This window comes from Arachis ipaensis, chromosome B4 (genome assembly GCF_059453495.1).
Source record: "Arachis ipaensis isolate K30076 ecotype BB chromosome B4, ASM5945349v1, whole genome shotgun sequence".
NCBI classification, from domain to species: Eukaryota; Viridiplantae; Streptophyta; class Magnoliopsida; order Fabales; family Fabaceae; genus Arachis; species Arachis ipaensis.
In genome coordinates, this window is record NC_142439.1 from 132,397,461 (window position 1) to 132,541,639 (window position 144,179).

The 144,179-nt window shown below is 35.6% G+C and overlaps 8 protein-coding genes and 2 long non-coding RNA genes across 13 annotated transcripts in view; 6 read left to right on the plus strand and 4 right to left on the minus strand.

Annotated features, from left to right (window-relative positions):
• The first annotated feature begins 14,422 nt into the window (after positions 1-14,422).
• LOC107634980 (FT-interacting protein 3-like) lies at positions 14,423-18,673 on the plus strand. Of its 2 annotated transcripts, XM_021121739.2 has the most exons (3): positions 14,505-14,602; positions 14,880-15,043; positions 15,425-18,673. In XM_021121739.2, exon 3 carries the CDS (start codon positions 15,466-15,468, stop codon positions 18,520-18,522), a length of 3,057 nt encoding a protein of 1,018 aa, XP_020977398.1. In that variant the 5' UTR covers positions 14,505-14,602; positions 14,880-15,043; positions 15,425-15,465; the 3' UTR covers positions 18,523-18,673. The 2 variants fall into 2 exon arrangements, with proteins under 2 accessions (XP_016193810.1, XP_020977398.1); XM_016338324.3 differs by lacking the exon at positions 14,880-15,043 and having other exon boundaries at positions 14,423-14,602.
• Positions 18,674-32,732: 14,059 nt separating this feature from the next.
• On the minus strand, positions 32,733-33,760 carry LOC148569273 (uncharacterized). Its single transcript, XR_015881425.1, has 2 exons — positions 33,629-33,760; positions 32,733-33,015 (listed from the first exon to the last, which is right to left on the minus strand). It is a non-coding gene; the product is annotated as an uncharacterized LOC148569273 (long non-coding RNA).
• An 18,260-nt stretch (positions 33,761-52,020) lies between these two features.
• Positions 52,021-54,295, minus strand: LOC107634982 (large ribosomal subunit protein uL16). The gene is made up of 4 exons (XM_088483473.1): positions 54,173-54,295; positions 52,730-53,231; positions 52,416-52,497; positions 52,021-52,252 (listed from the first exon to the last, which is right to left on the minus strand). The coding sequence occupies exons 1-4, from the start codon at positions 54,180-54,182 to the stop codon at positions 52,178-52,180; spliced, it is 669 nt and encodes a 222-aa protein (XP_088339599.1). The 5' UTR covers positions 54,183-54,295; the 3' UTR covers positions 52,021-52,177.
• A 15,646-nt stretch (positions 54,296-69,941) lies between these two features.
• LOC107634983 (uncharacterized) lies at positions 69,942-71,007 on the plus strand. The gene is made up of 3 exons (XR_001619071.3): positions 69,942-70,156; positions 70,509-70,663; positions 70,723-71,007. It is a non-coding gene; the product is annotated as an uncharacterized LOC107634983 (long non-coding RNA).
• Positions 71,008-78,127: 7,120 nt separating this feature from the next.
• LOC107638051 (putative ripening-related protein 1) lies at positions 78,128-78,697 on the plus strand. Its single transcript, XM_016341238.3, has one exon. It carries the CDS (start codon positions 78,128-78,130, stop codon positions 78,695-78,697), a length of 570 nt encoding a protein of 189 aa, XP_016196724.1.
• Positions 78,698-79,535: 838 nt separating this feature from the next.
• LOC110271591 (uncharacterized) lies at positions 79,536-84,660 on the plus strand. The gene is made up of 3 exons (XM_088484972.1): positions 79,536-81,828; positions 81,968-83,157; positions 83,425-84,660. The coding sequence occupies exons 1-3, from the start codon at positions 79,536-79,538 to the stop codon at positions 84,658-84,660; spliced, it is 4,719 nt and encodes a 1,572-aa protein (XP_088341098.1).
• Positions 84,661-85,089: 429 nt separating this feature from the next.
• LOC148569274 (uncharacterized) lies at positions 85,090-86,861 on the minus strand. Its single transcript, XM_088483608.1, has 3 exons — positions 86,102-86,861; positions 85,618-86,027; positions 85,090-85,551 (listed from the first exon to the last, which is right to left on the minus strand). The coding sequence occupies exons 1-3, from the start codon at positions 86,859-86,861 to the stop codon at positions 85,090-85,092; spliced, it is 1,632 nt and encodes a 543-aa protein (XP_088339734.1).
• A 2,553-nt stretch (positions 86,862-89,414) lies between these two features.
• LOC107634984 (AT-hook motif nuclear-localized protein 11) lies at positions 89,415-93,916 on the minus strand. Of its 3 annotated transcripts, none has more exons than XM_016338326.3 (6): positions 93,395-93,916; positions 91,976-92,460; positions 91,409-91,476; positions 90,675-90,806; positions 90,177-90,338; positions 89,415-89,906 (listed from the first exon to the last, which is right to left on the minus strand). In XM_016338326.3, exons 2-6 carry the CDS (start codon positions 92,376-92,378, stop codon positions 89,670-89,672), a joined length of 1,002 nt encoding a protein of 333 aa, XP_016193812.1. In that variant the 5' UTR covers positions 92,379-92,460; positions 93,395-93,916; the 3' UTR covers positions 89,415-89,669. The 3 variants fall into 3 exon arrangements, with proteins under 3 accessions (XP_016193812.1, XP_016193815.1, XP_016193814.1); XM_016338329.3 differs by having other exon boundaries at positions 91,976-92,413; positions 93,395-93,905; XM_016338328.3 differs by having other exon boundaries at positions 91,976-92,475; positions 93,395-93,831.
• A 34,141-nt stretch (positions 93,917-128,057) lies between these two features.
• LOC148569275 (uncharacterized) lies at positions 128,058-128,702 on the plus strand. Its single transcript, XM_088484973.1, has one exon. It carries the CDS (start codon positions 128,058-128,060, stop codon positions 128,700-128,702), a length of 645 nt encoding a protein of 214 aa, XP_088341099.1.
• A 14,548-nt stretch (positions 128,703-143,250) lies between these two features.
• LOC148569276 (uncharacterized) overlaps positions 143,251-144,179 on the plus strand; it is a 1,241-nt gene continuing 312 nt past the window's right edge. Inside the window, exons 1-2 of the mRNA XM_088484974.1 lie at positions 143,251-143,368; positions 143,458-144,179. The exon at positions 143,458-144,179 is cut by the window's right edge and continues 312 nt beyond it. Of these exons, the coding sequence (XP_088341100.1) occupies positions 143,251-143,368; positions 143,458-144,179 (840 nt within the window). The remainder of the gene's footprint in view (positions 143,369-143,457) is intronic.

Below are 144,179 nucleotides of genomic sequence, written 5' to 3' on the forward strand. Positions count from 1 at the left end.
TGGGTGATTTGCAATTTGTCCCATATTTCCTTTGCCGTTGTGCATCTTGATACCCGTCGGTACTCCTCAAAGCTGATAGCACAATTGAGCAGATTTATTGCCTTGGCATTTAACTCCACCTTCTTCCTATCTTCCTCGGTCCATCTTGCTTCTGGTTTGAGAGAAACAACTCCTTCTGCACTTGTGGTAGTTGAATATTTAGGCCCTTCGAGAATAATCTTCCAAAGTCTGTAGTCCACTGCTTGTATGAATATTTTCATCCTCTCCTTCCAATAGGTATAATTTTTCCCATTGAAAAGAGGGGGTCTGTTGCTTGATTGTCCTTCAGTTAGATTATAAGACACCACATTTGCGCCACTGTTTTCTGCCATGAGGATCTTTACTCCAAGCTGCAAAGCTTGATCTCTTTGAGACCAAGCTCTGATACCAATTGATGGTTTCAGTGGCTAAGAGAAGGGGGGGTTGAATCTTAACCCCCTTTTTTGCTTGCTAATACTTGCTGGATTCAGAGGAGACTTTTCTGTTTTTAGCTCGTCCCTAGCCACGAGACATTTTCATTTTGTCTCGTCACTTGGCACGAGACAATTTTTGGTTTTTGCTCCTGTGCAGTAGAAAACAGAAATGGAGTAGGAGAGGAAGAAAATTACACCAAGATATATCCTGGTTCGGCTGCTAAGTGCAGTGCAGCCTACATCCAGTCTCCATCACAACAATGATGGAATTTCACTATAATCAAACAGATTACAACTTGTAAAGTGCTAACCCAACTTACAAGGGGATTCGCACAGAATCATGAAACACAACATAGATGATCAAAGGAACTCTAAGACATCTATGGTTTTTTCTTTTAATTTTGCACTCTCTGCCTTTTTCCGCTCTATGGCTTTTTCATTACAAACCTCACTGTTTGCCTTTTACCATGAGACTCAAGACATGACAAAATTAAACAGAAAAATACAAAACAGAATACATTGAAGGAGAAGAGAAAACTGTTAGCTCAGGTAGCTCTGAGAACTCTGTGCCTTGCACTCTCAAATTTTCTCCTTGCCTCAAACAGTGGCTGTCCACACTTAATATAGAAGAGGGGAGCCTCCACTTATTGAAGCCAAAACTGAACCAACTTCTTCCTCCTTCAACAAAACCGGTTCGGCCACAAAGAGAGAGAAGAGATAACCATGCATTAACCAACATGCAATTACCTCTAGTCCTTTCTTGATCATCACCCTTCATCAATCCGAGCTCTTCATCCTTGGCTTGCTCTCCAAGATGAAATTCTGGCCCTTGATGCTTCATGATGATGATGACTTCATCTGCTTCAATCTCTGCCTTCAACCATCACTTCGCCACTCTAGCTACTTCCTGTGGTGGTTGAGCAGAATCGAAGACAAGCCATGCTTCAAGAATCTCCTCCAGCTGGCCGAATCTTCTTCTTCCTTTTTGAGCATGGAGAAGCAAAGATTACCTCACCAAATCTGTCCATAAATGGTGACAATCTCAGCCACAGCTCATTTTTATTTTAGTATGTTTTCTTGCCATCATTGTGATGGTCTTTAGGCTTGCTTTCTCTTCATCTCGGTAGCTTACTTTTGCTTCCATGGTTGCCAATATTTCCTGAGTAATGACCGAAGAGAGAAAGAGTTGTGAGAAGAAAGAGAATATGGACATTAACTAAAGTGGTTTGATAAAGCAAAGTAAATGTTTACTTCCCTTTACTGAGTAACGTGTAGCTTCAATAATGTCCATCAAATCAAAGTCATTCATGTTCTCTCTCATTGTTCCCATGCAACACATTGTAATTAAATGAATTTTGGAGTCCATCTAATGTTTGAATTTTTGGATCCGTTGAAAGCAATTTTGCTTTCTTCCTTCCATGGTTTCGGATCATGCATGAGGAACTCTTATAAAATATGGGCTTGTTTGCAACATTATTTGATCTTGGCCCATTAATAACATTTGCTTTCCTGATAGAATTTGGAGCATGTCTAAAGCAAATGGAAAGCATGTAACACACTTGGGCTTGGAGCAATCAAAATTATTTGGCCCAAGTAACATTAAATCAGCCACATTCATTTTTTGTTATTAAAACCAAGGCTGAGTGTAAATTGGGCTAGCACAATAAATTTGTTTTCGGCCCAATATTAATCCTGCACAACAAAAATTATTTTAATTAACACATTAACCAAGATTAGCTTAATAATTTTGCTGTTAATAATGTTTGATCATCATCAATTTAGTTTAGAGTTTTCCAAACTCATCACTATTATCAAGAGAAAGCCATGAAAATGATTGCATCAGCTGTTGGTAAACCGATCCGCATCGATTTAGCCACCAAGTCTGCAGAAAGAGGAAAGTATGCAAGAGCATGTGTGCAAATTAACTTGGGACTTCCAGTCATAAAAAAGATTCAAGTTGATGGTCATATGTATGACATAGAATATGAGCACTTGAATTTAATTTGTGAAAAATGTAGCTGCTTTGGGCATGTAACAAGAGAATGTGCGAAAGAGAACAACAATGACATTGGGAAGGAAACCATGGTGAAGGAGAAAAATTTGCCGTCACTGTTTTCGGTGGATAACAATGAGAAAACGGCAGAAGGTAGTCAAATCCCAGTAAAAAATCAAAATTTAACTTTTGAATTTGGAATTAATGCCAAATCAATTTCAATTATGGAGAAGCATGGAGCAGCGGGTCTTGTGCATGATAATTTACAAGAATCACGCATGGATAGGGATACTCAAGCAAAAGAGGATGAATGGGTTACAGTTAGTAGAAAAGGCAAGGAAAAAGTGGGTAAAGGCCCCAATGTAGTGCCAAAAAAAGCCAATGTAGCAATATGCTCCAATTTGGTGAGTGAGAAATTTTCTTTTGGGTCTAATAAAATGCATGCTGGATCCTCATCAAATGCAAAGGTGAAGTCTTTATCAAATGCAAAGGTGGAGCCTAAGGAAAAGAAAGATCCTCCATCCACGCTTGGCTCTTTGGGAACAACTCAGGTGGCTTTCAAGGATCAGAGTACTCCTTTTTTTAAAGCAGGGCACAAAAGGCAGCGTCCTATTTTGCTTCAAAACTCACCTATTGAAGCATTGTCAACGGATTCTCGAGTACAAAAAGAGCTTGATAAAGCTAGTGCAACAACAAACTTGGAGAACCAACCTCAACAGAAGAATGATGGTTCTGCGACGCAAGTCCACCAGAAGACAATTGGAGACAGGGGTCCATCAACGTGAGGTAGAATGATTATAAATTCCAATTATTTAATTTATTTTTATGGATTGTGACCATTTAAATATTATTAGTTGGAATGTAAGGGGAGCGTCAAATAAGATGTCTCGGGTGCACTGTAAGGAGTTAGTACGAAAATTTCAACCAACTTTTTTTTATTTTGGTGGAAACTCATATTGGGTTTGAAAATATGAAAGAATTTTGGGAGAGATTAGGCTATTATCCTGTAGGGATTGTAGATGCTGTTGGACATAAGGGAGGAATTTGGTTCCTCTCTGCTAATTTAAAATTTTCTTGTAAAATTCTTTGGGCTATGAATCAATGTGTAACTTTGGAAATTGATGGTGGTGGGCGAAGATGGATTTGCAGTGCGGTTTATGGCAGCCCTCAAGCCACTAATAGAGTAGAATTATGGAGTCATCTGCTTGACATTGGTTTGTGCATTCACGACCCATGGGTGGTGGTTGGGGATTTTAATGATATTTTGAGTGTTCATGAGGTGAAGGGGGGTAATTACTATTCGACTCGCAGTAGTGTCTTTGCAAGTACTCTAGATTCTTGTGGTCTTTTTGATCTGACAACCTCTGGAAGACGGTTTACTTGGTTCCGTAAAATTCAAGGAAACATAGAAATTGCAAAGAGATTAGATAGAGCTTGCTGTACTGCAGAATGGCGTCTTCTTTTTCTAGAAGCTTTTGTTGAAGTTCTCAGCCGTTCCCACTCTGATCATTGTCCCCTACTTATCCGATGTCAAGGAGTTCCTATCAAGAAAGGAAACCGGCCTTTTAGATTCCAAGCGGCATGGGCAACGCATCCTGATTACAAGGCCATTGTTCAGAAATCTTGGAATAGTACAGACTTTGGCATCCATAGGAAGTTGTTGGGGGTTCAAGAAGCTTCGTTGGAATTCAACTCTACGGTCTTCGGCAATATTTTTATTAAAAAGAGGGAATTGGAGGCTTATTTGAATTGTATTCAACGAAAAATGGAGGCTAACGATGATCCGATTTTGAAGCACAAAGAGGAAGAATTGAGAGCTGAGTATAATCTAGTTTTGGCCCAGGAAGAATTGCTTTGGTACCATAAGTCAAGAGATCAATGGGTTCGGTATGGTGATAGAAATACTAGCTTTTTCCATATGCAAACCATCATTAGAAGAAAATCTAACAAGGTTCATGGGTTGCTGGTCAGTGATGGGTCCTGGTCTGATGATCCGGAAGTTTTGCAAAGAGAGGTCGTTCATTTTTTCAAAAATATTTTTTGCTCTACTGAGCCTATTGAGGTTAATTGCATGGGAGAAATTCCTATGCCATCTCTTAGCCAGGATGCTTGTGATAATTTGTCTAAACCAGTAACAATGTTGGAGGTTAAAGAAGCTCTGGATAATATGAGCTCGTTCAAAGCTCCTGGGCCGGATGGTTTTCAAGTTTTTTTTCTTCAAGGAATATTGGGATGTGGTGGGTCATGAGGTGTGGCGTACTATTCAGAAAGCATTCTTAGGGGAGACTTTAAGCCATTCTTTGTTGGAAACTTTGATTGTTCTTATCCCTAAATGCGACCCTCCAACTAGATTGAAGGATTTTCGGCCAATAAGCCTTTGTAATGTAATTTATAAGCTAGTGACTAAAGTGCTGGTTAATAGATTACGACCTTTTTTGGATGAGATTGTTAGCCCAACTCAGGGAGGGTTTATACATGGTAGAGGAGCGCCTGATAATATTATTGTGGCCCAAGAAGTTCTTCACTTTCTTAAGCGGACAAAGTCTAGAAAAGGAGCTATGGCTTTTAAGATTGATTTAGAAAAGGCTTATGATAGAGTTGATTGGAATTTTCTTGAGCACACTCTTGAATCTTTTGGCTTTCCTTCTCTAATTATTCGGCTTGTAATGAATTGTGTTCAGGCTTCAAATCTTTCCATCCTTTGGAATGGGAATAGATTGGATAGCTTCCAACCTCGCAGAGGGCTCAGGCAAGGAGATCCAATTTCTCCTTATTTATTTGTTTTGTGAATGGAGAGATTGGCGTGCTTCATTTCCAAACAAGTTGACGAGGGTATTTGGGATGGTGTGGCTGTTTCTAGAGGAGGACCTAGAGTTTCTCACTTGATGTTTGCAGATGACCTCCTCCTTTTTTGTAAAGCAAAGAAAAATCAAGTTCAGAATGTTGTGCACACCTTGGAGTTGTTCTGCAAAGTTTCAGGTATGAAGGTTAACATTGAAAAATCTAAAGCTATTTGTTCTAGAAATATCTCTAATAGAAGGAAGGAAATGTTGTCTGGTGTTTCTCATATTCCTTTTACTAGTGACCTAGGCAAATACTTGGGGGTGAACCTTAACCATCCTCGAGCTGCTAGGTCTATTTTTTCGGACTCTTTAGAGAAGATCAAGAATAGGCTGGCTAGTTGGAAAGGTCGGCTCCTTAACAGAGCAGGCAGGCTTTGCTTAATTAAATCTGTTGCTTCTTCTCTTCCTATTTATCAGATGCAAGTGACTCTTTTTCCTACTTTGATTTGTCAAAAGATTGATTCTGTGCTTAGACAATTCTTGTGGAAGGGAAAGGTGGGGGAGCGATGCTTAAATTATGTCAAGTGGAGCAAAGTTGTCACTCCAAGAAAATATGGAGGCTTGGGAATTAGAGATACCCAGTGTGTAAATTTTGCTTTATTAGGAAAGCTTGTTTGGCAATTACTGCATAATAATGATAAGCTTTGGGTAAGAATTATGTTGGCAAAATATTTATCTGGGAGGTCTTGCTTTTCATCCAGTTTTTCTAATAATGTTTCAAGCACTTGGCGAGCGATTTATAAGACAATAGAAAAGCTTCGTGATGGTTTTGATTGGTGTACAGGCAGGATGTCTCAATCCTTTTGGTATCATGCTTGGCGACCATGTGGAACACTAGCTCCTTTGGTTCCTTTTGTGCACATCTCTGATTCTCACTTGAAGTTAGAAGATGTCTGGTACCATGGACATTGGCGGTGGGATATTCTTTGCACAATGATTCCGGAAGAAGTTAAACTTGATTTGATGCTCTTTGATCCTATCAAGCAGGCAGGAGATAAAATAGGTTGGTTTTGGACAAACTCAAATACTCTCACCTATTCGACTAAAAGCGGGTATGAATGGCTATTGAAGCAGAAATTTGGCTGGAACGATAATGAAAATTGGCTTTGGCTTTGGCGCTTGAGAATACCGGAGAAGATAAAGTGTCTGCTCTGGCTTTGTATCAACAACGGAGTTCCCACAGCTAGTTACCGGTTTCAAAGAGGTCTTGCTACTTCTGATTTTTGTCAGCGATGTTATCTTGCTCTAGAGGATATTAACCACTGCTTTAGGACTTGCCAAAAAGCTCGTCAGATTTGGATTAGCTTAAATTTGGGAATGACCGCTGAGGACTCTATTTTGGATTTTGTGTCTTGGATTCGTTCTAACCTCAACAAAAATGAGTTTCTCTTTGCAGCGGCCTTTTGGTGGATTTGGAGGGATAGGAACAATGACATCTTCCATCAAGATGATCCATGGAGTAAGGAGAAAATTGTTCACTTAGTTCAACATGCTGCTCGCGATTTCTCTAAGGTTGTTACCAACCAAAAACATATTATTCCTTCCTCTTTGCAATATAACTGGGAACCACCTCCAATGAATGTCTGTAAAGTGAACTGCGATGCAAGCGTTTTCGAAAATGGGCAATTAGCGGGCTTTGGATGTATTATTAGAGACAGCATGGGAATTTGGATGAAAGGTTGTTCTGCCAGTATACCTCTTTCTAGTGTTCTCTCTTGTGAGCTTCATGCTATTTGGAGAGGGCTTGTTATGGCTTGGGATTGCGAGTGTAAAGAGGTCATATGTGAAACTGATAATCTTGATGCATTTCTTCTTGTTTCGCGAGGCACAACCAGCATGATTACGAATGACTCTGATCTGCTTGGCAAAATCAAAGAGATGTTTCAGCGCAATTGGACAGCTACTTTAGTGCTCATCCAGCGTACAGCAAACAGAGCGGCTGATTTAATGGCTAAGACTGCTGCTTTAAACAAGCAGGTGTACCTAGAGTGGTTACAACCCCCTAATAATTTAGACATTATTATTAGAGAGGAGTGTTACTCTTTCTCTTAGGTGTTTTTTCTTTGTGTTATGTTCAGTCACCAAAAAATCTAACCAATTGCAGGCTTATATTAGCATACATTTTCTTGCTGACTATGACATGTTATGCTTCAGGTCAAGGTTTTGATATTATTCTATATACAACGCGTAGAGATAAACAATAATAAGAGAACTGAGATTATTGCATACCTACCTCAGTCGCAGTTGTTGTTGGGATTCATTGTCATTCCAATTTCCAAGTAACTATACATTAATAAACATGTAAGATCCTATTGCTAGCTTATATATAAAGGTGACTTTGATTATTAAATTCACACTGATTTTGATGATGTTTAATAATGTGTCTAACAACCTTATCTTAATTCAAAGTTCTACTACTTACACCGATATATAACATATTTATTTCAATTTAAACATGTTTGATTATAAAATGAGATAATTCTCCTGTTTTGTGATTTTGTGAATGCACGGAATGAAACACATGGAAGGAGTAGAAGGTGTGAAAAGAGCAATGCACTCATTTTGGAGGGAAGTGTAAAGAAAATACAACAAACTAGCTTAAAATAAAATTTCAAATCTGAATTTATCTAAATGATGCGAAGGGTGAAGAAGCGAATTAGATGAGAGAAATAGGATGAAAAACATTGGATCAGATGAAGGGAATTCATTTGGGGATAGCATAAGAGAAGAAATTCAGTTTTGCATTAGAATGAAATTTTTTTGCGAGACTTCAAATAATGAGGCTGTAATTATTGATTAACTTTTCTTTAGCAAAGATGACATTTGTTATGATAGTGTGGAAAAGTTCTTTCTCTCTAATTTCGTCATAATGACAATACTCAAGGTCAAACCATGAGAAAATAACAAATTGGTTCCTACTTTTTTTTAATCTCAAAAATAAATAAATTTTTAACTAAATTTAATTAAAATAATTTTTTTATTTTTGTAAAAGAAAAACACAGGTCTTTACATATGGAATTTAAATTATCACTAGAAAGACTTATTTAAAAATCAGAGATTTATTTATAATTTAATTTTATGAGAGATTTATTTTTTTCATAATAAAAGATCAAAGACTTATTTATTTTTTTTTCGAATTCACTATAAAAAAAATGTTGAGTACCGTACCATTGGATTTAGTATCATAGAATAGCGGTAAATTTATCGGCAATAACCACATCGAATTCGTAAGACTTTTTAAGTACCGGCAGATTCTATTTTCTAACGGTAAATCTGCCGGTAATTTTTAGAAAAAAAATAAATTAAATTGGCGCGTTTTTTACGATAGGGTTTACTGTGGGATTAATCCGACGATAACTCAATTTAGTGAAATGATGTGTTTTAGTGACCAGCAAAAATTTATTGTCGATAAATTTTGACGGTAAATCTGACAGTAATAGTGGCGTAAATTCAAATCATGAACCTCTTCCCCTCATTCGAACCCTTACTACCATCACCACCATCTCTCTCTCTCTCTCTCTCGTTCCAACCGCCGCCGTCGAGACCACCGCCATTGCCACTCCTTCTCCGCCGATGGCTCCTTCTTCTCCTCCTTCTCAGCGCTGCCGCGGTCCTTTCCTCCTTCTCTTTTCGCTCTTCTCATCCCATAGCCTCCAGCTCCCAACTCTGGCGACTCACGACCGCCACTTCTAGCACCAGCAACAACCCGGTGCCATCACCTTCCTCTCTCCTTCTTTGTTGCTTTCTGCACCCTGCCTTTAAGGTTCTTTGTTTGAACTTTTTTTCAAATCCTGTTAGTTAGTTCTAGTTCATTAGATTGATTTAATTAGTTTAGTTAGTTTAATTTTCTGGTTTAGTGGATTTAGGTGGTTAGGATAGTTTAGTTTAGATTTATAGGTTCTGAATTATTGCTGAAAGTGTCTGAAACTATTCTGAATTTGCTGATTGAATTAATAGAAAAATGGTTGTTGAGTTTATTTGGTTAATTGTTTGATTGCGCTCATTCACTGTGTTAATTATTGTTTTGCTCTTTTGAATTAATTAGACTGTTGTCTAATGAATTTATAATCAACACTGTTGACTTTTTTTGGTGTCATTGATGTTGAATTTTGTGAATTGGTGTTGCACAAATTACTTGTTGATGCTAAGTTATGTTGTTTATGATTTTAGATGCCAAATATTTGCAAATATGCCTCAAAAAGCTTTTTATTAAATATTTTGGTCAATCCCTTCAAATCATTGCTTGTTCTCCTATTATTTTGATTATTTGTATTGATGGAATTTGATTTGTTTTTTATTGACCAACATTTTTAAATTTTGAATATTTAAAGTTTCTTATCTAATATTGCAAGTTTGATATACATTATCCTATAAAATTTGATTTGTTTAATTTTAGTTCAATTTAGTTTAGGTTTGATTAGAATTTTAATTTTAATTTTCAATCAGTTTCAAAGTTAGTTCAGTTTAGTTTTCTAATCTTAGTGGATTTAGGTTGATTAAGTTAAGTTAGATTTAATATACAATAGGTTTTGAATTGTTGAAGTGTTTGAAATTGTCTAATTGTGTTAATAGTTGCGTTGATGACTGTTTTGCTAAGAAATTGTTGTTGAGAATGTTTAATAATTTGATATTTGCAGACATATCGACAGGTAGAAGTGCTGCGGATCAAGCTACTGGCCGTGGTTGCATTGGGGTAGAGGGAGGATTTCTTTCGGTACTTCCGGGACTTCTGGCTCCTTTCCCTCTACTTCGACTACCCCGATGATGCCACAGGTTGCGGATTTAGCAGACCAGCCGTTCATCATAGTTCTTAACCCCAACTACGTGCCTCCGTCTACGGCGACGACGCCTCCTATCACTCAGCAGCCCGCATCCACGTCAATGCCGCCTCCAGTGATGGATGTCGTGGCCCAGGAGTCCAGCCACAACAGTGAGGCAGCAGATGACGCCCCACCATCACCTCCCATCTTACGGTTGAAGATTCTGCTTGATGGCGGCACGAGGTAAGTATCAAGTTGAGTCTCATGTATTTCCTGTTTATAGTTATCACTGAAAGTGCCTGAAAATTGACTCTAGTTTAGTGGATTTAAGTTTGAATGCTGGTTAGTATTTTTAAGTTTCAATGCTGGTAATTAATATTTTTTTTATGTTCAAACTTTTTTAGCTAATTTATATCTTCTATCTTGCTTAACTAATTTTAAAGTTTCTTTGTTACAGCTGCACTTTAGGTGGGACGTTGAGCACGACCTTACCATCAGGAAGATAATCGACCATAGAATGGGTCTGATGCTGGATGAAGTTCGTCAGGGACAGGACCACCGGACGTAGTGGCTCCGACCGGACATAAAGAAGGTTCTATTTGTTCATTGGGAGACCTATGAGAGGTTCTAGCATCGGCGTCTCACCAACAGAGCTAATAGGGCCTCGGCCAGGTCGTCTAAGTATACTGGTGGCTCAGTGACCTTCATGAAGATGAACGTCAGGCTGGTATGTAAAGTGACTTTAATTTTGTTCATAACTTAGTTATATTCTTCTGCATATCATTACTAGGCATCCTAATCATATTGTTTCAATACAACATGTGTAGTCAAAGTCGTTGGATTGCGAGGTGTGTTGGCGGAGACATTCAAGTATACCCAGAGGAGAACAAAGAGACATTTGCTGATAAGTGGTCTCAGGACCATTATATGAGTAAACATACATCTGATTATTTTCTGCTATAAAATTATTAGAGATTAACTGTATATCTATCATACTAATCACAATAACTTGTGTTAAGTACACAGGAGTCCTACACATAGATACTAGAGGCCGCGACTGATCAGTAGCCTCAGTAAGGTGGGGAGGACGCCGCCGATGGCTCTGCAGCTTCAATCGTCGATCCCAATGCGGTTTGGCGCGAGACTACCTCAGCGCTGTACAAGAACCGCGTATACGGGATGGGGTCGTTCTTCGCCAGCAGTCTCCGCACCTCCACGTTGAGGCCGTCGTCAGGCTCCGCCACCAGTCGAGCCCGAAAAAGGCGCAGATTTGAGGCTGTAGGTGCAGGAGCTCCAACGCAGCCTTCAGTAGCAAGCTCAGGAGCTTAACGATTATCGGGAGAGGTATCAGGAGATCCTCACTTGCATGACGTCCATGGATGAGTTTAGGCTGGAGTGGAGGGATTCACTAAAGCGGATGCAACGTATGGAGGCTTAGATGAGGTGTACCAAGCCCAGATGCGCGCCGCTAGCATCAACCTTGTTGGTGGCGGCGGTGCCGTTGTAGGTTGCAGCGGCCCTGCTGGTAGCATACGGACATCACCACCTTCTATGCCGCCGACTCAGGGCTACGAGACCGACGACGACGACTACCTAGATCTATAGTGATTAGTTTTTCGTTTTATTGTTTCATTGTATTTATTTGATGTACTTGAATTTTAATTTATTTGAACATTGTATTATTTATTTTAAATAAAAGTTTTTCATTATTTATGAGTGGACAACTAATTGTGTGAAAAAATTTAAATTTAAAATTAAAATTGACCATTTATTTCAAAAAACAAAAAATTGACATTACCGTCAGAATTACCGTAGGAATAATCTGATAGTAATAATGTGCGAAATAACATTTTTTGTCGCCAACAATACCGTCAAAAGAATTCATCGGTAACTAATTAATTTTCTGAGTCGATAATTCGTCGCAACATCCAATGATAATTACTGTCGAACAAATGAATTTTGATAGTAAATATTTAAAACAACAAATATCTGATTATTTTTTATAATAAAACCGACGGTATTCCTTATTTTTTTTGTGATGATTTTAAATATATTTTAGGATATACTTATACTTATAAAGGAAATTTGTTATTAATATTAAAAATATGAAACATTTTTATATAAAAAAAAAGATTGATATCCCGCTAAATAAAAAATTAGTCATCAATTAATCATCGAATATAAAAATGCATATTTGACATTGCATAAAAGAATTTATATACTATTTTAATTATTGGTCTGTGACATATTTGATTATTTTATTACGACAAATTTGACTAGTTTAAAAAATATAAAAAGTAACATGTATAATAAATATATATATAAATATAGTGGTTGAACTTTAATTATATGTATCATTTCAGTATTTAATTATATGTTTAATACGTATATCATTAAAATATCAAAATCTTATCAATCAATAAAGGCTATGTTTTTTTATAATTTATATTCTTAAAATAATTCATAATTTTCTAAAATTTATAATATTATCTTCATATGCATGCTGATTGGAGCTATTTTTTCAGTTAATTAAACTTAATAGTCCATCTATCTCCGAAGTGGGGCAAGAACCATGAAAACTAGCAAAAATATTTTTTGTTCAAGTAGTATATATTTATTCATCTAATAAAGACAAAAGACGCATCTATTTCGATATTACCCTAGTTCAAAGGATTAAGGTCTTTAGTTTAAGGGTTTGGTCTTGAATTTAAGGGTGCTAGTTAAGAAAAAATAAAAATGTTATTTTTTTGAAAATATAAATTCATGTACTTTCAATATATTAAATACACTAAAAATATAAAAAAAATTATAAATTTAGCTAATATGTGTTCTAATAACACATAATAAAATTATCATTAGTAAAAAATTTAAATATTTTTATTTAACAAATACAAAATAAATATATTGAAAATTTAAATTTTTTATATTTTTAATAATTTTTTTTTAATTTGTAAACTTATATGTTAGCTGAACCCAAAATTATTATTATCGGTGCTCTTAACTATTATATTTCAAGGCCACTTGCCGCATGAGTGGAGTACCTGATTGTTCAAACATTATCGTGACAAAAAGAAATATTACCTACCCAACTTTATAGTAAATTACATTGATTTTCCATTTTGCAAACATCAGTAATTCATTAATTCTACCTGGCGATGGTTACATTTCTTTTTTATTTTTAATGTGTAAAGACATCACCATCCACTCCTTCATACGTTTCAATAAAAAAAGATGTGTTCTGGGAATGTGAGTTGAAGATGGAATAGGAATGAAAACGGATTCACAGTGGAGAGTTCAAAGCAACCTAGGGTTTGACACAAATGATGTTTCCCAATGAGACGAAAGATTTTGCACTTGGTAATGATCAAATAGAAAAAGGACACGTGTAATGATTTGAGAGAGGCATTTGAGTTACGCGCTCAAAAGTGGGACAATGGACAAACAAAGCAACAACCCAAAGTCGCAAATCAGAGCGAAGCCTAAGTTGTCGTGGAATGTGAATGTTCTTCCAAAATGCGAAAATTCAAACAATAACGGACATGCAAATTCTCACAACTCTTTCCTTTGTCTCCCCGCTCCGTGTAATCATATTCTAATATAATACTCCTAGTCTCCTATTAGGCTATTAATTATTATACATCACTTTCACATTTTTTAAAATATTTTTTGAAATAATATTTAATTTCGTTTTTAAATTTGTACATTAACTTCAATTTAATTTTTGAAACTTTAATTATTTTTATTTAGTTTCTAAAATATTTTTGCACAGACATTAAAGAAACACTTATGTGGACAATTAAATGTCACACTAAATTATGTAAAACAATATTGTTTTGATTTTGGTATTCAAATAACACAAAAATAATATTATAAATGATGTTTATTAAAATTTTTCTTCCTAAAATAATTGATATGATGTTATTTTTGTACTAAAGCACGAAAATTATAAATGCGTCATTTTACAAGTTTCAACATGATATCTAATTATTTATGTGATTGTTTCATTAATTTTGTGTGTCAAAAATTATTCCAATAACTAATATAAATTACGTTTGTAAAATTTAAAATTAAATAGAAATAATTAAAACTTCATTAACTAAACTAAAATTCGCGTATAAGTTTAAAAATAAAATTGATTATTAACCTATATTATTTTGCTAATGTACAAAACATTAAATTTAATTTTGACGGCTAGTCATGTAAAGAAATTTTACAGTTATATTTAACTACATTCTTTTTTAATTTCATGTTTAGACCAATTCAAACGCCCTAATCCAAATGTCACAATATTTTTGTCAAAAAGACAAATGGTTTGCACTTTGCATATAAATATTTTTTGTATTCGGAAGTCAATTCATAATACCTCTTGCACTCGTTTTCAACGAACCATCCCAGAAGAAATATCATACCCCGTTCTTCCTCCTTCTTTTTCTTGCTCTATAAGATTCTCTCTTCTGATTTTTTCTCTCTATCAACCCCTTCCCCTTGCTTATTATACCTTCTTTTTGTTCACTTCTTCTTCTTCTTCTTGGCACCTTGAATATTCATTCACAGGTATGTTTTCATGCCACTCCTTCTTCTTATTCTTCCTTACTTTTGAATTCGATTCTCTGTTTTTTTTGCATATATATGTTGTTTCTGTTTTATTCTTTTTCCCACTTCTTAATTAACTGACTCTTAGTTTTGTTTTAGGGTTATACTGAGTTGCTATTCTTACTACTTATTAGTAATCAAAAGATTGAAAGTTTAATCCTTTTTCTCAAATTCTGTAATTTTCTGTTGATGATAAGAAAAGGGATTTTTTATATTCTTGTCTTGCTTTTTGTCACAGAGAAGAAGGTTATATAATTAATTGGTCCGGTTGATACTTTCAGAATCTTCCTCTGTCTTGCTTGTGCTTGAAGCATTACTTGCTTTCCACGACACTGTTTTCTTCTTCCTTTTTCCTTTTGTTTCCTTATCTACAATTCGAAATTAACAATTGAAGAGTCATAGGTAATTCATAACTTGTGCTGATTTTTTTTTTCTCTATTTTCTTTTGGATGGAGTAGACTGTTGTGCATCTATGAATTTACCAAGATTTCTGATTTTCAATGAAGAACAAACAATAAAGTTTTAGTTGAATATTCCATTGTTTTCTTGCCTTTGTGGTTTGTGGAATTAGTCAAACTATGAGAATATCAATCAATCTTTTAAATAAAGACACAACTATTTTTTATGCAGACATAATCAGACGTTGAAAATTGAAACTAATGTCTTCAACAAAATCACCATAGCTTTGCTTGATTGCATATTAATAGGAAAATATAGACAAATTTTAATACAATACTATATCTATTGATTTGAATATCAAGTTATCCATGTTCCTTTTTTCAGGTTCTGCCTAAACATTTCTTTCGTCCAAATCATTGGAACCAATGAACAATCTCAAACTTGCTGTAGAAGTTGTTAGTGCTCATGATCTTGCTCCAAAAGATGGTGAAGGCTCATCTAGCGCTTTCGTCGAGCTTCAATTTGACGGCCAGAAATTTCGCACCACGACTAAAGAGAAAGATCTGAGTCCTGTTTGGGATGAGACTTTTTACTTCAACATCACTGATCCAAGCATGATACCAAGCCTCAATCTTGAAGCCTTTGTATATCACTACAACAAAACCAATGGCTCAAAAGTCTTCCTTGGTAAAGTCCGGCTAACCGGAACCTCCTTCGTCTCGTATTCTGATGCTGTTCTTCTCCACTACCCTCTTGAAAAGAAACGTTTCTTTTCTAAGGTACAAGGAGAACTTGGTTTGAAGGTGTATGTTACAAATGACAATTCTATGAGAGCTTCAAACCCTCTTCCCGATTTCTTTCAGAATAACACATATCACATTCCAATGCAAGATCAAACACAATTACCATTCCCTGATCCAGTCCTTAGAGAAATTCCAATTAAGAAAACTCAGCCAAATAGGCACACATTCCATAACATTGCTAAATCGAATAAAGGCGAAAAGCAGCAGCCTAATTCGGCTGGAGCCGCTGCTGCTGCTGGGGTGCCTAATGTATCATTTTCCATGAATGAGATGAAATCTGCAAAACCTGCTGCAAAAGTTATGAATGCATTTGCAGGCTCAGCATCACCAGTTGATCATGTTGTTAGAGAGACTAGTCCTGTTCTTGGAGGGGGAAAAGTGGTTGGTGGAAGGGTGATTCGAGGAAATATACCGGCCAGTACCTATGATCTTGTTGAACCAATGGAGTACCTTTTCGTCCGAGTTGTTAAAGCTCGAGATCTTCCATCCATGGATGTAACTGGAAGCCTTGATCCCTATGTTGAGGTGAAGATTGGAAACTTCAAAGGGACCACAAACCACTTTGAGAAAAACCAAAGTCCTGATTGGAACCAAGTTTTTGCCTTTGCAAAGGAGAATCTTCAGTCATCAATTCTTGAAGTTGTGGTGAAAGACAAGGATGTGGTGATAGATGATGTAGTTGGGAATGTGAAGTTCAATCTCTATGATGTTCCCCGGCGCGTTCCCCCAGATAGTCCTCTAGCTCCAGAATGGTACCGGATTGAAAACAAGAAAGGTGAAAAGAACAATGGGGAGATAATGCTTGCAGTCTGGTACGGCTCTCAGGCCGACGAGGCTTTTCCTGATGCTTGGCATTCTGATGCCATATCTCCTAATGGAAGCTCTTCTTCTTCTTACTATGCTCAAATCCGGTCGAAAGTTTACCATTCGCCACGGTTATGGTATGTGAGAGTTAAAGTAATAGAGGCACAAGATTTAGTTCCATCAGAGAAATCAAGAATACCAGATGCATATGTCAAGGTACAGATTGGTAATCAAATCTTGAAGACTAGACCAGTTCAATCAAGAATGATGAATCCTCAGTGGAATCAAGATTTGATGTTGGTTGCAGCTGAGCCTTTTGAAGAGCCTTTGATCCTTACTGTGGAAGATCGCCTTGGAAACAACAAAGATGAGACTATTGGCAATGTGATTATCCCTGTCGGATCAATTGACAAGCGCGCAGATGATCGTCCCATCCGAAGCAGATGGTATCCTTTGGAGAAATCCATGTCATCTGCTATGGACATGGAGAATGGAAAACACAAAGAGAAGGACAAAGACAAGTTCTTCAGTAGAATCCATGTGAATGTTTTTCTAGAAGGTGGATACCATGTTCTTGATGAGTCTACTTATTATAGCAGTGATCTTAGGCCTTCAACAAGAGTGCTATGGAAGAAACAAATTGGTGTCTTGGAACTTGGAATTTTAGATGCTAATGTGATACCAATGAAGACCAGAGAAGGCAGGGGAACGTCGGACGCCTACTGTGTCGCGAAATACGGACAGAAATGGGTGCGAACGCGGACGGTTATAGGCAGCATTAGTCCAAAATTCAATGAGCAATACACTTGGGAGGTTTATGATCCTTCCACGGTTCTAACTCTTGGAGTTTTTGATAATGGACAGGTAAGTAGCTCTAATGGAAATGGCAACAGAGATTCAAAGATTGGCAAGGTTCGGATAAGGCTATCGACGCTAGAATCCTGCCGAATCTACACGCATACTTATCCATTGTTAATGCTTCATAATTCTGGTGTCAAGAAGATGGGTGAAATTCATTTGGCAATTCGATTCTCGTGCACATCATTCGTTAACATGTTGAATTTATATTTCAAGCCTCATTTGCCAAAGATGCATTATGTCAAGCCACTAAATATTATAGAACAGGACAGGCTGAAACAGCAGGCTGTGATCATTGTTTCGGCGCGACTTAGCCGCGCCGAGCCGCCTCTTAGGAAGGAGGTAGTTGAGTACTTGTCTGACTCAGATTCACATTTATGGAGCATGAGGCGAAGCAAGGCGAATTTCAACCGTCTGAAAAACGTTTTCTCAGGACTAATTTCGGTTGCAGGGTGGCTTGGGGAGATTTCCACGTGGAAGAATTCAGTTACAACGGTTCTTGTGCACATTCTTTTCCTTATGCTAGTTTGCTTCCCTGAACTGATTCTACCAACAATATTTCTCTACATGTTTGTTATAGGAATGTGGAAATGGAGGTTTCGACCCAGGTACCCGCCACACATGGACACAAGGCTTTCTTGTGCTGACGTGGCGAATCCTGATGAGCTGGATGAGGAAATGGACACGTTTCCAACCACGAGGAGTTCGGACATCGTCCGGTGGAGGTATGATCGGTTGAGAAGCCTCGCCGGACGAGTCCAGAGCGTGGTTGGAGACATAGCGGCCCAAGGGGAGAGGCTGCACGCGCTTATAAACTGGCGCGATCCACGCGCCACGGCGATATTTATGGTGTTCTGCATTGTGGCTGCAATTGTGCTTTATGTTGTGCCTTTGCAGCTGATGTTTATTGCCGTTGGATTTTATTTGATGAGACATCCTAAGCTTAGGAGTAAGACACCACCAGCACCTGTTAATTTCTTCCGCAGGTTGCCTGCTCTTACGGATAGCATGTTGTAGATACAACACTTTCTTTTCTGCTGCCAATGTTTGAATATGGATATTTCAAGTTTTTATTGGCAGTGCTGTTGTACAATTTTTTTCATGTATATATTATGTCTTGGTTCATTGAGTCATGGACCTTCATACAAATATATTTTTTTATCGGAAATTTTCACCCTTATTTAGTAGATGTAGATGTTATCACAACTAATTAATTTTCTTGGTTCTCATTACGTAGATTCAAAAATTATTTTTAGAAAAGTTATAATTAAAACTTTTTCATTAAAGTCTTTAATTCATCTCTACTTTACTATGGTTAAACATTGGCGTGATGTACTATTAAAAGATTCAAAAGTTATTTATAAAAAAATTTATAATTAGAAAATTTTCGGTAAAGTCCTTAGTTCTTTTAATATGATTAAACATTCTTAACAATTTTCGGTAAAGTTATTTTAGTTCTTTTTCATCGTCATATTAACTACTCTAAAATTCAGGCCAAACTAATCAGATGAAGTAGTTAGATCATAAACTAGTCATGTTTCGCAGATTAATAATCACGGTTCAATCATCACATGAAACTCATTTTATTGTATTTTTCTTGGAAGAGAGGTGAAGTGGAAAAAAGAAAAATATTGGTTTCTATTTTCACTATCCCGTTTCTCTCTAAACCAAACACCACCGTACCATGGTAGGAAGTAAGAACAAGAAGCAGCATTATGGCATTTACATTTTCCTACTTTTCATACAGAGCTAATAATATTTTATTTTAAGAAAATTTGTTTTACTTCACGTGTTCTATATTTCTATCTATTCTATAATTTAATGTTGTAATGTGACGTTGACTTATGATACCTCAACACAAATGCCTCAATCCTTATTAGTTGAACATATATAAACAATTGATAATAATACCAACATGATCTAATGAACAATAATTTTTTTTAATAGTGATTATTTTTTAAAACAGCTAATTGAATAATATGTTAGACTTTAATGCAATCATTTTTAAATTAATTTTTTTTGGGTGTTTAATCAACGAAAAAAAGGCAAAAAAAAAAAAAAAAAAAAAACTAAACACAAGCCTCAAGAGACTTCAGAATCACATACAGCGGACAACATCCAAAATCGAATTCAAAGATTGTAGTCACTTCAAAAAACTCATGAGTCTTAGGTTTTATGTAGTCCCCTGTAACATTGTCCTTGAAATTGCTTTTATAATGGTAAAGATTTTATTCTTGTTTGATTATAAGATTATTGCCGGTGTTTCCTGTTTGCAGGTTTAGTTCTACATCGGTTATCCTTAATTTATTTCTGAGTGGATTCTCCTAAGAATTAATTTCTTTGCACTTGAGAAAGGCTTTAATATGTGGTGCGTTCACAGAATCTTCACTCGTTTCATTGTAAAAGTTATACGCATCATTCAGATGTGATTGTCATGATTTATATAATGTGTAAGAACGTTTATATTTACAACATAATCAAAACAACATTCTTAAACGAAACATGACATAACATGATCACTTAGCTAAAACATAGAATCAAGTAATGTCCATGCCACCCGATTAAAAAACATTAAGCATCTGATGATTATTATTGATTATTACAAGACAAGTATAAGATCATTTCTGAGGTCCGTTTTTTACTTTTCCAAGATTGGCAACTACGCCATCTACTATTTAGACTAAATTTTTAGGCTATTTAATATGATGAGTAAAGTGTCTGGTCTATTTCATGTTAGGATCCAGATTTGAGTAGAAATTGATAGTTACAGCAAGCAAAAAGCAGAAGTTTGAGGATGCTCTTGAAAGTATTTAACACCAAAGAAGAAATTGATGTTTGTTACGGCTTGACCCAAACATCACATGGGCCGACCCCACCCACGAGCCACCCGACCCGAACGGTCGGATACGAGGCATTCAAGTACCGACTTGGACACGCGTCCTAGACAGCTCTCTATTACAGCTGTATAGGGAAGCTTCGAGGAAGGTGGGTTCTGCCCTTGTGGGACCCACCTCTGACACGGTATATATGGGGAGGGTCCTACCCCTCCCCCAAGGTACGACACATACCATTCTCTCACTTTTCACCTGCACACCTAACTGACTAGAGCGTCGGAGTGTCTTTGCAGGTGACACCCTCCCTTCTCCACACGAAGAGCTCGGAACGTCGGCTACTCCACCTCCAACCCAGTAACTCGGAATCAGGCGACACCCCATCTCATCAATCGAAGTGCCAACCCGAACCGTCCGGTATCTGACCTACTAAACATTGGCGCCGTCTATGGGGAAGTCGCCTGAATGGACGTCATACTGGGTTCCACAGAACCAGGCCAAGGGGCCGAGCGGAGAGGGGAAGCCTCGGTGGCTTCCTCCCGGGAGCGAACGAGGTTCCCTCCACGACGAACCGAGCCGTCTTCACGATCTCAAGAAAGGCGCCCCTTCGGGGAAACTGGCGACAACAGCGCCAGAATAATGCAGGAATTGCGTCACAGGATGCAGAACCTAGAGCGCCAGCTGGCAGATCGGGAACATTGCCAACAAACTCTCGAATCAAGCTACTCCCGTTCCCCTCCGAGAAGCCACTCCCGGCGAACAGCTAGCCCACAATCTGAGCCCGAGAGCGCCAGGGAGGAAGGACGCCCAAGAAGACGCTGCGACCCAATCATTTACACCAGGCGTGAAAGGAGACACACCACAGATCGAGACCGGGAAGACGGTCGATAAGAAGACGGCGAGGGAAGAACAAGGAGAACGCAGGGACCAATCATAATGGGTGCAACCCCATTTCATCGTTCCATCCTCGAGGTCCGGCTGCCAAAGCACTTTGACAAGCCGACAGACATGAGGTACGACGGAACCCAAGACCCGCAGGAGCACCTTACGATCTTTGAGGCCAGGATGAACCTGGAGGGAGTGGGAGACGAGGTAAGGTGCCGCGCTTTCTCGGTCACTCTGGCGGAACCTGCAATACGGTAGTTTAATAGCCTCTCGCAGGGCTCGGTGGCTAGGTTTTCAGACATTAGCCGCGCTTTCCTAGCCCAATTTACAACCAGAATCGCAAAGGCAAAGCACCCGATCAATTTACTCGGAGTGACTCAGAGGTCTGGCGAGCCGACCAGGAAATATCTAGACCCGTTCAACGACGAGTGCTTGGAGATCGACGGACTGACGGATTCGGTTGCTAGCATGTGCTTGACGAACGGACTCCTAAACGAGGACTTCAGAAAGCACCTCACCACGAAGCCAGTGTGGACAATGCAGGAGATCTAAAGTGTAGCCAGGGAATACATTAACGATGAAGAAGTTAGCCAGGTCGTGGCTGCCAACAAGCGGCAGCCCTTCTACAATCAAACCCGGCAGCACGGTAACGGAGAAAGACAGAAGGAACACGCCAGAGACGGCGGTCCGAGCAAGACACCCAAGCTGTTTCCTCGAGTCGGGAAGTTCACCAATTACACCCCCTCATCGTCCCCATCATAGAAGTTTATCAACAGATAGCCGAGAAGGGAATTTTGTTGAAGTCCCGACCTCTGAAGGACCAGACCGGGGGAAACAAGAGCCTCTGTTGTGATTATCACAAAGGCTATGGACAGAAGACACAGGATTGCTTCGACCTGAAGGACGTGCTGGAACAAGCGATCCGGGACGGAAAACTGGCCGAATTCTCCCATCTCATCAGGGAGCCAAGGAGGCGAGATCGCGACCGCGAGGGAGAAGACAAGACTCGCGTGGTGAAGCGACATCACGAGCTGGAGGACAACGAGCACGGCCTTACCATAGTAAACGTGGTAACGGCGAGAGACGCACCTCCAAGGTCGGCACACAAGAAAGACGCCAAGGTCCTAGCGGTTTTCTCATCCTCTCTGCGAAGTTCCAAGAGGCTCCCACCCATCTCATTCGGTCCAGAGGACCAATGGTTCGATGAGGCCGCGGAAAACCCTCCCATGGTCATTACGGCCAGAGTGGGAACCGGCCTCATCAAGCGGATCCTCGTGGATACCGGGGCTGACTCGAATATCATCTTTCGCAACGTGTTCGACGCCTTGGGCCTACGGGATGCCGATCTAAAGACGCACCAGTACGGTGTTGTAGGTTTGGGCGACCACTTCATCAAGCCAGATGGGATAATCTCCCTACCAATATCTGTAGGATCAGGACAGGGGCGAAGGTCGGTAATGGCCGAGTTCGTGGTTCTACGAGACTCCACGGCCTACAACGTCATCCTAGGGAGGAAGACTATCAACGATCTCGGAGCAATTATCAGCACAAAGATGTTGATAATGAAGTTCATCGCTGATGATGGATCCGTGGGATCCATAAAAGGAGACTTGGAAACGGCAGTCGCTTGCGACAATGCCAGCCTCTCCTTAAGGAAGAAATCTAAAGAAGCATCGGGGGTGTTCCTTGCCGACTTGGACGCTAGAATCAGCGACAAGCCGAGACTCGAGCCGGAAGAGAACTTAGAGAGGTTCAGAGTCGGGGACACTGAGGAGAAGTTCACCTTCGTGAACAGAAACCTCCCACACGACCTAAAGGAACCTCTAATGGAAATGATCAGGGCTAACGGCGACCTATTTGCATGGACGCCAGCCGACATGCCGGGGATAGACCCCAAACTCATGTCACATCACTTGGCCGTGATGGCGGAGGCCAGACCGGTAGCTCAAAAGAGAAGGAAAATGTCGCAAGAGCGAGCAGAGGAGGTGGCCAGGCAGACGGCTAGCCTCCTCGAAGCAGGATTTCTTCGAGAACTCGACTACTCGACATGGCTGTCGAATGTAGTCCTAGTGAAAAAGCACAATGGGAAATGGAGGATGTGTGTAGATTACTCTGATCTCAACAAAGCATGCCCCAAGGACTGTTACCCCCTGCCCAACATTGATGCACTCGTTGACGCAGCGGCGGGATATCGGTACCTGAGCTTTATGGACGCTTATTCTGGCTATAATCAGATATCGATGCACCGGCCTGACAAAGAGAAAACAGCGTTCATAACGCCGGGAGGGATATATTGCTACAAGGTAATGCCGTTCGGCCTGATAAAGAAATAATTTTAAATTTTTTGTTTATTGAATTCTTACACTTTTTATTAGTTTTGTAATTAGATCAATTTAATATGATATACAAAACATTAAAGGCTATCTTGAGGTGTGTCAAATTACTACAATAGTCTATTGTGATGCTTGCATGATATAATTTAGAACTTGGCCTTTTAGCTGATCTCTCAATTCTTAAAGATTATACCTTAAAGATGCTTTGATGTGATGTCAATAATAGAGTAATAGTAAGCAGGGTCCCCTGAACCTTAACTTTAGTGAGTCGACAGTTTTGAGTATTATTTTAGGGATCCTTAATGGAAATACTGTCGCACTTTTTTTTTAGTATTCTAAGGGCATTAGGCTCTTCTGTGCTACCAAGTTTTTAATTTGAAATTATATGAGGATTTGTTTTACAGATGATTATTGCAATGCGGACATTGTATCAAAAGTGCAAATTGGTTCATGGTGACCTCAGCGAATATAATATACTTTATTTTGAGGTGATCTCCTCTTCACCTGTTTACATTTCATTGATTAAATGCCTCTGTCAAGTGTCAATAGCTAATATGGTTTTTCTCTATTTGTTAGGGTCACTTGTATATTATTGATGTTTCTCAAGCTGTTGATCCTGACCATCCTCATGCCCTTGATTTCTTGCGTGAAGATTGTATTCATATATCAGTAAGCACTTGTAGCAATAAATTGTTGATTTCTTGTTCTGTTTTTTATATCTCTGTAATGGGGATAATGAGGTAAAGGTGTGATTAAGTAGTTTTTGTCATGTTGATTTGCAGGACTTCTTTAAAAAGCATGGTGTGGCTGTCATGACGATAAGAGAACTGTTCGATTTTATTGTTGATCCAACTATTGCTGATGATGCTGTGGATGGTTATTTGGAAGAGGTATTTGTCTTTTTGTTTTCTTATGAGTTATTTCTCTGCATTTTCTGAACAACTTTAAGAAATAATTTTTTTATGCTTCTCAAAAAATTCTAGATGCAACAAAAAATCTCAGCAAGAGGAGATGTATCTGTAGAGGATGAGATTGCAGACTCAGTATTTATGCAGGTAAACTGATTTGTTATGTCAGCTTCTTACTTGATCCTTTTTCTTAATTAGTATGATATTTAAGTCAATCTATAGATATGAGTTTGATTCACTTGTTTTGCTTTTTATTTTGAATAATTGAAATGGGTTTCAGATTTGGTCTTTGAATCAACCGTGTTTACAGTCTGGTCAGTACAGTGTTCTTTTGTTCTTTCTTACATTTTCAGTTTCCTGAATTCTTTGTTACAGACTTACATTCCTAAGACGCTAGATGATGTTAAGAATGCCGAGGAGGATGTGCAACGCATAACAAGTGGGAAGGACACCGGCGATTTATACTATCAGACCATCACTGGACTTAAACATGCATTATCAATATCACAACCTTCGTCGCAAAATGACAAGCAGCATGTGAAATCAAATCCTACAGAGGTTTCACATATCAACTCTGATGATAAATCTGGCCTTGCAAAGGCAGATGGCGACTCAGAGTCCGACGAGGATGAAAATGATGAAAGTGGTTCCGGAGTGGATTCATCTTCTGAAAGCGATACACAGACACCTGCAGACAGGAAAGCGGCTAGAAAAGAGAATAAGAAGAAGGTGAAGGAAGAGAAGAGAGAAGCGCGGAAAAATAAAATCCCCAAGGCTGTCAAGAAAAGAAAGAAGAAGTTGGCTAAAGCCAAAAAGACAAGGTAGGCAGTTTTCGCCTTCCAGGTAGTAGGATTTAGGTAGAAGTTAATACACCATATACAAATTGAGCAATTTTGTTGAGTGGTTTCAAAGCAGTATAACAGTTGCTGGTGTGGGGTTTTCTAAGTGTGTCTCACAATTCTTAAATATACTAGTAATATATTTGTCCACACTATTTGCTTTTGTTTATACTTTAGGAAACTTTTCACATGTGCCAATTAGTTTATTGGTATACCGATATGACATGTACGGTTCGGTTGATGGTCATTATTTTGTCGTAGTGTGTGTTTGAAAATACCAAAAACAACCCTATTTTGCAAGTTAAAATTACATAAAGGTTAGATTCCGTGAACAGCTTGTTTTAGCCAAGTATAGCCAATAATAGTGAAAGTGGCTTGAGCTAATGGTTACTTGTTAGAGTGGATGGGCCATTTGTTCTTTTAGGCTACGTGTTTCTTAAAATAAGATAAAACAACATAATAAAAATAAAATATAAAAGACAGAAATATAAAATTTTATATTTTTATATTTTATCTGGTAATAAATTAAAATAAATTAAAAATTAATTTTTTTTATTTAAAAAATTTGAAATGAAAAATATAATAATAAAAAATATAATAGTAAAGTATTATTTTTATCTTTAACGTTTGGGGTAAATTCTATTTGTGTCCCTAACATTTAAGGGTGTGTTTGGCAAACGCGTTATAACTTACAGGAGAAGAAGCACGTTTAACCTTCTTAAAAGCTTCAATTTTTGGTTTGGTAAACTTTTGATCCATGAACGTAGAAGTGATTTTACTTTCAAAACCACGTTTACAAGAAGCTACAATTTTGAGCTTCTGCGTTTCACCAACGGGCTTTTAGCTATCAATACTCTATCTTTATTTATCTTTTACCAACTTTATCCTTTATGCATGTTATTATATTATTTATGAAATTCTTATTATTTTTGTTTACATGAACTCTCTTTTTTTTATTATTTATTATTTTTATTTTTTATTAATTATTTATTTGATATTATACACTTTATAATTGCAATTTTTTGTATTATTTTTATTATCTTTTTATTAGGGGTGGCAAAGCGGATCGGCCCGTCCCGCATAGGCCCGCCCCATAAACGGGGCGGACCGGCCCGCCCCGCCAACTAAAATGGGTTCAAAATGCTAGCCCGCCCCGCTTTATGGCGGATTGGCAGGTTGGCGGGCTAGCTCGCTTGTTTTTTTTTTTTGAAAAATAAAATTCATTAAAATTAACCAAAAAATAATAATTAAAAAATTAAATACAAATAAAAAAATAGTCATATTATAATATAATTTTTTTACTATTTTTTTTAATTTTTAACTTCAATAAAATTGTTCAAAATATTATTTGTCAATAGAATCATCTTTATCTTAAAAAATAAGTCACATAATTTAAGCATATATAATAAATTGTAAAATAAAATAAATAAAGTTAATAACTAAAAGAAGAATAAAAACAAAAATGAAAAAAAAAAGTGTTGAAAAATTCTATAATTATTAATTTTATAATAGTAATCACTCTTTCATTTAATAAAAAAAGAAAAATAAAAATCTTCAGACCGCCCCGCCCCACCAAAACCCGCCAATTTGGCGGTGCGGATTTGGCGGGTTTTTTTAATTTGGCGGGCTCCAAATCCTAGCCCGACCCGCCTTTTTTAGCGGGTTTAGCGAATTGACCCGACGGGCTTGACCCGTTTTGCCACCCCTATTTTTATAATATGATTTATTGATTCTATTAGGTAAAGTAAATTAAACAAAAAATTAATTGTAAATAATAATAATAATAATAAATTATAGCATATTAAAAAGGAGTATTAAGAGTATTAAAAATATACTATATAAAAAATATCATAAAATTTTTTTGATTTATTTCAATTACTATCAAGATAAATATTTAATTTTTTTTATTATTCTTAGTACTCTCTAAAATTTATATTTTGTTAGTTTTAATTAAAAATATATTTTGCTAATTTTTATATATTATTTTTATTTTATTGTATAAATATTAATTTTATTATAAAATTAATTAATAAGATCTATTCAAATATCTAAATTAAAATGATAAGATAATATACAAAAATTATTTTTAAGTTGGTGTCTATTAGTAATTTTTTATCTAAAAGTGATTTTGAGTAGTATAATCCAAACAACATTTATTTTACTATAATTCATTTTGATGTAAAAATTGCCAAACATAAATCACCTTAACACAAACCTACTTTTCATCAAAATCAAGTTTGCAAAATCAATTTTATTCAAACTCCCGTTTGTAAACTGTAATCCAAACACACACTAAATCGTCCTATTTGTATCCTTAATGTTTATAAAAGTGATTCAATGTTATCCTACTATCAATTATACTAACAAATCAGATTATATTTTTCAATTATTCTCACTTGGATGTATTCATTCTCAATTAGGTCTCACTTGGATGTGTTCGATTTTAATATTATACCCACTATTTGTGTTTAGATTCAATTATGTCCCCTAGAAAAGTGAATTATGTAAATATTGTAGGAATTAGTTTCAACATTTGATGAGCTATTTTTCGGAGTAGATCATCGATTCCATCCCAGACATTTGTATTCTAACTTCAAGAAGATATTTTTAAAACTCAAACTAAAGCGCTCATGATGTGTAATTGACGGCAGGATAACATTGAATCACTTTTACAAACGTTAGGGATATGAATAGGACGATTTAAACGTTAGGGACACAAATAGGATTTACCCCAAACGTTGGGGACAAAAACGATACTTTACTCAAAATATAATTATAAAAAATTTATAAGAATAATAAAAAAAATAAAAAATAAGTTGTGTCTTTTGTTATTGTCTCCATATTTTTTCTGTCAGGATGGACACAAAATATACTAATTCAGTGTCTCTAAATACAATATTTCTATCCATGTCTCTTCTTCTGTCAAACACAATTTTATATATATTTTATCAATTTTTAGCAAATCGAAGGTGATTCGATATCTATTATCTGGGAGCAAAACCTACTCATTTTTGTGAGTACCAATTTTCTTATAGTGCATCAAAAACCTTTCGATTGAATAGAAACTTAAGGAAATATGAAAAAATAAATAAAAGACTTTGAAAATAAATTGACTGAATTTGAAATGAATTGCATTGAATTTAAATAAAACAGTAAAATGTCCTCAATTAGATCAAAGGACTTTTGAAATGAAAAATAAAAATACTGGAATGTAAAGTTTGAACAGAGAAAATAAATATTGCTTGAATGATAAACTTGCAAGAAAAGTAAAATTTGCAGAAAGTGTAAATAAAAAAGTTAAAACAGTGGAAAGAATCCTACAGAAAAGTAACTCGAACGCAAACTCAGTAAGTCGCTGGGATATGAGTGTGCTTGAGTATTTTCTGAAACAAAATTCCAACATTTATTCCTTCTATTCTTCTCTTATTTATAAGAATCTTCCACCAATTGGGTTGAAATGTAACCTCCAAGTTCATTAATTCATTAGTAAACGTTCTTGCTTCTTTTGCTTGACAAAAGTAACCACCAGGAATAGCTTTCGAAACTTGGACCCTTTGATTTAACATTTCGAGCAGCTTGCTGAACAAACGTGATAATTTTGACACTTGTCCCGCATTTCTAGCCATAAACTTTTTTTATGCAAATCTTTCTTTGAAGACGCGTGCTTACTGACTCTCAAATACACCTTTTTTCGAAATAAAGTATTTTGGACTAACTATTTTAGTATCTCTATCCCAGTATCATGTCTCTCTAAACAAACACAATATTAGATTTTTACCAAATCTTGCAAAAGATCAAAGTGGATAATAGACAAACTTTGAATATTTTTCATCACTATGTGCTCTTGTCAAGGGAACGGACAATATAAAATTAAAGATAACTTAGGATAAAATATGGTATAACTGTAATCGATTATATATGTGTATTTTTTAAGATTGATAGTAATGATTGATGAATATTATTAAATATTAAAAAGAGTACTGCTACACATATAATAAGTCTTGGTATATAAGTCATACAAGCATAGTTGTCAGAACCGAACCGGTGATCGAACCGGTTAGGTCATTGGGTCATTGGGTCATTGGATTACTGGTTCAACTGCTGGGTTACTGGTTGAACCGGTTGACCCGGTCCTATGTAAATAAAAAATAAAAAATAGTCAAAAGTTTAAAATTAAAATTTAAAATACATATTTTTACTAACATTTTAAAAATATCAAGTTATTTTAAAATAATATGGAACATGAACAATAAATATTTTATTATTTTTACTCTATCATAAATATTTTTATTTTGTTTTTATATTAAAATAACTATTATTTTTAAATTTTAATAATTTATTAATTAGTTTATATCTTTTATACTATTATATACTACAAGTATTTATTAAAAAATAATATTAATAGATATTATATAATTATAAAAAAATAAGTGAGTTTATAATTATTGTTAAATAAAAATATAATTAATTTAAGAATTAGTGAATTTATAATTAAAATTAAATTAAATTAAATAAAAGTAAACTATTTGATGAAAGATATCTATATGTATTATAATTTGCATATATTTTAATATGAAATATAGTGGTTTGGTTGTTGTGGAGTGTTTTTGTTTCCTTGAGGGCAGGAGTTCGAACCCTACCTCCAGCATTTTGAAAATATTTTCACTCTCAAGCGGTTCGGTCAGACCGTCTCACCGAGTTTGATCGGTTCGTATTAGTTCATTCTGAATTTGACCAGTTCATACCAATTCGATTTCTTGTACATTTCAAACACCAGACCGGATCGGTATAGGGTCCGATTCACTGGTTTTTTGGTCGAACCGGTTGGTCCGGTCCATTTTTACAACTATGCATACTAAGGGTGTTTGCAGTGCGGTTTGGTTCGGTTTTAAGGAAAAAAGTCATCCGATTCGAACGCTTAATTTATGTGCGGTGCGGTTTGGATAGGATAAATTTTTTTTGGAAATCCGATTCGATTACAAGCGGTTTGGATCAGTTTGGATTTGCGATTTTTAAATAAAAAAATTAAATACATATAACAAGTTTCAACATCAAATTTTAAATAATCAACAATGATATAACAAGTCTTAACAATATCTTAAAAAACTAATGATAACACAAAAATAGAAATAAAATTATAGGTTAGTTAAAATAAATAAATAAATAACATTTTAAACATAAAATATTTATTAAATAATAATAATATATAATACATGAATAATAGAAAAATGTATAACAAATTGAACATGTTATAAGTATAATTGTAAATATAATAATAAAATAATAATATTATAGCACATTGTGCGGTTTGGATTGGATTTGATCGGTTATGAAAAGTAGATCCGAAATCCGATCCAATCCAGCGGTTTGCAAAAAATAGAATCCAATCAAATCCGAATTAGTGCGGTTTTAATCGGTTTTCGATTTGGATCGGATTGGATGAGCGGTTTAGTTTGGATCGGTTTGGATTTGAACACCCCTAATACATACAAGTTAATTCTAATTCGAGTACTGCTAGCCAATATGAATAAAATGAACATCATCTATACTATTCAGAATAACCATCCGGGTACTAAACATCTTATGTCATGAAACCACTCATGACCCAAAAGCTTAAGCTGATTTTGGGGTTCACCAAGGATCGAATTCTTGACCTTTCGGATCTAGAGCTCTAATACCATATCATGAAACCACTCATCCCAAAAGCTTAACCTGATAAAAAAATGTAACATTAATGGTTATATCTCTAATACTTCCTAAACCTCTATTGTACACATTGTACAAAATTTTCATTGGCTCCCTATACTTTCTCTTCTAATTCAACAAAATTCACTTACATAATGCGTATCTTTGTATCATACGTTCCTCCTCCTGTTCCTCTTCTTTCTTCTTCTCTTCTTTTTTTTTTTTTTTTTTTCGTTTTTCATCCTTTGCAATTTGATGTGGCTAAAGTTATTGGGCACAAATATAGTAAGAGGACTTGACCAAAATAAAAAGGCGTTATTGTTAATTATATTTATTTTGCATTCAAATAAAATAAAATATGTGACAAAAATATAATTATTATATATTTGTGTATATTACACGCAAAAATATTTTATAAAGATAAATAATCAACTACTATATATATTTATGTATAAATATATATGTTATTTTACTCAAATTTTTAATGAAATTATTATCCCCTGAATAATCAAATTTAGCATAAAAAAAATCAAATTTGTTATAACCAGGTAATTAAATTTTTTCATAAATACTAAATATGTATTCTTATATAACTAGTGACTGATTTTTTATTTTTGTATTTATGTAATATAGTCAAAAATAATTTGACATACTTTTTTTATATATCAAAATTAATATCAGTATACAAATTTATAACTTACATGAATTTAAGCCGAATATAAAGCACATGGATACAAAAATAAATTTATGTATTCAAACATTCTTTTATTTGAATAGAGTGTTTTTTTTCCACTTCAAAATACTCATTTTATCTTAATATGCATTATCTGTATTATTTTATTTTATTTTTATGTCTTTAGTAAATATTTTTTTAACAATGAATAATATTAATAATTTAAAATTATTGTTTATACTATTGTTATTTAAATATTCTCTTAATAATGAATACTAAAATTCAATACTATAATTTATATAAGAAAAATTAGACACAGATGTATTAAATTTAATTTATAAAAATTGTATAATTATATTTTTATTTTTATTTTTATTTTATTTTATTTAAATAAAAGAATTCATTAACCAATAACTCAAGCCCAATTGACATCTGCTTCTAACACTATATTTAGCCGGTTCAAGTCTAACACTAAGCTTTCCACAACACCACAATATGAGCTGCTTTGAATGTACAACAAGGGCATCAAGCCACATTTCAAAAAAATCCACTCTTCGGTTAACGAAATGGCTGGTACTCATTTCACGGTGTTCAACATCTATGCATATACACATAAAAAAATGTCTTTATAATCTTCACCACCAACTTATTTTATTCATTATATCCACGGTGAAAAATTAAAGAATACCAGTATGCCAGTAAAGTACAATGGCATATGTGAAAGTCTTCCTATACTTTATACTATTGTTTATGGAAATTTAGAAGTGGAACTGTGATTGATTTTTATTTCTTATTTTATTTTTTGGTTAAATCTTCCTCCATTTAGTTCCATGAATATGACTTCGGTTTTCTTTTATTTTTTCACATTTTTCTTTTTATCGTATATATATGTGCAAATACAAGTATCTGAACGTCAATTTCAATTACACCCCAAATGTTGTCTTTGATATTTCCAAGCGTTATTAATTTTTTAGTTACTTTTTATTTGGGGTATAAATAATTACTCATAATATTCTTTAACCTTGTAAAAGTACTAAGAACGAGAAAAAAAAGAAGATAGTAAATAAAATCGATTCATAGAAACATCAATTATTTATATATTTTAAGCTTTTTATTTTGCATTATTGAAACATTTATTCAAAGGGAAAATGTTGCAAACATAGGGCTACAAATTGTGACATGGAGGTGGGTACTGACACATACATTTGCTATTAATGCAAAACCCACTTGCTAGCCTTCCAAAACGGTTTTTGCAAATATCATCGCACTGGTGATCTGCTACACATATTTCACTGTTGAGTGTTTGAGTACAATGGTTTGAGACAGACTCTGTTACTTTCATTAGCCTTTCATTCCCTAAGTATACACATCAAACACATCAAACAATTACTACTTGCACAGTTGGATGTGCAATCTAAACTAAAATAAACAAATAGAAATTTATAATTTTTTTTTTTTGGTTTCTATTAAAAAAACCAGTTTTTTTTTATTTTAAAAATCACTTTTCACCGTATTTTTATAATTTTATAAATTAATTAGAATTTAAATAAAAGTCGGTTTTTTTTGTTTGGGAAATCAAAGAGACTATATTCTTATTAACATCAAATTTTAAATAATTTTAGCTGCAAGAAGAGAATCAGATTGAAAAATTACTTTTCTGAAAATCAAAAACAAACACAGCCTCAATTTTTTTAATTCTTTTTTGGCAATTCTTTTTCGTCTAAGAAAAATGACTTTCTTTATATTTGTAAAAATTTTATAAAATATTAGCTTTTTAAAGAAACGAATTTCCATTTAAAAAAAAGAAATAAACATAAGTTTATTTTTTAACTATTTTTAACAATATAAAATATAACATGTAAAACTGTTCTTTTTTAAAAATAAAAAATAAAAGACTAACAATTTATTTCTTGAAACAAAAACATAGAAGATAAGAAAAATTAAACATTGTCTATTGGATATAATATACCTATGCCAGTGGAGAAAACAAGGAGAATGATCAGAACAGAAGTAAAAGCCTTCATCTTACTATGTACTTGAAAGTTGAAAATTGAAAGTATAAAACAACCTGTATATGTCTATCTATATATACTAAATCATATACGTTTAATGGCATATTTATTAAAAAAATAATGTTATATATTTAAGTTTTTTTATTAATTAAGTCTAACTAAATTAATTTAATATAATAAAAATTAGTTATAATTAATATTATTCTAAATTTTATTATTTAACTTAGTTAAATTTAAATCATAAAAAAATTTAGATATGTAGTATTATTTTTACTATGATTGATTAAATTAATTAAATTTGTACCGAATAAGAGGAGGATATTGCTTTAAAAGGGGTCAGCACACAATCATTAATTATTTTTGACTTATAGTCTTAACAAATTAAATTCGTCAAGCACCTCATTATTAAGGTCAAACTAAATAATTATCCTTACAATAAAAAATATTAGGATTTTGCTAACTTATATCTTAAGATATAAGTTAAAAATATTATAAAAAAAATATTTATAAAAGTTATTGAAAAAACAAATATTTTTGTATTTTCAATGTATTAAATACATGAAAATATTAAAAATTTATTATTAATATATTTTTAAAATGTACTCTTAAACATAAGTTAGTTAAATTAAAAAATTATTATATATTTTTTTATTGTTTATATTATCTTTATAGTAATATAAATGGGGAGCTCATATAGTGACATGACACTCATACGTTGAGTTTGAAAGTTTATTTGTTTATGTGTCGTTACTAGAAATTTTTAGATTTATATTTATAAATTATAAATTATTATTTGCTTAGGTTGTTATTTTCAAATTTTAAATTATTTGTTTGGGTTGTTATACTTAGGTTGTTATTTTTTAAATTTTAACACTATTTTTTAAAAATTTGTTGATTCTTTTTAGCATTATTTTTTAAATTTTTGTAGATTTTTTTAAGTAATACAAATGGGAACAGTGGCGGAACTTGAAGCAAAATTTTGGGGGGCCAGATAGAAAATAATTGTCAAAATATTTTTGATATGGACCCCCATTTAAGATAAGCTCGTCTAATCTCATCTCTCTGGTTTGGTTGATATTGCCAAATTTAAAGCCGTTTTTCAAGATCTCGTTCCAAAAAGTTAAGGTTAAAGTCATCAGATGTAACTTTTTGAACTTTTGAAGGTTATATCTCACTTTCTTCGTTATTCATTAAAGTAGAAGAACTATCTACAGGTGTTGATATTGTAAAAGTTATATGTTCTCCTTCTTAAATATTAGCCTTACTCTTAAAAAATGTATCAATTCTTTGATTTTTTATTATTATTTTATATAAAAATTTAAATATATATCCTGTAAAATATGTAAAGAAGTTAGAAGGACAAATATTAAAATTTATAATTATTGAATTTTTTTATCAATTTATACAAATACAATAATATTAATATTTATTGAATATTCTATTATTTTTTATCATATAAAAAATTAAATTATATAAATAGTAAAATATAAAATAATATTAAATTAAATAAATAAAAATATCTAATTTTTATATTTGAACTTAAAGATAAAGAGAGTGTTGTTTATTGAACTTATTAGATACTTTAAGTCATAGTAAAGTATTTAAGTCAATTGAATTATTTTTTATTTTTTGAAAAAGTACTACTAAATTTTTTATAAAAAGTTTGGGGGGGCCATAGCCCCCCTTTGTCTGAACTAAGCTCCGCCACTGAATGGGAAGCTCATATGCTGACGACTGACGTGGCGCTCATATATAACATCTCGCATTTTTTAAAACCTAAATATAAATAAATTGTGATTTTATCTTGTTAAGTTTAAATTTTGTAATTTTAGAAATTATTTTGTTAGAAATAATTAAATAAATTCAGAGATAATTTTATTTTGAACCAATTAATATTCTTTAGTAACTTTATTATAATGGAATATTTTGTAGAATTTTAGTAATTGAAAATTAAGAAAGAATTGTACAATTTAATTTAAGTAATTTTTATTATGAATAAGTTATGACTTATTATTAATTTGAACTCTTTATTTTATAAACTGAACAATTAAAAATAATTAAATTAGTTTTATTAATATTTGGAGTTAAGTTAATTAATATTTTTGTGTAAATTCTTATAATTGGTTATTTTATATAATTAAATTTAAGAAATTTCTATTATGAATAAATGTGGTTTATTCTATTAATTTGAGCCCTTAAAGATTAATTTATTAGGAATGATTAAATTGATTTTGATAAATATTTTAATTTTAAGTCAATTAGTATTTATGCACAATTTTGATTATAACTAATTATTTTATATAAATTAAAATTAAAATTATGATAAAAAAATAATGAAAAGTCATATAATTTAATATAGGTAATTGATATTTTGAGTTAACTGTATTTTATAAGTTGTGATTAGTAAGTTTATTTTATAATTTAAATTAAAAATAATTATTTGACTCATTGGTATGTTGGTAAATAAAATTATATATGTTTCTAAAATAATTTTATAGTAATATATTTAAATCTAAATTTTCTCTTTTATTTTAAATATTATGTAAAATTCGTATGTTAATCGTATATGTTTTATTGTAATTTTAATCTATGTTTCTTATTTTTACGTATCATTATTGTGTAACACGTATACTCCTCACCCAATTAGTCACACACACATATACGGTACACTAACCCCTCCCTTATTCCTCCACGCTTCTTTTCTCCCCACCATTCATTCACGGGTGAACACCCTCCACACATAAACTTATCAACACAGAGAAGAAAGAAATCAGAGAAAACAAGGAAAGAGAGATCGAGAGAGAGCGAGACGCATAGGGAAAAGGGGAAGGGGAAAGCAGCGCTGGTGGGTAACACAGGCAGCGTCGCTGCTGTTGCTGTCATATAGGAGAGTGTGGGAGAAGTGGAGGGCAAGAGGGAGAAAGATGGTGCGCTGTTGGAGCCATATCACCGCCGTTCCTCACTGTCACCGCCGCGTTTCACCGCCGTCGTTAAACTTCCATGGCCGTCGCCACTGTTCAACCCGCCATCAGGAAGAGGCACTTCCATAGAACCCTAGCCATCACTATCGCCTCTGCACGCAAAGGAGGGGCTGGTGTCACTGTTGCCACTGTTGCCGTTGATTTGTGAAAGGTATCAGAGAACCAGATGAAAAGAAGAACGAAGTAAAAGAAGATGTTAGAGTGTTGTGAGAGTCATAGAGAATTCCAGAATTTGAGAGAGAGAGTTCTAGAAATTAGGGTTATAGAAGTGAGTCTAAACTGAGCTGTGATCTGCTATTTATACATAGTGAGGGCTGTAACAAACTGATGCCAGCTCACCATATTCCTAGCTACATTCCTAACTGATTGACAGCTCAGATAACAGAACTCAGATAACAGAATTGGTGCCAAGCCACTAACTACTAACTGCCTATACGCTACTCCTAACATCCTCCCTTAACCTGAGGGGTGCTGCTTCCCTGGTATAGTCTCACTGAAATCCTCCCTTGAACTTACAGGAGGTCTTGGTGTGTCTGTGGCAACCCGAAGCTTTGGCCTGAGACTGTGGAAAGCTGCCTGCGACAGTGGCTTAGTCAGTATATCCGCAAGCTGATCTTGTGAGGGTATGTGAACTACATGAGCTAGTTGCTGCACTACTCTGTTCCGTACAAAGTGAAGATCTATCTCAAAATATTTTGATCGACTGTGGAGAACTGGATTTCGGGTCATCAGTATTGTGCTTTGGTTGTCACAGAACATTGTGGGTGCTGGGCCAGGTGGTAAGCGCATCTCTAGTAGTAACTTTTGCAACCAAATTGTGTCTGTCATAGCATCAGCTAACGCCCGAAATTCAGCCTCCGTGATGGACCTTGAGACTGTTCGCTGCTTCCTACTTGACCAGGTAACTAAATTCGTGCCAAGGAAAACACAGTATCCTGATACGGACTTGCGATCATCAGTGTCTGTGGCCCAGTCAGAATCACTGAAAGCCATGATTCTTAAGGTGTCGCTCTTGTGGATCTGTAACCCTAGGTCAGTTGTCCCGGCCAGGTAGCGAAGAATCCGCTTAACTGCTTTCCAGTGCAGATCTGATGGAGCATGCATGTATTGGGACACCTTGCTGACAGAATAAGCAATCTCAGGTTTGGTAATGGTAGCATACTGAAGCCCCCTACCACAGATCTGTATAATGAGGGATTTTCGAAGGGAGATCCCATGCTTGCTGTGAGCTTGGGACTGCTGAGCATAGGAGTCGGCATTGGTTTGGCATCTGGCATGTTGGCTCTTCCTAGAAGCTCTTTGATGTATTTGGACTGTTTGAGAAGAAGGGAATCCGGCGAGTCCCTGACCACTTCGACCCCGAGAAAGAAGCTTATTTCTCTTAGATCTTTGAGGGTGAATACCGCATGCAACTGTTGAATTAAGCTTTCAATTTCAGTGGCATTGGTGCCCGTGACGAGAATGTCATCTACATAGGCCAGGAGATAAGTGGTGGACATCGAGCAGGAACGCACAAAGAGACATGGATCCGAGGTTGTACTGGTAAACCCAAAGCTGAATAAGGTGCTGCTGAGCTTGAGGTACCAGGCTCGTGGGGCTTGTTTCAGCCCATAGAGTACCTTCTCTAGTTTACATACCACACCAGACCCGTGCTCATAGCCTTCTGGTTGCACTATATAGACCGTCTCATGCAAGTCCCCATTGAGGAATGCATTGTTAAAGTCAAACTGCCGAACCTTCCAGCCCTTTGTCATGGCAACTGCGAGAACTGTCCTTACGGTAGCAGGTTTAGCTACTGGGCTGAACACCTGATCATAGTCCAATCCTTCTCTCTGATGAAAACCCGTTGCAACCAACCTTGCCTTGTACTTTTGCACCTTTCCATCAGCCTGCCGTTTGACTCGAAACACCCATTTGCACCCAATTGTTTTTGTGTCAGCAGTCTCAGGGACCAATCGCCAGGTATTTTTCTTCATCAATGCACCAAATTCCTCATCCATGGCAGCCTTCTAGTGTGGTGAGGATAGTGCTTGAGCAACCGTGGCAGGTTCAGTCTCAGTGAGGTCCAGTAAAGAACTCTGGAGTTGAAGATGATACACTTTTGGCTTGAAGATACCTGCGCGTGACCTAGTGATCATGGGGTGCATCCGAGTGGGTGCTGACTGATCATTTGTCTCAGTTAACCCTGCATCAGAACAAGAGGGAAACACAGCAGTAGAAGAGCAAATATCTGTATTATTAGATAATGAATAAGAATCAACATCAGTAGTATTGGTTGTGTGCTATAAGGTGGGAGAGTTGGAAGGGGGAGTTGGTGAGGGTGCACTAGCTGCTGGGTTAGAACAGGGTGGGTGTGAAGGAAGGGGAATGGTGCTGAGTTGAGGTTACTGCGCTGTGAGCTGAAGGGCAGGGGTTGTTGGGTGTGGAGCAGGTCTAAAGAACTGGGTTGATGTGGTGTGGGGCTGATGTGGTACAGCACAGGTAGGGATTTGGTCATTGGTAAAGTTTGAAAATAGGACAGGGAAGGGGAATTCAGTCTCATCAAATATCACATGTCTGGAGATCAGGATTTTACCAGCTTGGGTTAGGCACTTGTATCCTTTGTGGAAGGGTGAGTAGCTAAGGAATAGGCACTTTGAGGTCTTAAAGGCAAACTTGTGGGGCTGATAGTGTCTTAGCTGGGGATAGCAGGAGCAGCCAAAGGTCTTAAGAGCTGTATAGTCAGGTAGTTGCTTGTGTATAAGCTCATACGGTGATTTTTGGTGAGTAACAGGTGAGGGCAGTCGGTTTATGATGTGAGTGGCTGTAAGAAAGGCTTCATCCAAAATTTTAGCGGCATTGAGGCTTGGGATAGGAGAGTGAGACCCATCTCTGTTATATGTCTATGTTTCCGTTCAGCGCTCCCGTTTTGCTCATGAGTATAGGGACAACTCATTCTATGTGCAATCCCATGTTGCATTAGTGTCTTTGTGAAGGCATGAGAGGTGTACTCCTTTCCATTATCTGTCTGTAGTGTTTTGATTTTACAACCTGTTTTATTTTCAAAGAGCAATTTATATTGCAAAAAGGCTTGATGTGCTTGAGCCTTGTTATGCAAAAGATAAATGCATGAGTACTTCGTTGCTGCATCAATGAAAACAATGTAATATCTGTATCCTGAACTGCTGATCATGGGGGTTGGTCCCCAAATATCTGAGAATACTAGTTCTAGAGGCTGAGAGTAAGTTGTTGTTGAATCAGAAAAAGGTAAATTATGGTGTTTTCCATGATAGCATGCACTACAGAGATTTTTTATGATTGAAAGAGGACCATTTTTATTGAATTTATTACTAGCAATATTACACAATTTCATTACTTTATGTACAATGTGTGTGGCTGGATGTCCTAGCTTTCTATGCCAAACATCAAATACAGACACTGGTTTTACTCTAGAAGTACCCTCAACTGGTCCTAAGTTGCTTGCAGGCTTTTCAGTCATAATATTCACAGTAGTTGGACAGACTTCAGTGGTGTAAGCAACATGAGTCTTGTCAGCAGAAACAACATCAGTTTTCATGAATTTTTCCATTCCTGATTCTGACTCTGAGGTAGAGTTGTGTATGGTGTTGTAGTTGGTAGAGGCTAAATGATTGAGTTTATGTGCAGTAGGCTTATTGATGTGGTTCGTGGTACTAGGTTTTGGTGTAGGATTATTTTGAGTGGCTTTGGCCATGACTCCAATATCATCAAATTGATATAACCCTTGCCTAAGAGAGCCTTTGAGAAGCGTCTCCCTAGTCTCCTGGGATTTCACAAAGCAGTCAAATGGCCAGAATTCAAAGAAGACTTGGTTGTCAAAGGCAAATTTGGCTACACTAATGAGATTTTTGGAGATTGAAGGAACATGAAGTAGATTGAGCAGTTTAAAGTAGGAATGAGAATTTGAGGCTGAAATTAGAGCAGTTTTGCCAATACTAGAAATGTTCATACCTTGGCCATTACCTGTGAATACTTGATTTGTGCCCTCATACTCTGAGCCTGTGATCAAATTGTTCCCATCGAAGGTCAGGTGGTGAGAAGCCCCCGTATCTAGGTACCAGGCCTTGTCTGTTAATGGAGTGAAAGGTGGTGCTGCAACTAGTAGTACCGTAGCCTGCGGCGGTGGCTGGGGCTGATGAAATGCAGTTGAAGGAGGTGTCGGATGTGTGACTGTGGCTGCAGCATTTGGATTTTGATAGTTTTCATTGAAGCGATGATAGCACTCCCACACCGTGTGACCAGGCCGTCCACAGAGCTGACACACCACTCTGTTATGTTGAAAACCATATCTGCCACCTCTATAGGACCCTCTACCTCTGAATCTTCCTCTAGATTGAAAGGGTTGACCTCTACCTTGATTGTAGCTATTGGTGTAGGATTGTGAATTGTTGTATTGGCTGTTGTACGACATTGGTGACTGATCTTTATGCTGATAGTGTTGAGGTCTTATTTGTGAGTGACTTTCTCCTCCTTGAGTTAGGTTGACCTGGATTGTGCCAAGTTCTATTTTCTTGAACCTCTCGACTAGTTCTTCTTGGCTTAGGAGTTGAGCTTCAACTTCGCTTTCAGTGACACTTTCAGCTCTAGCTGAGATCATCATGATAAACGTGCTATAGTCTTCGTTGAGTCCCTGAGTAACTGCATCCACAAATTCTTCATTGGAAAGTGGTGATCCTAGGGTAGAGAGAACATTTGTGATTTTCTTGAGTCTAGACATGTATTCGGTTGCAGATCCTTGTAGTTTCACAGTTTTGATTTGTGCCTTTAGTTGTTTCACCTTCGACTTCAACCTTTTTGCAAAATACTCCTCTAGGTTATTCCAGATTTCATACGCATACTCACAGTTTGTTACCTGACTCGAAAAGGCTGGATCAATCGATGCAAGGAACCACGAAATCAGAAATTGATCGTCTTGCTCCCATTCCAGAAATTCTTGCGTTTCATTATCTGCAATTCTGTCTTCTTCAGAGGCATATCGGCATGGAATTTTCTTCTGGTTCAAGTGATCCTTGAGACCGTTGGATTTGATGAACGTAAGGGCTTGGTGCTTCCATGGAGCGAAATTATTCTCATCTAGCTTCAAGGCTACAGTGTTGATAGATGTGCGAACTGTGTTGTTTGTTGTTGTTGCGGAGGCTGCTGCGGAAGTGACGGTGACACTGGTGTCAGCCATGGATCAGAACCGGATGCTCTGATACCATGAAAGGTATCAGAGAACCAGATGAAAAGAAGAACGAAGTAGAAGAAGATGTTAGAGTGTTGTGAGAGTCATAGAGAATTCCAGAATTTGAGAGAGAGAGTTCTAGAAATTAGGGTTACAGAAGTGAGTCTAAACTGAGCTGTGATCTGCTATTTATACATAGTGAGGGCTGTAACAAACTGATGCCAGCTCACCATATTCCTAGCTACATTCCTAACTGATTGACAGCTCAGATAACAGAACTCAGATAACAGAATTGGTGCCAAGCCACTAACTACTAACTGCCTATACGCTACTCCTAACAATTTGGAGTTGCCATAGACACAGTTGTTTCTACTTCTAGTGCTCATTCTTCTGACTGTTGGAGTTGCTGTGGAATGGAGCCACTGGCGGGGAGTTGCTGCTGCTGGAACCACCAGGAAGGATTGCTGGGAATCACTGCTGCCCTGTTTTCGCTCTAATTAGGATTAACATCCATTGGCCTGGGTTAGCCTTTTCCCCTTATTTCTGCTCCAATTGCACGCCCTATTCTGCCAATTTCTTATTAAACTGCTTGTTCTTGTTTTAATTCAACTTTGGCCTGTGCTCCGTTTTAAATTACCAGAGCTGTTTCTGCCTTTCGATTCCGTTGAATTCAAAATCTTCATTTCACTGCAACCATGGTCATTGTTGTGGAAGCTAATGCTACTGTTGTCCCAGTTGTGCTGAGATGCAGTGCCGCTGCTTTCTTGGCTGAAACGGTTGCGTGACTAATAGGGGTCTAGCCAGCTGTCTCGCCGCAATTCTGTCTCCGGTTTCTTGTAATTGCAACATCGAGGTAGGGGGTTTAAAATGATTTTAATTTAGGAATGCCAACAAGGTTTACTGAATAACTGCAAATAGTATTAATAGCTGTGAGTAAATAATTAATTATATGAATGTTGGATTGTGATTGCGATTGTGCTTGGTGCTGTGATTGAATCAATTGTAATTATGTATGGTAGATGATCGAATTATTGATTGTTGGTTGTTGAAATGGTTGTTTGGTATATTGCTATGGCTGTGAAAGTGACTTGAGATTAGTAGAGGATTGTGGTTTTGACTGATTATATATAAATGGTTGAGACTAAGATAATCATTTGATATATTTGATACTGAATTGAGAATTGTTGAAGAATTAGGGCCTAAAAGACTAAACTATTATTAAGAATCTGGTTTTCAAAATAGAATGGTTACTTTGAGGACAGCCTAGTAATTTGCTAGCGATCGAAATGGTATGAGATTAAAATCTGAGTAAACTTTAACAAGTGTAGTTGTTAGGATTTAAATTTGAAGGTTTCGTATTAACTGAAGATTTAGTTATGATTTTTCAAAGTTAAGCCGTAAAATCTAATTTTCTGCATTACCTTTAAGTGAAAACAGTAACTTTGAAAGATGGTAACTAATTCTGTGATGATCGGAATTGCGTTAAACCAAGTCCTGGTTAAACTTGGGAATAATTGGGACTGAATTGGAGAGTTTGAGACCTTTTCATTAAATATAAGATTTATGGTGAATTTTTGAGTAATGGTTGTGGGATCTGATTTTTACTGCAGAATTTTTGGAACAGCAGTAACTTGTTGGCTCTGCTGTGAATGTTCCGAATTGAATTTTGAAGCGAAACTAATTTTAAATAAAACTTTAGTCCTATTATTTTAATGTCGTAATATTTCAGAACGGTTGAACTTGCGGTTTAAAAGATACGAATTTTTGAAATACGATACATTATGCAGTAAAGGCCAGATTCTGTTTTCTTAAATCAGTAAATTTGGGAGTTTATAACTTTTGAACCTGGTTGGATATCGAGGTGAAACTAATTGGAAGTGAAAATTAAGTATGTTTAGCATATGTGACTTAAATTTCAGGGCTATCCATGTTTTAATGAGCAAGTTGTGGGACTTGGAAGAAGATAAGTTCATTATGTTTTAAAACAGAATTCTGCAGAAAATTAGTCAACTTCTAGGTTATATAACTTCTTCATTAAAAATGATATTGACCTGGGACCAATTGGAAAAGAAACCTGGATGAGTGAAATTAAACTATATTAATTTTTAAAGTCATTGGATTTAACTTGGATTTTATATTGAATTTTGAATATCACATGATGTTACTATTTTTCTGGTTTTACGCACTGCAGAGCAGTCACGGTTTTTCCTTTATTTCTAAGACTAGAGAAATCAGAAAATTATGATCTTTGGTTTGTTATAAAGCTTATTTTAAGATGAACGCCTGGACATAAAATTTGCGCAATTCCGAGTTTATTTGCTATATTAAAAACATAAAAGAAGATAGAGTGTTGAGAATGTCTGAGTGAGAGTTATGAGTTCATAAAATAAAAGATGAACCTTAGCGTCATAGGGATGATTCAATGTTAGAATTTGTTTGATTCTGAATTGGTTTGATATTGGAGAGGTTGAAAAGAGTTTGGTAAATTGTTTGGTTGGGACCCATAAGGGTGGCTAAGTCTTATTTTTAAAGGAGATTATGTCCAAATTTTTATAAAAGTATAATGATTTAATCAAAATCAATATTTAAAGCTTATTTAATGATAATAATTTCAATTATTCTTTTAAGAAAAGATTATTTGGTATACGAGATTGTTGGCAAGGGCGTGGGTCTTGTCCCGCTTGCGTACTTGCAATTTGAAAGAAAAAGGAAAGAGTAAAGTACTTATGGTATGATTATCTGTTGCTTGAGGCAACCCAAGAGATATTTGTTTATTTGTTTGTTGCTTGAAGCAACCCAAGAGATGTTTGTTTGTTGCTTGAGGCAACCCAAGAGATATTGTTTGCTAATTTGTTGCTTAATGCAACCCAAGAGATAATATTTATTTATTTATCTGTTGCTTAAAGCAACCCAAGAGCTTCTGTAGAGAAACTAGGATACCTACAGCAATTTTCCGTTCCCAAGAGTATATTTCCTGCGAGTAGAAAGCAGAGGCTGTCTCAATAGAGCTGCTAATAATTATATGCGCATTTATTTGAACGGAAAATCGTATTCAAAAAATCGTGAACTCGTGACCGGATAAATGTCGGGAATGTAGGTGCTAACCGACACATGAGCTCATGGCCTGCACTAGGACTAGACATTCATCATATGCATCTATGTGACATTGTTTGGGTGTGTATATTGTAATTTGTCTGCCTAAGTGAATAATTCTATTTAATTGCTAATTGCTATACTTGATGTAATTGTTCTTGATTGTGTTTGAACCTCATTACCTGTGTTTGTAACTGATTGTTTGGATTGTGGTGATTGAATGTTGATTGAGTTGTTTGGGCCTGAGGCCGTGACTAATACGTTTGAGGTCTAGTTCTGTATAAAGTATTTGACTGGTTCAGCATAGACTTAATGAACCTATGCTTGGAGCAGGATGATCATTTATACCGCGTAGGTAACTTCTTTTATGTTATGGTCTAGTAAATTATGAAAAATCAAACTGGTTCAACATAGACTTAATGAACCTATGCTTGGAACAGATTGGTCATTTATACAGTCTAGGAAACTTTTAAGAGTTTTATAAAGAAAATATGGGTCTAGGATTTTGAAGAATTAACTAATGCTTTAAAAAAAATGGTTAATTTTCTTTTAGATGTCTCTGAATGAAATTAACTATTTGCGCTTTATTCTTTACTTTCACGGCATTCTCGACCTCTACTGAGAACATGTGGTTTGGTTCTCACCTCCAAATTTTTCATCCTTTCAGTGACACAGGTTTGAAGACATAATTTGAAGCTGCAGGCGATTAGTAGGCTTTCTTTACGGTTTTAATAGCTTTCATAGAGTCCCCTCGCTCTTGTCATTTGAGGTTTTATTTTAACAGAGGAGTAGGTGTTGTATTTGGGTTTATATGACTTCTTATGTATAAGAATTACTATTAATAATACTTATATGATTGTTATTATTATTTACAATGCTTATCTTTGATACATGTCTTGAATGAATAAAAACAAAATTTTCTGGCATTTTCTTAAAACTAAAATGCGAAATCGATACAAAGGCTCAGTAATTAAGTAGTTAATATTAGAAAAGGTCACGTAACGTTCTTTCTGGTAGAAATACTCCGACTTAAGCAAGGTATCTTTCTGGAAGGATGTTACATTATAATGTTGAGTCTGGGAGTTTATTTGCTTAGATGTCGTCACTAGAAATTTTTAAATTTATATTTATAAATTATAAATTATTATTTGTTTAGGTTGTTATACTTAGGTTGTTATTTTTTAAATTTTAAATTATTTTATTTAGGTTGTTATTTTTTAAACTTTAACACTATTTTTTAAAAATTTGTTGATTCTTTTTATAACATTATTTTTTTAAATTTTTGTAGTTTTTTTCAGTAATATAAATGGAGGAGCTCATATGCTAACATGGCACTCATACGTTGAGTCTAGAAATTTATTTGCTTAGGTTGTTATTTTCAAATTTTAAATTATTTGTTTGGATTGTTATATATAAGTTGTTATTTTTTAAATTTTAACATTATTTTTAAAAATTTGTTGATTCTTTTTAGTATAATTTTTTAAATTTTTGTAGATTTTTTTTCAAAAATTGCAGCTACATACGTAAATTTAAATATATTTACTTTAATTTAGAATTTTTTAAATTACTATTTTAACTTATTTTATTATGAATATTTTTATTAATATTATTAATAGGTAACAAATGTTTTTATTCAAAGGAAACGTTTTTTTAAAAAAAAGACCGTTTTTTAATTAATAGTATTTAAATTTTTTGAAAAATGAGTTCGGATTGATTTTGAAAGAAAGTGTTTAAATATTTTTTTAAAAAGAATTTTAATAGAAAGCATTCTTTCCGTATTTTGTTTTTTTATGAGTTTAAAATAATTAATAAACTAATTATTAATTTTTTTAAATTGTGTTTGACGTTTTAATTTTATTGTTAATTTTTAAATTTTAAAATATAAAATATATATAATTTGATATTATTTTATTGGTAATTACTTTTTTAGTTGTAATTATTTTTTGTTTATTTTCTTATAAAAAATATATTTAACATTAAACATTCTACTTGACATAGAAAAATAATATAAAAAAATTGTTAACGAAAATTTTGGTAAAATTATAATTAATAATTAAAAAATTATTGAAGAGTATTTTAGAAAAAAAATATAATTATTAAATTTTTTTAAAAATACAATTTAATCAATAAAAGAATAATTTATTAAAGGATATTTTGGTAAGCAAAATTTAATGATAAAAAATAAAATTTTTGTTAATGGATATTTTTTTTAAAAAAAAAATTTATTTTTTCTTAAAAAATGGATAAATTTAACCTTAGTTAACATAAAAAGTTTAAAATGTATTAAAAAGGAGGTTTTTTAAAAGTTAGAATGGAGAGGAATGTACATTTATAAAATAAAGAGGAGAGGAGTGTCATTTTAGCATCTCTTAGGGGAGGAGAGTAGAATTTTCTCTAATTCTTATTATTTTTTATTTCATTTAACTTATTACTAAGTGTATTCAAGTTGTGTGAAATGATATAATATAAAAGAGTATTTATAGGTTCTAAAAGAATCGTAATAATAAAGACGTAATTTCCTATAATAAATATTCAGATATACTAAATAATACTAATTGATCCTAATTAATCCTAATTATATTCTAACATCCCCTCAAACTTGAGTTTGAAACTTATTTAAAACAACGAAATAAAGAGGAAAAAAACTGCATAAACTGATAAAACGGGTGCAGACGAACTATCGGAAGGAAGCGCAGATGGAACTGCCGCTTGTCTGAAGGAAGGGCAGACGAAACTGCCGCTTGTCTGAAGGAAGTGCAGACGGAACTGCCACTATCTAAAGGAAGTGCAGACGGAATTGTCGGAAAGAAACGCAGACGGAACTGCCACAAGGAAACACAAACGAAACGCAGACGGAACTGCCACAAGAAAACGCAGACGAAACTGCCACGAGAGAACACAAACGAAACTTCCACAAGAGAACGCGGACGGAACTGCTACAAGAGAACGCAGATGGAACTACCGAAAGAAAGCAAAAACTATATGATTTTCTTCATGAGAATAGGTAAGCAGCGGATGACAATGGTGTTTGATCATTCGACTCTAAAAAACACAAAACATAGAAAATAGGCTAGTCGATGAGGTGAAAAAGCATCAAATGAGTGGCAAAAGGAAAAGAAGAATGACATAGAAAAAAAAATGTAAAAACTACGTGATTTCACCGCAAGGAAAACAACCTATCCTCTTCGAGGAGAATACCATGACTCTGATACCATATTAGAAATAAAAGACTAAACTGGTAAAAGAATTTGTATATTACTGAGTGTATTCAAGTTGTGTGGAATGATACAATATAAAAGGATATTTATAGATACTAAAAGAATCATCATAATAAAGACGTAATCTCCAATAATAAATATTCAGATATACTAAATAATACTAATTAAACCTAATTATATTCTAACATAACTCATCAAGTATTCTTTTTTATTTTTTTACTATTAAATTAGTTTTCATACATTGATCCTTGAATTACTTTTTCCTTTAACATTGGGTTCATATGATTAAATTGATTCTTCTTGTTTAAAAAAATAAATTATAAAAATAGAAAAGTGTCAAGAGTAAATTAAAGAGGGGTTTAAATTTAGAAAGCTAAAATAAGATAATTGGATTACAAATTTGTTAAAAATCGAAGCATAATAAATTTTATAAATATTGAAAAAACATCAATGATAATAATCTCGTTAGGTAATCAACAAAACAAAGATCTAGTCAACAATAAGTCAATAAATATTTGTAAACTACACTTCATACTAATTAATAAGTGTAATAATCTGTGTTATGCACGTGATAAAATTAAAATTATAATTTTAAGTTATTTTGTTAAAATTAATTTAAATTATAATTATTTGATTAATAAAAAAGTAACATGTCATGTGTTGTTCGTTTTTTCTTAATCTGGTGTTAAGTGTATCAATACTAATGTAGTTATTAATCGTTTTTATTAATCTACTCTAATGGCGAGTACGTGACGGCGCAACGGGTTTGTTCTTTATGTCGTTGAGTGGCAGCTAGGTTTGTTCACTTATTTGGGTTTAGGATTGTTTGTGGGCTTGGTTGTAACAGGTAACAGTTAGATCCCAGTTATGATGAGTTTCATGATCCTGGAGAAGAGGGGAATTGTTAGGTAGATTTATGAAAGAAGGTGAGATAGTTAAATATGTGGCAAGGTATAGAATTGACACACTGAGAAACTAAACTGACATTTATTTTCCTCAATGGCATTGCATTGATGCAAAAGAAGGCCGGTAATTTTTGGAACAAAAAAATCACAACATGTTATAACATTATTTTAATTACGAAAAGTTTAAAATAAGAAAATTTGAATATATTACCAATAGTTGAAATTGCATCTCCGAGTTTGACACGGATTTACCAAAACTGAACTTAAATTGAGGAAATTCAATCTCATTATGTGCTCCACTTCGAAGATTTCTGGACAGATGTAGAAAGCATGAAAGGGATGGAACTTGAACTTGGCCTACAAAGCTCCGTGAAAATAATTCCTCAATAAAAAATCGAGCTCTTCCCAAAAAACTGACTTTACCCACATTCCATTAAGTTGGTCATAATATGTGAGTAGATCCAACCATCCTTCGATAAAATAGAGTTTACTGCCCATTCGTCGGACGCTTACATCCATGTAACTAAAACCTGAATCAGTGAATATAATTTGAGATGGTATTTGATGGATGTGGTGCATTGTAAACGATTGTGATAAAAGACAATCGCACTGGAACATTAGACGAAAAGAATAAATTAGAGTAAGAACAATAATTAAATTTTCAAAAGAATAATATAATAGATTGAGTATATAAAAAAATACTATAAAAAATTATAAATTATACTTTAAAAGGATCAACTTCGATGAAAAACGAAAAATACATTTATTCTATGAAGTAGTCAAAGAAGAATAATAAATTAAAAAGAAAGTTGACTCTCAAATCTAGACTCACGAACAAAAAAAAAACACTATAAATAATCTTTATTAGAACAAAAATAATTATATAAATTAGTTATTATTATGTTATTTTTTCATTATTTATGTTATACATCGTATATTTGTCGTGATTGAATAAGGCATTATCATATCATATACATTTCTATCATGATTAGAATCATATATTTTTGTTTTTATTTTTTAAGGTAGATATCAATATCATCTTGCTGAAAATTATTTGATATATTAATATAATTATGTATTAAATACTGATTTGATGTATAATGATTGACAATTAACATAATTATGTAGAAAATAAAACAAGCAACTAAAATTAAATTTGTTAACTAATTAAAGTTAGGTATACAATGTTTTACAATTATTTTATCATTTAATTATTGATGTCTATTATTATTATTATTATTATTATTATTATTATAAATAGATCACCATTAACGTAACAACGTGCCATTAATAAAATTATTGTATAATGAATAAAAATTAGAATTGTATCAATATAATTAAAATAATTAAAAATATTCTTGATTGATAATTAGTTTAATAATACATTAAATATTAATTTTATATAATTATAATAAAGATATTTTTAAAACTAATATAATCATGCATTATTCATTAAATACTAATTATAATATAATTATAATATTATAATATAATTATAATATATTTTTCTAAAATAAATTTAAAAGAGAGAGTAGTACTTTCATTTTTAAAAAAATAAATTTATAAAAAATTAACACTTTATTTTTATTAACTAATAATGTATTAAATATTAATTTTATATAATTATAATAATATTTTTTAAATTAATATAATTATACATTACTCAATAAATATTAATTATAATATAATTATAATAAAAATATTTTTTTAAAATAAATTTAAAAAAAATAATATTTTTATTTTAAAAAAAATAAATTCATAAAAAATTAACACCTCACATTTATTAATTAAAAAAATACAAATTAATTATTATTATTATTAATTATAAGGGAAGTTCTCTGGTGACCAAAGTAGTAGTGGCTAAGGGTGACCAAAGATTGACCCACAAATAAGAAGTTGACATGTGGAATGGTTGATTATAATGAGAATCATTTTAAAAATATATTTTTGTGAATTACATTAAAACAAGGAGGCATAATTTTCACAAATTTTCAAAAAAAAAAATTTGTAGGCCTTCGACAATATAAACAAAAAATGGGAAAAGCTAAATTATAAGAAAAAAACAAGAAAAATATAAATACACCGAAAAAAAAGATAAACAAAAAACTGTGCAGTTAATAAAAATAAGAAACTAAGTAAAAAAAATAAAAAATAAAAAACTACGACATTAATTTAAAGTTTATAAAATTTTTTGTTTATTATTTTTATATTTACGTAATTTTTTATATTTTAATTAAATGAGATTTTACTCAATTTGTTGATTTGGAATTTAATTACGTAAATTTAAAAATAAAAAAATAATATTTTTTTATAAACTTTAAATTAATATCATAGTTTCTTATTTTTTTTTTTATTTGGTTTTTTATTTTTATTAACCGCACAATTTTTTGTTTATCTTTTTTTTTCGGTGTATTTATATTTTTCTTGTTTTTTTTTTTATAATTTAACTTTTCCAATTTTTTGTCTATATTGTCAAAGGCCCACAAAATTTTTTTTGAAAATTTGTGAAAATTATGACTCCTTATTTTAATGTAATTCACAAAAACATATATTAAAAATAATACTCATTGTAATCAACAATTCCACATGTTAACTTCTTATTTGTGGATCAATCTTTGATCACCCTTGGCCACTACTACCTTGGTCACCAGAAAACTTCCTTATAAATTAACTGATTAAAAATTATTTATACTTTTCCCGATGGTAATTCTTCAAGAGCCAAATATAACAACATGATCATTTTCACAAGAATCACCTCAGCGCCAAAATTATTCGCTTTCGAAAAGAAGGGTATGCGGTGAACAATGTTGAAACAAGTCAATCCAGCCACAGAATCAGAACAAGAAACATAACTCGGGAAAATTTACAAACAAGTAAAGAAGCTGGTAAGGATAGACGGAGAATAGAATGGACAAACAATAACTATCAATAATTAAATGCAAACAAAATATAAACACTGAAAGTGGATCATAACAAAATAGGATACGAAATATAATTCCATTCAAGGTGATGTCAAAGCTGAAATAAACCGACATAGTTCTAATACAATACAAAGGGAAAGTGACAAACACAACTTCAATCTTTCAAAACTATTGTTCAGTATTTTCCAGATAAACAGACTCAATAACTAAGCGGTTGCACTGGGCGGCAAAAATGCTCTTCCAGGTTGACGATTAGCCAATGGTCCATGGCACCCAAGGAGCTGAAAAAACCAAAAACAAGGAACTTCAAAGTTAAAATCCTACTAAAATAATAAAATAAAATAATCAAGCGAATACAGAATGCAAAATCTGTTCCAAAACATGCTCCCACTCTGTTCATGGGTACTTGGATACTTCTTTTATTGACATCAAAACAAAGTATACCTGTGCATTTACACCATCGGGCATAATCCTATTCTCTGACTTGAATTTCAGATAATCAGCTCGGCTAAACTTGGTGAATCCCCTGTGTAAGGATTAAAACAAGAATAATGAGTTAAACAATGCGGATGAACTATGATATCCGCAAGGAGTCACACAATGATAATATAATAACAAGAAAAACCCCAAGCAGTCAGTTACATTATTCTAAAATACAACTGTAACATAAACACAACATTTACAACTTTAAAGGATTGAAGAAAACTGAGAGCATTCATGTCCACGAATATGCATAACTTCAAGTAACAAATACATACCACTTCCTGCTGATAATAATCTTTTGACGACCAGGGAACTTGAACTTAGCACGACGGAGAGCCTCCTGTGCATGATGGCTGTTGCTGTCCTTGCAGCGAACAGAAAGAAGGACCTGCCCAATGGCCACCCTAGCACATGTGCCCTGTGGCTTTCCAAATGCACCTCTCATTCCAGTTTGAAGCCTATCGGCTCCAGCACATGAAAGCATCTTGTTGATCCTAAGAACATGGAATGGATGAACCCTGACTCTCAAGTGGAAAGCATCCTTTCCGGCAAACTTTGCCATATACTTGTTGCAGGCAATCCTAGCAGCTTCCAGTGCCTCACTTGAGACATTTTCCTTCTCCCAACTAACAAGGTGGACACAGAAAGGGAACTCATCCACACCCTTCTTCTTCATACCCACATCGTAAATCCTGATCTTGGGATCAGGAACACCACGGCAAAACCGTGACTTGGGGTATGGCTTGTTTTTAATTTGTCGATAACACCTAGCAGGTCCTACATCAAATAACATTAACCACTACAGTCAGACTAATGATGAACACCAGTACAAACCCCAAAAAAACAAAGAATTCAATCATTACAAATGATCCACACAACAAACAAACATTCAGATATTGGTTAAAGAACAATAAGCAATAAGAATGAGAAATTGATAGAAAATACTACAAGGTACAAAATATAAAATAGATATCATACAAAACAAAGAAAGGCTTGTCCAGTGATCAGTGATCTTAAAAAATTCTTTGAACGAAGATAAATCCCTCTATGCACGATCCTACTGTTTTCACGATTATATAGGATTGAGAATATATATTCATTGAAATTATCACCAAGCAATCTTAGAATAAACATAAATATTTCATGGAATGACTACCTACCATGGCCAACATAATATTACGACAAACCTTGAGCCAAAAGGTTTTTTCATTTTTGAAAGCATCAAAGAAGTATCTTAGATGCTACGGGTCAATTCAAACCAAAAAAGATTCAACATAAAAAAAATAATTATATGTTTCACCTCATTCAAACATAGATAAAAACAAAACAAACAAAGTTCCAGCCAATCTCTCTAGAGGCACAAGTCAGCTTACACCAATCTCATAGTAACTTCAACAACAAATGAATGAACCACTATGTAAATCCTAGTAGCAGCAACAAAAATCCTCACTTGAACAATACTCCGTTTCCCACAAGCTAGCTAAAGGAGTTTCATTTCTTTCATAAACAAACATGAAACCATCTTGCTTAATTCAAACAACTTGTGTGATTATAAAAACAAAATAAAAACACTGTTTAATTATACAGAACATATAAACCTAGCTAATAAACAAAAACCAAATTAACATATGCAGATCGAATAACGGGAACAATAAGAATCAGAAATTAAGAAATAAAAGATTCTATGAAGATTTTGGTAAAGAGTTTTGGATGCTTACTCCTCCCCATGGCTACGACTTTCTCTTCACTGAACGCGTTAGATTGAAGCTGAAACCCTAAATAGAGAGGCTTTTATAGCGCTCCATTTCTTCACGAAGAAACTAGAAACCCTATGTATGTTTTTTTTTTTTTGGGCTAAGCCCTATGAACGTGTAGATTGGAAGTTTCGCACGAGCATCCTGGGCTTAGAAAAAATCAGACATATTGGAGTTTGACAAAATTAAAATTAAATAGGCCCCTTGACCAAAAAATTAAATAGGCCCGGACAAAAACAATATTGGGCTTATAATAAAAAGATTACTATGTATTAGAGGGTAAAGAGCATTGACATCTAGACCAAAGAAAAAAACATTTGACATAACCCTACCGAAAAAAAAAAATAAACAAGAGACAGTGATTCTACTCTCGTCAACCAACTAATCAGCGACAAACTCTTAAATAAAGTTTAAATCTGTCACGAATTACTTCTTGACTTACCTGGTTGAAAAATAGTAAAATACTATGGAGGAAAAAAACATTGACATGCATCAATCACAGTGCTATGTTTGGATACTTTCTTTCAGATAAATTGCAGAGATAGTAAAAAAGAAAAAAAAACTATGTTTTATTGTGAAAACTAGTATCTATATACCCGTGCGATACACCAAATAATTAAACGAAATAGTTATATTAGTTCCTAAACTTTTTTTTAAGCGATTCCTGGAATCTTTAACTATTTTTTTATTAGTTGTTTGTCTCTAAACTTTCAAACCATCGGATATATCACATCGATTCTTTTTTAAAACAATCAAAGTTAAAAAAAAAAAAAAAAAGGAGCTAATTTGTCTCTCAATTTAAAAAATTCAGAGATTGACAACGAATAAATAATGATGAAGAACTAAAAGACTAACAACTAATAAGTAGTGATCAAGAACTAAAATAACTATTTAAAAAAAATAAAACTAATTTAAAATTTTACTTCTTTTATGTCCCAAAGACAATAATTATCTCTGTTTTTTACATCTCTATCTCTTTTTTTCTATATTTCTGTTTCAGAAACAAAATTTTAATTTTAATACATCCAATAAGAGGATATTGAAGTTGCATAAAACGGCATATGGAATCTACATAAATGAGAAAGCTAAATATGTCTTTTTTTTTCATTTTAATTATTGTTATTATATTTTGGGTTTGCTCTTATTATGCATTGTATCTTTTTAGGCACCCTCTTAATTATTGAACCGGAAATATTCATAGCAATCAGTTTTTTATTATGTTTGATTATTATTTTAATTTAAGGATTAATAAATTTTTACTTGTTCATCATACCGATTTCGTCACTTTAATGGAAGTGACAATATTTATTCTATCAAAATAATTAGGATCAGGCTGCAAAATACATCTGTGTTTTACAACTTTTAATACAGACCCAAAAGGCCCACAAGTTTATCAACAAATATTTTTTTCACCAGATCCACTATACAAGTAAACCTGTCCCTCTTTCTCAAAAGCCATAACAACCCAAACAGCCTCATTCACATTCCACATTCCAATTTTCTCTTCAATAGTTCAATTTCATCATCATAATAATAATCGAATTTCTAGTTTCAATTCCTTTGCCTAAATCAATTACAGAAGAAAATGTGTGTGAATTCAACAAATGACGTCACATGTATCATGGTTTATTCTCCAACCACCTAAGAATTTTCTATCTGCCTATATCAAAATTTCCTTCTTTTTTAACCATGCTATATATGCTTTATTGAATAAACTTCCAAAATTGTGCTGAGACATTTGAACATATGGAGAAGAAAATGATAGCTTCTCAAACATAGTAGTAAGTAGCTCTAAGACACATTTCAAGTTGCATAGAGTCCATATATAACAATGGAGAAGAAAATGATAGCTTCTCTCTACAATTTCTTCATGCTACCATGGTTGTGATGTTGCTCTTCTGCATGGCAAAGGTAAGAGTATAGTACTATAGTAGTTGTGCTCTATAACATTGATGAGCTGAGGAATTTAAATAAATAATCTTTAATTTGCCCTTTTATTTATTTATTTTAATTTGATTTGCATGCATCAGGTGTCATGTGCTGATCGTGAAGCCAAGATCCATGACCATGTCACTGGCTCTGAGGTTTGTATGTCATGTCATTCATCCCATTGCATGTTTAATTTGTGTTGTAATAAGTTGTAATTTGTGTTGTAACAAATAATGGTTTAATATTCCAGGTAGTAAAAGGAGCCGCTAGAAGGCTTTTACCATTTGTGGGTATGATATATATGAAAAAGTATAGGTAACCAACAACATTTTTAAATAATGTGTAAACAATGTGAATTAATAGGGTTAAAAGAATAAATTTAATTAGTAGTATTAAATTAGGGTGTAGTGTATTTTTTGGATCCCGTTAGGAAGACAATGGACTATTTATACAATGTGTACAATGGGCTATTGAGTTACAAAATGAACATCCCCATACTATCTAAAATAACCATAAATTAAACTGATTTGGGGTTCACTAAGGATCAAACTCTTGACCACCATGTCATGATACCACTCATCCCAAAAGCTTTAGCTGATGGAAAAATGTAACACTAATGATTATATCTCTAATACCCCCTAACCCTCTATTGTACACATTGTATAAATATTCTAGTGGCTCCTCATACTTTTCCATATTTTTATTTGATTGGTGGTTGTTCATATTGTTCAAAATAGTCATTATTTACCTAACATTCTCCGATATATATTCTTGGAAAAGTATAGGAGAACAATAATTCTAGTGAACAATATGAATAATGGGGTTACAAATGTAAATTACTCATAAATTTAACTAATGATATAATTAATTTAATTATACTAATAACCATTTTTCAAAATTTAAAAGGATAAGTCAAAATGGATTTAATTATACTAATAACCATTTAATTATACCAACTTGGGAACTAGCACACGTTTCTTATCCTTACCATATCCCCTATCTCTTGGTTCCCAGCCCACCCACGCAGCCCTCCCTCCCTGTTCCAACGTCCGGCAGCCCCCAAGTGGAGAAAAAAAAAATTTTCACTACACCCGTCAACCCGTGCACCGTGCAGCCCGGCGTAGGTCACCGTGATCACGCCCTGTGCAGCTCCTGCAGCCCAAGGCCTCCACCATTGCAATCCTTGCAGCCCAAGGTCTTCACCTATCACAACCATTTTAATAGAGCACAATTCCGTTGAACCGAGTTGTCTCGTGCCAGTTTCTTTTACCGGTGATTCGTTCGACGGAGAAAGTGAATAGTTGGACAAGGTAAACAATGTATCTTGTTTCTTTTAGACGTATGTTTATTTTCATATAAATTAGATAGTTATTAAAAGCTCAACATTCTTAATCCATTATGATATTTTGTTACAAACGGAACAATTTGGATGGTGTTCTTGTTCATTCATGTGGTTATTAGTTAAAGTGTAATATATAAGTGGATGATCGGGTGAAAGGATTAGTTTGAATTTTTTCTACCTAAAAAGAGAAAAAAAATTACATTTTTAGAATGGTGAAATGTTATAATACAATGTACTAGTTAGTTGTTACTACTTACTAGTTACAGATTGGGTTCTTACTAAGTTTTTATAACTAGTTTCAATGAATCATGTGAAAAGTTCTAAAGAAGATGAAGTTAGAAATTTATTTACTGGATATGATGAAGTGTTACAATACCTCTTTAATAGGTCACCCTGACATGTTTTGAATATATGTATAGTGTTAAATATGAAAATTTTGCACATGGTTGCGACTAAAATTGTTACAATCCCCATCTGTATGCTATCAAACCATGCATGCACAGTGCACTAACAAGTTTGGATAAATATGGAAGAAAATTATAGGAGCTAATAACGAGACTGTTTACATGGTAGTAGAAGACTCTATTTTAGTTTGTGTAGTGATACCTGATATGTGGTGGATTTATGCATTCTGTATATAAATAATAGTTAACACAATACTAACTCATTAGGTGCCACTTTAGATTAATTCATGCATATTAATAAATTTTAATATCATATTTTTGGATATAGTATTAATAAATTCTATTTAGTTGATATTTTATTATAGTATCTACTTACGTTGTGTATGTTTGATTGTAGGCCATAGAATGTACGGAAATTACTGGGTTGGTTACGTCGATAGTGGGTTGGTTTTGATTGAGCTTGTTTGTTTCAGGATAATCGTGTAGAATCTGCTGCAAATCAAGCTTCGGAGGCTTCCGCTCAGCAGATTGCTAAGCAAGGACTTGGTAGATTCATGTCGCTCTTAAACTCCTTTGACAATACCTAGATTGTTTACGATATTGCATCCATTATGTTATATTAGAGATCCCTTTTATTAGGTCATACAACTCAATATGTATGTTTTATGGTCATTTTCTTTGTTTAGGTTTTCTATGATAAGAAAATTATGAAATTGGTATTTTCATGGCATTATCTTGATGCTACTCAAGTATCTGGCCTGTTTATACTTTTCTGGATGTCGATTGACTGGTTGTAGAATACTGTCTGCATAAATACATGTCGTATAATCTGTATTTTAACCATTTAATAAATTTGGGATGTTGTGTGCTTTTAACTTCGAGTGGCATGTCTAGGATGTTCGCTTTACTATGGTTATTGATTGTTATTTTTTTGGTGTTTGGATGGTTACTTCTTATCGGATTAGCTATTTTTTTTATTATTTAAATGTCATATAGTATGGATGTTCGATTCCTTAGGCTTGTGCATGGTTATTTTTTTTATATACGAGTGTCTTAGTAACTAAGATAAATAAAGCGGATGTTCGGTTTAGTAGGTTTGCATATGGTTATTTCTATTTGTTTCTGGATGGTTATTTAGTGTGTATCACAAATGGAATGTTATTATTCACGAGTTATGATGTGGATGTTCACCTCAATATATTACTGGATGGTTACTTTTAATGTTGATTACGAATGGCTAGTGATTAGTTACAGGATTTATAATGTGGATGTTCGCGTTATTAGGTGAGTGGATGGTTACTTTTAGTGTGGATACAAAATTGCATGTTATTACTTACAATAGTTATAATATGGATGTTCACTGGCTTAGGTTCGTGGATGGTTATTTCTAATTGTGCCAGTATGATTTTTGCCTGTGGATTGCGAATTGTTTTTTTTAGTGTGTATTACGAATGGTGTCTTAGTGGTATATCGCGGATGGTCGGCTTAGTAAGATAGAGTATGGTTATATCTATAGGTTTCGGGTGTTTATTTATAAAACTTAAGAGTTGTCTGTTATTAGGTTTTGGAATGAAAAAAAAATTTTAACTTTGTCAACCAACTTGCAAATACTTGGAAAAAATTTTTAACCATGGGTTAATGAATAAAATGAGAATTACAATGTAGTGAGAGTACATAGGCAGTAAGAGTACAAAGGCATAACACCCACAGTGGTGTGCAGTAAGAGTACATAGACAGTTTTAAAAAAATTCAAGTTACAAAAGGTCCTTGCAAGTAGCTGCTTTAAAAAATTGAATTTTTATGTACCTAAATCACCAAAACAAGTCTTAAGCTTTCGCAACATCAGCAAGTATTACCTAAATGATGTAGATCATGTCACATTTTTTCAATCCATCATTTCATACAAAATTGAACACCTGTTATTTATAGAAATTAACGTCTATCATATGAACCAGAAACAGACAAAGAAAATAACACTAAAATTTCAAGCCAGGCTCCAACAAATTTCAAACATCTTTGTCTTAATCCAAGGAACCATGAACCATTTGATATTACTATTCATGCTATAATTTTAAAAAAAATAAGCATATCAAAATCAACAGCATAACACCCCACAGTCGATTGGAGTAAGAGTACATAGCCAGTTTAAAAAAAATTAAATATTAAACAAGATCCTTGTAAGCATAGCAATTAAAAATTGAAGTTCTAATTACGTAAGTCACCAAAACAAGTCCTAATATTGATTTGGATGGTTATCAAATATGCTGATCAACATGTAAATATAGTCTTTGCACGGTTAGATTCAACACCAAAAGTACTTTTACTTATATCTATTCCAATCAAATGGATCAAAATGCAAGTGGACATTTGAGGATGAAGTAAAATACACTTTTAGCTGATACTAGAAAAAAATAAATTTATCCCAAATTATACTTACAATTTTTATGTAAAATAAACCAACAGGATTCCAATTCAAGCCTATCTCTTCTTTATCAAATATTCATAATCAGAGTATTTAACCGTTTCTAAATTTTGACAGCCTCTTATGTTAGGTTTTGGAATGAAAAAAAAAATTAACTTTGTCAACCAACTTGCAAACACTTGGGAAAAATTTTTACCCCTGGGTTAATGAATAAAATAAGAATTACAATGTAGTGAGAGTACATAGGCAATAAGAGTACAAAGGCATAACACCCACAGTCGTGTGCAGTAAGAGTACATAGGCAGTTTTAAAAAAATTCAAGTTACAAAAGTCCTTGCAAACGTAGCTGCTTTAAAAAATTGAACTTCTAAGTACCCAAATCACCAAAACAAGTCCTAATATTGACCAGCTTTAGCAACATCAGCAAGTACTACCTAAATGATGTAGATCATGTCACATTTTCTCAATCCATCATTTCTTACAAAATTGAACACCTGTTATTTATAGAAATTAACGTCCATCGTATGAACCAGAAACAGACAAAGAAAACACTAAAATTTCAAGCCAGGCTCCAACAAATTTCAAACATCTTTGCCTTAATCCAAGGAACCATGAACCATTTGATATTACTATTCATGCTATAATTTAAAAAAAAATAAACATATCAAAATCAACAGCATAACACCCCCACAGTCGATTGGAGTGAGAGTGCATAATCAGTTTAAAAAAAATTAAATGTTAAACAAGATCCTTGTAAACATAGTAATTAAAAATTGAAGTTCTAATTACGTAAGTCACCAAAATATGTCCTAATATTGATTGGGATGGTTATCAAATATGCTGATCAACATGTAAATATAGTCTTTGCACAGTTAGATTTAACGCCAAAAGTACTTTTACTTATATCCATTCCAATCAAATGGATCAAAATGCAAGTGGACATTTGAGGATGAAGTAAAATACACTTTTAGCTAATACTAGAAAAAAGTAAATTTATCCCAAATTATATTTACAATTTTTATGTAAAATAAACCAACAGGATTCCAATTCAAGCCTATCTCTTCTTTATCAAATATTCATAATCAGAGTATTTAATAGTTTCTAAATTTTGACATCCTCTTAGGTTAAGTTTTGGAATGAAAAAAAAAAATTTAAACATCATCAACCAAGTTACAATCACCTGGAAAAAATTTTCAACCATACGTTAATGAATAAATTGACCATCCTATCTATATTCATTAAACAACTCACAAAGCAACATATTCATAGCACGTGCCTCATATGAATTGCTGACTTACTAATAACCGAAGGCAAAACAAAACCAAATACAGTAACTCGTTAAAATACAAGACGCGAAAATCCGGATGCTCATAAACATGTACGTATCATTATTCCTTCCCACTACATTTTGTTCACAAACAAAAGGATAAGTCAAACAGACCCAAGAATTTTCGAAAGCAACAAAACCCTTCCAAGCAGCCAGAACATAAAAGTTACTGTAAACATCTAAACATTCAATATACGGTTATCGGTTCTCTGACCTTCAATCTGGGAAGAGAAACACACCCCACGACTTCTCTTGTTGCACCCGTTAATGACTCCAACCAAGGCGAACATGCAACGGCTACAACCTAGGGAGACTGCGGTTAAAGGCCAACGCCGGAGGTTTCTGGGCGATTTCCACTCGAGGGGGCCAGGGATTCTCCTCTGCTGCTGGTGGTCTTCGCAATGGAGGCGCTGGTGGATGCTCGGTACGGCGATTGGTAGGATGAACTACGGGTAGTAGCAAAAAAGGAGCGGCTAATGGGGAAGGTCCTCCTTCGTCAATGCCGTTCGAAACAGCGGGGAAGGAAGATTAATGTTTCCTTTCCTGAAGGGTGTTCGAAAATTAAGGAAGGGGAAAGGTTTTGACTGTTGGGTCAAAGAAAAGGGGAGTGGATGGGATGATTACAATGATATTAATTAAGATAATTAAAATTAGGATTTAAGAAATGGAGTGTTTATCAGTATACTTATGTTATTAATCTAATTGGGCTAACTATTAAGGCCCGTTGTTCATATTGTTTCCAAAATTATTGTCCCCCTAGCATCTCCCTATATTCTTTTCTACATATCAGCTTTCTTTAATTTAACCAATATACACCAACTTATTAATCCACCAAAATCTTACAAAAAATATTGCAGCATGAAGGCTTTGAATAACATAACTAGCTCACTGGTATGTTATTATTGAAAATTCTCATCAAATCATGGCTACGAGTGTTAACCTTTTTTTTTTTTTTGTCTTACACACACATACTCACTTACACACATTACAATTATAAATAACAACTCAGTTGCTGCCGAGTATTAAACTTAGGTATGGCAATTTAAGAGATGAAGACTACTTTACCACTCTTACACATACTTCAGTCACAATTTCTTGCTTCAATTTGCATTTATGGAGTAATTTTTTTTTTACTTTATAAAAGCCATATGAACTAATATAAAGGAAGGGGAGGAGACACTACAAAAAATGGGTTGAATACCATTAGATTTATTGACAAATTTAACATCACACATCAACCTCGGCAAACTTCACCTAAGAAATCAGAAGCCATTTATGACCGAAGAATAGAAACCATTTATTTTCTCCAATCCTAATGTTTCAATGAACACAAATTAAAGAAGATTTCTCTGTAACCTTTATCCAACAAGCTAAGATATATTGTTTCTTCTATCTTCTACCATTTGAAAGAGTATAACATTATTTATGAAAACGGTTCTGCTAGAGAATCAATTAGGAGTGAAATCAATTCTAATTAATTAGTTAAAAGATAAATTTATTACAAATAAAATAAAAATAATCTTCCACTATTCTAATATTAATTCGTATAAATAATTAATTAATTATACTTATTATCATATAGTTTTCCAATATATATATATATATATATATATATATAATTGTTGTACCAACCTAGTTAATTAGTGAGATATTATAGTAATAAAAATAATTATTTAATTTTTTAGGTGAAAATAGTGATGTAATTTTATAAATAATTAATTTTTAAATTAACTATTATTTAAACATATGAGTGTATTGATTAAACTAAGAGTGTAAGCCAGTATATACGAAGAAGCATATTAAAAATATAATCATTCATGTATCGTTTTTTATCAATTTAAATTTTTGAGAGAACTAATTTTATGATAAAATTAAAAAAAAATTAAAATATTAATAACAAAAAATTGCGTACATCCCATTAATACTACAACTGCATTTTTAAAATTACATATATACTTGTTAAAGATAAATTAAAAAATAGTTTTTTAAAATTAGTTAAAACAAATATTTTGAAACATAAAAAAATTAAAAAATAATCAAAATATTCTGATACTATATATGAAGTATGGACGGATGAGTATATGATCAAGTATAGCAAAGGGTGGTTGTGTGTGAATTGAATTCCTTGAATATTACGCTTACAGGTCTGAAAGAGAAACATAAACTAATATATATGGAAAAAAAACAAAAACTAAATAAATAAAAGTATGTAAAGCGTTTAGGGATAAGGCAAATGACTTGATTAACTCCAATGCATTTTAATTTGTCTTGAATATCCTAAATAAAAAAAATGCAACGTCAAAATTTCAAACGAAATTTTTATATAAATCGAATTGAGTGAGTTCGATTTATTAAAACACGTACTAAATCGAATCAAATTGATTCGAATTATATGTAAATTAAATTTAATTCATTCAATTTACGTTCATTCATAAATTGAATCTATTAAATTCGATTTAAGTTCATATTTAAATCGAATTGATTTGATTCGATTTTCATTAAACTTTGCCTATTACCTAAATCGAATCATTTAAATTCGATTTACTATTTGTTTTGCTAAATTATTTAAATTTATTCAATTCAATTTATATAAAAAGATAATTTGAGATTTTAACGTTGCAATTTTTTATTTGGAACATTCAACACATTTTTAAATGCACTTAGTTTAAAGTCATTTGCCCTTTAGAGATATATCCGGCTTCAATGTAACTTTTCACTTCTGAAATTGCTTCTATCTATAGCTTAGCGTCACAGTAGTAGGATTTTGGGGTGGGGCTATTTAATTTAGGGTGGTAGAAGAACCGGACTTACACACATTAAATTCATGAAAAACAACAAATGAAACAAGACACAAGTATTAAATCAGGGTCCAATTTTTGTATAGTGCACTCATCCATCAAGATGTAGCATCTCCCTGTCCCAACAAGGAAATTTCCAAATAATACTTTTAATATGATAAAAAAAATATATATGTGGAAGAATTGTATAGTTTTGTTTTTGGGTTGGGTCAGTTTTATCATTTCCCAAAACAACAATAATTATCAAATTATGTCCATGTTTATGTCACAGCCCATCTTAATCTTATTATCATTGCTAATATAAAATGCTAATTGCCTAATGTTATTTTATGTACGATATTTATGTATACCTTTGATTATTTTAATAAATAAAATAAAATATCTCATTGATTGCTGCTTACTCTTGTTTTATTTATTTCTCCTATTATTTTATTTTTTATTACAATTTTTTATAAAAAGAAAAATTAGAGAACTAACTATATAACAAGTCAACTAAGTTAATTTTTTTATTTTTTATTTTAAAATTCAAAATATTAGAATAGTGAAAGATTATTTTTATTTTTTGGTAATAAATTTATTTTTTAACTAATTAATTAGAGTTAATTTCACTCCTAATTGATTCTCTAACAAAACCGTTTTCATAAATAATGTTATATTCTTTTGAATGGTACAAGAAAAAACTATATATTTTTAAATATGCTTTTAAACTAATATCATTTCGAAACTCATCAGCTAACGTATTTTTTAAATTATATATATATTATTTTTAATTTATTTATCTTTTTATGTTTAATTAGTCTACAATAATATTAGCTCAAAGTCACTTAATTAAAATTTGTTTCAAAATTTTATTTTTAAATTGGTGAACCAAGAGCACTACTACTTTATGTAGATTTTTGCACCAATAACTTAATTCGGCGATGATGAAACTACTAAGAAAAGCAATTATTTTTCAATAAATTTAAAAAAATAGAAGAGACATTATTTATTTTTAAATAAACCAAGTATCAATTAATCTATTTAACAAGTGTCTACTAATAGACATAACTAGTAGAAGAACAAATTAAAGATATGGAATATATTTGCACGTTATCATCATGTGTGCAATATGTAGAAGCTCACATTTGATCGCTAAAACCGTTTTTCAAAGTGACCATCCTTCTAAGTTTTTCGAAGTGATCATAAATGAGTTTTGTAAAAGCTTTTATAAAATATTTAGGGAGAATGGCCAATTTTTTTTTTTTTTTGTAAAAGTACAAATATACCTTTAGATTATTTTTTTATTTATTTATCTCCTGTAGACATAATTATGTATATAAATTATTCTAAAATGCATAATATAAGATTGAGAATTAAGAAATTTACCCCATAAATGCATGGATCAACCTTTCATAAAAATCAAAGCCTTTCTTCATTATATATATAATAACTTTCCGTCATTTTAGCATATTCATGGGATGATTCTTTAGAATTTCCCCATGCATGCATGGACCATAATATATTCTAAAAGTTTGAACTCTAACCCTATTCTATTGAGTTGAACTGGGATATGATAATATTCTTTCAACAAAGATTTATTTTTCTATTATAGAAACTCAAATTAAACCCAAAATATTTATCACATTAACCCACCAAAATATCATACTAGTTTATCATATCCTTTTTTAGATGAATATGGGAACCTCGACCTGGCTGTTATAATTATCCACATTTATTTGACATGATGTGCGTGCGGACATGCATGATGAGCATAATAAACAAGTCTATATATTATAGACATAGCTCAACAACACTAACTTATCCAGAAAAATTTAGGAGTGAGGATAAAAATATCTAACTAACTAATTTGTCATTTTAAACTTAAAATATCTTAATTAAATTTTAAATAACTTGTCATTCTAATTAACTTTATTTTTATTTATTTTTATATATATTCAATAAAAAAAAAGAGTAAATTAATTGACATGTTAACGTTTATTAATACACTAGTATTTATAATTTGAAACTAGATTTATATATAAATAGTAAATATAAAAAAAAATCTGTATATAAAAAGTATTTTTATATAAAATAATATAAATTTAATTTATAATTATTTTTATTTTTTTAAATAATTACATTTTTTTATATATTTTTTAATTTAATTTTGATACACTGTCAGATTAAAGATTTTATGCATCTACTTAATTATGTATTATAATTAAAAAATATACTTTTTTTACATTTATTACCTAAATAGTTATCTAAAAGAATAAATGTAATTAAATGATTATGTAAAAAAATATACATATTTTAACATATCAAAATTAACTTTAATGCTTTTAAATAATTGTTCTACTACTCATTATAATTTTCAAATATTAATTACCACCTATTAGATTAGAAAGTTTATTTGTTATAATATTTATGACATAAAATACTTTTTAATCTAAAATAATTGTTACAAGCAAGATTATTTAAGAGATAAAATTAAAAAGTATTATATAATTTAAAATAAAAAATATTAATTAATAGATAGATATTATTTTTTCTTATTTCAACTAATTTTTGAAAAAAAAAATAATTTTACTTATATTTAAAAAACTGAATTTTAGTTTGGTAATTAACTAATTAATTAGTTTTAAAAATTATATTAACACTATTTATTAATTTTTTATTGAGTTAATTTATTTACTTCTTTTTTATTTTTATATTAAATTAAATTTAACAAAATAAATATTGTTACATATTTAATTTAATAAAAATTTATTTTTAACATAAATCTCAAGACAGAATTTTATAAATTTTTGTGGAGACAAAAAATATAATTATATTAAGAATAAATAAATAAATAAATATATATATATATATATATATATATATATAATTTTTTTTTTATTTAAGTGGGGGCAAGTGCCCCCCTCCTATATATACCCTGTGTCCGTCCCTGAGTCAACAAGATGTGAATTGGGGTGTGGAAATCCGAAATGGTGAAATTCTAAATCAGGTACCTGTTATTTAAAAGGTTAGGTTTGACTTATATGGAAGTAATGGAACACAACAATGCATCTCAACTATTTCAAAGTACGATAGAAAGCCATAAAATTAAAGTAGACAAAGACTTTGGGTTTAGAGTGAAAAGGACATAATAAGGTGACCTCAATCAGGTTTGGCTAGAAAATAAATTTTTTTAACCAACAATTAAATAATAAATAATAAAATTAAAGGTTTAAATTATTTTTATACAAAAAAATTAAATAAAAAAGTTAGTTAATTGTTAATAAAAAATTAATATTCAAATTCTATTTAAATATAGAATCATAGTGCATTTTTTTATCCAGGAATTATTGTATAAAAATTAAAGAAAGATTAATTATTATAAACATGATATATAATAAAATACAATAATATTTTTTTATTTATGTAATTTATCTAACAACATAAGACTTTGTTGTTCTGTTGTATAAATTTTTGGTAAACTTTTTCTTGTGAGTTTATAGGAGAATCTAGATTTTCGTTTAACCTATGCAACTCTCAGAACAATTCTTCTTCTTCTCTCCTTGCCTCTTCAACTTTGAAGAAGAGTACTTGACATGAATATGATAATGCATGTTCCGTTTACTTTTTGGGCTTAATTTGCTTTGTCCAAGTGTGTTTGTTGGATTTAGCCATGCTTTTGATAATTATGGAAGAAAGCTATTTTGGGTAATGCAATAGGGCTCTGAATATGGTGTCAACTCTTTTGCAAAGATGAGTTGAACAATGCATAATTTTGCTAAATTTCCATTTACAATTCAAATAATGGTCTGATATTTTTCTTTTTCTCTGTCGTTATTTCCAAAACAATAATATGCATTATTTCAATCCAATATTAGCATATCAAAGCATTTATTTGTACCAGCTGTGTTTTTGAACTTTTTTGTAAAATTTATAAATTAGGATTCTAGTAGGATTTTTTTTAAATAAATAATTTAAATATTTTAAAAATGATTATTTTTATATTTATAAATACATAATGAGTTATATGTATTTTTTTTTCAAATTCCATATATTGATTTATTCACATAGAAAACGAAATATGCAAATAAAATAAAAATTAGTAAATATGCTACAAATTATTTATATCTGTAAATAAAATATTTAAATTATTTATTTAAAAAAATATTATGTATACCTAATGTTATTTTATGCCTAATGTTATTTTATTTAAATTATTTATTTAAATTATGCCTAATGTTATTTTATGTACGATATTTATGTATACCTTTGATTATTCTAATAAATAATTTAAAATATCTCATTGATTGCTTACTCTTGTTTTATTTATTTCTCCTATTATTTTACTTTTTATTACAATTTTTCATAAAAAGAAAAATTAGAGGACCAACTATATAACAAGTCAACTAAGTTAATTTTTTAATTTTTTATTTTAAAATTCATATAAATTTGCTGATTGTACAGGATTTGAATATCAGTTTGACATACTTGCATGCATATGATCTATTCAATATATAGATCTCTCCTACTTATATTCCTAACATATATGTATAGTTCGGTGACAGTGAACAGTGATGAGTTTATTGGTCATAAACTTCAAGAACTTGAGTGTACATAACTTGATTAATTATTAACGTAGTTTTCAAGGATCTGTAATTCATTTATTCTTTTTGTCGCCACTCTTAAAAGATCTATCACAAGTTCACCAAGTTATTAATCTTCATGTATATGTATACATATATAGATGTCTAATAATGTGCATTTAGCTATCACAAAACCAACTAGTTTTTTCTTGTTAATTAATGGGCAAAAGTTGTCTTGAAAATTAGAATTCCTCCGGTATGAGTGGTCCAAACTATTATTGTTGTCGCCATTTTGGATTCAGAAAGTCGAAAGCTTTAAGAAAAAGAAAGAAAAAGAGTCAGCTAGGCACGAAGGTGAGAAAGAAAAGAAGGAAGGAAACATAGTTTGTAGAAAAAGATGTGTGGGTCACAGAAAGAGAGAGAGTGAAGGGAATGGGAATGGCAGCTTCTGCTTTTCAAAGTTTTACTCTTTTTGAACAATTTTAGTGGAATGGCTGTTGTTAGGTCATGGGGGTGTTGGCTTTGTTTCGGCTATAAATCAAATTACGGAGGAAAATGTATGTGAATTCATATACTCTCATTCCATTCTCTCATCTCTTCATCCTTCACATTCTCCATCTCTCTCTTTCTCAATTCCTCGTGAACAGAAACTACACTTTTATTATTCTCATGAATGATCTTGTTTTTTCTCGAGCAAAGCAAAAAGCAATGGGAGCTGAAGACTAGAGTAATAACAAAGAAAGAAAAGGGTGATAAAACAAAGTAGATGTCATCATCAATGAAATACATAAAAGATCGGAAGACAAAAGGATCAAGTTTCGTACAATGAGTATCATTAACCATTTTTAGTTTTATTACTACACTAGAAAATTAACTATTTGCACAAATACTGGCTCCTATTAAATATTAGTATTTGCGTGGAGATGATAAATTGAAGAATGGTGGGGTAGAGTGCAAGGTTGGTCTTTGATGTCGATTTCGAAAGTTGAAGAGCTTTTCTAGACAAGCTAAGCATTTTCATTTCCCATTAAATCAAACTAATAATATTAATTATTAAAAAAAATACAACCCAAGTGAAGAAGAATCACTCCTTCCCATACCATCTTTATATACTCTCACTCCATTCTCTCATCTCTTCATCTCTCTCTCTGAATTCCTCGTGTTCAGGTCTGTGTTCTTCTATCTCAGTCTCCTTTTGTCTTTGCTTTCATGTTTGCTACTTTTTCTTGTGTCATTCAAAGGGTGATTTGGTGCAAAGTTTTTATTTTTCTTGCTTTTTGGTATGTGCTTATCACTTTTGTTTTGCATGGATGCTTCAGATTTCATTTCTAGGGTTGATTGATGTAATAGTCATTGTGAAAATGTGTACTTGAGTGGTCTAACTCTAACCGCATGTTACTTGCTTTTTAAGTGCTTATTCATCTCCTGAATTTTCATGTATTAGTCTGATCTAATGATCTGCATGTGCTTAAGTGCTTTTGCTAACTTTGCCAATCCTCTCTTGATTAATTTTTGTAAGATCTGTTCATCCAATTTTGCTTGTCTCTTTAGAGATAAGTAGATTGTAAACAAGTGTTCAATAATCACAGCATGAAGGGGAAGGGCGCTTTTATTGCATTGTTACTTTTGGCTTGCATGGCCTTCCTGCTCTCTTCAGCTACGCAGCAATCAAAGGTAAGATAGAGTACTCAGCTCCTTCAATATGGTTTACAAATAATGGTTTAATATTTCAGGTAGTGAAAGGAGCCACAGCCACTAGAAGGCTTTTAAGGGAGCAAGAGCTGGTTTTGGAGGAAGAGGAGGAGGAGGAGTTCCAAGTTAACGTGGTCCTAGTGCTGTTAATAATGAAATTAATCAAGGCTTGCATAAACTCCTTCCTCTACTTTATTGTGTGTGTTAATTATTACTATAGCTAGTAGTAATAAACATATCATCGCCTCTTAGTTTTCACTTTGTAATGGTGTTTGTCAAATAAACATGTATATATCTACTCCTTCTCTTTTTTCGTATGACTTAATGTCCATGTCCATGTTTTAGTCTTCTTTGCAAGTCTTGGACTTTAATGTCAAAAAAGCTAAGGCTGAGATAAATCAAAGGTTAGAGGTAAACAAGATTTCTGTAATCTTTATCCAACAAGCTAAGATGTATAGTTTTTTCTTGTACCATTTGGAGGACTATAACATCGTTTATGGAAAATGTAATAAAAAGTAAAATGATAGGAGAAATAAATAAAACAATGCAAGAGTAAGCAATCAATTGTTATAAAATAACTAAATAAGGAAGATAAAATAAAGAAATATAAATGAAAGACTCTAGTATTAATATTCACTATTATTAATATCATCCTACCATAATAACTATGATTTATATATTAATACTATATTTATAATATGAAGAGAAAGAAAAGCTTCGTAGAGAGAGAAAAAATGCTTTTATTGATGTGTAAATGGCTTCTGATCAAGCCTTCTATTTATACTTGTGAAAGTCTAACTTTCTTCAACATTATTAATTATAATCTATCTTGAGAATGTTAGCTTCTCATAGGAATGGGCATCCACGTAGTTATCCTTATCACAACACTCCCCCTTGGATGACCATTTAGGATTATTGCCTCGTTAAAACCTTACTAAAGAAAAACCCAGTGGGAAAAAATCTTAGTAAAGGAAAAAGAGTACAATATCCTTTAGTAATGGGGACTGCCTCATTAAAAACCTTGTCAAGAAAAACCCAATGGGAAAAAAAACCTGACCAAGGAAAAAAGAGTACAGTCTCCCCCTCTTGCCGACATCATTTAATGTCTCGAAATCGGCGCATCCTAATCTCATGTACCAATCTTTTAAAGGAGGATTTTGGGAGTGACTTTGTAAATAAATCTGCCAGATTGTCACTTGAGCGGATCTGTTGGACATCAATTGTCCCTTGATTTTGAAGGTCATGAGTGAAGAAGAATTTGGGAGAAATATGCTTTGTTCTATCACCTTTGATGTATCCACCCTTAAGTTGGGCAATGCATGCTGCATTATCTTTAAACAGGACAGTTGGAGCTATCTTATGATCAATCAGTCCACATGATGATAGAATATATTGAATCAGACTCCTCAGCCAAAAACACTCGCGACTAGCTTCATGAATCGCCAGTATTTCAGCATGATTAGAGGATGTTGCAGTAATCGTCTGTTTCGTGGACCTCCAAGATATAGCTGTACCACCATATGTGAACAGGTATCCTGTTTGAGATCTCCCTTTATGTGGATCAGACAAGTATCCAGCATCTGCATAGCCAACTAATTGTGACTTGGATCCATAGGGATAAAACAAACCCATATCAACCGTCCCATGAAGATATCGAAAGATTTGTTTGATTCCACTCCAATGTCTTCTGGTTGGAGAGGAACTATATCTTGCTAGTAAATTCACAGCAAATGATATGTCAGGTCGCGTATTATTAGCAAGATACATTAGCGCTCCAATTGGCACTAAGATATGGTACTTCAGGACCAAGGATATCTTCATTTTCTTCTTTAGGACGGAATTGATCCTTTTTCACAATTAAAGATCTTACAATCATTGGGGTACTTAATGGATGTGACTTATCCATGTAAAATCTTTTCAAGATCTTTTCTGTGTATGTTGTTTGATGAATAAAGATCCCACTTTTTATATGCTCGATCTGCAGGCCGAGACAAAACTTAGTCTTTCCAAGATCTTTCATCTCAAACTCTTCTTTTAGAGTTTTTATAATTGTTGGAATCTCTTCAGGAGTCCCAATGATATTTAAATCATCAACGTACACAACAATTATAATGAATCCAGAAGCAGTTTTCTTTATGAAAACACACGGGCATATATCATCATTCTTGAAACCGTTTTTGGCCAGATACTCAGTAAGACGATTATACCACATTCGTCCAGATTGCTTTAGACCATATAAAGATCTTTGCAATTTGACTGAGTATAACCCTTGCGAATATTCATTGGATGGTTTAGATATCTTTAGTCCTTCGGGGACTTTCATATAGATATCCCGATCTAATGAGCCGTATAAATAGGCTGTTACCACATCCATTAAATGCATATGCAGTTTATGATATGCAGATAAACTGACCAAATAACGCAATGTTATCGCATCCACTACTGGGGAATACGTTTCTTCATAATCTATACCGGGCCTTTGTGAAAAACCTTGTGCCACAAGTCGGGCTTTATAGCGCACAACTTCATTTTTCTCATTTCGTTTTCTCACAAATACCCATTTGTATCCAGCAGGTTTTACATCTGCAGGTGTACGGACTACAGGTCCAAAGACTTCACGTTTTGCAAGTGAGTCTAATTCAGCCTTCATGGCTGCTTCCCATTTTGGCCAATCATTTCTTTGTCGACATTCTTCGACTGATCTTGGCTCAAGATCCTTACTTTCATGCATGATATCTAATGCCACATTATATGCAAATATTTCATTGACAATTGTCTTATTTCGGTCCAATTTCTCTCCTGTAAAGACATAATTTATCGAGATCTCGTCATTTTCACAATTTTCAGGTACCTGAACGTCTTCTGGCGTTATATCAGAATTTTGGACAACTGCAGGTGTCTTTACTATGTCTTTTTCAACAGGAATCGTATTTACCTCTTTTTTCTTTCGAGGATTTTTATCTTTGGAACCAACAGGCCTGCCACGCTTCTGGCGTGTATTTGCTTCAGTGGCAGTTTGTCCAACTAGGACATCAATTCGAATTGGGGCATTTTCTGCCCTGCCACGCTTCTGGCGTGAATTTGCTTCAGTGGCTACTTGTCCTACTGGGACATCAATTCGAATTGGGGCATTTTCCGCTGGTATATAAGATTTAGTTATCCTCTTTGTATCGGAAAATGCATCAGGCAATTCATTTGCTATTCTTTGCAAATGTATAATCTTTTGAACTTCTAGTTCACATTGCCCTGATCGAGGATCTAAATGCATCAACGATGATGCATTCCAATTAAGTTCCTTTCCAGGAAGCTTATTCTCTCCCCCTAATGTTGGAAATTTTGATTCATCAAAATGACAATCCGCAAACCGGGCTTTAAATACATCTCCCGTTTGTATCTCAAGATACCTCACTATAGAGGGAGAATCATATCCAACATATATCCCCAATTTTCTTTGGGGTCCCATTTTGGTACGATTAGGTGGTGCAATGGGAACATATATTGCACACCCAAATATTCTTAAATGGGAGACATTTGGCTGCTGGCCAAAAGCTAATTGCATAGGAGAGAACTGATGGTAACTCGTTGGGCTCAAATGAATAAGTGTTGCGGCATGTAAAATAGCATGCCCCCAAACCGAGGTTGGGAGATTTGTTCTCATAAGCAAGGGTCTAGCAATTAATTGGAGGCGTCTAATAAGCGATTCTGCTAACCCATTTTGCGTGTGAACATAAGCTATTGGATGTTCAACACTTATTCCATTAGCCATACAATAAGCATCAAAAGTTTGGGAAGTAAATTCACCAGCATTATCAAGACGAATTGCTTTAATTGGATTTTCTGGAAATTGTGCTTTTAATCGAATAATTTGAGCCAATAATCTCGCAAACGCCAGGTTGCGAGAAGATAATAAGCACACATGTGACCATCTTAAAGATGCGTCTATTAGGACCATAAAATATCTAAAAGATCCACATGGTGGATGAATAGGTCCACATATATCACCTTGAATCCTTTTTAGGAATTCAGAGGACTCAAATCCAATCTTTACTGGTGATGGCCTTAAAATTAACTTCCCTTGAGAACATGCAGCACAACAAAATTCACTAGATTTAAGAATCTTCTGGTTCTTTAGTGAATGTCCATGAGAGTTTTCAATAATTCTCCTCATCATGGTTGTTCCCCGGATGACCCAATCTATCATGCCAAATTATGAATTCATTTGGGCTAGTAAACTTCTGGTTTACAATGGCATGTGATTCAATTGCACTAATCTTGGTATAATATAACCCGGATGAAAGTGAGGGTAATTTTTCTAATATAATCTTTTTATTTAAATTATGAGTTGTGATACATAAATACTCATGATTTCCCTCATTCATCGTTTCAATATGATATCCATTTCGGCGAATATCTTTGAAACTCAACAAGTTTCTCAGGGACTTGGTAGATAATAGTGCATTATTTATTATAAATTTTGTTCCTCCAGGAAACAAAATTATAGCTCTTCCGGAGCCTTTTATCACATTGCCTGAGCCAATGATAGTATTAACATATTCCTCTTTTGGCACAATATGGGTAAAATATATATCACTTTTAAGAATTGTGTGCGAACTTGCACTATCTACAAGGCAAATATTTTCAGAATATGTCCTTGCCATTTTTCTTCAAAGAACAAATGATAATAATGATAAAATGAGTAGAAGTACATGCACAGTAAAATTATTTACATGAATACTTAACAAACACATATATTAAACTATTCCATCATTAATCAAATGGCCAATATTTCCTTCAAGATCCTCAAAGAAATTAGATACATCATAATGAGTGGTGGAATTTTCATCATTTGAAACAAAATTTGTTTCCTTTTTTTTTGTCAGCCTTTTTCAATGATGCTTGAAAAAGATCAACTAGGTGCCTTGGGGTACGACAGGTACGTGACCAATGGCCCTTTCCACCACAACGGAAGCATTTATCCTTAATTGATTTACTTTGCCCATTGTTTCTTTCTTTATCCCACTTCTGGTGAGATCTTTTCTTATGAACATAATTTCTTTTTCTTCCATAATTTTTTTTTTGTTACCAAAATCTTGCCATTTACCTCTTCTGGGGTTATAATTTGCCGCATTTACTTCAGAAAATGGGGCGGCGCCAGCTGGGCGCGCTTCATAATTTCTTAAGAGCAACTCATTGTTGCGTTCAGCAACAAGAAAGCAAGAGCTCAAAAATTTTTAAATTCTTTTTCTCGATACTGCTGCTGCAGGAGCACATTCGAGGCATGGAAGGTCAAGAAATTTTTTTTTCTAATATATCGGGCATGAGGAAGTATCACCGTCTTTTCATGATTATACCTTTTTTCAGGGTCTTTCCACAGATCTGCAGGATCTTTTAATGTGGGATATTCATTTTTCAATCATACTTCAAGATGATGACGAAGGAAAATCATGAATTTGGCTTTATCCTTCTGGGATGTATTATTTTCAGCCTTAATGGTATCTTCAAGATCCATTGAATCAAGATGGATTTCAGCATCTAATATTCATGATAAATAATTGTTTCCAGATATATTAAGAGCATTAAATTCAAGATGAAAGAGATTCGACATAATGAAAATTTGTTACCTGGAGTCTTCCTAAAATTTCTTAGAGCTTCGTGCTGATAACGTGTTATAAAATAACTAAATAAGGAAGATAAAATAAAGAAATATAAATGAAAGACTCTAGTATTAATATTCACTATTATTAATATCATCCTACCATAATAACTATGATTTATATATTAATACTATATTTATAATATGAAGAGAAAGAAAAGTTTCGTAGAGAGAGAAAAAATGCTTTTATTGATATGTAAATGGCTTCTGATCAAGCCTTCTATTTATACTTGTGAAAGTCTAACTTTCTTCAACATTATTAATTATAATCTATCTTGAGAATGTTAGCTTCTCATAGGAATGGGCATCCACGTAGTTATCCTTATCACAACATCAATGACATTTTATTTCATTTATTAATATTAGTCAATTTTTTATTATAAAATTATTTGTTTAATCTAACTTTTTGGAGGAGTTTTAGTAGTTTAGTGGTAAAATTTAAGGTTTAGAATTTAAAATTATAGTTTTTTATTTGAATTTAAAATTTAAAATTTTAAAAATTAATTGACATCAACTGAAAAAATAAATTTTAATAATAATAAAATTCAACATTTCATTCTGCGTTGGTTATTAGTGTTGCTGCAGATCGGGTTCATAATTTAATTTCAAAGTTGGACTGAGAAAATAAGTATGATTGTTCTAGTAGTTTCACTTCAAAACCTTCTAACATATGTACTTTGGATGTGCTCATATTTAATTTGCTCCAATGGTCCAATTGAACTTATCATGGTAGAACTTTGCTAAGTAACTAACACCCAATCAATTAATTATTAATTAATTTATTATTAATTGATAATTCTAATTTTTAAATTATTATTAATTAGTGATTATTTAAATTTTATTTTTTAAAAATATATAATTAATAATTAATAATTATAATTATTTAAACTTAGATAGTTAAAAATCTAAAACACTAATTTTTCAAAAACAGGAAACCAAAATAAAATATAAGATGAGCACGCAATATAGTTTTTTTTTTTTTGGGTCTTGGACTAACCTCTTCAACCCTATCCAAACCCAAATATAGTTCATTTTTAAATTACAGTCTACAGCTAATAATTTCTTTTTTTGGTAATAACTACAGCTAATAATTTGGACGAAACCGTACTTAGTCCATTTTGTAGTTGGGCTTAAGCTGATACCTCTAAATAAATAATAGGCCCAGAAAATAGGACTATTAATAAAAGATCATTGGTTCATAACCAAAAAACAAAGGTGATTCGATGACCCCCAAAAATAAATAAATAAATATGAATATAAATGGTTAGAATTAAAATTGCCCATTATTAATTGGAAAAAAAAATAGTAAATTCAATGTATTTATTACAACAGAAAACTACTAACAAAAAAAAAATCAATGAAATTGAATGAAAATCCTGAGTATACTTAAAGTTGGAAAAAGATAAAATAAAAATTAAATTATCATTAAATTTGTAATTTTTATCACTACAAAACTAATAACTTCATAATTCCTTCTTTAATATAATAAGTAACCGTTTTGCATTCAAAATCCAACAAAATTAACAAATAGCCAAAAAATCATTCCAATAAATATTAGCGAACTTTGTTTCCTTGACCCCTAAAATGATCATTTATGTAATAATCAATGATAACCAAATGAATTTACGTGATGTGCAAGTTAGTTATTAATGTCTAACTCTAACCCTCTCTATATATATGCTCCTTCAAATCTCACTATATGCATCAACTCTTCACTTCTCAAAATAAAAACTACAAAAGAAGAGACACATAATATAGAGGTGCAAAAAAGGTTAAAGAAACAATTAAAAAAAATGAAGAGTTTTTGCTCAAAGGCACCCTTAATTTTCCTCATCACTTTTATAATTATCACAAATTGCTTGTTCTCCGAAGCACAAAAATGTCGCCCAAGCGGCCGAATCATAGGGAAGAAACCTCCTCCAGGACAGTGCAACCAAGAAGATGATTCGGATTGTTGCTTGCAAGGCAAGGTATACACAACCTATGAATGTTCGCCACAAGTGACCGGGCAAACAAAGGCCTACCTCACACTTAACAGCTTCCAGAAAGGTGGAGACGGAGGCGGCCCTTCAGAGTGTGACAACAAGTACCACCCGGACGACACTCCGGTAGTAGCCCTGTCAACAGGATGGTTCAACAACAAGAGCAGGTGTCTAAACAACATCAGGATCAGCGCGAATGGGAGGAGCGTGGTGGCGATGGTGGTGGATGAGTGTGACTCAAGAAAGGGGTGTGATGAGGACCATGATTACCAACCTCCTTGTAAGAACAACATTGTTGATGCCTCTAAGGCTGTTTGGGAAGCATTGGGTGTACCACATGATCAATGGGGTGGCATGGACATTACTTGGTCTGATGCTTGATGTTGTATCCATATGGGTTGAAGTGCATTCACATGTTCGTGTTTCTTTGTTGTAATTTAATGATTATTATGTTATGTGATGTTTTGTTTTGTTTGTAAACTTATTTGTATCATAATATATGTTGTCAAATATTTGAGCCTTTTTACATATTCTATTTTTTGTTACTTCTAGCTTAGTATAGCACTCCAAATTTTCCGAGTTATACGACGTGTATACTAAAATCAGCCACCAAAGTTTAAAATATATGCTGGCCGAATATAAATACACATTGAAAATAAATTAAACTACACATGTATTTATACACAAATACATTTGATATGGTCACCATTAATACAAATCATAACTCAGCCTCATAACCAGCCATCATCATAACTCGTCATTTTCCGTTATTATTCGGCCCTTATGAGCTATAACTCGGCAAAATCAATATTATTATAACCGACGTCCCAAACGGTAAGGATAAAGTCGGTTACCAAACCAATCATCAGAAACGGACAAATAATCATCTAAAGATGCAGCGGACGAGAAAATATCTATAAAAGAGAAGGTAAAGTATCTTTTTGATTCGATTCCGAACTTGACACCATTACTGACTTAAGTATCGGAGTGCCTTTGTAGGTACACTCCACCTCCTCTGCATTGTTCACGTTCTCATACCTTACAATGAACACCAGAAGCTCGGACCCTGAGGGACAGACGTCCAACCTTGTAGCATATAGCTCGGCTGATCTCAAGGAGTAAAAGCCGACCTATTTTTCAGGCAAGATCAATTGGTGCCCACCGTGGGGCCGAGGAAATCATAATTTTTCTTTTGGTCCCATCACTTCCATCTACATCCATGGCTGACGTACCACCTCCTTCACTGTCCGAACTCATGCAAATGGTAGCTGAGCTCCAACAAGCTAACCAACGGATGGCTGACGAGAACCAAATAATGGCTGCTCAAATTGCTGAGCTAAATCATGCTCGGATTGAACACAACGATACTCATCGCGAACAAGCAGAAGACGAGGAACATCAGTCCCAGCCGACTCATGTTTCAGATACCGCTCAACATGAAGAGCAGCAGCCCGAGGACGAGAAAGAGGAGTCCGAGGACCTTGTAGGCCCATTCACGGAAGAAGTAATGAACTTCGAGCTGCCGAAGAGGTTCACCCTGCCATTGACCCTCACGCCTTATGATGGACTCGGAGACCCAAGGAAGTTCCTAAAGAAATTCCGATCAATAATGATCGTCAATGGTGCATCAGATAAAGTTTTATGTCGTTGTTTTCCAAATTATTTAGACGGTCCTACACTTGATTGGTTGTGTGCTTTGCCTGCAGGTTCCATTTCGCGCTTTCATCAGCTGGCGAAGTTATTCGAAGAACATTTCGCCGGATCCGCAATATATTTGCACGATTCCGATTACCTGAATACCATCAAGCAAGGACCAAACGAAAGCTTAAAGGACTATATGACTCGCTTTACCAAGGTCGCAATCAGCATACCAGATCTCCACCCCGAGGTCCATCTGCACGCAATTAAAAGCGGCCTCCGACCCGGGAAGTTCCAGGAAACGATCGCAGTAGCAAAACCGAAGACTCTAGCAGAATTCCGAGAGAAAGCAAAAGGACAAATTGACATCGAGGAACTCAGACAAGCTCGGAAGTCTGACAAGTCACACTTCCGTGAAGAAGATAAGAACTCATCCATTAAGAAAAATTTTAAACTAACACCTCGCTTTGATTCTTACACGCAGTTCAACACCAAGAGGGAAGACATAATAAAGGAGATCTTGAACTCCAAACTAATCAAGCCACCAAGAAAGGCCGGCACATACCAAGATGCAAAGAACGTGGACAAATCAAAGTACTGCGCTTTCCACCAGAAACACGGCCATAATACCGACGATTGTGTGGTTGCCAAAGATCTTTTAGAACGACTAGCAAGACAAGGACACCTAGACAAATACATTGGCGGTCACATCCAAAAGCGTGGCCCTAGTTCCACAACAAACGATCTCCCTGAACAAAACCGAGGAAAAGAAAAGGCATCTTCAAACCAATATGAAAGACCACGAGGTATAATCAATTGTATTTCAGGAGGATACGCAAGTGGAGGTTACTCAAACTCGGCAAGAAAAAGATCGTTCAGAGCAATATGCTCGGTAGACGGACCAAAACAAGATGTACCAATCATTAAACAACCAGAAGTCACTTTCACACATGCCGACTTTAACTCTAACATACAGAATTTGGACGACCCTGTGGTAATCACACTCCAGCTAGGAGACCTGTTAGTGAAAAAAGTCCTTTTGGATCCCGGAAGCAGCGCCGATGTTCTGTTTTACTCCACATTTCAAAAGATGAAGCTCAGCGACAACGTGCTACAGTCCACAGGAGGCGACTTGGTCGGCTTCTCAGGAGAACAAGTTCCAATACTCGGATCAGTGTGGTTACAGACCACACTGGGTGAGCAACCCCTTTCAAAAACTAATGATATTCAATATTTAGTTGTCGATTGTTTCAGCCCATATAATCTTATTCTCGGCCGCCCCTTTTTAAATAAGTTCGGCGCCATTGTATCTACAGTTCATCTCTGTGTAAAGTTTCCACTGCAGGACGACCAGGTTGCAACAATACATGGCGACCATAAAGAGGCACGGCATTGTTACAACATCAGCATGAAATTCCAAAATCGCTCAACACAACAAGTCAACAACGTCGGCCTCAACCAAAAGGAGCACACGCTAGCCGAATTGGACCCAAGAGCTGATTTCCTTGATCGGCCAAAACCCTCAGATGACCTACAAAAAGTATACTTCAACAATGACCCTAATAAATTCACATATGTAGGTTCCTCAATCGATGCATCGGAGTTACAGACCATAACAACTTTCCTGCAAGAAAATGCCGACCTTTTCGCGTGGAAACCATCAGATATGCCCGGAATCGACCCACAGGTTATCAGTCATGAACTAGCAATAAACTCGGCAATCCGACCAGTGCAACAGAAGAAACGCAAGCTCGGCGAAGAGAAAAAGCAAGCGTCACTGCAAGAAACACAAAAGCTCATCAACGCCGAATTTATCAAAGAAATCAGATTCACCACCTGGTTAGCAAATGTGGTAATGGTAAGGAAACAAAATGGTAAGTGGCGCATGTGCGTCGATTTCACTGATTTAAACAAAGCATGCCCAAAGGATTCTTACCCTCTACCATCCATAGACTCTTTTAGTAGACAATGCCTCAGGCTACGCTACTCTAAGTTTTATGGATGCGTATTCAGGGTACAATCAAATAATGATGCACCCCTCTGATCAAAATAAAACCGCTTTTATCACTGATTTTGGTAACTATTGTTATAAAGTTATGCCATTTGGACTAAAGAACGCAGGTGCAACTTACCAACGCCTTATGGATAAGGTGTTCGCTAGACAAATCGGCAGGAATATCGAAGTTTATGTCGACGATATGGTCGCCAAAACAAAAATCGGGGATAACCACATCAGCGACCTTACGGAAATATTCGGCCAGATCTGCCAGTACAACATGCGTCTCAACCCCGAGAAATGTGCATTCGCAGTTCAAGGGGGTAAGTTTTTGGGTTTTTTACTAACATGCAGGGGAATAGAGGCAAATCCAGACAAATGCCGAGCAGTGCTGGAAATGGCCAGCCCTAAAACAGTCAAGGAAGTCCAACGCCTAACAGGACGACTCGCTGCACTTTCCAGATTTGTTCCTTGCCTTGCTTCAACTTCTGTTCCTTTTTTCCAAACAATTAAAAAGAAAAATAAATTCGAGTGGAACGACGATTGTGAGAAGGCCTTTTCAAAATTAAAAACAACACTCTCACAACCTCCGATTCTACAAAAACCCCTACAAGGGGAAGATTTATTTCTATATCTGTCAGTTACAGATTGGGCGATAAGTTCAGCCCTTGTTACAGAGAGAAACAAAGTTCAGCATCCAGTGTACTTTGTTAGCAAAACTCTCCAGCAGGCCGAACTCAATTATCCAAGGATCGAGAAGCTCGCGTTAGCACTTATATTCTCGGCGCGACGTCTCCGACCTTACTTCCAGAGCCACGTTATCCATGTCAGAACCGATCACCCATTAAGACAAGTGCTACACAAACCAGAAATTGCAGGACGACTAATAAAATGGGCAGTCGAACTATCCGAGTTCGACATCAGATACCACCCCAGAGGACCTATCAAGTCACAATTCCTAGCGGATTTCATTGCCGAGCTTACAATACCATCCGAGGAAGATCATGCAAAACAATGGATTTTATACGTGGACGGCTCTTCGAATCACGGAGGTTGTGGTGCAGGAATTCGTCTCGAAGCCGAAGATGGATTCATCTTGGAACACTCAATACACTTAGCTTTCAAGGCAAGCAACAACCAATCCGAGTATGAGGCATTACTCGCCGGACTCAGACTCTGCTTAGATCTTCAAATATCGACGATCAAGGTATATTGTGATTCCTTGTTAGTCGTACATCAGGTAAATGACCTCTTTCAGGTAAAAGATCCTCTACTCTCTAAATACTTGCTATTAATAAAGAAATTATCACAGAAATTTGTCAAATTTGAAATAGAACATATACCACGTGAACAAAATCAGAGAGCAGATCTCTTATCTAAGCTCGGCAGTACTTAGTCCAAACTATCTACACTACAACAGTTCACAATAACATCACCCACTGTTACTCTGATAAACGTGTTAAGTGTCTCACAGGTAACAGATTGGAGGAACGACTTCATACACTATCTAGAAACAGGTGTTGTACCAGAAGGGGTCGAAAACAATAAAAAGTTTCGACGGCAAGCATCCTCCTTCACAATCCTCAATGGAGAACTGTATCGAAGAGGTTATACTCGGTCCCTACTCAAGTGTCTCAACAAATCCGAATCCGACATAGCTTTAGCCGAGGCACATGAAGGAATCTGCGGCACCCATACAGGAGCTCGGAGCTTAGCATCAAAGATCCTTCGAGCAGGGTTTTTCTGGCCAACTTTGCAGCAGGACAGCCAACATAAAATCAGGTCATGCAACAATTGCCAAATACATGCACCACTGATACACATACCTGCCGAACAGTTACATCACTCGGACATTAGTTGGCCATTTAACCAATGGGGTCTAGATATACTCGGGCCATTCCCTACGGCACCGGGCCAGGTAAAATTTCTTATTGTCGGCATTGATTATTTCTCCAAATGGGTGGAGGCCCAACCTTTAGCGAAAATAACATCACAACAAATGATTACATTTGTTTGGAAAAACATTATTTGCCGTTTCGGCATACCTAAGCATATTACAACTGACAATGGTCGCCAGTTCGCCGATCAGAAATTTCAAACTTTTTTGCAGAATCTAAAAATAAAGCAACATTTCGCCTCTGTCGAACATCCCCAAACGAACGGACTAGCTGAGGCTGCAAACAAGGTCATCTTACATGCACTAAAGAAGAAACTAGATGACGCCAAAGGACTCTGGGCTGAGCTAATACCTGAAGTCCTTTGGGGATACAACACCACCCCACAAACATCAACAAAGGAGACGCCATTCCGATTGGTATATGGCTCAGAGGCCATGATACCACTGGAGATCTCCCAGAACTCTATCCGAACTTATATCACCAATCAAGACGAAGCTCGGAGATCCGAGCTCGACGTCATCGAAGAAGTCAGAGAAATCGCCACATTGAGGCAACGCGCAGCGCAGCAAGCAATAGCTCGACAATACAACAAGACGGTCAGAAACAGATCCTTCGTCACAGGAGATTTAGTCCTCCGCAAAACAGAAACTGCTCGGAAACCACCAACATATGGAAAGCTCGCAGCCAATTGGGATGGCCCATACCGAGTATCTAAAGCACTCGGCCAAGGAGCATACAAACTAGAGTCACTAGATGGAAAAATCTTGCCTAACACATGGAACGTGTCTTCCTTAAAGAAATTTTATAGTTAAAAAGACAGGGACATGCTTGTACTCTTTTTCCTACTACCAAGATTTTATCCCAAAGGGTTTTGCTTGGAGAGGTTTTAACGAGGCTAGCCTACCTGCACCTTTGTATGTAAAAGGTTCAAATATAAATGAGACGAACAATGTCTTATCTTTGCTACTCTATCAAATTGATCTTATCAATCTATCCATACAGCTCGGACAAATACCACTACTCGTTTAAGCTACAAATCAAATAACATACTCAAACCAGAAAAACCAATAAACTCGGAAAAACATCCGAACAGTCACAAACAACTTTTATAAAGAGCACCAAATTAAACATTCAAACAAGTCAATCTAACAAAAGTTCAAAAAACAAGAGCCATACTGTTATCAACTTACAATACACATTCAAATTAAACATATACAAAACAAGTTCAAAAGAAATTTTTTCTAAACGTTGTCAGCCCCATCCTCTGCATCCCCATCATCTTCAATAAGCTGACCATCTCGAACTATCTTCCCAGGATCCATGCCAGAAATATCGGCATCCGGAACCAAAAACTTAACCTGCAACCTTGCCCTTTCAAAACCTTCAACAAACGAATCCAAAATCTCATCCGCCTTTTTCTTCTCCATATCCTTAAACTGAGCAGTCACCTCAATCAGACAACTTTGCACGTTCACCAAATCGCTTTCCTTTTTCTTCAAATCCTCAACATCCTTAGAATAACTCTCCTTAGTCTCTTTCAGCAACTTCTCAGTCTCAGTCAAACGAGCTTGAAGCTCAGCAGCAAGACTCTTACACTTAACCAACTCCTCCTTCAAAACAGAAACCTCCCCCTTTTCAGAAGCAACTCCCTTATATTTCAACTCCTGACTTCGCCCAAGACTTGCAAGGCGCAGCCCAACAACCTAGAAAGCAAAATAAACTCATAAGACTACCAAAGGAAAAATAAGGAAAAATCAGTAACTTATTACCTGCATATATTGACCAATGGCCATATCCCCAACCTCCTTTGCAAGAGTCACATCAGCAGACGATTGACAATACTCGTCCACAACAGCCATGTAAGGATACTCTTTTCCCCACACCGAAAATGCCTCGCTCTCTTCAGAAACTTCGTGAAGCCTTTTTTGATTTCCCATAAAGGCCTGTATCTCTTCCAGAGGGACAGCTAACTCTTTTTCATCAGAATCATCTGATAGCTCCACAAGGTCGGATTTCTTTCTCTTCTTCACAATCACCTTCCTCCGCCCTTGACGAGGCTGCGAAACCTCGCCAGTCCCAACAACCTTCTCGGCATTTGATGACGATACCTCCTTCTCAAGATTCTTATTTTTGAACCGCGTCCTCAGAGATGCAGCAGAAACGCCCGGATACTTTCCACCTACAGCAACCAATTCGTGTTAGATTTCTCAGAAAAAAAGGGGGCGGACATTAATGTAAACCCTAAAAACTCACCTAAATACTCTACAACAGCAACTTTATCATCCTCCCACTTCAGCAACTCATACATCAATATCAAATTTTTCCGATCAACATTCTCCACCAAAAACTCTATCAGACACTCATTCCTCGGCGATATCACCTCTGGGCCGAGTATATTTTGCGGCTCCGAGCACCAAAAGAGAGGAAATTTCTCAGCAAGATTTTCATCAATAAAAAACGGGAAATCCTCCTCTGGACTCCTGACTTTAAAATACATCTCTTTGAAGTCTTTAAAAGAAGACTTATAAAGTTTGAAAATCCCAAATTCCGGAGTACTATTGAAGTTCACCCACCCCCCCTTCCAAATCCCTTTAGCTTGAAATAAAGAAAAGAATAAATCCACAGACGGCACCTCCTCTAGATATTCCATCAAAACTTCAAAGGATCTCAGGAAAGCCCACCCATTAGGATGAAGCTGTGAAGGAGCACAGTTGAGCTGCTTAAGAATCTGACACTCAAACTCAGTAAACGGAAGCCTAACCCGCAACTCTTCAAGCACACAACTGTGCATGTAGAAGAACCCAAACCCCCACTCTCGGTGATAAATCCTATCATTAACACTACATGGTAACAATTCCACCTTCACCCCAGAACCCGCCCTCACTATTCTATTCACATCCACCTCCTTCACCGCCGCATCATCAGAAAACAGTGAAACCCGTGATTTAACATCTTCCCCCACCCAATCATAAGACCAATCCACCTTATCCTTTTTCTCTTTCTCAAAACCCATTAGCGTCAAAGACAGTATCAGAATAACAGAAAGAAGAAGAATGAGAGAAGAAAACGCAAAAATGGATCAGAAACAGGAAAGGAGACTCATACCTCTCTTGCTCATTCTTCAAAGAAGCAAGCATATAATAAACAGCCAACAAAAACCAACGAAAAATCTGAAGCGATTCAGGCAATTAAAGGGACAGAAAGTTCCAAATAATAACCCCCACTCCCAAAGCCACATCAAACAGCGAACCCAACATTGGGAATCACCAAACTTAAATGCAACCATCATTCTTTCTCTTTCATCAGAAAATAACGGACACGACTCCCCACGTACCCAAAATTCAAAACGCTTAACCATCTTTTAATGAAGTAAGTTGATCTGGGGGCTCATCCACTAACCCACGCAAGCCGAGTTATAACTCATCAAAAATAAAGCTCAACCTGCTTCATTAAAATCCTCCTCAGGCTAAGCTTGGGGGCTATGATATGGTCACCATTAATACAAATCATAACTCAGCCTCATAACCAGACATCATCATAACTCGTCATTTTCCATTATTATTCGACCCTTATGAGTTATAACTCGGCAAAATCAATATTATTATAACCGATGTCCCAAACGGTAAGGATAAAGTCGGTTACCAAACCAATCATCAGAAACGGACAAATAATCATCTAAAGATGCAACGGACGAGAAAATATCTATAAAAGAGAAGGTAAAGTATCTTTTTGATTCGATTCCGAACTTGACACCATTACTGACTTAAGCATCGGAGTGCCTTTGCAGGTACATTCCACCTCCTCTGCATTGCTCACGTTCTCATACCTTACAACGAACACCAGAAGCTCGGACCCTGAGGGACAGACGTCCAACCTTGTAGCATATAGCTCGGCTGATCTCAAGGCGTAAAAACCGACCTATTTTCCAGGCAAGATCAACATTGATGGCTGATTTTAGTGACTAATTTTAGTGTACAAAAAAGATTTTTTAAATTTCTCATATATATAAAATTATCATTATAGGTTCTAGTTCTATTTTTTTCTAGCACATATGTTTGAACACATACACAACTTGTATACTGAAGGGTTTAACTAAAAATATTTAAAACTATATATAAGAATTGCCAATGAGTTATAACTCAAATAGTATAGTCTCCTCATACTCATCTAAAAAGTTGAGGGTTGAAATCTCTCTATTTTTGATAAAAAAAAAAAAAAAAACTAAGAACCAAGTAAAAATGTAAGGCCTTCTAAAATAATTAAACCAATTTCAGTCTTTCTTATATCTTTTGTAAGAAAAAGTTTAACTAAATAGAATATTGATCCATTTATTAAAGTTAGAATATACCTTTTGAGTCATAGAATATAGTAAAAAAGACTCAAAAGTCATATTTTCATGGAATATATTTAAAATACTGTGATTTATTAATTTGTCTTCTATGTTAGTATTATAGATTTCACTATTATTTTTAAATTTAAATTTTAAAAAATAAAATAAAATAAAAACTCATCTTAAACTGATCCATCATCCATATTATTGAGATAAAACAAAATAAATAACATAGAATAAAAATTTTTATTTGTTCTCAAAATACAAAAAAAAAAAGGGAAAAAAATTTCCATATTTCAAGCGTTTACTTTGTATAAGTTATAACTATTTACACTCAAATCACCAGAGAATTAGAGGGCCCTCTTATGAACTTAAGGTAAAATTTAGAGTACTGTTTTTAGCCATGTTTTGGCAGCTTTTATTTCTTATAATGCCTATGTACAACAGTCACAAGACAAAAATTATTTTATCTATACTGCACCATCATAAATGATTTTATCTTAACACTATTCCAAGGACTCACCCTCTGTGGCATTATCCAATGCATGTGGGGGTCGCCAAAATTGTTGACCAGTAAATGGATTTGATGCAAAATCAAGATTCTCCTCTATGTTATGAAAACTTCAATTTCTTCTTTCTGTAATTGATTGCTAGATAGCTGTACCTTTTGATTTCACTAACTAATCATAAATTATGTACTCTTTTAACACTAACTACGGTTACATACTAGCTTGAGTTATCTATAAATTAGAAATTAAAATATTATCACATGAAAAACAAGATAATTTTTTTTTATGGACTCAAATTTACTTGTAAATCAAACTGACACATTAAACATACATTCATCCAATGGTAGACAACTATAGATTAATTAAATTTATGAAGAAAAAAAATGAAAAGAAGTAACTTTCTTAAAATATTAGAAAAGGACCATGATTTGAATACCCTTTTGTTTGTACTGTTTTCAGTTAACACTAATTTGATCATGAATGAACATTGGATCACTAGGATTCACTATTGCCATCATTAGAGCTAAACATTCACATTCCCTACAGTTTTCACATCATGCTTTCGGCTTATTAATCGCTAAATCCTAAAACTTAAATCCAAAAATAATTCGGAGAAAAATTCACATTGAGATTACATGTCATAATTGATTCTCTTAGACCCACCTAAATCACATGATGCCATCTTTTTCCAATTTTTAAGATAAGATAAAAATTGCAACATTACCAATTAAGAAACATGAAATTAAAATTCCTCACAACTACAAAAATATGAGTAAAAAGTACAAACCCAAGTCAAATAATGGGTGGATAAGTTAGACTTATCAATTTGCAAAAGTCAGCTTTGCTTCTACTCTGTTGTTGCTACTTCCCATTCTGTCATTAAATACTACAAGAAAAATTAGATGAGCAACCATGAACCATCAACCATCAACCATCAACCTTGAAATATATACACACTACTAGTGTATATAAAAATAAATTGTCACCCACGCATTAAATCAATGTCAACATGGGAATTACGCATGTCCAAAGGACGCGACGCCGGCCACGGACTCAAAGATGGGGTTTGAGTAAGATTTTGATTCGGCGAAATGCTGTTTAGTGCAACCGGATTGTGAATCGGTTGGTGGTCCGACTCCATAGCAGCTTCTACCCCTTCTGAGCTTTCCTTTTTCTTCTTTGTTCTTGATCCACCCCATATAAAGCTTCCAACTATCACCTATAGTCATGACTAGTTTAGTCTATAGCAACCAAAAAATATACCAAAGGAGAATAGGAATGGATCTATTCTAACATCATAAGTCTTCCAAATTCTAGTACTTAGATAGAAATCTTTCATTTAATTGTAGTAATGAGATATATTCAATAGAGCAAATCCCCAAAATGATCCTCATCGATTTTAAACCGGACAAATTAGTCTCTAACAAAATGAACTGTTAAATGGATTTTACTTTATTCAATGTTATGGAAGCATTGAAATTGTTGTTACCTGAACAGGACTTGATGCAATGAGCACTCCCCCAACTCCTCCGCCAATGACTCGTCCGTCAGGACTAGCAAGGGAAACAGTTAGTCCGCCAGTTCGATTGCGTGATCCAGCATTATCAGTAAGCAAGTAAGAGCCTGACAGGCACAATATCTCGAAACGCCCCTACAAAGGCCAAATAGTTCACCAATAATTTAATATGCATATATGAATATATAACTAATTTATCATAATGCAAAAATACTCATTTGTTATGGTACATAGAATCCAACAAAGGAGTAGAATGCATACTAAGATAAATTTGTGACATGGGGATGGATGGTGCCATATATGCATGGATATGCAGATGCATATGTTGGAGAATCCATTATTTTTCTTTTTGCAACGAAGTTCGGTTGGACTTTGAAAGTTGGATTCAGTTAACAAAGTTCAAAATCATACCCAGAGCTTTAAAATAGAAGGAAATTAACGAAACCAATCATGATCTTAGATAGTGCAAACCTCATATGTGACTGAGCCACCTGAAGTTGAAGGTTGGCGAAGTGTGACAGTGGAAACAGCACCGGTGGCAGACAAAATAAACACAAATCTAGACCCCTGCTGAGAAAATGCCATAATTTTCGTTGCAATGTCCTACAGGAAAAGAAAAACAAATTTCAAAAGAAGAATTCTCCAATATTTAGATAAATGTCAGAAAATATGGCTCAAACCAAAAAGGTTCAAGGTTGAATCTTGAATGCGAGAAAATAATGCCATATTATTTTATTGTAATGGTATAAATAAGAAGATATGCTAAGTATTTTATACATAGCTTTATAACCAATTCAAGAGACCAATTGAACACAGTGCTTTTTTCACAGCATCAAATGCCAAACTTTGGCTGCCAATATAATTATATCGATATTTTACTTAAAATTTCATGTAATTGAAAGAAAATACATAATTCAGAAATTTATAATATTTGTTCACAAATGCAAAATTCATTTAGGATTCTTGTTGCTTTAAAAGTCTTGTGATAGTGGTGCATAATAGTATATGAAGAACAATAAAAAAGGCAGCCTGATGCATAACGCAAGGTCCGGGAAAGGACCACACCCAAAAGGTATGATATAGGCAGCCGAAGCTGATATTTGCATCAGTGGCTGACTCAACGGGTTAATAAGAATAAACAAGTTTAATAGGTTAGTGATAACCACAATTTCTTATTGAAATCCAAAAAGAAAAAGGTGACATACTTCTCCACTTGCTATGTTGATGACATGAGGAGTGAATCCCATCCCAGCCGAACCAGAAATCATCTCACCTGCAAATAAGTAACCCACAAAGTTATCATAAATAGTAAGTTCTAAATGAGGTATTATTAGATGTTCACCAGCTTGGAGTGCAAAAATGTATGGTATACAGTTTATGTAATTGTATACCAAGTTAGAAATTTCATCATTACGGAAAGTATATGAACAACAAGAAGCTTTTCCATTGGGTGGAGTCAGCTACGTAGATCAAACTATTCCACAGCTCTTATCATAAACCATGTTTATAATCAAGTTACTAATAGGCTCTTTTAATGGTTATATCTTCATTCTTTTCTAGATCTCTTCCATTTGATCATCTTACTTAGCTTTTCTGCGTCTTCTCGTTACATGATCAAATCACCTAAGGCAGCTACAAATATATATAAAAGTAATAATATTCAACTCCAAATATTTAAACACTAAAAATTTGAAACCATGTAACACTTTTAGCTTCAACCAACAATCATATTTAACACAATTAAAACTAAAAGTGGCAACAGAGATTTATACCAAGTGATGCCAATTGCTGTTTCTTCCCAGTCCCAGGGGGCCGTCCACGGCCCCGTTTCTGGCCTGGTGTCGTCATGGTTCCGGGATGACTCGACGAAGTTGGTGTAAGAGCCAACACAGTTCCATCAGTCCCATATTTCCTTGGCCTTCCTCTCTTCCTTTTGACAGGTTCCCCAGGCGGTACCCCCGGAGGAGCACCAACATTGACACCATGGGTCGAAATCCCCGAAGATTCTAGCTGTATAGTGGATCCAATTGATCCACCACTGCCAATGCCGGATTGAAATGGTAGGTTGGGGCTAGACAGCGACCGGATTCCGGCCGAAAACTCGGGCTGTGCTCCAGAACCAGGTATTCCTCTCTGCTGCATATAGTAAGATGCCATTTGGTCCCCATGATCCATGCATTTACTTCAATTGACTTATTCCACAAGAAAACCTTCAAAGCCCCAAATACTCAAATAGTCCAAAACTTATCACCAAGTTCTGTTCTCAAATGCACTTAAATATAAATTTTAGGTACAAAACAAAATCACCAAAAAGAAAAAATTATAGGAAATTAAATGTGTACATTGACCAATTAAAGTGTCCAAAAAGATAAATTAAAAAATAGCTTAAAATAAATAAACTGTAAAGCAAAGTCCTTGATATCAAACTAACACTCTTCCTAGAGAGATTCACAATGATGGTTTAACACAAAAATTAGTTTACATTTTAAGGATAAGGAAAGGGACTAAAGACTCATATGCATCCACACATATATAAGACAAGAATAAAGTAGAAGATAGATTAGAGAAAATGATGGAAAACCAAGAAGGTATCATCCACACAAACAAGGGAATCAGTCATCAAAAACAGTGTGTATATATACACACACACACACTCTTTCTCTTAAGGTTAAAATGAGACAAAAGGAATAAAACAAGCTATTTTTACAGCTTACCAAACTATTAAGAATTAAGAAACAAGAAAGAAGCTTCATGTTTAAGATAAGGACCATATGAACATAAAATTGGTCCATTCTTACCAACTTCCACTATAAACCTTAAACACTAAGCAATTTTCCAAGGCAACCACATGTGCATGATCCGTTACAGATAAGGCTTCAATATTTCAATGTAAACACTCAAAAAAATCTCAAAAAAGAAAAGAAAGATAATGAACAATGAAAAAAATTACTTCAAGTCAATGCCATAAATGCTTTCAAACCCAGGTTCAAAATAAGTGCACTAAACACCACAGCACACAGTAAAGGAGCTAAAAACTCACATAGAAGAAAACTTGTAAAGTTTCAAACTTTGGTGAATTGTGGTGAAAGTATGAACAGTTACAACACCCCATTTACATGGAAAAGATAATGCAACATGGGCTTCAAAGTGCATGAAGAAGAAGAAGAAGAAGAAGAAGAGATCATGCTTACATTTTTGTGGACAAGATCAAAAAGGGTGTGTGTGATGCAAACCCAAAAGTTGTTCCAACCTGTGAAGAAGAAGAAAAAGGAAGCTAGAGTTTTTTTTTTTTTTAGTAGAAAAAAAATGTTACAACAGTCTTAGTTTTTCTCTCTCCTTATTCTCTGTGGTGCAAAGGTGTTGCACTTGCAGAGAGTGAAAGAAGCAAGCTTTCCAAAGCAAAAACTATTCTACAACAATGGAAAATAATAAGGGAAAACAAAACAAGGAAAAATTAAGAAAGAAAAGGGAAATGAGAAATGGTATTGTTTTTTTCAGCTACACAAGCATAAGTCCTTATCTAGTTGCATATTTTTGTAGGGCTGTGCTCAATTTCTCTCTCTAAAAATATCTTCTTTTTTTTGGTTTATCTCTCCTCCTTCTTGGGGTTTTGATGATGATGCAATGTGATGTTTCTGAGATTTATGAGAGAGATTAGGAAGCATACAAAACTTGAACAAAAAAAATGAAAAAAAAAAAGCCTTTCTTGTTTTGGATAATGCTTAGTATTTTATTTTATTTTGTCAAAATAATTATTTCACTCATTTGAATAAAATAGTTTTATTAAGACTTAAGAGTGATTAGATAAAATCATAATTTTGAATCTTTTAATTAGATAACAATAAAAAATTAATTTTCTGTAATAATAATTTTATACATTCATTTCATTTATTAAAATATTTTGTGTTTTAATTTGTTGATTTTGAAAAACATATTGAAATGAATACAGAATACTTCCTCTATTTTAAAATTGAAAAAAAAAAGAAATAAAATATCATTGCATTACTGTTTAGTGTATTAAAAATATATAAAAACATATTCTTTAATAAAAAAAGTTACGAAATTCCTAAAAAAAAGTATTCTTATTTGTAATTTTTTAACTTAAGTTACGAAATTCGTAAAAAAAAAAAGTATATTTGCACTTTCCTTTAATACACTATTAAATATAAAAAAAAATATTATATGTATTTTCTTTGTGTACGCTCCTCTTAATATATACTTTTGATATTAACCTGATTCGATAAGAAGAAAAGATAAAAAATTATCTTTGTTATTATTAACAAATATATACGATAAACATGTATAGGAAAAGTAGTATAAATATTGTTTCTCTAAAATATATATTTTTTATGATATTAAAAATGAATTTTTTTCTTATTTTTTACTGTTTATAATTATTTTATAATTTAAAATAAAGATTTAAATTTTTTAAATTTTGAATTATTTTAAAAATAAAATATAATTTTTTATTATTTATTTTATAAGTGTGACTAAAAAAATATAAAAAAAATATTTAAAAATAAAAAATTATATTTTATTTTTTAAATAAAAATTTAAAATTTAGAGAATTTAAATTTAAAAATAAAAAATCTACAACCAAGATATATAGTTATATACACAAAAAATAGTGTATAACAACATTCTCATTAAAAAAAAATATCATGTGAGGAAAATAAAGAATTAAAGGTAGAGAATAAATGAATATGAGAGTTTAATGAGGGGGGACTGTGGTGGGGAAGTTTAGGTCCATAGGGATTATCAAAAGAAAAGGGTCTATGACTCTATGTCTATCTATATCCACTTGCCCTGTTGTGTAGCATTATTCATCTGCATCTCCCCCCACTCTTATAAGGGTGTTCTTGCCCTTTGGTTTAGCCTCAATATATATCATCTTATATTAAAGTGCTTTTTTGTTCACAGAAACAATTTTTTTTTTTTACAAGTTGTATATTTACTTTTAGTATAAACCACTAAAAATAAATTCAAATTATTTTATCGTAAATAAAAATATTTTTAAATTTTATTATCAATAAAAATATTATTAAATTATTTAAAAATATGACAAAAATACACATTTACGAGTTTAGACGTTCTATGTTAATAAAAAATAATAATATAACAAACTGAATTGAATCTGCAACTTTTTAAATGAATATGAAAAGACTATACTGTTTGAGGCATAACTACTCATTAGCAAAATCAAATTATCTTATTATCCTAATCATCCGGTAGTTACATGTTTATTCTTTCTTAATTACATATAAATGGTTACAAGTTGAAGTATTTTAAATTTTGTATATAATATACTATTTAAAATTCGAAATCAAAAATTTATATAACTTGTTATTATTTATGCGATAAAATATCAAAAATGTACTTAAATTATTTTATTATTGACAAAAATGCTCTTAAATTTTATTATAATAAAAATATTTTTAAATTATTTAAAAATATAAGAAAAATACACACTCGTAAACTGAAACATTATATGCTAACAGAAAAAAATAATGTGACAAACAAAATTTTTATATAACAAATAAGACTCTGACATTAGTAAGTAAATCACATTATAATTTTTTATTAATTAAACAGGTATTTGATTACAACTGAACATTTTTGTCATAATTTTAAATTATTTAAAGATAATTTTATTAATAATAAAATTTAAAGATATTTTTATCAACACTAAGACAATTTAAGTGTATTTTTTATGGTTAATTACTTAATTCTTATTTGTGAAACCTAAGATTCTATAATAAATTAGTAAAATATATCATAGTAGTTAAAATTTTGATTTAATTTTTAAAATTTTTTAATATTATAATTTTAAATGATCCAATCATTTTTATAAAACTTTTATTAAATTGAATAATTTTATAATTTAATTTATTTTTTAGTTTTATGTAAAATCTAGATTTTTTTTAGCACGATGGATTTGCAAGTTTGTTGAAATAGTAAATGGTTGTTGAAGTGTAAATGGGTTTTGGGGCATACACGAAATAATGCTGACTTAGTTGGGAGTGTTGTTTGCATGTGACTTGTTTATGTCTCACTTTCTGAGTAGTGAGGCCCACAAAGCAACTCAACTCAGAAAATATCTTCTGAAAAAAGTAAAGTACAGCTCATCCTAACTCTCCATCACACAAACAACCACACTCTTCTCCCTTTGCTTCCAACAAAGAATCTATTGCCTCTTCATATTCCACATCACTCATCAATTCCATCATAATCTCATCTCATCTCATCTCATCTCATCTCATCTCAATACTTCCATTTCAAATTTTCAAATTTCAATCACTATATCTAATTATTATATAAATAAAAAAAGTTTTCAAATATACCATACAATGACATTTTAATGAATTTTAATCGTTAATTTTAATTATATATATTATATATATTTTTTATAATTAAAATTAACAGTTAAAAATTATTAAAATATCAATATATCAATACATTTAAAAATTTTTTTATAAATAATGGTCAATTTTATGTACTTATTTTTTATAATAATTTTAAATATTTAAATTTTTTAATTTTTATATTTTTAAATTTAAAATTAATTATTTAATTTTTTAATAATTAAACAATAACTTTTATAAACTATAATAAACACTATAAATAATAGGATAAAAAACGTAAAATAAAATAAAACTTTTACAAAATAAGAATCCTCTTATATAAAAATGTAAAGTAATTAAAAATTCTATATATAGATATATTCTCTCTCTTCTATTCACAATATTTGTCTTATTTGTATTTTTTAAAAATTTCAAAAAATTTGTTTTATTATATTATTTAAGTAGTATTAATTTCATTTTTTAATTTATTCTTAAAAATAATCATAATAATATAATTTTAAGGAAAACACATTTTTTACATATGGAGAAATATAATTAGTATCCCAAAATGTTTTATTTTACTTGGTTTGTGTTTTTTTTTTTATTTTAGAACAATTATTATAAGAGTTTAATTTTAATATAAGTGTAAAGCGTTTTACATAGTTATGTAATCATATCTGTTCTTTTAAATGACCATTCATGCTAGGGCTGCACATAGCTAGATCGAATAATATTCGCATATCTGCGATAATTATCTGCATTCGACCCGAATTTTGCGGGTATTATCCGATCCGTACTATGGTAGAATTGGATTGCAGATTTGGCAGTGGTATCTGCGAATCCGATCTGCATATCCACATATTCGCATGTCTCATATAAATAGCATAGTTTATGATATCTTATTTTTAATTTTTTATATTGTACTTTAACTCAGGATAATTAAACTTGGATCTTGTGTTATTATTATTTTGTTTGTTATTCAAGTGAACTTTTATTAATAATATTTTAGGAGTAAATAAGTTTAAACAGGTGAAAAATAGATTTTTTGGACATTTTTTGTAAAAACAGCTAAACATTGCCTTAAAATAGTTTTTTTTTTTAATTATGCGGATATACCTGATATTCGATCCGATCTACAGATCGGATTGGATCGGATCCGACCTGAAAAATTGTGGATATCGTATTCGATCTGATCCGATGAGTATAGTGTGGAATTGATAGAATTATAGGTTATATCCAATCCGATCCAATATGTGTGCAGTCCTAATTCATGCAATCAATATAAAAAGTAATTATTTTTATTAATGTGGTATTACGTAATTAGATGCATGTATAAAATTATTTTATACTAATAATGCATCAAAATTAAATTTTTATTATAAAATGTAAAAAGTATTCGTTTCGACAACTATGTGTATATATTATTATTCCAAAAGTAAGAAAGATTTATATTTTTTGAACTTGTTATCTAAAAACAGTAATACACATCTTTTTTGCTTTTTCTATATATAGTTACCATGTGCATATATAAATTTTAAAATTAATTGTTAACATAGCATTTTTTGTATATGCAAAAAATTGTATCATCTTATCTATGTTATTTATATTATTAATTATAATAAAAAAATATGATTTTATAATAAAATTAAGATATAATAATATAATATGAAATTTTATGTCACAAAATTTATTATCTTAATTTGTCAATATTTGGTCATGTATTTTGTTATGAGAGAGTCTAGGCAATAAATAGTTTTTTAGCTAATATATACTTAATAATCTCATTTTCCTTTTATCTCTCTCTACTTTCTCTCCTTTGTTAACTATGGATCCATGCGTATTAACATGATTTCCTTGTTTTCTTGAATGCTAGATACATATCAGCTTTAAAACTCGAGTTTATTTGGTTATTATTAAATTGTTTAAAAAAATTCATTTTTCAGTATGTTCGATCGTTTACACTATAATAAAAATAATTTTTAGTGATAATAACATAATAGTCAATATATATTTTATTTAATTTATATTTTTACAGTAATTATATATTTATTATTATTATATATATATTATAATAGTAATAATATACTTTTTGTTGTTATTAAAATTTTTTTTTATCAATAATTATATAATTATTGTTAAAATTTTTTAATGACAAACATAAAATAACTAATATCTAATTACTGATAAATATATTAGCAGCTATTTTTATTATTATTAAAAACAAAATAAATAACCCCTAAAACATTTTTCTAGTAGTGTTGATAAATTTTGAATAGTAAAAATATTAAAAAAATAAAAAATATTTTTTTGGAACCTATAATTTATATATTTTTTTAATTTTTTTACTTAAAAAAATATATTGTAATACATTAAATAAACAAAATATACTAATATATTGTAATACTCAAACATAATTGATAAATAAAAAAGTAATTTTTTTTAAAAGTTACGATTTACATTTTTTCTTAAAGATCTTTTTACTTTAAAAAAATATATTTTAATATAATAAATAAACAAAAAATATTTTTATATTGTAGTACTCAAAAATAATTGAGAGCTAAAAAAAAATATTTTTATATGAGATATTTAAATATCAAATTATTTATACTTCTCTAAAACATTTTTAAAAAATATTTTCTTGAAAACTCATCCAAATAAATCCTAAATTAGTTATGCCATAGGTTGTATAATATATGCTTAAAAGAATTATGTTTTTTATACATACTTAGACATAAATATGTTTAATAATTAAATTAATCCAATAATGCAGATAAAAATTAGGTATCCAAATTCCATTTCCCAAAATTAAGTAGGTTTTTTTCAAACTAATTAAATGTTGTTATGAAACAAAACAATATATCAATTTAAATAGATTCTATTTACTTTTTCAACAAATATTTTGACAAACTTAATAAACCTTAAAATTAGCATCCAAGTACATACAGTTAAACATATTGATTTGTTGTCATTTAACTAAATGACAATTATTTTATTACCTTACTAGGTTGTTACCTTACTAGGTTGTTATCATCGCGATAAAAGTGATTGAACTTTATGTAGTTTAAAACTAAGGAATTAGCTTTTAAATCTATTTTATTTTAAGGTAAAGTGTTATACTCTAACCAATAATTAGGTGTTATCATTTTATATAAAGCTAAGAGATCCTAACTTGTCGTCATTGTAACTCGGGCAGGTAGTTAATTATTTAAAGCGTAACTATGATATCAATCATGGCCATACAATAAAATGAATATAAATTAGCATTAAGCTAAAAACTTAAAAAAAAAAAATACAAAACAAAACAAATCATCAATCCAAATAAGGAGACACAAAATATATATATTATATTATATTGAGTACTATTACTAATTTCTATCTATTTTTTTCTCTTCAATAACTAATTATGAATTAACATTCTAGCTTCTTGTCTAATTTTAAGTATGTATATCATTTATCTCAAAATTTTAAATTATTAAATAATACATGATGAATTAGTTAGTACTAGCGACTCAACAGCCGCTTTTCTATTGTTCTAAAGAAATTAATTTCATTTTTAAAATATATTATTCGTTCTTTACGTTAATTAGATAATTTTTTTGTAATTTTAATATTGACGTAATTTTATTTATATTATATTTTAGTGTCGGTGTTAATATATCATTTATCCTTTAAATTTGTTAGATACGTGTTTTTTTCATCATTTTAAAATTAACGTAGCATTTTATATATAATATTTTGTTGAGAGTAAAATTATTATAAAAAAAACCTTTATTAAAATGCTAAATTATAAAAGCACACAATAAAGATATATGTATATATTATCAGAAAAAAAGCTATGGTTCAAGAAATAACGACAAAAATATTATCCTAATTTAAAAAGAGTATATCTATAAACCCAAATGCATGTTAGTTATTTATTTAGAAAAAATTAATTTGACAACCACAAGTTAAATAACAATCAATAACTATGAAGAAAAAAAAGAGAGTTAAAATTTCCACTAAAGAGTAAAAATGTATTAAGAATTATATAAAGCAATAGTTTAATTTGTTAAGGCTAAATCTAATTCATTTGAAATGAAATATGATTTATTAGAATAACTTTAGCATTATTACTATATTAGATGGTATATTTCATTATTATTAATAGATTTTTATATTTGAATAGTTCTAATCTAAGGTTTATAATGTTTATTTTAAGTAGACGGACAGAAAATGCTAATCCTATAATTTAGAAGTGAAAAACGATCAACAACTACACTTAAAAATCCCTCCAAATATATATTAAACTTTTTTTCAAAAAAAAAAATTATATATGTTAGATGTATGAAATCTTGTTAATTTGGTTTAAAACATGGTTTAATAACTTAATTTATTTAAACACACTCTTCTATCTAATGGAAAAATAGTTTTTGTGCTAAATTCCAACCAAATTTCACTCTGTAATCCTCATTTTGATATATATAGAAATTTTTTGTAATTCTAACTTAGTTGTAGTTGAGTACGGATTTAAAACTTATTTAACTTGTACACATAGAGGTAAACGTGGATCGAATTAGATTGGATATGGCCAAAATTTTAATTCGCACTTAAATCATTGGGTCCAATATCCAGTTTTTAAGTTTAGATTGCGGATCGGATCGAATATCGAATATATCCGCAAAACACAAAAATATTTTTAAAAGCTTATTTTTATTAAAAAACATTAACAAAATTTATTTTTTCTATTCTTTTAAATATATTTACTCTTAAAATAATATTAAATATATTTTTTTAAATAATAAACTAAAATAATATAATATATATGATAATTATTAGTTGAAATAAAATATAAAAAGAATATTTACTTATTTATTTTTTTATTTTTAAGGATATCTACACAAAATCCGTAATTTAATCTTATTAGTATATGAATCAGGATCTGATAGCTTTGCAGATCAAATCCATATCCATAATTTTTAGATCGAATTCGAATAAACACTATAGATATACAGATCAAATTCGATCCATAAACATCCAATGTGTACACATACATATAGTAGTATTACATTATATTTAGTTGTTCTGCATGGCTCCATCCCCTTATATGTAAAGAATTAATGCCGAAGAATTCAATCCTAATCCATCATATTTAGGAAAATAATTGCTTATCATCCATTGTCAACTACTCTATAAAGGGGTATAGAGTGGTCACATACACAATATCCAAAAAAAAAAAAATTCAGATTCATATTTATAATCATTTTTATAAGCAATATAAGTAAATTAATAATTAATTTATAATTAGAATCAAACTTGTTCATAATTATAACTAAACTCAATGATCATATATAAACAAATTTTAATTCTCTATTTATTATAATTTTATATCAATAGTTTAAGTTTAGAATTTAAAATCTAAAATATTTTTTATTTTTAATAATAAGTTTATTTTTAAAGAATATTGTATTTTTTTTCGAAATCATTAACATTTGCCGTACTAATTCATAATTTGTATCAAACTGTAGTGTATAACAAAATTAAAGCTAGTGTTTCATGTGAATTTAATATTAAAAAATAAAACATAAAAAAAAAAGATATTTGAATATATTAAGTCAGTATTAACTTTGGGATAAAGTGAAGATGTAATAAATGGGATTCTTGATTTGACCCACATGGCATCACATATTAGATTCTACATATCCAAATATGGAATGACTTGTATTGTAAGATATGCTACATAATAAATAATAATCCTAACTTTATAAGATCCAACTTTAGTGATTTTTTATATTGGGGTTTTGTCCACGACCAAATTTAGTGTCGTCCTTGTTATCACCTAGGATTTTCCAGATGAAAAATAAAATTAGAATGGAAAATATGAAGTCATTGTCCATGTTCATTGGATCCCTTTGGATATAATAATAGGTCTGATTTTCACTTCGACAAGGACAACGTTTTCAGTTTCACTCTACAATTCCAAATTCCTTGGAGGTTACTATAGCCAAATCTTCATATTCTTTATTTAAATTTTTAAGTGATTTCATTTATAACGCATAATGATGACCATTTACTTTTCCCCTCAGGCAAACATTTTTTATTATTCAAGGTCCAAATATACCAAAAATTAATTTATATTTTTGAAATAAATAATTATTATTACTATTTTTTTTTTTGGGCAAAGGCATCATATTTTAGGCAATTTACATAAATAAAATGAGTGAAAGAAATCTTTACGTAAATACAACATTAAGAAACTGCAGACCAAAATGCAACAATCCTAATTGTATGTAATCCGCAACACCCTAACATGGATTTCAAATACACGTAATCCGCTACACCCTGTCGTGGATTACGTTGAGAACGTGACATCAATAAACCGCTATATCTTGTAGCGGTTTATGACCAAATGTGCAAAAACCATAATTCGCTACACCCTGTAGCAGATTATGAGAAAAGTGGCTCACTATAAAAAAAACCAGGAATACCTGTATAATAGTAACAACCCATGATGCAAAATGCACGAATTGATACAAAATGTAATCGTCATAAGCAATAAGTCGTACAAAAATAATAGCCAGCAGGCATTAACACTAACACAAAATAAGTTAACTACATAAGTCATACAAATATAACTGTCACAAGTCGTTAAAACTAACAGAAAATAAATAAGTCATAATTCATACAATGATAACGGTCGAAACTAACACAATGGGCGCTACTGCTGGTCACCATCATCATCATGGTCGCCCCCGAATGGACCAAGTAGGTGTGAGCCTATGCCACATCGAGTCGGACGCCTCACTCTGGTCGCTCGCCGATCTCCGGGTGGAGCATCCTGTAGCCCAACTCCAAATGCAGATGGCGGCGTCCCACCCATGCCGAACCAAGTGTTGTATGGGCTGCCTGCAGGCTCATTCAGGTCAACCGGGAGCTGGGACTCAGGAACTTAGGACGGCACATCTGCTGGCTGTGCCCTGTACTCCAGAGGCTCGGACGGACCGCCTGGAATCGGACTCTGGTACTGATGAACGTCGTCACCCCGTATGATCTCAGCGAAATCCGCATAGAACTGTGGTCCAGCCAGCTGATCGTCCAAATCCATGGTGAAAGTAGTGGTAGCAAGATCAGCAAACATCTGCGTGCTACACTCATGCAGTACCTGAGAGCTAGCTAGATACGTGAGTAAAAGGTGTACCACCATACTAGCCTCCGCAGTGCCACCAACCTGAGTGTCAGTAGGGTGACCACGGGGCAATCCAGCCTCGTCATCATGGTGGACGGAAGGTGCTCATCCAGCATGAGCAGCCCGTCGTCTAGCACTAGATCGACGAAGGCGATGATCTGCTTGGCCTCCGTCATCACCACCAACCTGCTCCTTCTGCATCATGTCGTCGAGCCAGCGCCACTCGCTCATGGAACCATGTGAAGTGGACCGTGTATAACTTTCTCTTATCCGGTGGCGAAAGCTCACAAAATAACTCCTGGAACCACTCCCATGCCGGTCTGGCTCCCTCGATGTGCAGGTGGAAGTCAGTCATGCACCCAGAAACAGCTTGGCCATCCACAGGCAGCCCCAGTTGATATGCCACATCCTGGAGCGTAATAGTACACTCTCTGAATGGCATATGAAAAGTGTGGGTCTCAGGCCGCCACCACTCGATAAATGCGCTGACCAGAGGCTCATCCAACCAGAACCAATGCGCGTTCAGCCTAGCCGGGTGGTACAATCCAGCCCTCTCCAAGTAAGGTATGATTCTATCATGTAACGGCATATTCTGTTGCCTACGGACACTATAAATATATCGGGTTAGCTGCATATTCAGAAATAAAGAACACCGACTTAATTTCTAACAATGACATCACCAAACCATAGCTTATGTTTCAAGTCTTAAACTACCTAGGTTTTAAAATTACTAATTTACCATCCACAACTTAAATTCCAAATTCTCTACAATTATTTTAAATTTTAAATTTCAAAGTTTAAATTTCAAATTTTGATTTTCAAACCCAAACATAAACTAAGTCTCTATCTTTCTAATTAATAAATAACTTCCTTAATATTAAATAAAATATATAGTTATTATCCAATTGAAAAAAAATAAAGAGACTTACCTTTTCGTTGATGGTTTCGGCTACGTGAGCAATGCCGTCAAGCTGGTACAACCGCCGTTTATCTTCCATTGTTCCACTGTTCCAAAAATATCCTCTCCCTTCTCTCTACTTTCTCTCTCTAAGTTTCTTTCCCATTCTCCTCAAATGAAATCCACTACAGGGTGTAGCGGATTATGCTTTCTGTACATTTGGTCATAAACTGCTATAAGGTATAGCGGTTTATGTGATGTCACGTTCTCAACGTAATCCGCGACAGGGTGTAACGGATTACGTGTATTTAGAATCTGCGTTAGGGTGTCGCGGATTACATATAATTAGGATTGTTGCATTTGGTCTGCAGTTTTCCAATGTTATATTTACGTAAAGGTTTCTTTCACTCATTTTATTTACGTAAATTATCCTCATATTTTATTGGAGTTAGGGATAACAATGGGTCTTTAATATCGAATTCTCTCTGCCATATTTATTATCTGCGCCAAAATTTTTTCAGGTATTCATCGTTTTTCTTCGAAGATAAAGATGTTTTTTGCAATCCATTATTTGAAGCCACGATTTCCATGTTTGAGGTTTGGGTTCTTTGAGATTGAGTTTGTAAGATAAAATTTGTTCTAAACCTCCATAACTTTCGAACAAAACCATAGATATAATAATTTGGTGAAGTGTCATACTTCATAGAGTGTGACTAATTCCAGATTATTACATTGAAGGCAGTCTCCATAATTCCATTACTGAATTATCTGTCCGCTATCAACCTTCCTAACAAATTTCTATTACAATTTTCTACTCGTTTTTCTTATATTTTTTTCTTCTAAAAAGACATTCTATTCTTTTTCTTCATCAGGTAGGTCAGGATCATAGTTTAATAAGGAACTCTTCATCGTCATGTTTGCGGCCTCTCAATACAATAATAAAATTTTCGGATCACACACATTTTCAAGTAAAAACAAAGTTCCATAAAGTTTTAGTCAAACTCTAACAAAACACAAAAATTCTAATTTTCACTAGTGGCACACGTCTAAAATTGATCTTGGTTTGTTATTAATTATTATTATTACTGTTGTTTGTGAAGAATAGTAAGAATTTATATCATAAATATTTTTTCTTTGATAAATAGTTAAACGGCGTAGTCATTGGAGAAAGAAAAATGTTTGTTAATAAAAATAATATATAAGTACTTCGTTGAGTAATATTATTGTACTTTTGATATTTATTTAGAATTCCATCCACATCTTTCTTTGGAAATTCAATGTTATAACTAGAAGCAATTAATTAAACAATCACCCAATAATCTTAAAAAGGACGAGCCCCACTCCTTTAATTGAAATATATGTACAACTATAATTCTAGCTAACTTCATTAAGTTATATATAGTCATGCTAATTAATACTTAAGTAAAGTTGTGCATCAAATAGACAAATAGCATATAATCTCATATAATTTAAATGAATAAAATTTCATTTAAAAAAAAAAAGAAAACACAAAAAGATGGGGAAAAAACATGCCATCCGATCTTACTCAAAAATATATAAAGCAGTTTATTTGTGTCCTTAAACAAGGTATGTTGTTTGTCCAACTGACTACTTATTTATATATATATATATATATATATATATATATATATATATATATATATATATATATATATATATATATGTTACAGTGTCTAAAAAGTGGTGTTTATTTATTTAAAAATATTTAAAATTAATATTTAATTTAAAAAATATAAAAATAAATAATTTTTAAAAATTAAAATTTACTAAAAAAAGTAAATTAGGCAAAATTTAAACACCAACTCATAAATACCATAAAATTTGCCATATATATTATAGGAAAAGCTTATATTGACTTAGGATATTGATGAGCAGATATTTTATACGTTTTTTGACATCATTTTCATATAATTTTTAGCATGTTTTATTTAAGTTTTATTATATTTTCATAGGTTTTAGTGTAAAATTCACATTTTTGGATTCTACTTTGAGTTTGTGTGTTTTTATGCAATTTCAGGTATTTTCTGGCTGAAATTGAGAAGTTAGAGCAAAAGTCTGATTCAGAGGCAGAGAAAGCACTGCAGATGCTGTCAGGATCTAAGCTCCATGCACTCGGATGAGATTTTCTGGAGCTACACAAGTCCAAATGGAGCGTTTTCAACGGCTATGAAAAGTAAACATCCAGAGCTTTCTAGAAATATATAATAGTCCATACTTTGCTTCGGAAATGAAGGCCCAAAACTAGCGTTCAATGCCAGCCATCTACCCCAGTCCTAGCGTCTAACGCCCACAGAGAGGTGGCCAGCGTCCAACGCCCAAAAGGGGCCCCTAGCCAGCGTTCAATGCCCCTAGGGAGTCCTAGCACGTGGAAGACACTTAAGTTCAGCCCATACACTCACCAAGTGGGCCCCATAAGTGGATTTTTGCACTACAAGCCTAAGCCTATCATATTTCTGTAATTCCTACTCATTAGTTTAGTATTTAAAGGAGAAGATCACCCTTGTTTAGGATCTTCTTCCCTACTTTCACATTCGAACATTGTATTTTATAGTATGAGTTTCTAAACCTCCTAAGGTTAAGGTTAGGACCTTTGCTGAGTTTTATGGATTAATAAAAATACTATTGTTCTATTTCAATTCGTGTTTAATCCTCTCCTAAGATGTATCTTCATTCTTCAACCTTATGAATGAGTTGAACCGGCACAAGGTTATCTCTATTCTACATGGGTTCAGGGAGCGTCTTTCATCGGATATTAATGAATCACTAGCTTAAGGATACATCTCTTAGATTGCTAATCCACGACTTCGTTGGGGACTTCTCGAGACATCAGTTCAGCCAAGGTATAGGGAGATTAGAGTCTTTGTTGTAAAGGCTAGAACCAAGGCGCAGCATTCTCTGATCCGGATGATTCGACCTTGTCTGTGGCGTTTTGAGTAGGATCACCAAGGGAATGAACTGCAGGAGCTTCACCCTCATTCAGACTGGATGCGCACTAAACCTGGTGTTCAGCCTAGAGAAAGATTGGCGGCTGCTCAAACCAGCGTTGATCACATACAGCCTGCTATAAAAGAAATCATTCACAATTGGAGTAGACAGTAAGAAAGTATTGATCCAGAAAAAGAAAGCATCTCTTAAGCCTTAACCATCTTCTTATCATTAGATTCACAACCACTGAGTAATGTTATTTTACTTTACTTTTAGGCATTTAAACAAATAAACAACTCTTCTATCCGCCTGACTAAGATTTACAAGATAACCACTGTTTGATCCAAGCCAAAAATCCTCGTGGGATTGACCCTGACTCACCTCGGGTATTACTTGGACGACCCAGTGCACTTGCTGGTTCAGCTATACGGAGTGTGGAAATCTGTGAACCAAGTTTTTGGCGCCGTTGTCGGGGATTGTTCGAGTTTGAACAAACTAACGGATTATCTTGTTGCTTAGATTAGGTATTGTTTTTAATTTTGTTCGAGTCTTTTATTTTTTTTTCTTTTCAAAAAATCAAAAAAATATTTTCAAAAATCTTTGTTTTCTTTATTTATCATTGTTCTTGTTTGAGTCTTTTGTTCTTGTTAGAGTCTTTTCGAAATTCTTGTCCTTTTTTCAAAAAAATTTTCAAAAATAGTGTCTTTTGTTTGAGTCTAGTATCAAATCTTAAGTTTGGTGTCCATTGTGTGTTCTTTAATTGCTTTGAATTTTTCGAGTTTGTTCTTGGTGTTTGTTCCGAGGGTTACCTGAAACTGTAGGTTGATCTCGGACGAGATCTTCTGTGCTGGTCGGAACCGATGTGTCCGGCTGGTGAATGGTAACCGGAGCTGGTACGTCCGACTTGTTTGGACTTGAATGTGCTGCTGATCCTCTGTCACCGAAGGGTGGGGGGTACCTGCAAGAGACTCCGATGCTTAAGTTAGCATGGGTATTAAACAGGTGTTATGTAGAATCAGAGTATGAGTTATACCTGGGTGCTCCAGTGTATTTATAGTAATGTGGGCTGACCTTTCGGGTAAGATAAGTTAATTACTTTATCTTATCTTATCTTATTTTGAGTGAAGTTAGCTTATCTTCAAGGGAACCGCCTTTATCTCCATAGGCTTGAAGTGCCTTTGGATTTGGGTCGTGTTCCTCCATTTGGGCCTTTTACTGGGCTCTTTTGTTGATACGGCCGAGTTCTTTAAGAAGAAGTCGGTCCGCTCAACCTGAAGAGGTCGGTCGCTTTATCATTGATCATTCCGGGTCGGATAGCTCTACCCAGGGTATGAACAGTGCCCCTGCTTGAGCTCAGTCTTCTTTGTCGAGGTTGAGTCCTTGACTTCAGTCCTTCTTGAAGCCGAACTCAAGCATTTTTGTCGATTCCTTCGTAGTAGCTTTTGAATGTAGAACGTTTTTTCTCAAAAAGCGCGCGCTTTTGTATTAGCGCTTTGTTCTGGGGAACGTGCGAGGGTTTAATACCCTAATTAATTGGCATTTAATTGCCCCGTTTCCCTTAAACTTCTTTATTTTTGAATTTCATACTCAGGAAACGGTTTTCCTTCTTCGCTCTTTTCGTAACTTCTTCGCAATTTCCTCCTTTGTTCTCTTACTCTCCGCTTTTCGCCCATATTTCTGTTTTCCTTGCGTTGCGGCGTTGCTTGGCGTTTTTCTGGGTAGCTTTCATTTCTGCGTCTCTTCCTTCCCTTGAAGCTTCTTTCTTCTCCAGGTTAGTTTCACTCGCATTTTTCTTCTTCTTTTGTCGCTTTGGTTTTATGATGGAGTTTTGATTTTGCTTTTAAGGAAAGTTTGTATCTTTCTGTTTTTTGTCGCTCCTATTTGAAATGTGTGTTCCGGGAGTTTCTTTCCTCTTCTGCATGATCCTTTTTACTTTTCCTGTTGCTTGATGCTTTTTGGGGCTTTGCATGTTTGTGAGTTGCGTCTTTGATGATTCGTGTTTGGTATGTTCGATGTTGATGCTTGTTCTCTGCTGATTTTTCGCTTTATTTCGAGAAAGTTTGCGCCTTTTGCTATTTTTCTGCCTTGGCCTTTTTTGGAACTTCTGATAAACTGTAGGAGGGTGGACCTTTTGCATTTTTGCTTCCTTTGTTTTTCTTTCTGGATTTTATTTTGATGAGTGCCGGGATGTAGGCTGTAGAAGTAACTTGAAAGTCCTTGTTTGTTTACTGCCTCCAAGGGATGCCCCAAGGGCTTTGGTTTGAGTCTTGGGATTTTCCTTTCCTGTTTGTTTGTCTGTCGAGTTGTTTTGCCCCTCATCCGAGATGTTTTGTTAGTAATCCACTCTTCTTTTCTTTTGTAGGATTTAGTTGACCTCATGTCTTCCCGAAATAACGTTGTAGAGATGCCTTCCCAGGTTCCCACGGGTATGGCCGACTGGGTGGACTCCATGGTTCTCATGTGTGTCTCGTTGGTTGATTCTAATTTTTGTGCTCAGCTTAGGCAATTTCATAGTGTCTGTAGAAATTCTGGAGATGAGAAGAACTATGAACTTGTCCCCCCATCTTCTGACGAGAGAGTCTGCTTTTCAAGTCGGGTTGTTGATGGTCGCCCTTTCTTTTATGCTTATGATTTTTTCTTTGGTCAGCTGGGTATCACCCTTCCTTTTACCAAATTTGAAGCCGACCTGTTATGGTCTTGTAATGTTACCCCTTCTCAACTTCACCCCAATTCCTGGGATTTTATTAAAATTTTCCAATTGCTGTGCGATGGTTTTGGTATTCCTGCTTCCCAATCTCTCTTTTTCTATCTCTTTGTCTTGACTAAGCCCGGTGTGGTAAAAAAGAAGTCAGCTTGGGTCTCCTTTCGTTCTACCCAAGGAAAGAAGGTTTTTTCCATGTTTGACGAGTCGTTCCGTGATTTTAAAAACTACTTTTTCAAGGTCCGAGCTGTTGAAGGAGCTCGGCCCTTTTTTCTGGATGAGAATGACGAACCTGCTTTTCCCTTGGAATGGCAAAAAGACGTGAGGGTCTCCCGGTATTCGTGGGAAATGTTGGATGAGGCTGAGCGAGCCTTTGTGACTATCTTGGAAGAACGCTGGGGTCAACCTCCCCATCTTGACACAAAGAAATTTCTAACCAATCCTTCTCTTCTTCAAACTGAACTGGGTATCTTGTGTTTATTATCTTGTTTATGTTGCTTGTAGCTGTCTTTTCCGACTTATCCGACTTGTAGCTGAATTTTCTGTTTTGCTTGCAGAGGGAATGAAGAATAATGAAGCTATGAAAGCTTTTAAGAGGGCACATAGGGCGACTGCTGCCAGAAATGTTACTGCCAGGGCAGCTGGGGAGGGATCCTCCCAGGTGCGCGAGAAGCCATCAGTGCAGAGTTCCGTCGGGGTGAAGAAAGTGATCCCTACACCCCGAGTTCGTTTGGTAGATCCTCACGTTGCCTCTGTTGCTCCTTCTGTTGCTCCTCCCAATAAAAAACAAAAGACTGCTGAGCCCTTCGACCTCGATGCTCCTGATTTTAATGCTATTGAATTCGTGGATCAACAAATCGGTCCCTACGACGCTCTCTCCATGGACGATGTGTCCATCCTTCATCACTTGGAATTCATGGCCCGAAATCATGTGAAGATGGCGTATATGTCGGCTGCCATATATCGGACTGCTCAGAATCTCCCTCTCCACGCCACTAAAGCGTTTATGGAGGAGGCAAAACAAGAGTTTGATCGGATGAAGGAGTTAAAGGAGGAGCTTGAGACGAAGGTGGCCAAGCTGGAGAAGGACTTGAAGAATGAGGAGGCGAGTTCTCAGTCATTGGCAGCTTCATTGAGGTTGGCTGAGGACGCAGTCTTGATGCACAAGGATAGTTATGTTACCTCTTATCGAGAGGTGATGCGCCTGAGGGAGGAGCTCGACCATGCCCGGGAAGATTATTCTGAGCTTCAAGGTCATCTCGTTGGCAGCGTGACTGCTGCTTACGAGAACTTGAAGGAGCAAGTTCGGGTCATTGCTCCCGAGGCCGATCTCACCTTTTTTAGCCTGGATAATATTGTCAGAGATGGCAAGATTGTCCCTGATGATGAGGGTGATGATGATGAGGTTGTTCCTCCCCCTGTGTCCTCTGCTAAAGTGCCGACTTCTTCTGTTCCTCCGGTTGCACCTGATTCGGATTGCCAGATTCTGAACCGGGAGGATGGAACTGTAGACGCCGTACCGATTCAGACTCGTCCTCCTTCTCCTTGTCCTGATGCTGCCAAGAAGGCTCCTGATGCTTGCTGATCTCTTTCCTGGGAATTTGTGTAGTTGGCCCGGCTTGTGGACTTTTTTAAAACTTTTTTATTTATTTATTAACGCTTTCCTAGTTGCTTTTCTAGCAACTTTTATTTTGACAAACAAAAAAGGTAGCTCGCCATCCTTAGATTTTGCTGGCCTTCGAGGCTTTTGCAACTTTGTAGATTTTACATAATGCCTTTTGATTTGCCATTTTTCTGTTTTCTGCCGATGTGTGATATCTTGTGGCTCGACCTCCTTGGGTTATTTCATTGTTTGCAGCTTGAATCCTTTGAGGTTACGATTTGTGAGGTCCAACTTGTTTCTCGGCTTTCCGTATTTGTGACTAGTTCCTTTGCGTTGGTCCCTTTTTAAGTTATTATTGTAATCCTCTCTTTCAGAGATTACTTTTTTGTAACTTGTCTGTAGGAGATTGACTTCGTCAGGTCGATCTCTTTTTAGTTATTTTTGTAATCCTCTTTCTTGGACCTTTGTCAGGTCTCTTTCAGGGATTACTTTGATAACTTATCAGTAGTAGGAGTCCGACTTGGTTATGTCGGTCTCCCTTAAGTTATTTTTTGTAGTCCTCTTTCTTGGATCTTTGTCAGATCTCTTTCAGGGACTACTTTAATAACTTTTTGTTTTGGGCTGACTTTGTTATGTCGGGCCCTTCTAAGTTAAAGTAATCCTCTTTAATAGGGTTGGCCAGACCTCTTTCCAGGGTTTACTTATAACTTGGTTTGACTTGGTTCGACTTCTTAATGTTCGACCAGTCTTTAAGTTATTATTTTAGCGATCCGTAAGACCTCGTCAGGTTCTTTTTTAGATCACTTTCGATAACTTCTTACATTATTCTGTGTTCATCTTTGCCAATTTGTAGAAAGTGGTTGTCATCTCTAGATCGTCCTTTGGGTGAATCGCGTTTTCACCTTTATCGGACGGTTGTCTTTATCGTGATCGTGCAGTGAAATTCTTTTCACTTTCTGCCGATCTGTTGCTTTATAATCGGACGATGAATGCTTCAGATTAATGCGTCTTGAAATCTTTGTAGAATATCTAAAATATATTTTATTTAAAGAAAAAGTGCAAATAGATACATATGGGATTGTCTGAGTCTTAACTTGGTGCCTCATTAAAAAACCTTTTCAGGAAAAAGAGTGCATCCAATGATGAGATCTTTTATCGTTTCTTAACTATAGTACCTTCTTAGGTTGCAAGCGTGCCACGACCTGGGAAGCTCTCGTCCATCGAGTTCAGACAGTCTGTAGTAGCCCTTTCCAAGTACTTCTACAAATCGGTAGGGTCCTTTCCAGTTTGCTGCCAGCTTTCCTTCTCCTGGTCGAGTTGTTCCGATATCATTTTGGATTAGGATGAGATCATTCTCTACAAAACTTCTCGGCACTACCTTTTGATTATATCTGGAAGCCATTCGGCGCTTTAGAGCTTCTTCCCTGATCCGAGCTCTTTCCTGGAGTTCGAGTAACAAGTCGAGCTCTTCTCTCTGAAGTTGGGAGTTTGCTCCCTTATTGTAGTGAACTACTCTGGGCGACCCTTCCTCGATCTCTATTGGAATCATTGCCTCTATTCCGTATGCTAATCGGAAGGGGGATTCCTTCGTGGTGGAATGTGGCGTTGTTCGATATGCCCATAGGACCTGTGGAAGCTCTTCTGCCCAGGCTCCCTTTGCATCTTGTAATATCCGTTTTAATCCGGCCAGTATAACTTTGTTAGCATCTTCGGCCTGTCCGTTGGCTTGTGGATGTTCAACGGAGGTGTACTGGTGCTTTATATTCAAGTCGGCTACTAGTTTTCTGAAGCCTGCATCTGTGAATTGAGTGCCATTGTCTGTGGTTATCGAATATGGAACCCCGAACCTCGTGACAATATTTCTATATAAGAATTTCCGGCTTCTTTGAGCGGTGGCATTGGCCAGGGGCTCTGCCTCGATCCACTTTGTAAAGTAATCTACCCCTACTATGAGGAATTTAACTTGTCCTGATCCCTGTGGGAAGGGGCCGAGAAGATCGAGTCCCCATTTTGCAAACGGCCAAGGCGAGGTCACGCTGATGAGCTCTTCTGGCGGGGCAATGTGAAAGTTGGCATGTTTCTGACATGGTGGGTATCTCTTTACAAATTCTGTGGCTTCTTTCTGTAGAGTTGGCCAATAAAATCCTGCCCGGAGCACTTTTTTGGCGAGAGCTCGTGCTCCGAGATGATTGCCATAGATACCGCCGAGTATTTCTTCTAGCACTTCTCTTGTATTGGAGGTTGGCACGCATTTTAGTAAAGGTGTTGAGATTCCTCTTTTATACAGGATGTTGTTTATGATAGTGTAGTACTGTGCCTCCCTTTTTAACCTTTTTGCCCCATTTTCTTTTATAGGAGCGTTCCTGTTTTGAGGTAGTTGGTTATAGGGGTCATCCATCCTTGGTCCTGACTTATTATAGTCAGGACTTTTTCCTCTTCTGAGATTGACGGGTTCTGCAACATTTCCTGGATGAGGCTTCTGTTGTTACCCCCTGGTTTGGTACTGGCTAGTTTTGAGAGTGCATCAGCTCGGGCATTTTGTTCGCGGGGTATGTGGCAGATCTTATACTCCCCGATTTGTCCGAGCTGTTCCTTGGTTTTATCCATATACTTTTTCATGGTGGGATCTTTGGCTTGGTAGCTCCCTGTTATTTGTGATGTAACCACTTGTGAATCGCTGTAAATGTTGAGTTTTTGAGCTCCGACCTCTTTAGCCAGCTAATAATGCTTCATATTCCGCCTGGTTGTTTGAGGCCGGGAACCCGAACTTGAGGGAGAGCTCAATTTGGGTTCCTTGGTTGCTTTCTATTATCACGCATGCGCCGCTTCCAGTCTTATTTGAAGAACCATCCACGTAAAGGTTCCATTCTGTGGGGGTTTCTAGGGCATCTGTGAATTCTGCGATAAAGTCGGCCAGATATTGTAATTTGATTGCCGTCTGAGCTTCATATTGGAGATCAAACTCTGACAACTCGACTGCCCATTGTAAGATTCTGCCTGCTAGATATGTTTTCTGCAATATTCCTTTTATGGGTTGGTTAGTTCGAACCTTGATGGTGTGAGCCTGGAAGTACGGGTGGAGTCGTCGAGATGTTAGGATAAGAGTATAGGCGAATTTTTCTATTTTCTGGTAGTTCAGCTCGGATCCCTGTAGTGCCTTGCTAATGAAGTAGACAGGTTGTTGTCCATTTTCGTCTTCTCTGACTAGTGCTGATGCTACTGCCTTGCTTTCCACTGCGAGGTATAATATGAGTGGTTCTCTAACTCGCGGTCGGGATAGGATAGGTGGCTGTCCTAAGAACTTCTTGAGGTCTTGGAAGGCTTGCTCGCACTCTATTGTCCATTCGAATTGTTTTTCCTTTCTTAAAGTAGCATAGAAGGGAAGAGATCTTATCGCGGCTCCTGCTAAGAATCGGGATAGGGCAGCCAGTCTCCTGTTGAGTTGCTGTACTTCTTTAACACAGGTTGGGCTCTTCATGTTGAGTATGGCCTGACATTTGTCTGGATTTGCTTCAATTCCTCTTTGAGTGAGCATGAAGCCTAAGAATTTGCCTGCTTCTACTGCAAAGGTGCATTTCGCAGGATTGAGTCGCATGTCATGCTTCCTTATGGTGTCGAATACTTGAGCCAGGTCGGACAATAGTGTCTCTTCGCTTTGCGTTTTTATTAGCATGTCGTCCACATAGACCTCCATGATCTTTCCGATGTGATCCGAAAAAACTTTATTCATTAGTCTTTGATAAGTAGCTCCTGCGTTCTTGAGACCGAAGGGCATCACGATGTAACAGTAGTTCACCTTTGGTGTTAAAAATGAGGTCTTTTCTTGATCTGGTGGATACATGGAAATTTGGTTGTATCCTGAATATGCATCCATAAACGAGAGATATTTATATCCAGAGGAAGCATCTACCAAGGCGTCGATACTTGGGAGTGGGTATGGATCTTTTGGACAAGTTTTGTTGAGATCGGTGTAATCGGTGCACATTCGCCACTTCCCATTCGATTTTTTCACCAAGACGACGTTGGCTAGCCATAGCGGGTATTTAACTTCTCTTATAAATCCGGCTTCCAGCAGTGCCTGTACTTGCTCTTCCACAGCCTGGGATCGCTCTAGCCCAAGCTTTCTTCGTCTCTGCTGTACCGGTGGAGATCTTGGGTAGACCGCCAACTTGTGGCACATTAGCTTAGGGTCTATGCCTGGCATGTCCGCGGCTTTCCATGCAAAGAGATCGACATTATCTCGTAAGAATTGTATTAGCAATTCTTTTAAATCTCCTTTGAGGATTGTGCCGATATTAGTTGTTTTTTCCGAGGTGTCCCCGATCTGAATTTTTTCTATCTCGCCCTCTGGTTGGGGGCGAAGATCTTCTCGTCGTTGAACTCCGCCCAACTCGATTGTGTGGAACTCTTCTCCTTTGCCTCTGAGGTTTAGGCTTTCGTTATAACAGCGACGTGCCATCTTTTAGTAAGCTTTTATCGTGGCTATCCCTTTTGGAGTTGGGAACTTCATACATAGGTGTGGGGTCGAGACTATTGTGCCGAGTTGGTTGAGTGTTGTCCGACCTATGAGAGCATTGTAAGCTGAACTTACATCGACTACGATGTAGTCTATTTTGAGGGTCCTGGATTGGTCTCCTTTTCCGATGGTTGTATGTAGTGATATATATCCTAGTGGTCGAACCGGGGTATCTCCTAACCCGAACAGACTATTTGGATATGCCTTTAGTTCTTTTTCTTCTAAGCCGAGTTTATCAAAGGCTGTCTTGAATAAGATGTCGGCAGAACTCCCTTGGTCTATTAAGGTGCGGTGTAGGTTGGCGTTTGCCAATATGATGGTGATGACCATGGGATCGTCGTGTCTTGTGATGATGCTGGACGCGTCCTCCTTAGTGAATGTTATCGCTGGGATGTTGAGTGCTTCCTCCTCTCCTTTGACATGATATACTTCTTTGAGATACCTTTTGCGGGAAGATTTGGAGATCTCTCCTGCTGCGAATCCGCCATGTATCATGTGGACATGTCTTTCTGGTGTCCGAGGTGATCGTTCTGTTCGTTCGGTATCTTCATCCCTTCGTCTTTTCTTTGATCATCATCTCGGGTGGCCAGGAATCGATCTAATTTTCCTTCCCTCACCAATTTTTCTATGATATTTTTTAAGTCAAAGCATTCGTTGGTGGCGTGTCCTCTAACCCGATGATATTCACAATATTCCTTCCGATTTCCTCCTCCCCTTTTTCCTTTGAGGGGCCGTGCTGGGGGAATTTTTTCTATATGGCAGACCTCTTTGTATATTTCGACTAGGGATGCTCTGAGGGGAGTATAATTATGGTATTTTTTAATTTTCTCCCCTTGTCGGTCTTCTTTTCTTTTAGATTCCTTGTCTCTGTCACGGTAGGAGGCCCCTGATTTTGAGGTCTCTCCTAACCGAGCGTTTTCTTCCATGTTGATGTATTTTCCTGCCCGTTCCTGCACTTCGTCTAAGGAGGTCGGGTACTTTTTTGATGTAGACTGGCTGAAAGGTCCCTCTCGTAGGCCGTTGATAAGTCCCATGATGGCGGCCTCTGTGGGTAAGCTTTGTATGTCCATGCATGTTTTGTTGAATCTTTCCATGTAGTTGCGGAGGCTCTCCCAATCTCCTTGCTTGATCCCTAGTAGACTGGGGGCGTGTTTAGCTTTATCTTTCTGGATGGAGAATCTGGCAAGGAACTTTCCGGCTAGGTCGTCGAAGTTTGAGATGGACTTGGGAGGTAAGCTGTCGAACCATCTGATCGCCGTCTTCGTGAGGGTTGTTGGAAAGGCTTTGCAGCGAACGGCATCTGAGGCATCGGTAAGGTACATTCTGCTTCTGAAATTGCTGAGATGATGGTTGGGATCGGTGGTGCCGTCGTACAAAATCATATCCGGGAGTTTGAAGTCTTTTGGAATTTTGGTTTTCATGATTTCCCTGGTGAACGGATCCTGTTCTTTGCGTGAGCTTTCCTCAGGAGTGACCCGAGGGGCTTTTAATTTGAGATCGGCTTCTAATTACTGTAACTTGTCTTCCAATTCTCGTCGTCACCGTACTTCTTTTTGTAGATCTTTTCCGATTTCTCATTGTCATTGGGTTTCTTTTTCAAGTTGTTTCAAGCGATCTTGAAGGGCTTCTATTGCTCCCGGTTTAGCTGAATTTTTGTCTCTATTGGATTCCAGAGTGTCTTTTGGTGGGGTGTCCGCATTTTTGTGCGGTGTTCTATTTTCTAGGTCTGAGTCGTGGTCGTTGTCATGGTTGTCCGCCATGGTGATGGGATGACTTCCAGGGTCCCCGGCAACGGCGCCAATGTTCCGAGGGTTACCTGAAACTGTAAGTCGATCTCGGACGAGATCTTCTGTGCTGGTCGGAACCGATGTGTCCGGCTGGTGAATGGTAACCGAAGCTGGTACGTCCGACTTGTTTGGACTTGAACGTGCTGCTGATCCTCTGTCACCGAAGGGTGGGGGGTACCTGCAAGAGACTCCGATGCTTAAGTTAGCATGGGTATTAAACAGGTGTTATGTAGAATTAGAGTATGAGTTATACCTGGGTGCTCCAGTGTATTTATAGTAATGTGGGCTGACCTTTCGGGTAAGATAAGTTAGTTACTTTATCTTATCTTATCTTATTTTGAGTGAAGTCAGCTTATCTTCAAGGGAACCGCCTTTATCTCCATAGGCTTGAAGTGCCTTTGGATTTGGGTCGTGTTCCTCCATTTGGGCCTTTTACTGGGCTCTTTTGTTGATACGGCCGAGTTCTTTAAGAAGAAGTCGGTCCGCTCGACCTGAAGAGGTCGGTCGCTTTATCATTGATCATTCCGGGTCGGATAGCTCGACCCAGGGTATGAACAGTGTTCTTCTCAATCTTCAAGTTGTTCTTGTTTTTCTTTTTCTTTTGATCTTAAAATTTTTAGTTTGGTGTCTTTTTGTTGTTTTTTCTTTGAAATTTTTGAAACTTAGTGTCTTTAGATCAAAAAATTTTAAGTTTGATGTCTTTTTGTTGTTTTTCTCTTTCTTCATTAAATTCAAAAATAAAAAAAATCAAATATCTTTTCTTATCTTTCCTTAGTTTTCGAAATTATTGCCTAGTTGATTTCAAAAATTTTAAATTTGGCATTTTCTTGTTAGTCAAGTCAAGATTTAAATTTTAAAATCACATCTTTTTTTAATCATTTCAAATCTTTTATTTTAATTTGATTCTTTCCTATCTTAACTTTCTTTTAAAATTTAAATTTCAAATCTTTTTAAATTAAAAACTATCTTTTTTATTTTAATTTCAAATCTTTTCAAATCTTATGTTTCTTAACTTCTTTTTCAAATTTTTATCTTATCTTGTTTCAATTTCAAATTTCAAATTCAAATCTTTTTCAAATTTCAATTTAAAAAATAATTATTATTTCAAAATCAAATCTTTTCTAATCTCCTATCTTATCTTGTTTTCAAATATTTCTTAATTAGTTACTTTTTTTCTCTTTCTTTTTTTTAAAACCTCCTAACTAATTCCTCTCTTCTCTATTTTCAAAAATCTCTCTTCTCTTTCTCTCCCTTCTTTTTTGAATTATATCATCTAACTTTCAAATTTTTTCAATTAATTAACTTTTATTTTGGAATTTAATAAATAAATAAATAAATAATTTAATTCTATTTACTCTTTACTTCTTTCTTCTATCTTTCTTTCACCATGAACCCAAATGGGAATGAACAGTTCAAAAGAACTTTGGGGTCCTACATGTCCCCCAGTCCTGACTTCTATGGGAGAAGTATTAGTATACCTCCCATTGGAGCAAGTAACTTTGAGCTCAATCCACAGCTCATTATTCTAGTGCAGCAAAACTGCTAGTACTCTGGACTTCCACAGGAAGAACCTGCTGAGTTCCTGGCAGACTTCTTATAAATTGCTAACACAGTACATACTGAGGGAGTAGATCAGGATGTTTACAGACTACTACTCTTTCCCTTTGCTGTAAGAGACCAAGCAAAGAGGTGGTTGGATAACCAGCCCAAATCTAGCTTGAGAACATGGAAGCAGCTAGTAGATAAGTTTCTAATTCAATACTTCCCTCCGAGAAAGATGACTCAGTTAAGACTTGATATCCAGGGCTTCAAGCAAGAGGACAATGAATCTCTTCATCATGCCTGGGGGAGGTATAGGAGAATGCTCCGGAAATGCCCCACTGAAATGTTCTCAGAATGGGTGCAATTAGACATCTTCTATTATGGCCTTATAGGCATGGCCCAGATGTCTTTAGACCACTCTGCTGGTGGCTCTATACATATGAGAAAGACAATTGAAGAGGCTCACGAGCTTATTGAGATAGTTGCCACTAATCAACATCTGTACTCAGCTACTGAGACTTCTATAAAAGGAGAGGTTAAGGTAATATCTACTGAACCTAACCCTCCAGAACAGGATGGTCCATTGACTCAGCAATTACACGCCCTTGCCCAGTAACTGCTAAAATTGCAAGAGGCTTTGAGAGAAACTCAGGCTTCTAACAGGAATGTGGAAGCCCAGCTAAGTCAAACAAGGCAGCAGTTATCTAAGCGGATAACAGAAGAGTGTCAGGCCATTCAACTGAGGAGTGGAAAATGACTAAACACCTAACCCCAGTTTAACAGAAGATCAAGGGAAGAAAAACTAACAGAAGAATACCAGACTAATGTCCAAGACATCTCTGAGGGTGTTGAACAGCCAAAGAGGAATGTCATTAGCATTCAACGCCAAGAAGGGGTATCCACCCCTAGCGTTGAATGCCCAATTGGGGGGCAGCAACCTTGGCGTTCAACGCCAAGAAGGGGTATCCACCCCTAGCGTTGAACGCCCAATAGGGGACAGTGTTCTTGGCGTTGAATGCCTAAATAAGGGTAGTCAGACACATACAAGTGTTGATAATACCCTTCCTAAGCAAGTTACTAACCCCCTTCCAATTCTGCAAGCATTCAACCTACATCAACTAAAGTTGATGAATACAGGGCCAAGATGCCATATCCTCAAAAGCTCCGCCAAGCGAAAAGAGATAAACAATTTACCCGCTTTGCGGATTATCTCAAGACACTTGAGATCAAGATTTCTTTTGCAGAGGCTCTTGAACAGATACATTCTTATGAAAAATTCATAAAGGATATCTTAAGCCATAAAAAGAATTGGAGAGAAGCAGAAACAGTCTTCCTCACTGAAGAGTGCAGTGCAGTAATTTAAAGAAGCTTACCAGAGAAACTCAAAGATCCTAGAAGCTTTATGATATCCTGCACCTTGGGGGATGCTTGCACAAGAACTGCATTGTGTGATCTTGGGGCAAGCATCAACCTGATACCATTTTCATTTATAAAGAAGCTTGGTTTAACTCACAAAGTGAAACCAACCCGCATATATCTTCAACTTGCTGATGGCTCTATTAATCTTCCATCAGGCGTGATTGAAGACATGATTGTTATAGTTAGACCCTTTGCCTTTCCCACAGATTTTGTGGTACTGAAAATGGATGAGCACAAGAGTGCAACCCTCATACTAGGAAGACCCTTCCAAGTTACAGGACGAACTCTCATTGATGTTGAAAAAGGGAAAGTAACCCTGAGAGTCAATGAGGATGAGTTTGTGCTAAATGCTGCAAAGCCATGCAGCATCCAAACACTCCAGAGGAGTGTATGAGTATTGATATAATTGATTTTCTGGTTGAAGAAGTGAATATGACTGAGAGACTCGAAGAAGAGCTGAATGACATCTTTTATGATGCTCAGCCTGGGTTAGAAGAGCCAGAGGAAACTAAGAAGACTCTGAAAACTCCTAAGGACGAGGACAAGCCTCCCAAACTCGAGCTCAAACCATTACCATCCTCCTTGAAATATGCATTTCTGAGAGATGGGGATACTTATCCTGTGATCATAAGCTCTGCCTTAAAATCACAGGAAGATGAAGCACTAATCCGAGTACTAAAGACACACAAGACAGCTCTTGGGTGGACAATCAATGACCTTAAGGGCATTAGTCTAACCCGATGCATGCACAAGATCCTGCTGGAGGATGATGCCAAACCAGTGGTTCAACCACAGAGGCGACTAAACCCAGCCATGAAGGAGGTGGTGCAGAAGAAAGTCACAAAATTATGGGAAGCTGGGATCATTTATCCCATTTCTAACAGCCCTAGGTGAGCTCTGTCTAAGTTATCCCCAAAAAAGGTGGCATGATAGTGGTTCATAATGAAAAGAATGAACTAATTCCTACAAGGACAGTTATAAGGTGGCGTATGTGCATTGACTATAGAAGGCTTAACAACGCCACCAGAAAGGATCATTTTCCTTTACCATTTATAGATCAAATGCTAGAGAGACTAGCAGGGCATGCATTTTATTGTTTCCTGGATGGTTATTCCGGTTACAATCAAATTGCAGTGGATCCACAAGATCAAGAAAAGATAGCATTTACATGCCCATATGGTGTGTTTTGTAAGAACCACAATTAATCAACTGGTTAATTAAGTGATTATATTGCCCAGATTAGACTCCGCAAAGTTAGAGTGAGAATTTGAGGATTTAAATGTGATTTTCAGACTCAGTAGGTCTTTTCGAGTCAGAAAATGTGTTTTTTGTGAAAAACCATAAAAAATCGCGAACCGACAGTCGAACTGGTTCAAATCTGCCCGGTGCTGAGCGAGAAAAAGTGGAAACAGTAAAAAATCTTAGAAAATTTTAGAAATAGAAAACCAGGCATTAATTTTAAAGGTTTGGCCCGAAGTTGGGCCAAACGGGGTAAAAACGCTAACGGGTTGGACCGGGCCCAAGTTGGGCCCAAGCCCAACATATATAAAGGTTCATTAATGAACCCTCATCTCACAAACACACACACACATCAGAAATTGAAAGGGGAGAAGAGGAGGAAGAAAACACTATTCACTCATCACTTCAACTTGCGATATCTTGAGCTACGGTGCTTCGATTTACGTGTCATCAGCGGCTACGTGTTCCTTGCAAAGAGCTCTACAAAATCCATATAAGAAACTGTTATGGAAAGCTCGAAATCCTCTCAGTTATTCCCTCCAAAATTCCGGGTGTTTAGGGCTTTGGGTTAAATGAGTTTTTGTGATTTTGGATGTTTAGGTTTGCTCAAATGCTTGCTTAGCATTGGATGTTGGCTATCAAATCTGTTGGAAAATGTAAGAGACACTAAACTCTCATGGTATTATGTTTAAATGGAACCCTAGGTTGATTTGTGATGATTTATGCATATGTAGTTTGATTTTTGTGAGTTTGGAGCTTGTTGGTGCTTGTTGGAGTTACATTGGTGGCTTGCTTGTGGTGGAGAACTCAACTTGTGCCATTTTGGAGTTTATGTTAATATAGAGAATTGGCCAAGGTATGGTTTTGATTTCCTCTATGTAGTATATAATATTCATGGACACTTAGGCTAGTGACCCATAGGATAATTTTGAATTTAAATGGTTGTTGAGTTGTTAAATGATGGTATGTGGTGATTTATGATGAATTGATGATTGTTGAGTTTGATTATGATGATGGATAGTGATATGATGATGATGATGAATGATTGTGAAGTTGAGAAGTAAATTGTGTTGATATATATGTGATGTTAATGTTGATGACTTGGTAATGTAATTGGAGAAATGTTTATAGGGTTGATTATAATTTGACATATTGATGTTGAGGTTGAGGATGATGAAAACTGAAGGAAAAATGTGGTGTGTTTGGTGTAATATGACATAAAGGGTTAATTTTAATGAGAAATGATGTTTGGAATGTTTTGGTATGGTTTTGGTTGTGTTTTATGAGAAATTGTGGAAAATTGTGAAATTGGGTAAAAGTTGGTTTTTAGTGAACTTTGTCTGATCATAAATTTTGCCTCAGTTTTCAAAATCTGATGAAATTTATTTAGAATTAAAGATCTTTGAAAATCCTTTTAATCGATATAAAGTTTGTGAAATTTGAAATTTTGTAGAGGAAGTTATGATCATTCAAAGATGGTGTTAAAAATCTGAAATTCTGCAAAGTTGCAGAATTTCAGGACTTCTAATATGTGCGCACGCACAATACTGCAAAAATATTATTCTGTGTAGACGCACAGGCAGGAAAAGGCTCTCTGCTTGCAGCGTTAGCACAACTTGTGCGCGCGCACATCAACGAAGAATTGCAACCTGTGCGCACGCACAGCCCTGTGCGCACGCACAAGTCAGGAAGGGTCGTCTGTTGGGGGCGCTAGCACACCTTGTGCGAGTGAACAGACCTTATAAATTTCGGTATCTGTGCGTACACACACCCCTGTGCGTACGCACACGCCATGTTTTTCAAATTTTAACTTTGTTTCAACTATTTCACCTGCACAACAAGGTTGTAAGCTTCTATAAAACCATTTTAAGGCTTTTGGGCTTAATTTTGAGTATGGAAGTTTGGAAAATAAGCTAAGGGTTTTAGTTGATGATTATTATGAAAAACTAGAAAATAGAGGTTTAGGTTTCTAGTGTACTAGGGATGGGCTTGGTGGAGTGAGAAAGAGGAATGGAGATGTTGGATTGACAGTGGTTAAGATGAGTCGAGGACTCGGAATGAGATGATGGATCCATGGCATACTGAAAATGTTTTTTTGAAAACCACTGATATATCAATTGTATATTGAGATTTTGAGACGCTATGCGCCCGGCAGGAACGGCGGTTGGATCCCGCCTGTCGAGGTAGCAGCGGCGGCGTAAGGGCGGTGGTTCGTTCCGCTTGCATTGAGATGTGAGGTCGGTGGCAATAGTTTCCCGATCGCATCCCTTCGGATCTCTAGAGCGTACAGGCACAAAATCCTGGATAGTGATCTGAGCACTATATCTCGGGAGTTTCCAATGATGATTCCGAAGGGCGACATCTCCATGGATATGTGTCGGGTTGGCAGTTGAATTGACAATGTGATATCACAGCCAATAGAGTAGGCATTCATCATATGCATCTTCTATCTGTTTGTATGCTTTGCCGACTTGTAATGGTTTGCCTATTTGGATAACATGCCTAGATGCTACTTGTATTACTTGCCTTATATGCTTTCACTTGTGATTTACTTGCATTGTATATAATTGTGTTTTTCTACTAGGATTGAGGAGGTTCGGAAGGCGGTGGCGATGGGATCGCGTGGAGGATAGGTTGGTGAAGGCTGTGGGACAGCGGTGTTTGGTTAGAGTAGAAATCCTTTAAGATAGATTACCCTCTTGATATGCTTAGGTCTTAAGCTTTATTAAGGTTTTACATGTTTATGCTTCATTGTTTTAGTATGCCTAAGATGAATCTTGTGATGGATATTGTTCCGAGGGTTATCTGAAACTGGAGGTCGATCTCGGTTGAGATCTTCTGTACGGGTCGGTGCCGACGAGTTCGGCCGGTGAGTGGCGGCCGGAGTTGTCGTATCCGATTTGTTGGACTGACTACACTACTGATCCTTGGTCACCGGAGGGTGGGGGGTACCTGCAAGAGACTCCAATGCTTAAGTTAGCATGGGTATTAAACAGGTTTTTAGTAGAATCAGAGTATGAGTTATACCTGGGTGCTCCAGTGTATTTATAATGATGAGGAGTGACCTTTCTAGATAGGATAAGTTAGTTATCTTATCTTATCTTATCTTATCTTTGGGTGAGGTCAGCTTATCTTCAAGGGAACCGCCCTTATCTCTATAGGCTCGAACTGCCTGTGGATTTGGGTCGTGTTCCTCTACTTGGGCCTTTTATTGGGCTTTCCTGTCGATTGGCCGAGCTCTTTAGAAGAAGAGGTCGGATAGTCTGACCTGAAGAGGTTGGTCGCTTTGTCGCCAATCATCCCGGGTCGGATAGCTCGACCTAGGGTATGAACAGTGCCCCTGCTTGAGCTCGGTCTTCTTTTTTGAGGTCGAGTCCTTTGACTTCGGTCCTTCTTTGGTGAAACCGAGTTCAAGCATTTCGTCGATTTCTTCCTTTTGTAGAATCTTTTGAATGTAGAACGTTTTCCTCTAAAAGCGCGCGCTTTTATACCAGCGCTTTGTTCTTGGGAACGTGCGAGGGTTTAATACCTTCATTAATTGGTATTAATTGCCCCGTTTTCCCTTGGCTTTTTATTTTGAATTTCACAATAAAAAACGGTTTCTCTTCTTTGCTCTTCTTCGTAACTTCTCCCTTTACTCTCTCGCTTTCTGTTTCTTGCATAGAGTTCATAGTTCCTTCCTCGTGACGCCTGCTTTGCTACTGCTTTTTGTGGAAGAGGGGTGATTCTGGACTTCACCTTCTGCTTTCTGCTTCTGGTGAGTTCGAGGGGTGGCTCTTTCGCCTGTCGCTTCCGCTTTTTTGCTTTCCTTTGCGGCTTTCTCCCATTTCCCAGGTTTGGTTCTTCTTCTTTCCTCTTTCTACGTCACTTTTGTGTCTGCTTTGAGAAAGTCTTGATTTTGCTTGGAGAAAGTTTGGATCATTCTGCTTTTGTTGTGCCAGATTGCTGTTGTAATGTGTGTTCTGGGAGAAAGTCTGGATCTTTATTGCCTTTCCTCTTTGTTTGACGTTTGCACGTTATCATCGTTTCTGTTTGTGCTTTTGATTTTGAAGCTTTGTAGTGATGATTTTGTTTGATTTCTGAAAAAAGGTTGTGTCTTTGATGATTTTTGCTTTGGCATGTTTGATGTTGGTGATGCTCCTTGCTGATAGACTGTAGGAAGATAGTGGCTTCGATGACTTTGTGTTTTTCTTCTTCGAAATGTTTGCTATTTGAGATCTTCTTTTCTTGTTTGAGAAATGTTGGAACGTAATCTGTAGCTTTTTCCTGAAACCTTGCTTCGTTACTGCCTCTAAAGGAAGCCCCAGGACTTTGGTTTTGAGTTTTGGGATTTTCTTTTTTCTGTTTGTTCGTCTGTCGAGTTGTTTCGCCCCTCGTCCGAGATGTTTTTTAGTAATCCAATCTTCTTTTCTTATTGTAGGATTAGTTGGCCTCATGTCTTCTCGCAATAACGTTGTAGAGGTGTCTTCTAAAGTTCTCGAGGGGATGTCCGATTGGCTGGATTCCCTCTTCTTAATGTGTGTCTCTGTCGTGGATGCTGAGTTTTGTGTAGAGCTGAGAAAACATCATAGGATTTGTGGTAGCAGTGCCCGGGAGAGGGATTATGAGCTTGTTGCTCCTGACTCTGATGAGAGAGTTTGTTTTCCTACTTTTGTCGAGGGGGAACGTCCCTTCTTCTATGCTTATGAATATTTCTTCAGCCAGTTGGACGTTACTTTTCCTTTTACTGCTTTCGAGACCGACTTGTTGTGGTCATGTAACATTGCCCCATCCCAGCTTCACCCGAATTCCTGGAGTTTTATCAAGATTTTTCAGCTGCTTTGCCGAGAGTTAGGCGTAATACCTTCTCAGACTCTTTTTCTTTATCTGTTTGTCTCGGCCAAGCCTGGTGCCTCTTCCAAAAAGAAAGCTTCCTGGGTTTCTTTCAGGTCTTCCCAGGGCCATAAAGTTTTTGCCATGTATGACGAGTCTTTTAAGGACTTTAAGAATTACTTCTTTAGAGTTCGTGCTGTCGAGGGGGCCCGCCCCTTTTTTCTTGATGAAAATGATGAACCTGCTTTCCTTTAAAGTGGCAGAAAGATGTGAGGATGTCTCGTTATACCTTGGAGATGCTTGATGATGTTGAGCGTGCTTTTGTTGTTGTTCTTGAATATTTATGGGGGAGCCACCCCATCTTGATACAAAAAAGTTTTTGAATGACCCGTCCCTGGTTCAGACTATTTTGGGTACTTGTCTGACTTGTTTCTGTAATTGTTTCTTATTTTGGGTTCCTCTTCTTGTGATTGTAACCTTTTACTGTGACTGGTTTCTGAATTTGCAGAGATGTCAAAAAACAATGATTCCATGAAGGCCTTCAAAAAGGCAAAGAAGGCGACTGCTGCTCAAAACATCTCGGCCAAGGCGGCCGGAGAGGGATCTTCTCAAGTGCAAGTAAAGCCGCTCGTGCCGAGTTCTCCTGGGCCGAGGAAGGTGATCCCCACTCCTCGGGTTCGTCTGGCTGAGCCTCCTCAGTCTTCTGCCACTGCTTCTGGTGCTCCTCCTAACAAGAAGCAAAAAACAATTGAGCCTTTCAACCTTGATGCCCCTGATTTTGATGCGATCGAGTTCGTAGATCAGCAAATCGGTCCCTTCAGTGCCCTTCTTATGGATGATGTGTCGCTCCTTCACCATCTGGACTTTATAACTCGAAGCAGTTTTAGAATGGCATATATGGGGGCTGCTCTATACCGGACTGCTCAAAATCTTCCTCTCCATGCCACCAAAGCCTTTTTGGAGGAGGCTAAACAGGAGTTTGATCGGATGAAGGGCCTGAAAGAGGAGCTTGAAATAAAGGTAGCCAAATTGGAGAAGGGTTTGGAGAATGAGAAGGCGAGTTCCCTCTCTCTGGCGGCTTCTGTGAGGCTAGCCGAGGACACAGCACTGAGGGATAAAGATAGCTATGTCACATCCTATCGGGAGGGAATACGTCTGAAGGAAGAGTTGGAGAACGCCCGAGCTGATTACTCCGAGCTCCAGGGTCATCTTGTTGGCAGCGTAACTGCTGCCTATGAGAACCTGAAAGAGCAGGTTCGGATTATTGCTCCCGAGGCCGACCTTACTCTCTTCAGCCTGGATAATATTGTGAGGGATGGTAAGATTGTCCCTGATGACCAGGATGATGATGATGTTGAACCTCCCCCTGTGTCTTCTGCCAAAGTGTCGACCTCTTCAGTTCCTTCGGTTGTGTCTGATCCGGATTGCCAGATTTTGAACCGGGATGATGGAACCGTGGATGCTGTGCCTATCCAGACTCGGCCTCCTTCTCCCCGTATTGATGCTGCCGGGAAGGCTCCTAATCTTTGTTGATTTCTCTTTGGATATTTGTGTAGTTGGCCCGGCTTGTGGGCTTTTAAACTTTTTATTTGTAGTTTGGATATTTTGCTGACTGTTGGTATTTCTTTTGGTTGCTTGTTTAGCAACTTTCATTTTGAAAAACAACAAGTAGCTTCTAATCTTTTGGGCTTGACCCTGAAGCTTTTATAATGTTGTATTTCATATCATGCTTGTTTGCGCTTGTCTTTAGCACTTTTTTGAAAATGTCGGAACCTTCGGCCTCTTTGAATTGCTTTGCACTTGTTGCTTGTGGGTTGGATCTTTCGAGGTTGTGGATGGGCAGTTTCAACCTGTTTCTCGGTTTCTTGCTTTCGCTTGTATAACCGATTTCTTTACGTTGGTCCTCTTTTCCGTTATTTTTGTAGTCCTCTCTTTTTTTTGGACCTTGTCATGTCTCTTTCAGGGACTACTTATATAACTTGTTTCTTGTAGGAGACCGACCTCGTTAGGTCGATCCCTTCTAAGTTATTTTGTAATCCTCTTTCTTGGACCTTTGTCAGGTCTCTTTCAGGGATTACTTTTATAATTTGTTTGTAGGAGACCGACTTCGTTAGATCGATCTCTTCTAAGTTATTTCGTAATCCTCTTTCTTGGACCTTTGTCAGGTCTCTTTCAGGGATTACTTTTATAACTTGTTTGTAGGAGACCGACTTCGTTAGGTCGATCTCTTCTAAGTTATTTCGTAATCCTCTTTCTTTGACCTTTGTCAGGTCTCTTTCAGGGATTACTTTTATAACTTGTTTGTAGGAGACCGACTTCGTTAGGTCGATCTCTTCTAAGTTATTTCGTAATCCTCTTTCTTGGACCTTTGTCAGGTCTCTTTTAGGGATTACTTTTATAACTTGTTTGTAGGAGACCGACTTCGTTAGGTCGATCTCTTCTAAGTTATTTCGTAATCCTCTTTCTTGGACTTGTGTCAGGTCTCTTTCAGGGATTACTTTTATAACTTGTTTGTAGGAGACCGACTTCGTTAGGTCGATCTCTTCTAAGTTATAGCAATTCCTCTTTTATAGGGTTGGCCAGACCTCTTTCCAGGGATTTGCTGATAACTTGGGTTGACTTGGTCCGACTTCTCAACGTCGGCCAGTCTTTAAGTTATTATTTAGCGATCCATAAGACCTCGTCAGGTTCTTTTTCAGATCACTTTCGATAACTTCTTACATTATTCTGTGTTCATCTTTGCCGATTTGTAGAAGGTGGTTTCTGTCTTTGTTTGGTCGACCTTTAGATGAATCGCGTTTTCATCTTTTTTGGTCTTCCATCGTGATCGTGCAGTGAATCTATTTTTCACTTTCTACCGATTTGTTGCTTTATAATCGAACGATGAATGCTTCAGATTAATGCGTCTTGAGAATTTATAGAATATCTAAAATATATTTTATTCAAAAGGAAATGCAAATATAAACATGCGGGAGTTTTTCATCCCTTTAAGTCAAATAATTTATGGATCTCAACTTGGTGCCTCATTAAAAAACCTTTTCAGGAAAAAGAGTGCATACTATGACGAGATCTTCTAGCTATAGTACCTTCTTAGGTTGCATGCGTCCCATGATCTGGGGAGCTCTCGTCCATCGAGTTCTGACAGTTTGTAATAGCCCTTTCCAAGTACTTCGGTAACTCGGTAGGGTCCTTTCTAGTTTGCTGCCAGCTTTCCTTCTCCAGGTCGAGTTGCTCCAATGTCATTTCGGATTAGGATGAGATCATTCTCAGCGAAACTTCTTGGCACTATCCTTTTATTATATCTTGAAGCCATTTGGCGCTTTAGCGCTTCTTCCCTGATCCGAGCTCTTTCTTGAATTTCTGGAAGTAGGTCGAGCTCTTCTCTTTGAAGTTGAGAGTTGGCTTGTTCATTGTAGTATACCACTCTAGGGGACCCTTCCTCGACCTCTACTGGGATCATTGCCTCCATTCCGTATGCTAATCGAAATGGTGATTCGTTTGTGGTAGAATGTGGTGTTGTTCGATATGCCCATAGGACTTGTGGAAGTTCTTCGGCCCAAGCTCCCTTTGCTTCTTGTAGTCTCCGTTTCAGCCCAGCCAATATGACTTTGTTGGAAGCTTCGGCCTGTCCATTGGCTTGAGGATGTTTGACGGAAGTGAACTGGTATTTTATGTTCAAGTCGGCTGCTAATTTCCTGAATCCTGCATCTGTGAATTGAGTGCCATTGTCCGTGGTGATGGAGTGCGAAACTCCGAACCTTGTGACAATGATTCTATATAAGAATTTCCGGCTTCTTTGAGCAGTGGCGTTGGCTAGGGGCTCTGCCTCAATCCACTTTGTGAAATAGTCTATCCCAACTATGAGGAATTTGACTTGTCCCGATCCCTGGGGAAAGGGTCCGAGAAGGTCGAGTCCCCATTTTGTGAATGGCCAAGGTGAAGTCACGCTGATGAGTTTATCTGGCGGGGCGATGTGGAAGTTGGCATGTTTCTGGCATGGGGAACATGTCTTTACAAACTCTGTAGCTTCTTTTTGTAGAGTTAGCCAGTAAAATCCCGCCCGAAGTACCTTTTTGGTGAGAGCTTGTGCTCCTAGATGATTACCACAAATGCCGCTGTGTACTTCCTCTAAGACTTCCCTTGTGTTAGAGGTCCGCACACATTTCAACAATGGTATCGAGATTCTTCTCTTGTATAGGGTGTTGTTTATGATAGTGTAGTACTGAGCCTCCTGTTTTAACCTTTTTGCCTCTTTTTCATCTGTGGAGAGTGTTTCTGCTTTGAGGTAGTTAATTATGGGGGTCATCCATCCTTGATCCTGACTTGTTATGGCTAGAACTTTTTCCTCTTCCGAGATTGACGGGTTCTGTAGCATTTCCTGGATGAGGCTTCTAATGTTGCCTCCTGGTTTGGTGCTGGCTAGTTTTGAGAGTGCATCAGCTCGGGCATTTTATTCTCGGGGTATGTGGCAGATCTTATATTCCCCGAGTTGTCCGAGCTGCTCCTTGGTTTTATCCAAATACTTTTTCATGGTGAGATCTTTGGCTTGGTAGCTCCCTGTTATTTGTGAGGTGATTACTTGTGAATCGCTGAAGATGTTGAGTTTTTGAGCTCCAACTTCCTTAGCCAGCTTCAAACCAGCTAGTAACACCTCATATTTCGCCTGGTTGTTTGAGGCCGGGAACCCAAATTTGAGGGAAAGCTCAACTTGGGCTCCTTGGTTGCTTTCTATTATCACACCTGCGCCGCTTCCAGTCTTATTCGAGGAACCATCCACGAAGAGATTCCACTCTGTGGGGGTTTCCAGGGTATCTGTGAATTCTGCAATGAAGTCGGCCAAGTACTGTGATTTGATGGCTGTCCGAGCTTCATATTGGAGGTTGAACTCAGATAACTTGACTGCCCATTGCAAAATTCTGCCTGCTAGATCTGTTTTCTACAATATCCCTTTTATGGGCTGGTCGGTTCGATCCTTAATGGTGTGAGCCTGGAAGTATGGGCAAAGTCGTCGAGATGTCAGTATGAGAGTATAGGCAAATTTTTTTATTTTTTGGTAGTTCAGCTCGGATCCCTGCAGCGCTTTACTAATGAAATATACAGGTTGTTTTCCTTTGTCGTCCTCTCGATCTAGTGCTGAGGCTACTGTCCGACTTCCTACCGCAAGGTACAATACGAGTGGTTCTTCCTCTCGTGGTCGAGTTAGGATGGGTGATCGTCCCAGAAAACTTTTGAAATCCTGGAAGGCTTGCTCGCACTCCATTGTCCATTCGAAGTTCTTTCCTTTCCTTAGGGTGGAACAGAAAGGAAGGGATCTTATCGCTGATCCTGCTAGGAATCTGGACAAGGCTGCTAATCTTCCGTTGAGTTATTGTACTTCTTTGACACAAGTTGGGCTCTTCATGTTGAGTATGGCCTGACATTTATCCAGATTTGCCTCAATTCCTCTTTGTGTGAGCATAAAACCCAAGAACTTGCTTGCTTCTACTGCAAAGGTGCATTTTGCGGGGTTGAGTCGCATGTCATGCTTTCTTATAGTGTTGAATACTTGGGTGAGGTCGAACAATAATGTCTCTTCACTTTGTGTCTTTATTAACATGTCGTCCACGTAGACTTCCATGATTTTTTCGATATGATCTGAAAAGACTTTATTCATTAGCCTTTGATAAGTAGCTCCCGCATACTTGAGACCAAAAGGCATCACATTGTAGCAGTAATTCACTTTTGGTGTTAAAAACGAGGTCTTTTCTTGATCTGGTGGATACATGGGGATTTGGTTGTATCCCGAATATGCGTCCATAAACGAGAGGTATCTATATCCAGATGAAGCATCTACTAGAGCGTCGATACTTAGGAGTGGGTAAGGATCTTTTGGGCAGGCTTTGTTGAGATCGGTGTAGTCGGTGCACATCCGCCACTTCCCATTTGATTTTTTCACCAAGACGACGTTGGCTAGCCATAGTGGGTACTTGACTTCTCTTATGAATCCTGCCTCCAGTAGTGCTTGTACCTGTTCTTCCACAGCTTGGAATCGTTCTGTCCCAAGTTTTCTTTGTCTCTGCTGTACCGGCCGAGATCCTGGATAGACCGCCAACTTGTGACACATTAACTTGGGGTCTATGCCTGGCATGTCTGTAGCTTTCCATGCGAAGAGATCGACATTATCTCGTAAGAAATGTACTAGCAATTCTTTTGCATCTCCCTTTAGGATCGTGCCAATATTAGTCGTTTTGTCGGAGGTGTCTCTGATCTGAATTTTCTCTACTTCCCCTTCGGGCTGTGGGCGGAGTTCTTCTCGTCTCTGAACTCCACCAGAAGCACCTCAAAATCATTTAAAGCAACTTGAAAAAGAAAGCCAGCATCAACGAGAAGTTGGCAAGGATCTACAAAGAGAGGTAAGGCGACGTCGAGAGCTAGAAGATAAAATCCTACAACTCGAAGCCAATCTCAAAGCAAAGGCTACTCGGACCACCCCTGAGGACAATTCACGCAAAGATCAAGATCCATTCACTAGGGACATCATGAAAACTAAAATTCCTAAGGACTTCAAACTCCCGGATATGACTCTATATGATGGCACTACAGATCCCAACCATCACCTCAGCAACTTCAGAAGCAGAATGTACCTCACCGACGCCTCAGACGCTGTTCGCTGAAAAGCTTTTCCAACGACCCTCACGAAGACAGCAATTAGATGGTTCGACAACTTACCTCATAAGTCCATCTCAAGCTTTAACGACCTAGCCAAAAAATTTCTGGCCAGATTCTCCATCCAAAAAGACAAGGCCAAGCACGCCCCCAGTCTACTAGGAATCAGGCAAGGAGATCGGGAAAGTCTTCGCAACTACATGGAGAGATTCAACAAAACATGCCTAGACACACAAAGCTTGCCAACAGAGGCCGCCATCATGGGCCTCATCAATGGCCTACGAGAGGGACTGTTCATTCCCTGGGTCGAGATGACCGAGCCGGGATGTTCAGTAGCAAAGCGACCGACCTCTTTAGGTCAAGCAGATCGACTTCTTTACGAAGAAGTCGGCCAAAGCGACAGAAAAAGCCCAAAGAAGGGCCCAACTCAAGGAATACGACCCAGATCCAAAGACAGCCTAAGCCGATAGAGACAAGGGCGGTTCCACAGAAGATAAGCTGACCTCAACAAAAGATAAGATAAGATAAGATAACTAACTTATCTTATCCAAAGAAGGTCACATCTCACTACTATAAATACACTGGAGCACCCAGGTATAACTCATACTCTGATTCTACTAAAAACCTGCTTAATACCCGTGCTAACTTAAGCATCGGAGTCTCTTGCAGATACCCCCCACCCTCCGGTGACAAAGGAATCAGCAGTGCAGCCAGCCAACTAGTCAGACACCATCGCTCCGGCCGCCCCCCACCGGCCGGACACGTCGGCACCAACCAGTACAGAAGATCTCGACCGAGATCGACCTTCAGTTTCAGGTAACCCTCGGAACATTGGCGCCGTTGCCGGGGACCTGGAAGTCATCCCAACACCATGGCGGACGGCCATGACAACGACCATGACTCAGATCTAGAAAACAGAACACCGCACAAGAACGTGGACACTACATTGAAGGATGCTCCGGAATCCAACGGAGATAAAAGCTCACCAAATCCGGGAGCAATAGAAGTGCTTCATGATCACTTAAAGCAACTTGAGAAAGAAACCCAACAACAACGGGATATCGGAAAGGATCTGCAAAGAGAGGTAGGGCGACATCGAGAATTGGAAGAAAAACTACAACAATTAGAAGCCGATCTCAAATCAAAAGTTTCTCGGACCACTCCTGAGGAAAATTCACGCAAAGAACAAGATCCATTCACCAGGGAAATCATGAAAACCAAAATTCCAAAAGACTTCAAGCTCCCGGATATGATTTTGTATGATGGCACCACAGATCCCAACCATCATCTCAGCAATTTCAGAAGCAGAATGTACCTTACTGACGCCTTAGATGCCGTTCGCTATAAAGCTTTTCCAACAACTCTCACGAAGACAACAATCAGATGGTTCGACAATTTACCTCCAAAGTCCATCTCAAACTTTGACGACCTGACCAAAAAGTTCCTGGCCAGATTCTCCATCCAGAAAGATAAGGCCAAGCACGCCCCCAGTTTACTAGGGATCAAGCAAGGAAAACGGGAGAGCCTCCGCAACTACATGGAGAGATTCAACAAAACATGCATGGACATTCAAAGCTTACCAATAGAAGCCGCCATCATGGGACTCATCAACGGCCTACGGGAGGGACCTTTTAGCCAATCTATATCAAAGAAGTACCCTACCTCCTTAGACGAAGTACAGGAGCGAGCAGAAAAATACATCAACATGGAAGAAAACGCTCGGTTGGGAGAAATCTCCAAATCCGGGGTCCCCTACCGAGATAAAGACAAGGAATCCAAAAGGAAAGAAGATCGGCAAGGGGAAAAATAAAAAAATACCACAATTACACTCCTCTTAAGGTATCCCTAGTTGACGTATACAAAGAAGTCTGCCACACGGAGAAAATACCCCCAGCTCGGCCTCTCAAAGGCAAAAGAGGGGGAGGAAATCGGAATGAGTATTGTGAATATCATTGAGTGCGAGGTCACTCCACCAATGAGTGGTTCGATTTAAAGAACATCATAGAAAAGTTGGTGAGGGAAGGAAAATTAGATCGGTTTCTAGCAACCCGAGATGATGATCAAAGAAAGAGACGAAGGGACGAAGATATCGGACGAATCACGCGATCACCCCGTACACCAGAAAGACACGTCCACATGATACATGGCGGATTCGCAGGGGGAGGAATCTCCAAATCATCTCGTAAAAGATATCTCAAAGAAGTATATCATGTCGAAGGAAAGGAGGAAGCACCCGACATCCCTGCAATCACGTTCACTAAAGAGGACGCATCTGGAATCATCTCGGGACACGACGACCCCATGGTCATTACCATCATACTGGCAAACGCCAATCTCCATCGCACACTAATAGATCAAGGAAGCTCCACCGACATCTTATTCAAAACAGCTTTCGACAAACTCGGTTTAGAAGACAAGGAGCTTAAGGCATACCCGAACAATCTGTTCGGACTGGGAGATACCCCGGTACAACCATTAGGATACATATCACTACATACAACCTTCGGAAAAGAGAACCAATCTCGGACCCTCAAAATAGACTACATTGTGGTTGATGTAAGTTCAGCCTACAATGCTCTAATAGGTCGGACAACACTCAATCAACTCGGCGCAATAGTCTCGACCCCACATCTATGCATGAAATTCCCAACTACAGAAGGGATAGCTACAATAAAGGCAGATCAAAAAATGACACGCCGCTGTTATAACGAAAGTCTAAACCTCAGAGGCAAGGAAGAAGAGTTTCATACAATTGAGCTTGGCGGAGTGCAGCGACGAGAGGAACTCCGTCCGCAGCCAGAAGGCGAGATAGAGAAGGTTCAGATCGGAGACACCTCGGACAAAATGACTAATATCGGAACAATCCTAAGAGGAGACTCAAAAGAATTACTGATACAATTCTTACGCAATAATGTTGATCTATTCGCATGGAAAGCCGCAGACATGCCAGGCATATATCCAGAGCTAATGTGCCACAAGTTGGCGGTGTATCCAGGATCTCGGCCGGTGCAGCATAGACGAAGAAAACTTGGGCCAGAGCGATCCCAAGCTGTGGAAGAACAGGTACAGGCACTACTGGAGGCAGGATTCATAAGAGAAGTCAAGTATCCACTATGGTTAGCCAACGTCGTCTTGGTAAAAAAATCAAATGGGAAGTGGCGAATGTGTACTGATTACACCGATCTCAACAAAGCCTGCCCAAAAGATCCTTACCCACTCCCAAGTATCGACGCTCTGGTAGATGCTTCCTCCGGATATAGATACCTCTCGTTTATGGACGCATACTCGGGATACAACCAAATCCCCATGCATCCACCAGATCAAGAAAAGACCTCGTTTTTAACGCCGAAAGCAAATTACTGCTACATCGTGATGCCCTTCGGTCTCAAGAACGCAGGTGCTACTTATCAAAGGCTGATGAACAAAGTCTTCTCAGACCACATCGGAAAAGTCATGGAAGTCTATGTGGACGACATGTTGATAAAGACACAAAGCAAAGACACATTACTATCCGACCTGACCCAAGTGGTTGACACTATAAGGAGGCATGACATGCGACTCAATCCTGTAAAATGCACCTTTGCGGTAGAAGCAGGCAAATTCCTAGGTTTCATGCTCACACAAAGAGGAATTGAAGCAAATCCGGATAAATGCCAAGCCATACTCAACATGAAGAGCCCCACCTGTGTCAAAGAAGTGTAGCAACTCAACGGGAGATTGGCCGCCCTATCCAGATTCTTAGTAGGGGCAGCGATAAGATCTCTCCCGTTCTATGCTACATTAAGAAATGGAAAACAGTTCGAATGGACGACAGAATATGAACAAGCCTTCCAAGACTTCAAAGAGTTCTTAGGACAACCGCCTATCTTATCTCGACCACGAGAAGGAGAACCGCTCATATTATATCTCGCAGTAGGAAACCGGAAAATAGCCTCAACACTAGTCAGAGAAGACGAAAGTGGGAAACAACCCGTCTACTTCATTAGCAAAGCACTACAGGGATCCGAGCTGAACTACCAGAAGATAGAAAAGTTTGCCTATGCTCTCATCTTAACATCTCGACGACTTCGCCCGTACTTCCAGGCTCACACCATTAAGGTTCGAACCAACCAGCCCATAAAAGGAATACTGCAAAAAACGGATTTAGCAGGCAGAATTTTACAATGGGCAGTCGAGTTATCAGAATTTGACCTCCAATATGAAGCTCGGACGGCCATCAAATCACAGCATCTGGCCGATTTTATCGCAGAGTTCACAGACGCCTTGGAAACCCCCACAGAATGGAATCTCTACGTGGACGGCTCTTCAAATAAGACTGGAAGCGGCACAGGCGTGATAATAGAAAGTAACCAAGGAACCCAAGTTGAGCTCTCCCTCAAGTTCGGGTTCCCGGCCTCAAACAACCAGGAAGAATATGAAGCATTATTAGCCGGTTTGGAGCTGGCTACAGAGGTTGGAGCTCAAAAACTCAACATTTACAGCGATTCACAAGTAGTTACCTCGCAGATAACAGGGAGCTATCAAGCCAAAGATCCCATCATGAAAAAGTATTTGGACAAAACCAAGGAACAGCTCAGACAACTCGGGAAATATAAAATCTGCCACATACCCCGCGAACAAAATACCTGAGCAGACGCACTCTCAAAACTAGCCACCACAAACCAGGAGGCAACAATAAAATCCTCATCCAGGAAATGCTACAGAACCCATCAATTTCGGAAGAGAAAATCCTAGCCATAACAAGTCAGGACCAAGGATGGATTACCCCCATAATTAACTACCTCAAAGCAGAAACGCTCCCCACGGAGGAAAAAGAGGCGAAAAGATTAAAAAGGGAGGCACAGTACTACACTATTATAAACAACATCCTGTACAAAAGAGGGATCTCAATACCGCTACTAAAATGTGTGCCGACCAACAACACAAAGGAAGTACTAGAAGAAGTACACGGCGGCGTATGTGGCAATCATCTCGGAGCACGAGCTCTCGCCAAAAAAGTACTCCGAGCGGGATTTTATTGGCCAACCCTACAGAAAGAAGCTATAGAATTTGTAAAGACATGTCCACCATGTCAGAAATATGCCAACTTCTACATCGCCCCACCAGAAGAGCTCATCAGTGTAACTTCGCCCTGGCCATTTGCAAAATGGAGACTTGATCTTCTCGGACCCTTTCCCCAGGGATCAGGACAAGTAAAATTTCTCATAGTGGGAGTAGACTATTTTACAAAACAGATTGAGGCAGAATCCCTAGCCAACGCCACCGCTCAAAGAAGCCGGAAATTCCTATACAAGAACATCGTCACGAGGTTCGGGGTTCCATACTCCATCACTATAGACAATGGCACTCAATTCACAGACGCAGGATTTAGGAGACTAGTAGCCGACTTGAATATAAAGCACCAGCTCACCTCCGTCGAACACCCTCAAGCCAATGGACAGGCCGAAGCTACCAATAAAGTCATATTGGCTGGGTTAAAACGGAGACTACATGATGCAAAGGGAGCTTGGGCTGAAGAACTTCCGCAAGTCCTATGGGCATATCGAACAACGCCACACTCCACGATAAATGAATCACCCTTTCGACTAGCATACGGAGTGGAGGCAATGATCCCAATAGAGATTGAGGAAGGGTCACCCAGAGTAGTCCACTACAATGAAGAAGCCAATTCTCAACTTCAGAAGGAAGAACTCGACCTACTACCTGAAATCCAGGAAAGAGCTCGGATCAGGGAAGAAGCACTAAAACGTCGAATGGCTTCCAGATATAATCAAAAAGTAGTGCCAAGAAGTTTCACGGAGAATGATCTCATCCTAATCCGAAATGATATTGGAACAACTCGACCAAGAGATGGAAAGTTGGCAGCAAACTGGAAAGGACCCTACCGAGTTGTAAAAGTACTTGGAAAGGGCTATTACAGACTGTCCGAACTCGATGGACGAGAGCTTCCCAGATCATAGCACGTCTGCAACCTAAGAAGGTAGTACAGCTAGAAAAGTAAAAGATCTCACTATTGGATGCACTCTTTTTCCTGAAAAGGTTTTTTAATGAGGCATCAAGTCGAGACTCAAACACTATTCGACGTAAAGGGATGAAAAAATCCCACATGTATATATTTGCACTTTCCTTTGAATAAAATATATATTTTAGATATTCTACAAGATTTCAAGATGCATTAATCTGAAGCATTCATCGTCCGATTATAAAGCAACAGATCGGCAGAAAGTGAAAAACAATTTCACTGCACGATCACGATAAAGATAACCGTCCGATAAAGGTGAAAACGCGATTCACCCAAAAGACGATCCAGAGATGACAACCACTTTCTACAAATCGGCAAAGATGAACACAGAATAATGTAAGAAGTTATCGAAAGTGATCTAAAAAAGAACCTGACGAGGTCTTACGGATTGCTAAAATAATAACTTAAAGACTGGCCGACGATTAAGAAGTTGGACCAAGTCAACCCAAGTTATAAGTAAACCCTGGAAAGAGGTCTGGCCAACCCTATTAAAGAGGATTACTTTAACTTAGAAGGGCCCGACAAAAAGTCGGCCAAAAATAAAAAAGTTATACAAGTAGTCCCTGAAAGAGACCTAACGAAGGTCCAAAAAAGAGGACTACAAAAATAACTTAAAGGAGACCGACATAACGAAGTCGGACTCCTACTACAAAAAAGTTATACAAGTAGTCCCTAAAAGAGACCAAACGAAGGTCCAAAAAAGAGGATTACAAAAATAACTTAAAGGAGACCGACATAACAAAGTCGGACTCCTACTACTAAGAAGTCATAAAAGTAATCCTTGAAAGAGACCTGACGAAGGTCCAAAAAAGAGGACTACAAAAATAACTTAAAGGAGACCGACATAACGAAGTCGGACTCCTACTACTAAGAAGTTATAAAAGTAAACCCTGAAAGAGACCTGACGAAGGTCCAAAAAAGAGGACTACAAAAATAACTTAAAGGAGACCGACATAACGAAGTCGGACTCCTACTACTAAGAAGTTATAAAAGTAATCCCTGAAAGAGACCTGACGAAGGTCCAAAAAAGAGGACTACAAAAATAACTTAAAGAAGACCGACATAACGAAGTCGGACTCCTACTACTAAGAAGTTATAAAAGTAATCCCTGAAAGAGACCTGACGAAGGTCCAAAAAAGAGGATTACTGTTCCGAGGGTTACCTGAAACTAAAGGTCGATCTCGGTCGAGATCTTCTGTACTAGTCGGTGCCGACGTGTCCGGCCGGCGGGGGGCAGCCGGAGCGATGGTGTCTGACTAGTTGGCTGGCTGCACTGCTGATTCCCTCGTCATCGGAGGGTGGGGGGTACCTGCAAGAGACTCTGATGCTTAAGTTAGCACGGGTATTAAGCAGGTTTTTAGTAGAATTAGAGTATGAGTTATACCTGGGTGCTCCAGTGTATTTATAGTAGTGAGATGTGACCTTCTTTGGATAAGATAAGTTAGTTATCTTATCTTATCTTATCTTTTGTTGAGGTCAGCTTATCTTCCGTGGAACTGCCCTTGTCTCTATCGGCTTGGGCTGCCTTTGGATCTGGGTCGTATTCCTTGAGTTGGGCCCTTCTTTGGGCTTTTCTTGTCGCTTTGGCCAACTTCTTCGTAAAGAAGTCGGTCCGCTTGACCTAAAGAGGTCGGTCGCTTTGCTACTGAACATCCCGGCTCGGTCATCTCGACCCAGGGTATGAACAGTGCCCCTGCTTGAGCTCGGTCTTCTTTTTGAGGTCGAGTTCTTGACTTTGGTCCTTCTCTAGTGAAGCCGAACTCAAGCATTTTGTTGATTCCTTTGTAGAAGCTTTTGAATGTATAACGTTTTTCCTCTAAAAGTGCGTGCTTTTATATCGGCACTTTGGGAACGTGCGAGGGTTTAACGTTTTCATTAATTTTAACATTAATTGCCCCGTTTCCTTTTGGCTCTTTATTTTGATTTTTGAAAACCCAGAAAACAGTTTCTCTCCTTCACTCTTTTCGTAACTTCTCTGTAATTTCTTCCTTTGTTCTCTCGCTCTCTGCCTTTCGCCCATATTTCTGCTTTTCTTGCGTTGCAGTGTCACTCGGCGGTTTTCTGGGCAGCTTCCGTTTCTGCACCTCCATTTTTCTCCTCGAAGCTTCTTTCGCCTCCAGGTTAGTCCCGTTTTGTGCTTTGCTTTTGTCTTTGTGATGAGGTTTTGATTTTGATCCTCCTTTAGAGAAAAGTTTGGATCTTTCTGTTTTCATTGTGTCCTGTTATTGTTGAAATGTGCGTTTCTGGGAGTTTTCTTCATCTTCTGCATGATCCTTTTTTGCTTTTGCTTTAATGCTTTGCATGTTCTTTGTTATTTCTGTTCTGATACCGTTTATCCAGAAGAATCCGTATCTGTTTCTTGCTTTATTTGACGGTTGCTTTGCCTGATTCCAAAAAAGTTTGCATTTTTTATGGTTTCTTCTTGGTGTACTTGACGTTTGGGGATGGTTTCTGTAAGGCAATGTTTTTGAAGATTTTTGTGTTTTATTCTGATGGAAAATGCTTGCTGTTTGAAGCCTTCTTTTCTTGTTTTGAGAGATGCTGGGATGCGAGAAGTAGATTTTTACTAGAAACCTTGCTTTATTATTGCCTCCAAAGGATGCCCCAGGACTTTAGTTTGAGTCTTGGGGTTTTCCTTTTCTGTGTGTTCGCCTGTATCGTATTGAGTTGTTTTCTCCCTTGTCCGAGATGTTTTTAGTAATCCCATCTTCTTTTCTTACTTGTAGGATTAGTTGGCCTCATGTTTTCTCGCAATAACATTGTAGAGATGTCTTCCAGAGTTCCTGAGGGGATGTCCGATTGGCTGGACTCCCTTGTCTTGTTGTGTGTTTCTGTTGTAGATGCTGAATTTTGTACAGAGCTGAGGAAGCGCCATAGGATTTGTGGTAACAGTGCTCGCGAGGGGATTATGAGCTTGTTGCCCCTGATTCTGATGAGAGAGTTTGTTTTTCGACTTCCATCGAGGGGGAGCGTCCCTTCTTCTATGCTTATGAATACTTCTTTAGCCAATTAAACGTTATTTTTCCTTTTACTACTTTTGAAACCGATCTGTTGTGGTCATGTAACATTGCTCCGTCCCAGCTTCATCCGAATTCCTGGGGTTTTATCAAAATATTTCAACTGCTTTGCCAAGAGTTAGGCATAACACCTTCTGAAACTCTTTTTCTTTATCTTTTCGTCTCGGCCAAGCCCGGAGGTTCCTCCAAAAAGAAAGCTTCCTGGGTCTCTTTCAGATCGGCCCAGGGGCATAAAGTTTTTGCCATGTATGATGAGTCGTTTAAAGATTTTAAGAACTATTTCTTCCGAGTTCGTGCTGTGGAGGGGGTCCGCCCCTTTTTTCTTGATGAAAATGATGAGCCCGCTTTTCCTCTAGAGTGGCAAAAGAATGTGAGAGTGCCACGTTATACATGGGATATGCTTAGTGAGGTTGAGCGGGCCTTTGTAGTTGTTCTTGAAGATCTGTGGGGGAAACCTCCCCATCTGGATACGAAGAGATTCTTGAGTGATCTATCTTTGGTTCGAACTGTTTTGGGTACTGTCTGACTTATTTTTATACTTGCTTCTGAGCTTTTCTCCTCCTATGTTGTAACTTGTCTTTTGTGGTTGATTCTGTATTTTTAGAGATGTCGAAAAATAATGATTCTATGAAGGCCTACAAGAAGGCGAAGAAGGCAACTGCTGCTCTAAACATCTCGGCCAAGGCGGCCGGAGAGGGATCTTCTCAGGTTCCGGTGATGCCTCCTTTGCTGAGTTCTCCTGGACCGAGGAAAGCAATTCCTATTCCTCGGGTTCGTCTGGTCGATCCTCCACAATCTTCTGCTGCAGCCTCTGGTGCTCCTCCTAGTAAGAAGCAAAAAATAATTGAGCCTTTCAACCTTGATGCTCCTAACTTTGATGCGGTCGAGTTTGTAGATCAACAAATCGGCCCTTATGGTGTCCTCCCCATGGACGACGTGTCGCTTCTTCATAATTTTGATTATATAACTCAGAGTAGTATCAAGATGGCCCACATGGGAGCGGCCCTATATCGAACTGCTCAAAGTCTTCCTCTCCATGCCACTAAAGCTTTTATGGAGGAGGCCAAACAGGAGTTTGATCGGATGAAAGGCTTGAAGGAGGAGCTTGAAGTGAAGGTGGCCAAGTTGGAAAAAGATTTGGAGAATGAGAAGGCGAGTTTCATCACTTTGGCGGCTTCTGTGAGGCTGGCCGAGGACACGGCTATGAGACATAAGGATAGTTATGTGACATCTTACCGGGAGGTGTTGCGCCTAAGGGAGGAGTTGGAGAATGCCCGAGCTAATTACTCCGAACTCCAAGGTCATCTTGTTGGTAGTGTAACTGCT

Coding starts and splice junctions, on each gene's coding strand:
- LOC110271591 (XM_088484972.1), top strand. CDS start 79,536: ATGGCTGACGTACCACCTCCTTCACTGTCCGAACTCATGCAAATGGTA. Junction 81,829..81,967: donor AATGGTAAGGAAACAAAATG/GTAAGTGGCGCA, acceptor ATGCGTATTCAG/GGTACAATCAAATAATGATG. Junction 83,158..83,424: donor TTCAAATATCGACGATCAAG/GTATATTGTGAT, acceptor AGTGTCTCACAG/GTAACAGATTGGAGGAACGA.
- LOC107638051 (XM_016341238.3), top strand. CDS start 78,128: ATGAAGAGTTTTTGCTCAAAGGCACCCTTAATTTTCCTCATCACTTTT.
- LOC107634980 (XM_016338324.3), top strand. CDS start 15,466: ATGAACAATCTCAAACTTGCTGTAGAAGTTGTTAGTGCTCATGATCTT.
- LOC148569275 (XM_088484973.1), top strand. CDS start 128,058: ATGGCATATATGGGGGCTGCTCTATACCGGACTGCTCAAAATCTTCCT.
- LOC148569274 (XM_088483608.1), bottom strand. CDS start 86,861: ATGGGTTTTGAGAAAGAGAAAAAGGATAAGGTGGATTGGTCTTATGAT. Junction 86,028..86,101: donor TGCTGTTGTAGAGTATTTAG/GTGAGTTTTTAG, acceptor TGGTTGCTGTAG/GTGGAAAGTATCCGGGCGTT. Junction 85,552..85,617: donor CCATTGGTCAATATATGCAG/GTAATAAGTTAC, acceptor TTTGCTTTCTAG/GTTGTTGGGCTGCGCCTTGC.
- LOC107634982 (XM_088483473.1), bottom strand. Junction 52,498..52,729: donor ATTATTATCAGCAGGAAGTG/GTATGTATTTGT, acceptor ATCCTTACACAG/GGGATTCACCAAGTTTAGCC. Junction 52,253..52,415: donor CCGATGGTGTAAATGCACAG/GTATACTTTGTT, acceptor TGGTTTTTTCAG/CTCCTTGGGTGCCATGGACC.
- LOC107634984 (XM_016338326.3), bottom strand. CDS start 92,378: ATGGATCATGGGGACCAAATGGCATCTTACTATATGCAGCAGAGAGGA. Junction 90,339..90,674: donor GTGGCTCAGTCACATATGAG/GTTTGCACTATC, acceptor TGGCCTTTGTAG/GGGCGTTTCGAGATATTGTG. Junction 89,907..90,176: donor TTGCATCAAGTCCTGTTCAG/GTAACAACAATT, acceptor TCATGACTATAG/GTGATAGTTGGAAGCTTTAT.